The sequence below is a fragment of the Lates calcarifer genome, linkage group LG13 (genome assembly GCF_001640805.2).
Source record: "Lates calcarifer isolate ASB-BC8 linkage group LG13, TLL_Latcal_v3, whole genome shotgun sequence".
Lineage (NCBI taxonomy): Eukaryota > Metazoa > Chordata > Actinopteri > Centropomidae > Lates > Lates calcarifer.
In genome coordinates this window covers 25,209,515-25,319,826 of record NC_066845.1, presented here as the reverse complement: position 1 = coordinate 25,319,826, position 110,312 = coordinate 25,209,515, and the positions used below count along the sequence as shown (strand labels likewise).

Genomic DNA, 110,312 nt, shown 5'->3' with positions numbered 1-110,312 from the left:
AGTATAGTAAGGCATCAAAAATTGTCAAAAAATGTCATAGTATAGTAAGACATCAAAAATCATCAAAAAATTTCATAGTATAGTAAGGTCAAAAATGTCAAAAAATTATATAGTAAGCATCAAAAATAAAAAATGTCATAGTATAGTAAGACATCAAAAATCATCAAAAAATTCATAGTATAGTAAGGTGTCAAAAACCATGAAAAAATATTATAGTATAATAAGGCATCAAAAATGGTCAAAAAATGTCATAGTATAGTAAGGCGTCAAAAATGGCCAAAAAATGTCATAGTATAGTATGGCGTCAAGAATGGTCAAAAAATGTCATAGTATAGTATGGCGTCAAAAATGGTCAAAAAATGTCATAGTATAGTAAGGTGTCAAAAATGGTCAAAAAATGTCATAGTATAGTAAGGTGTCAAAAATGGTCAAAAAATGTCATAGTATAGTAAGGTGTCAAAAACCATGAAAAAATATCATAGTATAATAAGGCATCAAAAATGGTCAAAAAATGTCATAGTATAGTAAGGCATCAAAAATGGTCAAAAAATGTCATAGTATAGTAAGACATCAAAAATCATCAAAAAATTTCATAGTATAGTAAGGTGTCAAAAATTGGTCAAAAAATGTCATAGTATAGTAAGGCATCAAAAATGGTCAAAAAATGTCATAGTATAGTAAGACATCAAAAATCATCAAAAAATTTCATAGTATAGTAAGGTGTCAAAAATTGGTCAAAAAATGTCACAGTATATCTTGTGGTCAATGTCAGAAAATGTCATACTGTCTCTCAAATGTAAGAGGAAATCTGTAATATTACAAGCAACAAGAATAAGAGCAGTTGATGCATTTGAGGGATAATTAACGTTTCTTTTTCTTCTTTAATCATATTTGTAATAAAGTTTCAGGACTTAAAGCTGTGGATAGTTTCTGTGATTAACATGTTCTATCTCTGCAGGAGGAGAAGATCGCATCACCTGAAGAGGACAACGAAAGTAGTTAAATGTTATTAAAGATGTTTAGAGATGTATAAGTCTTTAAGTTTATCCTTATGCTCATCACTACATTAAATGTGGGGTTAGAGAATAAAAAAATGTGTCCTCAAGTGCTCAAATGTTTGTCATTTGCTGTGGTTTGTTAAATATTGTCTAGAACAGAATCAATAAAGTTTTGTAACTTAACTTTTGAGTTGAGTGTGTCTATTTTCAAATAAATATCACATAAATTATTTTGTAATGGAGAAATGCAAAGTATTCTCTACTTGCAGCTTGAATTAAAACATAAAATTGAAGCTAAAAACTCCAAGTAATCTCTGGCTAAAAGCCATTACCCTAGCCTCTGACTAAAAGTCGTAACCCTAACCCTAACCTCTGGTCAAAAGCCGTAACCCTAACCCTAACCCTAACCCTAACCCTAGCCTTTGGCTACAAGTTGTAACCCTAACTCTAGCCTCTGAATAAAAGTCGTAACCCTAACCCTAGCCTCTGAATAAAAGTCGTAACCCTAGCCTCTGGATAAAAGTCATAACCCTAACCCTAACCTCTGGTCAAAAGCCATAACCCTAACCCTAACCCTAGCCTTTGGCTACAAGCTGTAACCCTAACCCTAGCCTCTGAATAAAAGTCGTAACCCTAACCCTAGCCTCTGGATAAAAGTCATAACCCTAACCCTAGCCTTTGGCTACAAGTTGTAACCCTAACCCTAGCCTCTGAATAAAAGTCGTAACCCTAACCCTAGCCTCTGGCCAAAAGTTGTAACCCTAACCCTAACCCTAACCCTAACCCTAGCCTCTGAATAAAAGTCGTAACCCTAACCCTAACCTCTGGTCAAAAGCCGTAACCCTAGCCTCTGGATAAAAGTTGTAACCCTAACCCTAGCCTCTGAATAAAAGTCGTAACCCTAACCCTAACCTCTGGTCAAAAGCCGTAACCCTAGCCTCTGGATAAAAGTTGTAACACTAAACCTAGCCTCTGAATAAAAGTCGTAACCCTAACCCTAGCCTCTGGCCAAAAGTCGTAACCCTAGCCTCTGACTACAAGTCGTAACCCTAACCCTAACCTCTGGTCAAAAGCTGTAACCCTAGTCCCTGGATAAAAGTCATAACCCTAACCCTAGCCTCTGACTAAAAGTCGTAACCCTAACCCTAACCTCTGGTCAAAAGCCATAACCCTAGCCTCTGAATAAAAGTCGTAACCCTAACCCTAGCCTCTGGCCAAAAGTCGTAACCCTAGCCTCTGACTACAAGTCGTAACCCTAACCCTAACCTCTGGTCAAAAGCTGTAACCCTAGTCCCTGGATAAAAGTCATAACCCTAACCCTAACCTCTGGTCAAAAGCTGCAACCCTAGTCTCTGGATAAAAGCCATAACCCTAACCCTAGCCTCTGGCCAAAAGTCATAACCCTAGCCTCTGACTAAAAGTCGTAACCCTAACCCTAACCTCTGGTCAAAAGCCATAACCCTAGCCTCTGGATAAAAGTTGTAACACTAACCCTAGCCTCTGGATAAAAGCCGTAACCCTAGCCTCTGACTAAAAGTCGTAACCCTAACCCTAGCCTCTGGCCAAAAGTCATAACCCTAGCCTCTGACTAAAAGTCGTAACCCTAACCCTAATCTCTGGTCAAAAGCTGCAACCCTAGTCTCTGGATAAAAGCCATAACCCTAACCCTAGCCTCTGGCCAAAAGTCATAACCCTAGCCTCTGACTAAAAGTCGTAACCCTAACCCTAACCTCTGGTCAAAAGCCATAACCCTAGCCTCTGGATAAAAGTTGTAACACTAACCCTAGCCTCTGGATAAAAGCCGTAACCCTAACCCTAACCCTCTGAATAAAAGTTATAACCCTAACCCTAGCCTCTGACCAAAAGTTGTAACCCTAACCCTAGCCTCCGACTAATGGTAACTAAAAGTCCCAACCCTAACCCTAACCTCTGGCTGAAAGCCATAACCCTAGCCTCTGAATAAAAGTTGTAACACTAACCCTAGCCTCTGGATAAAAGCCGTAACCCTAACCCTAACCCTCTGAATAAAAGTTATAACCCTAACCCTAGCCTCTGACCAAAAGTTGTAACCCTAACCCTAGCCTCCGACTAATGGTAACTAAAAGTCCCAACCCTAACCCTAACCTCTGGCTGAAAGCCGTAACCCTAACCCTAGCTTTTGGCTAAAAGCCATAACCCTAACCCTAACCTCTGACTGAAAGCCATAACCCTAGCCTCTGGCTAAAAGCTGCAACCTCTGGCTGCAAGTGGCCTCTGGCTACAAAATTCATTTTCATATAATACTAAACAGACAGACAAAATATTCAGTGTTCAGAAATATTTAAATAAGATAATTCTTTATTTGTACCACAGCAGGGAAATTCAGTGTTGCAACAGCAAAAATAAAAAAAAAGGCATGATATAAACAAGACAAGATATAAAATAAGACAATATATAACAACATGTAAAAATTATAAACAATATGAACAGTATAAACAAAACTAGGTACACAGTAATATATTGGAACCCACAAGAGGTGTGAGGTGAGGTGAGGTGTAAAAATGTCACAATGTTGTAAGACATAAAAAAAATGGCATAGTATATTAAGATGTGTACTACAGTAAGTAAAGTGAAAAAAACATTGTGTTGTGTTGTATGTATAGTGAGGCATCAAAAATGTAATGGTCATAGTATCATAGAAAAATGTCAAAAATGGTCAAAAAACATCATAGTATAGTAAGGTGTCAAAAACCATGAAAAAATGTGATACTTAACTATGATATCAAAAATGGTCAAAAAATGTCATAGTATAGTAAGATGTCAAAAATCATCAAAAAATGTCATAGTTAACTATGGCATCAAAAATGGTCAAAAAATGTCATAGTATAATAAGGCATCAAAAACCATGAAAAAATATCATAGTATAATAAGGCATCAAAAATGGTCAAAAAATGTCATAGTATAGTGCAAACGTGCAGCACAGTCAGTTCAGTTGAACCAGAACATTGATCTGTAAACAGTTTACAACAACACAGAGAGGAAAAAAGGACAATTCCATGTTTTCTCTTCAGAAAAAGTTTTGCTAACCTTTTTAGCACTGTCACCTCACTGTCAGTTTATGTGGTGATTACAATATTATCACTTAGCGATAAGAATGATGGTCACAAGTATGAAGAAAGACCCAAGATGGGAACTTTTCTCTAAATCTTAAGACCTTACCCGGCTCTGTATTTAAAGGAATCATTTGGGGAAAAACACTGTTCACTTTCTTTCCTAGATGAGAAGATCGATACCACCTCAATATTTTTGCATTAAGCACAGATCTGGGGTCAGGGTGTACAGCTAGCTTGGGTCTGTGAGACACAACATGTTAATTTGTGATCTTTAAATGTTTGTGCACCAAAATCACACACAATCAGTGCCTCCTGTGTCCTGTTAGTACAACATCTCATGTATTTTCAGCAGTTTTTACAGCCGTTACTCCAGCTGTTCATCTAGAGAAAGATGGTACATTCATGGTAGAGGACACACCTCTCACATGCACTGTGTTCTGTGGAGTCTGACGGAGGTTTTTCATAAAATGACTCCTCTCCTCCCACCCCCCCACCACCTTCTTCCTGACTCCTCACTGATTCACTGTGACAATCTGTCGTCAGCCCTTTTTTTTTTCCTCCTCTGAATCCCTGTCTTTGATTTCTGGCCTCCATTTTTCTGTCAGACTTAACACAGAGAAATGTGCCTTGATGTAATTGTGCGCTTAGGTGGCGTGTAATGGAACATGAAATTAAAGCACTCCTACTTATACCCTGAATGTTTCTTATAAAAGCAGGCTGTGATTTGTGTATCGGCCATTTTATCAGTGTCGAAGCACCACATTTGTGATGATTATGGCAGAGATACAGTAAGTGTTCCATGTTATGGCCGACTTGGGATATTTTCCTCCATAAAGCGCTAACTGTGGATGCATCCTACTATGAAATGTGCAATAAAATGGCGCTGCATTACATCTTAATTGAGGCTGCCTACACTGTCTTGGCAAGTGAAAGTCTCTCCTTTCCAAACAAGGCGCTGTTAGACTGGTTTAAATAGAGACAGACAGGCCCCCGGGCTACCAATGTCCTTTGGGATTGTCAGGGTCATCAATGAAACACAAGGCTACACTAGCGCGCTCCTCTCCGACTGTTGCCCCGCGTTTAATGGCACATTATGTTATGGTAAATACATTAGATGTTATACTTCTTCTCACGGATGTTAAACACATGCTAAACTGACTATATGTTGCTGCGCAGAGATGAAATTAACAATGCATGACATGTTTTCCACTGCATCCATGTTTGTGTTTCCTCAGGCACCATTCTACTGAGCTTATTTTATGATGCACCTCCGCTTCCACAATTTTCTCTCCCACCTGCCCCCTGTGTGGAAAACAACTTTGATAAAACCTCAAATCTAGGGGCTAAAATCTTTATTTTCTTCTCAAACCCTGAACACAAAGCTCACAGGCATCACAGGCTTCGATGCAGGGCCCGCCAAATGTTAGCTCGCCTGCCGTGCCAAGACTAGACAGGCCCTTTGCAAAGCTAACACGGCCTCGCGGCGGCTTGTGCTCGTCAGCGGCCGGCTGGTCTCATTGGCTTTATTTATAGTCGGCGCCACAAGACATCTGCTGGAGACGAGACTCTGTCCTCTGTGTCCACACAGCACTGCACAGAGGGAGCTTGTCAACGTTTTTTTTTTTTTTTTTTTTCAAAGGCAAAGTGTTTGCGAGGACCCCGGTCAGAGGAGGGAAGAGACGGCTGCAACCTCCTCTAATAGGACGGGTGTCCCCTCCGATTGCTTTCTCCACTGCTCTGATTAACGAGACCGGAAGACAGAGGGAGGCTTCACAGTTTGTCGTGTCCTGTGTGTTCGCCGATGTTTACTTGATCTGAGAGCTGTTGTTTGTTTGGTGTCTTCAGCCTGGTCGCTGCTTGCCACTATTTTGGGACACTGACACTTGGATGCAGCTCGGCCTCGCCTTTTCCTCCCCCCAACCTCCCCCCTCTCCTCCTTCTCTTCCCCCTCGGTGTCACACAGAGTTTCTCTTCCTCTCCCGTTCTCTTCTCCTCACGTCGAGGATGTCTGGGTGTCTCAGGATGACCACGCTTTAGGCCTTGACACAAAGTGCCGGGGACAGCTCCGTGCTCTTCCCACAGAGCTGGGGGTGAAGTCAGACTGCCACAGAGGGAGGGAGTGTGAAAATACTCTGGGTACATGTTCCTGAAAAGAACCAACCACAGAAAACCTGCATTACACACAGAGGAACTTCACCATGAATCAATACCAACAATCAAGTGTGATGTGATATTTGTTTTCATACTGACACAGTGAGAAGACGAAGATAAAACTGAGCTATAGATGACAGCATTTCACTGTCTCAAATCATAACAGCAGTGCTTAATGGAGAGGAACATTATTTGTTTCTTAGCTATAAAGGACCATAGTTACGCTGCCCGAGGAACCCCATCATGAATTTCATCCATGAAAACAGTATTTTTACTGAGCAGAACACAGGAGCTGCTGGTACACCTCTGCCTCGGTTAGTTCGATTGATTGTGTCATTGTGTGACTGTCAGTGGTGGAAGAAGTGTTCAGATCCTTTACATAAATAAATATTCTAAACAATAACACAGACACACTAACAGATGGAGGCAGTGGTATTCCAGCAGCTCCGTATTCTGCTCTGTAAAACTCTGGTTTTTGTCAATGGAGTCTGGTACTGATTTATAATGATGTTTCTGGTTAAACAAAAAGGATCTTACTCTTTAATATAAAGCTCTACCTCTGCAGGAATCCTGTCCACACTGTTGTCAGACACTTGTGGAAAAAAACATGAATAAATGCATTTCACCTATAGGTGGAAATGAGCTGCTGAGCTAATCCTGACGCATTCACTCTTTGTTTTTTAAAATGAATTGACCACATAAATAATCAAATAGTAAACAATTAAATAAAGTAGAAACCAAGCTGCTATTAGAGCAAGAAACATCAAAGACGATGCAAAACATTTAGTGTTTTTCTGCTCGGCCATATGTAGAGCAGCGGAAAAAGTAAAGTGAAATGTTGCATCAACAAATGTTCCAGCATTAATGTCTGAATCTATCCTCGTAGCATCTGGGCCACTGAGCTCTTTCTGGGAATGAAATGGCATTGTTGCTTAGTCTCCTTGTACTTTTTTTTTTTTTTTGAGAAAGTTTCAGCTGTATAACAATATTGAAAGGCATTAGTCTTAATCTCTCGGCTTCCTTTTACTTTTTTTTTTTAGTCTTAGAAAATACATCTGGTTCCCTGTCTTGTAATTCCTGCCAGGATTCCAAAGAAAAGCGAAAACAATTTTGACAACAGTGGAGGGATTAAGGAGGAGGGTGGGGTGGTTGTTTTAGGGCATTTAGCTGCTGGGAATGAGATTAATGCCCTCTCCGACAGCAACAACTGCTGCGACGTGTTGCACTTTCTGCAGCTGGAAACTTGCTGGTAATCCTTAATGGATCAGAAATGATAAGCCCATCCTCATCACTCAGACAAACTGTTTAAGCTTTCTGACACAAAGAGTATGTGTGCAGGGTATTTTATTTTATTTTTTATTTCCAGAACAATAGCAAAATAAGCCCTTTATTATAAAACTGACTGTAGATCAGATCTGCATATGCGCTGTCGCAGTTATCCTCTTTCTGCAGAGGTACATGGGACACAGATTGTTTTTCTCGACTTTTACAAAGGAGATTTAGATTAAAAAAGCTTTTTATGATTGTTACTTGTACTCGTCTACCTCTTCACCTTTTATAACAGCTCACCTAAAACACAACTTGTTTTGGGTCAGGGGCCACATGACGCTGCAGCTCAGATACGGTGGCAGCAGGTCTCTGACATGATGTGGAAAAATGAAAGATTTTTGTTTGAATTTTTGGCATCACCTCAGGTCAGGAGACGTTTATCTGCAGCTGGAAACAGGAAAGGAGGTTTTCGTGTTCTCTGCTCCAATAAGTCCTTTTTAAAACTTAATTTAGAGATGTAACACAGAGACATGAGTCAATAATGATCTGATCATCTGTTATCGTATTGTTATTTATTCAGTGGATATATGACGTCCAGCACCATGCACCTCAGTACAGGAACAACCCACAACACAAACCTGAGTTAGAGATACTCATTCCTGTGAAGGAATTCTGTGAGAGCTCTCCGTCAGTGAGATCTCAATGATTTCATTGAGACTTTGTGAATTAACAAAGCTTAAGTAAGAGTATAATCTCAATTCAAGGTCCACTTACCATCACTTTTAGAGCTTCAGCTGCATCTTCATCATCTTCATCAGTGGAGGGAGTCGGCTCAGCTGCAGTCACATGACCTCGACGGACCTAAAAGGTGAAATAAAGGGTAAATATCTTAAGTATCTTATCTGTTGTGTGTGTCTTCACTGTGAGCAGCGATATTTAGATGCACAGAAAGTGTGAAAGTCCCTGCTGATTAATGAGAGTAGATAGGACCAACCTCACAGTAACTTCTCAGGACAATTCAGATATTTTTTTTGAGGATTAACATCTTTTCAGGTGCATGACATCGCAGAGGATTCTTCCTCTTTCTCAGACTCATTGTGCTTAAATCTGAGTTTGGGCTGATGCCTTTGAATTTAAGTCGACTGCTGGTAGAAAAACAATATACAAACATTCAATTAAGAGGCTAAATCAACAACTAAAATGTGAGAAAAACACAGTGATATTAAGAGAAGATTTAACAGAAATTTACAGCTGCTACTCAACTGTTCTTTGGGATCATGGTCTTTTCATTTCTAAAATCACAGGTTATTTTCATAGTCTAATTTTGCAGTAATAACCCAAATAAAGCCCAAATCTGTGTAAATATATTTAAGATACTCATTAATATTTAGGTTTTATAGAAGCTACAAGATGTAATTTGTGTGATTCATGTCAGTAAACAGAACATGCTGAGCTTGTTAGCATGTAGCACAGGAGTCAAAAATCAACACACCTGGCCTCTTTGTTAAATTCAACAATGAGCCAATCTCACAGAAACATGTTCTGTGTCAACACATCAGCACCTGAGTTTCATTCTTCAGCTTTTCAGTCGAACGATAAAAGAATATTCATGTGAAACACTGCAGTAATCTGTGATGTCTCTTATATACACACGTCTGCTGAGGAGAGAATTAATGTGGATTATTACTGATGAATATCAGAATGTAACTCTGAGTGTGAGTAATAAACACCAGCCTCTTCAGTGAAATCTATCACACTAACTGCTGCATAAATCCAACTTGGAAATAAAAAGAAAACTGATGGATCACTTGAAAGTAAAGAGAGAAACTTGTTCAACTTAACAGACTCTCACTCAGCGACACTTCATCTTAAAGTCGTTAAATACACAAGATATTTTCTGAACATTAACTCCTCCTCTTGTGTTTTTGTTGCTTCAGTGACTAAAAAATAAAAATGAATGAGCTTGAGCTGCTGTTTGAAATCATTCCTGATGCCTGTGTGACAGACACCAGGCTGCAGTTCACTGTGCGCCCTGTAGAGGTCACTCTGTACCTGCAGTGCAGAGCAGCAGACGGCGGCCGAACACGAGCTGCTTCAGATAAAACATTTAACTGATGGATCTAATGTGTCTGTCAGCGAGGAGGAGACACTGACTGTACAGTATGTGGATGAAATGATAAATATTATCATCATTAAAATTTATATTTCAGCTTAATTCTGCTCGTTTGATTCAGTTATTCGCCTCCTCTGATTGAAAACATGCAAAATCATTAAAAAAAAATAAAATAATTGAAAACAAAATGTGTCATACAAGCATTTGTAATTTTAAAAACTTGATTTTATTTGAAATTGTTATTTTTCTTCCTTTTTATGGAGTTTTTTAGTTAGAATTTGGAGGGGATGAACAAATGCATGAATCATTTTCTATTTCTTTTAATTTCTAAACATTTTTTATAATTGTTCTTTATACTATTTGGTATTTTCTTAAAAAAAAAAAACAGTAGAGAGATGACAGAAAAAGGTGAGTGATAAATAATCAATGCAGCCAGACTTAAAACAGAGATTTTACATGTATATAATCAGCATGTTAAAACCCCTCAGCCACATGGTTTCCATCTATTTTGTGTTTTTAATTTGACTCATTTTCTTCCTTTTTTAGCTTTAAAATGTAATAAAATGACACTAAAACCCACACCAACAGTATCCATCTCAGCCAGAATAAATGTCTGTATAAGCAGCTTAGTGACTCACAGTTGTTGTTACTTGCTGTTTCACTGTGTGTCTGCAACAAAAGACTCACAGCTGCAGAGCAATGAATTAAAAGCGACGAGACTGAGGAGGGAAAACGATGCCGCTGCTTCCTTCTGAGGACAGTAGGTGGCGCTATGGTATCTCTGTCTGGGTCATCCATAGAGATATCAACTCCCTGCATGAGCTTAAGTGTACTAGACCCCCAAAACTGGCTCCTGCATCAGGCCAATAATAAATAACACACCAACTGGGGGCTGTTTCAACCGGTATGATTTATTAAAAGTTAGCGCATTAGACCGGGGTAATAATTGAAGTTATGATTAAGGAAATGACAGGACTGGGGCCCACGGACGATAAAAAATGGATGCGTGGATGGACAGACACACAAGCAGATAGATCCTGTTTGATAAATAATTCACAGTTGGATTAAACTAAATTGAGACACAAGTCGAGCTGAATTTGTAAGTGGGGGTTAAAAAAAAAGAAAAAAAAAAAAAAAGATTTTCCCCCATTTGCTCCGAACCTGCTGCCAGGAAGCTCTCAAGCTGGTGGCATGTTGCTCTGAGGGTCATGGTTGTCATCATATGCAGTCCAGTATTAAGATGGATGCTGCCTGATCCCATCAAGATAATAGGTTTCATGTCTCCTGGCGTTACGGGAGGGGGTGGGACAGAGGAGATCTCTCTGCTGATGATTTCTTTTGTTTCCTCCCACATCTCTGCAGGCATCTCGACCCTGCGAGTCCACAGCACATGCTGCCACGCAGGGAAAATTACAGGGTTTTTCCTGTCTCTATAAGAGAGAAACACACAGAGAGAGAGGTGGGGGTGGTTAGTCCTCAACCTGTCACCCCCAGGAGAGGTCACGTAAGATCTGCCTCAGACACAAATACAGAATGATCATTTCCAAATCTGTGGTTTTATCTGACTTTGATTTGGTTCTTTATTCCAGATGTAAACTATCACTGAACAACAGAAACTGACAGTGACGTCAAAAAGGAAAATAAATTCACTCTTGCACTTTTGTTTGTGTTGACTTCAACTGAATATGAACACGTAAAATTAGAAGCTAAAGTTAAATTTTACTGAGAAAAGGACAAAGCAGTTACTGTTAAACATGATGGATGCACTGAGTATTCAATCTACAAAGTAACTAGTAACTACAGTTACATTTAGTGGAATAGAAATGATATTTTCCTCTACAGAGGTGCAGAATAAAGCTGAAAATTCAGAATCAAAAATGATGAAAACACCAAAAAAAAAAAAGAAAGAATCTAAAAACTGTTCTTATGTAAAAACAGTGCTTCAGTAAATTAACTTCATTTAGGTTCAGGCTCATGTCTTAAAGACACCGACAGGATTTTAATCTTCTGATACAGTGCACATAAAGACTCAGCACTTTTTAAATATATCTGTATCTATAGCAGCCATATTAATTCTATACACTGCAGGTTAATGTGTGTTTCACACAGTTTTTGTTGCTCAGAAAGATTAGAGAAAAAACCTGTGAATAAAGCAGAAACACCACAGTGTAAATATGACACATTAAAAATGAATGGAGTAGAGTGTGATGAATACAAGAGACAAGAAGCTGAAAACATCCGGACTTTTCCTTCATGTGGGTCAAACTCTAAAACCCTGATCCTACATTTTCCATAAAGCAGCTTTCATCGACGCCCACGTCCTTCAAACTCCTCACCCTCCAGCCTCTATCAAAACACCAAGTCTGCTCAGCTGTCACCAGTTGTTGTCATGTGACCTGGGTCATTGGTCATGTGATAACAGGTGGCAGAGCAGGTACATCATCCATGACAGCTGAGGGTTTGTTTCTGATCATCGATGGAGCTTCAAACTCAATGTTTCAGCTCGTTTCAAACACAGATGAACTTGTTTGAAGTGTTTTTAGTGGTGTTCTAGTTCAGGAAACAGAGAATGGAGACGATGCTAAATATTCTGTACTGTGGATAAAACCAGCTGTCCACCCCGCCATCCAAACCCTGCACTGTGCCTCACCTAAAATAAGAGACAGGGGGTGAGTGGGTGGTGGTGGGGGGAGTGGGCAGGGCATGGGAGGGGAGTGGATGTCTCAAGGTCAAAGGCAGAGCGGCGAATTGGGGTGGAAGCAAACTAATGAGTTTTTCCGTTCCCTCCCTGCCCCGGACCGGTGGCATCACCTCGCCATCCTGTCAATCCACCTCACCTCCTCCACAACCATCTCATTCTCCCCCTCCCCATCTTTCTCTCTTCCCACCTTCACTGCAGAGAAGAAGAAGAAGAAGAGAAAAAAAAAAAAACAGGAAAAAAACTGTTTATTTCTGAACAGGCCTCTTAATCTATTTGGACTGGGCGTAATAGGACATTTGCATGGCGAGCACAGCGAGGTGTCAGCGATAACCACGGGGTTGTGACATCCCCCCCGAAATATGCTGAGCTTTCGCTAACCTCTCATCAAACACGCTGATCTTTATGGACTGTATCATATTGTGCCGTAATGTGCTTTATTGTCCACAGAATAAGCTTTTCTTAAAGGTAATTGGAAAGCGGGAAATGGCCGCTATCGGCGGACTTTTTAAATACATTATTCCTGAAATGTGGCTTGTGTAATGACCCTGTCGGTGTAAAACGTGAGATTTATCTTGGCAGCAGAAATTGATCCATTTCACCTTTGTCTAATGGAAATTTTTATCAAGGATTATCTGTTTATGTAAATGAGCGTGGCCCCTGGAACGAAGGGGATAAAAGGAAGTCTGGAGGAGGGGGGACAGTTAATCTAGGGCCTCTTGACGTGTCAGTCTGGACATAATGCATACAGGATTCATCTCTGTGGGGGTGGTGTGTGTGTGTGTGTGTGTTCCTGTACTTCTATCTCTGTGAGAACCAGGTTGACTTGTAGACCTTCACAGTTTTGGATGGTCCTCACAACAGAGCCACCACTGGGTTGTGTACTGACCCAACATCCTGTTTGAACACTGATTAAAATCACAGTACAGATGTGAGGATTAACACTTAACTTAGTGATGGTGAGAGCTACAACCATGTGTGTGTTTGAAGGTCTCTATACTCAAAAATCAACAAGTCCTGAAACTCGAGATGAAGACACACAAACCTGGAAAGCTGCAGGTTTGGCATGTGAAATACTCGGTCTGCAAAAGTAACTAGTAACTACAGTTACATTTAGTGGAATAGAAATGATATTTTCCTCTACAGAGGTGCAGAATAAAGCTGAAAATTCAGAATCAAAAATGATGAAAACACAATCTAAAAACTGTTCTTATGTAAAAACAGTGTGATGAATACATGCTGCTTAAAAGGGAGCTCCACTGATTTAGTTTTGTTCTTCCACAAGAGACAAGAAGCTGAAAACATCCGGACTTTTCCTTCATGTGGGTCAAACTCTAAAACCCTGATCCTACATTTTCCATAAAGCAGCTTTCATCGACGCCCACGTCCTTCAAATGCCACATTTCAACAAAAGCTTTCTGTTATAAATGAGTGTTTTTGTCGTAAATATAATAAGGATTTTCTAAGAGAAAGAGAAATCAGTGTTGACTGTGGAGACAAAACACGACTGAAGCCACAGACTCTGTACATCCGACCCAGTCACCTCTCTGAGACTAGCTGAGGTGGTAAAACACTGTGACTTTAAGTTTCTGAAGTCCTACAGAGCAAGGTTTTTATAGAAGGTCGATGTTTTGTTTGTATCTCAGGGTTTTGTAAATGATTTAAAAGGAAGGAAATGCACATTTTCAACAAATCTGTTAAAAAACAAAGTTATTTGCCACAGTTTCTTCAATGTAAATATGAAATAAATTAGCTTGAACTGTTCCAAACTCAGACTGAACCATCTGACAGTGCCCGGTATCACACCCGTGCTGGTTTCTGCTGCAACACAGCTAAACCCTAAAAACAATGCTTAAATGATTAAACGTTATAAACCAGGAAAAGCTCAGCAACTAAATCTTGATAAACATGTCAATTAGTAAAAATAGGTTTCAAATGTGAGCCCCATAACGTCTCTTCATCACAGAGGCTCTTAACATATTTCCATATTATAAAACTTTTCACACACAGCTCCATCATGTGCGGCATTATACAGTAACTCAGACTTTTGGACACATCAGCTGCAGAATAGATGGCACATTTTGGATCACCGACTGCGCAGCATGAAAAATGCATGAATAGCGTGGAAGCTGTGTGCGCAGCGACAGTGGGCTACAGTCGCTTAGAAGAAGGGCTGTAAAGACTGACAAGGCCCCCCCTCGCTTGTGTTTTCATTGCAGCCGACGCTTTTGATGTTTTATGGGAGAGGCCTCGCCTTGTTGCCGGCGTCTTTGCCGTGACAGCAGTGCGACGGTGTTGAAATACAGCCGGTGGTGGTGGTGGGGGGGGGATTCTCCACGGAGGGCAGCAAATGGAGCTTCACCGGGAAGCCGGCGGTTCCCCGGTGGCCCCCGCTGTCATCTGCCATCCTGACAGGCAGACAGAGAGGGAGATAGAGAGGGCAGAGTCAGCCAGGGCTAAGTGACAGACACGCCAATGTGACCCAATCCACCAGAGGGAAGGCTTCATCACTGTCTTAAACGCCCTGATGTTCTCAGAGGCCAGAGACTGAGAAGACCGGGTGTAAGCCCCCCGTCTGACCCCAGCCTGCGGCCCCCCACCCCACCACCTCCTCTGGCTGATCAAACAGTGACCATGATGCATCACAGCGGCCATAGTTCAGCTACAGCAGGCTGAGGGGAGGGAGCAGACAAACAGAGAGACTCTGTAATACAGAGGATGATGTATGGCATCAAGCATAATCCTGCTGAACAGACACTGCACTCACAAATGTCAATAAACAGATGATTAAACAGGTTGTAAACAAATTATTTGAAAGGAAAAACAAAGGTGAAAGCACTTGGAATGTCTGTACAGCTGTCTAATAAAATAAAGTTTCAGATTTTAAAGTCTGTGTAAAGCAAATTCAGAGATTTGTCTCTAAACACATTATTTATGTTAGAAAATAGTTCCTGAAAACACGTGTAAAGAGTGGAAACTCTGTATGACTGCGTTGTGGAGTTAGACCGTTTAACAGTTTTCCATCAGTTTCATTCTCGCCCCTAACACTGTGACCGTAAATATTAGCACTGCGTTAGCATCAGTGCTTTTTCCGCTCGACTGCTGGTTGTTACAGGTTTTGCTAGCTAGCTATGCCGTCAAATGCATCTTCTCTGGATGCAGAAGAGCTTGGTCGTCACCTTATTTAAATTTTCAAAGGCATCAAGAGGAGGTGGATTAGTTTAGTGAAGAGCCACACGGACGGAAAGCTGAGGAGCGCCACCAACAGATTTTGTCTAGTTTTACAAACTTTCATTGGAGACGACGTTAATTCACAGACGACAGGCCGTTTGACTCTGGCTCTGGTGGCTCGAACATGAACGTCTGTACAACTCCAAGGCTGTTAGTATCCATTATTCAGGTCGCGGTGCTAGCAGGGAGCTAACAGGATGCTAACTGTCACTGCGCTGCACAGAGTGGGCGTGGTTTTAGCGCCTTCAGTGGACATGCCACCAGTCCTCAGTTGTCTCCTGTGTGACCCTTCAGGTGAGCACCTGCGAGGTGAGGAACCGCCTGCGTCAGTATCTCTTAGCATCTCCTGCCCTGACTCGTCATGGTGATCCACCGCTGGGACGTACGTGAGATGTTCTGCCTCTGTAACTGCAGGAAAAGTGCTTTTCCATCCAGTTCAGTCCCCGAGAGACACGAGTGGAGACCATTTCATCCTCTCCTCCCCGGCACTTCTGGGACTTTTAACTTTTTTAAAGAACTCACAGCACCGAGGTCAGCCGGTTTACCGAGCCCAGAACCAAAGCACCTACGAGGCCAATGAACCCTCAAATACTCCCCCATTCCCTCCATCCATGACTCCTGGTACACTGGGACCTATGTGTAATTAAAAGGGGGCTTTAAATTGCCCCCAAGCATTAAAAATGGATCCTGTTGGCAGCAAATGGAGCATCTCCCTGCTCATCTGCCGCCATCTTGTCTGGTCCTCGAGGGCTGGAGGCCCAGACAGATGCTCCTCCAGGAGGCGAGGGAGATTTGTTTGTGCCTCAGGAGGAAGTGGATGTCTGTGACCGGCTGGAGCCCTTTTGGAGGATCCTTGAAGGCATTAAGTCAGAACAGTGTCGCTGGAAGATGAAACAGCAGTCCAGACACGACAGGTTGTTCGTTAACATAAACTTTATTTTTAAAAAATATATTAATAGTTGTCATGACATTTAGATCAAGACAGTTTTTCAGATTGGAGACCTGCTGTGAGGAGGTAAGATACTGTTGTTCATTAAGATGGTTTGCTGACTTTTATGATTCGTCTACTTGCTGCACCTTGAGTTTTACAGATAAACATATTTATTGATAACGTTGTTAAAGAGACTCAAGAAACTAAAGTAAGAAAATTGCTAATAATACAAACACCACCATTTTTTTTTTACTTGTGATGTGAGTTTATCATGATTTTTTATGTAGTTTGTAGTTTGTAGTTCTTTTTTCCCTTATGTAATACACTTTGCACTAACGTTTTTAACCTATTTTTGTTTTTTTCTTCGCTGGGTAGACACAGTTACAAAATAGTCAAAACAAGTACAAGACAAATATGCAACTTTGGTTCATGGGCAGTTCTGATTTTTGTAGCTAAAGATGCTTGAATATCATCTTATATAATGTAATAAACCTGCTTGTTGTACCTTAAAATGTGAGGTTTGAGGAATTAGGTGATCTTTGAACTGAAACCACAGGGAACCTCAGAAGGTTCCATGAGGAACACCATCACAAAGACTTAAAAAACCCTAATTTCACATCTGTAAAGTTGAGTAAAGACAGAACTCTCACTAATCTACTTTTAAAACTTTAAAGAGGACTAGTTTTCTACCTTCACTTTCTGCAGTATGTCTTTATCGATCGACCACTTCAGGCCCAAACAGAGAGCCACAGAAATGAAGTGCACTCCCTCTCCACCAATGAGGAGCAGCTGCTTGTGTCCTCGTTGCAGGAAGGCTAACCATATGAGCCCCGGCGTTTTCCCTCCACTCTTATTACATTACCATGAGCTTAGCGGTGAGGGCACCGCTGCATCATAGACACGGCTATTACTTTGAGTGCATTCAGGGTGTCTAACTCTGTGTGTGTGTGGAGGAGGAGGAGGAGGAGGAGGCCCCTGACTCCTTGGCAACCCCCTCCCCTCCTCCACCTCTCTTTCTCTACACACACACACACACACACACACACACACACATATACACCCTCCAACCTCTTGCACCCGGTGTCAGAGCCTTCTCCTGTCAGTAATTTGTTGCTAATCAGCTGTCAGCTCGGAAGCGATGATGAGGTGATCATCGTGGGCGGTGGAAGGTAATGGCCTTAAAAGTCACAGAGTCAATGTCAATGGGATCACTCGGATTCAATCAGGGGCGGCCCGATGAAGGATGGCGCCCGCTGACATTACCACTCATTTTGAGCCCAAGCATCTGGGCCCTAGTAAATAACCATCAGTGGGTGGGTCCGGGGGACAGGTCATTAGCCCTGAGAAAAATAAATATCTCCTCTCTTGTGAAGGCTGCAAGTCATTTAGCACAGACTAGGAAATTTCACTCTAGATTAAGTATGATGAGCCAATATCAGTCAGAGGAGAGGCCATACTGAGCGGGGGGACCCTGATGAGACGCGGGGAAAATTTATACGCAGGCCTCGGCAAATGTAATATGATTTTAAAGGCGAGGAAGTGTGTTGGCGCAGGGCTGGAAGGAGGGACAGGACCACTTGAAACTAGAGTTTGACTGATGAGGGTTTTTAAGCGCTGATGTCTTTGGATTGAAGCTGATGATCGCTGGTACTTTCTGCTGATATTCTACATTTTCAAATTTGCCCAATTTAGTGGCAAGTATTGGAAAAGATTTATGGTTTCCTGTAGATTTATATCATCATGTCAGGGTGGGGGAAACCTCCAAACACCAACTCTCGGTCACATGTCTGGGATTTGTTTGAAAATGTATTTACAAAAAACAAAAACCTTCACAAATATTTCGATGGAAATGAAAAATCTAAAGGTTTTTATGAACCTGTAGTCACAGTAGAACCATCATTATTTTAGAGATAGGAGGCAGTGTCATTTGTCAGCAAACAAATCTATTAATTCAAGTCTACAGTGCTGTGAGTGCAAAATAAAGATGAACAAAAGAAGGCTTAAAAGCATCAACACATTTGGAATAATATAAAAAAAGACCTCAAATGTTAAAGTTATAACAGTGATGTTTGGCTAAATTATTATGAGCAAAATATCTAATAAATACAAATCTGACAAATTTGATCACCAAAATCTAATCAGTTAATATCTGAGACCAAGTGAACGCTTATGCAAAATGCAAAGGAATTCCCTTCAAGATTTGAGGTATCACATTTTGTAAGGTCACAGTGACCTTAATCTTCGACCTTTTGTCACCAACATCTAAAATGTTCATCCTTAAGTCCGGGTGAATGCTTGTACCAAATCTGAAGGAATTCCCCCGAGATGTTACTGAGACATCACGTTCATGAGAATGAGACGGACGGACAAACAACCTGAAAACATAATTCCTTCAGCCACAGCTGTCACTGGCACAGAGGCTTAAAAAGTGCCAGTTAATACGAGTAACAAAAACTGTCTGTTGACATATTTCATACGGGATCTTTATGGCACCAAAACCAACATAAATCAGGTAAAGTTTAGTTTTATTTGGCTTCACTTATAACAACAAAGTTTCAAGGAATCGTACAGTTTGTTGAGATATATGAAAGTACTGGGCTATAAAACCAATTTGGTTTAACTCTGCAATGTTGAGAGATGATATTAAAATAATCTATGGTATTAACAGCAGACATATGAAGGAGAATTTGTTCTACGCCTGTCGCTGTATGTTTTTAAACCTCTGTCCTTTCATTCACCGTCTTCTACTTTGGATTACAGAGGAAGGAGACTCTATCTGGCATCTCCTCTTAAGTCACGCACCCACTTCATCCAACTTGACTAATGTAAAGCCTTGATGATGCACAAATGACCCTGGCGGTTTCGAACTGTCATCAATCCAATTAATAGGAGATGGCTCTGAATCCATTACAGCAAATATAATACAAACATTATTATATTAACCTCCAAATCTAGTCCAATTCTATCAACATAATTAATTTAATCCATTTGCAAAGTGCCGGTTAGATGAATAATTAATATCAACACTTAAATATTAAATATTCATATTTGTTCATGTATCTCCATTGTGTTGGAGTGTGGCTGAGCTGCTCTCAGTCAGCTGTGAGACTGTACTCCCAGGACAAATGGCAGCATCGGTCTTATCGGCAAATTCCTAAAAATTTCTCCCTCTAGTGGCTGTAGGGATTATGACATCCATCAGGAGCTAAAAACATAAAATAAGTTAAGACTGGAGAGACTGGATTCTTGACCATTTTAACCCTAAACATGGCGGTTGTGCCCTCACCAGAAATAATGAATTCAACATGTTTTACGTTCTTGTTCATGCCCCTTGTGTGTGTACTGATATCCAAAGAGTAACTTGTCACGTTAGTTACCTACCGGGAAAAGTAACTCTTTAGAGTACATCTGTGTTACCACCAGAGTGACAGCTTTAGCCAAGCTAAAAGAGAGCTGTTGCTGTTTCGTAGCTGTAGCACCGGATTCGTTCCCCTCTTCCTCAACAGGCCTTGCTAGCAGTGTTGTGGAGCTGTTAGCTTAGCTCGCAGCTGACAGACATTTCATTGTCATGTTGTTTTCCTTTACTTTTCCTCTACCGTTGAGGGTGAGAAGTTATCTTCATCCAGGTATTTATATTTTCAGTGTGAACGCACTAATGCACTCAAAATAACAGGTGTGAGAATGGAAGTGTGCACAGCTGAAAAATAAATTATTATCGTTGATTTTGGTAAATGAATACCTTTCAGTTTCAGGATGCCATTCTGGTCTAACATACTATTTGACGAAATTCAAATTCTGGGATAAAACCGAGGCTGTGTCCGTCATTATCACATCAATGGTTAGACCTACCTGTGAAATGGTGACTCCTGGGTTGCTGCATCGAACACCTCAGTCAAATCCCCCATGAGTCCGTGTGAGGTCGTCTGAAAGAGACAGAAAAAACTCACTCGTGATCACACCTGAGCCAGATCAATGAGAGGTGGTTGAAGGCTCTGAGAGCTCACAGTTGGACCTTTGAGCTTAAATCATTTGGTTAAATATATTATTCCCAAAGGTCCTGGATGAACTTTGCTGCTTAAAAGCAAAAACGATCAAAAAATAGATGTTCTCTAATATATATTCAATCATAATATGGCTCTCACAGTTTTTAAAAGACCCATATTCAGATTTACAGACACTGACTTCTATAGTCTTCACAGTCAGGTCCACCAACCCTCTCTCCTCCCCCCTCTCTCACTTCCTGGGTCTCGGCCATATATCTCCCCCCACTCTCTCGCCTGATGCCCAACACTCAGCAACTCTTGGCGAGGCATCATTAGGTATAATGTACTTCCCTTCCCTCTCTCACAGGGATATTTTGGAGTGGGGCGAGCGAGCTGACCTTACTGAAGGGCTCAGGCCACACTGCCAACTCTCTCTCTCTCTGTGGTCCACACACTCCCCTCACACCACACATGTGTCTGATGTAGTGGTTCAGTATGAATGCAATGTTACAGCTACTCTTATTGCCTTTATTATAGAACAGCTTGGATTTGAGAGACTTTACTGTGATCAGCTGCTTTATTTGTTTTTAATATAAAATGGTTAAAAGCATGAGAGAGAAGCTGGATATCGGGTTTGGTTGAGTTAGACCTCGGGGGGCAGGACCCAAAAAACACAAACAGAGGCTAAATTTAACAAGAAACCCACTCCTTATGACTTAGGGATTGGCTTAAAATCTAAATACAGCATCATAACCACACACATTTCACACATTTGGTCAAATGGTGGTGTGACCCAGATTCCCTCACAGTAGACAGGTGTTCACCGTCACTGGAACATCTGCATCTGATTGGACAACATCACTTGTTCCCTCAGGTTTGTTTAAAGTAAGAGGGAATCATATGTTTGCAGAATTTCCACTGACACAAATTTGGGACTTTCTTTTGACCTGACCTAACTACCAAACAAAACAAGTTTCTGAATCAGTGTCGGCTAAGAAATGGGCTAAGCACCTGCGGGACGCTGTACTTCAAATATTAAACACTGAGAGTTTGGGAGCTGAGAAATGCTGCAGTCAGTTCAAAGTCAATATATTACACACCTCATGTTTTTAGCGTAAAAAGAGAGAGGACATTTAACTTACATTCACCAGGTGGCCAGAAATACAGCTCCAAATAAATGCTAATGTTGTTCCATTTGAATGGGCAGCTGTTTGCTAACACTTTAGATCCTGCATTACAACCCTTAATACATTTTTTTGTTTTGGCGACCTCTAGTGGTTGTAGTAATTACAACGGGAGCAACAGAGGAAGTCAGGTGATGACGTATTTAGAGCAACAAAGTCTGCGAGGAGGAGGAGGAGGTTGGAGTGGATGGATGGGTTGACAAAACACTCGATTTTGAGTAGATAGCATTGTTTTTTATTGCTACCATGACGACAAAGGTCTTCTAACCTTATTTCATCTGGAATCACGGTCTTTTCCACCTGCTGTTGCTAGCATAACCTTAAACACAGAAGTAAAAACATTTTTTTTCTCAATATTTCACATCTACTGTTCCTTTTTTGACAATTGCTGGTCAATAAGTTCAGTTGTTCTCTGAAAAACTTTATTATTTGGCTCCGAGCTTCATACCAAGAATTTGTTTTTGTTTTTTTGGCTCCACAGCAGCTTTGCCTCCGACCTACTAAAAGTTTGTGGTATTGCTTAATAAGACAGTTTTATTCTCCCGGTGCTGCCTCAGTTGTCGGTGATTTATTCCTGCAGCTCGCACAAATAAACAACTACCCTCCTCCCGGCACTTTTCACCCTGCCATGTCCAGTGACAGAAGCAGGTGCTGGGTCCAGGTGGGCCTGGCACGGACCAGGCCAGGAGTCCACCAGGCCTGATATGATTCCCCACAATGCTGCAAAAACCAGAGGCCAAACTCCCTTCACAAAACACATAAAGCACATGCACTGACCGAGCGCTTTAAAAGGCAAACGGGGGAGGGTGTGCATTTGTGGACGAGCTGATTGTTATGGTGAAATGATAAACTAGAGGGACAAATTAGCCCCGAATTTGAATCTGACTCTGAAAGTGTGTGTGTGTGTGTGTGTGTGTGTGTGTGTGTCTGCGGTGAAGCTGATGAACCCCGCCTGGAAGACGATCATTAGTGAGTCAAATACCAGCACAAATGGCCGCCCGCGATAATGGCTGACATTCATCTATGTCTGAGTCTTGTCCAACTCGCCGCTAAACGCTCACACAACCAGGGAGCTGAAGTCTGACAAGTAAAAAAAAAACTTTGTGGAGGAAAGAGACTGCAAACTCATCTCAAAGTATGAACCTGTGTCAGTTTATATACGTCCATATTTCCATTTCGAGCTGGTGCTGCCACTGATACCGAGTGGAATTACCTCAGATTAACCCTAAATGACTTGGAAGCAGAAGATAACAGGCGAGTGTTAAGATCTGAGGTGCAGTGATCTGAAAATAGATTTAACAAAACAGTCCTCTCACCATAGACTGAACCATGTATGATGAGGCAGTGCAATGGTAGGAAATAAAACCTTGTTGCGTAACATTTTAACACTCACCCACTTTGGTGTGATCAATCAGGCGCCCGTGCACAGTCCATCCCTCTGCCCCCCCATCTGTTATTGCAAGTGCTGTCCATATAACAGGCGCCTGTCAATTTCGCCTGCTTTTTTATTGACTCATCCTCTGAGCCACGGAGGGGTTTCGATCACAATTATCATTTTTTATGAATACATTTTCATGAATATATTAGCGTCCTCCCCACCACCACCGCCGCCACCACCACACATACACATACACATTTGGTGGAGTGTTGTTTTCTCACAGTTAATCAGTGGCCAGATAAATCAGAGGCCATATTTGCAGTCCATCTGCTGGGAAGGTGCAGTGGGCTCCAGACGCCATTCAAACATGCTGGACAATAACAGGAAGTGGAAAGACAGCACGCAGACGTTGAAGGCATCACACTTCACTGTTCACTATGTTCTGTCAATACAGATGTCTGGCCAAGAGGATTTTGTTTTTTCTGGAAGGGAACACAAAGAACTTTTTTGGGTCTGCATGTTGCAACTTGTGACAAGTTAAGATCTATTTTCTTACCAGTGAATAATTTAAAGTCGTATGAGGCTGATGGACTGGGCAGCTGGACGTACAATTCACCAACATTTAAAGTGAGACTATGTCATTTTTAGAGTAAGAAATAGGACATTCTTCTTCTTGAAGTTAAATTAATGATCCATAAAACATACTCTAGCTCAGTTCAGTAGATTTACTTGTTCTGGTATGATCATTAGGTTTTGGCGGCTAGCGTTGTCTAATGTTAGCTAATGTATAATTTCTGTGTAGATTTTCCGACTTTATGACTCTATTTGTCTCTATTTGTACCACTCTTCCATCAAATACTAGCATTTAACATTATCCTCTAAATGTCACTTGTTGCGGCAGTGAGACCATTTCAACAAAAGATACATAATCTTGTTTTAAAACCAAACTGCACCTTATGTTTAATCAATAAAAAAAACTTTTCCAGATGAGGAAACTGATTGTTACAGACTCACTCACATTTAGTGGTGTTAAAACTCTCCACATGGGGGAGCTGTTCAGCTGCTGTTGCATCATTTCTACACCTGTAAACCTACACCTGCGACAGGAAGTCAAAATTAATGGCAGAAGCAATTTAGACCCATAATGCTGCCACCTACAGGCAAAGAAAGTAATAGCTACTTCACTTGTAACTCTGTTTGTTTGCATGTCAGTTTATTTTTCCAAGTTGTTGTTTCTGTTACGACTACTTTCACAAAGAATGAAGAATGTATATTTACAGGCAAGTATCTTGCATCTTTCGCATTCCATGTTTGCATTATGCATTCTGTGAGAAGACCTTTATTTGTAAGTTTTCTCTGCCGCTAAATGTAGTTTCCTGCCAGGTGCAGGTGGTGGTCACAGTTGCTTTACAAGAGCTTCAGCCATCATTGCGTTTACAACACAAGAGATTAGAATACTCCCTCTGAACAGTCTGGACACTACAGTGGGACGAAATCGGAAAGTGGCGAGATGGGCTGGGGCTAGCTGTTTAGCATGCTAACTTCAGTAGAAGAAAAGAAGTGATAGAACTGGAAGCAAAACACTGGCATTGTTTTCCACTGCTGGAGACAGCTCCTGGTGAGTAAAGGAATGAAGTTTGATCCTGAAGTTGTAATATTTCTTCTAGACTGGTATGCAAAGACCAATAATGCTAATGTTGGCTATGTGGCGATAGCAAAACTTACAAATAGCTCCCTTAAGGTTTTTTAATCTCATTTTGGACTAATGACATCCAGTTAGGACTCCCATCTGTCCTCTTGGAAGTAGTTAGGAAGACTGTCCTGAAGTACACTGGCAAAGCTTGTGTAGGCACTGTTTTATCTTTATGATCAACAAGCACAGAAATGCAATGACAACAGCAGTTAACCAGGAAGACTTGTAGGTCCCAGTCTTTCCCATTAGAACTGAAACATACTATAGAAGTTAGGAACAGCTGCTTGTCCAGTGAAATTCAGCTTTCAGATATTTTCCACCTGTAGAAATTTACTGTATTCATAGATATTTGGCTGCAACAGACAGACAGGCTGAAACATGCCTTCTCCTAGACTTAACTCCGATAACAAGATGCCAAAAGAATTTGAGTCACAGCCAGGCATCATTGCTTTAAACAAAAAAGAGCAACTCCACCGGTAACTCTCTGAAACTCTGAATAAAGACCCAAACGGGAGCCGGGTGCTTTGTTATTCCAGATGGCTTTATGGGTCATGAAAGAGTGATTCACGCGTCACATTAAAAGTGCTCGTCGCCGGCCTGCCGTCTAACCGCTCCTCTCCTTAAAAAACCGGGAAGCACCCCATCAATTATTTGCTAAGCAGCCATACTGAAGATCTCACTTTGAACAGTGTGTGGGGACGGCAGCCCTGTCAGTGTGATGATAGATGCACTGGAGGCTCACGCTGCCCCCAGCACGCCTCTCTGAGGGTCGGCAGCTGTACAAAGCCTGAGCTGTCTGTGTGTGTGTGTGTGTGTGTGCAGAAAAGCAACACACACACACACACACACACAGAAAAACACACACACACATATAGCCACATAGCAACACCTGCACATATGGAAACCCACATTTGCATAGACACCTAGTCTTATAACTGACACACATTTAATACACATACACATTTAGGATACCAAGCAATGTAATGTAACTCAGTACATCTACCCAAATACAGTACTTTTTCCTAGTGACTCTGCATATTAAAATTCATTAATAAAATATGATGAATTACTACATAAATATATTGTTTGTAAATAAATCATATGAGCTCTTCCTCATGCCTACATGTTAATAATCCACTAATATTATAATGTAAAGCTCAGAAAGATGATTCTGCACAATGACCACTTTTATTTTTGACACTTTAAGTACATTTTGTTACCAACACTCGAGTACTTTTACTTGTAACAGAGTACTTTTACAGTGTGGTATCGCTATTGTTACTTACATAACTTCTTCCACTACTGCTAAAAAAAAAAAAAGAAGCATGTGCACATACATATGAAGACCCAAAAACACCCAAATGCATGCAGATAAAATGCCCAGTGTAATAAGTTCATTAAAAATTCACAATGATTTGTAAATCATCTTAACTTCTGCACAGCTGCAAAGCCGCCAGAGCCCAGGCTACTAATTACACCGTTTGCCACTTTAATGTCCAATATAGCCACTGAGGATTCAATTGGATCTGAGGAGAATTAATAGAGCATTAATCAACACGTGCTAATTAGCTAATAACATGTTAATTAAATCAGGTATTTAAAGTTCTGAGACGTGTAATGCTTATTCTAGCGTACACGTGTCTTATTAACTGTAGAGACACTGTATGTGTACGTTGCAGCAGAGACGACAGCAAGTCAATACAAATGTCACGGTGCTGGTTAAATCCAGTCCTCGTCATTCCACTGGGAATTCCCTCCCTGCACCATTGTTATCTCCCTCCACCTGACCCCCCCGCCCACCTCCACCTTTAACTAGTCTCATTTCTTCTCCCCCTTGTGATCAGCTGTGACAAATTAACACAAAAATGCTTTCGGATCAATGTTGCCGTTTAGGCCGCCATACGCCGCACGCTCGGCTGATGTTCATAGATTCTACTGAGCGGGATGGACAATGGCAGAAAGCCAATAGCTGAGCTTGTCTTTGAGGTCCAGATCAGTGAATTACTTTGATAGTGCTGAGACCGTCCCACTGCTCTTAATGTGAAATCAATACACCCTCCCTCCAGTAACCAGCGTATAACGCTTGACCTGTGGATTGACTTTTTTGTTTTTTTTCCCCCTCTCTTTGTCTTCTAAGGAATGGCTCCGTAAGTTTGAGGACAGGTTTTATTTTTGCGGCGACACACACACTGCTGAGGCTGCTTTTCTTTTTATATCAGACACTGCAGGGCCTTGAGCTTTGGCTACTCTCTGGGCTCAACCTCACGTCAGCGATATAGCCTCGACTATTACCTGACTGTCACATCAGAAAGAAGAGTTTGTGCAGGGTTAGAGTGTGTGACAAAGAGCATTTTTTACAGTCTAGATACAGGCATAAATACACTAAAGTATTTGGACACTGAAACATTACAACCTTACATGACTGCATCTCAACCACAAGAGCATCAGTGACGTCCAACACCTTGCTCATAGTTGATGTTACAGGTAGAAACAAGGGAGCGCCTTCCCCAGACTACCTGCCATAAGGTTGGAAGCACTCAATATCATTGTGTGCTGTGGTGTTAAGAAGACTCCAGAAGCCAAAACCATGGAAAACAGTCCAAAACCAATCTACAAAAGTTTTCTAGGACGTGTTGCCCACGTACTTTTGACTATTTTGAACAATGTACTGAGTTAACTTTACATAAAAGACAGTTACAATCACTAAATGCAGCAAACGTAGCTTAAACAAACTGTATATTCACATCTACTTGTATATTTGCTTGTGACTTGTGAATATAACAGTAACTCAGAGCAATATAAAATGTAATTCCTTTAAAATTCCACTTCCTGTCTGCTACAACATCACTGGCCACTCCTGACAGAGGTCAGCATATTTTATTTATCTATTTATTTTAACTTTTGAAGCCAAATCTAGTAGAAATTGGTTCTTCTTGAACACCAAGAGTTGATTTTACAGAAGCAAAATCATGAGAAAAAACAGCAGAATCAGTGGAAAGTTAAATCTGCTTCCTGCTGCTTCAGAAACACACACCGCCATGTGACATGAAAAAGCTGCTTAAAATCAATTGTTGATTTTTTGTTGTTGTTGTTGTTGTCCACATCTCTCCGGGTGGATCGTGTTTTAATAAACCCTCTGTACGTCCTCTTAACCCCGGCGTGTCACCGTCTCCTCCTCCCGTCTGTCCCCGAGCTCCCAGTCACCTCACCTTAAAGGAGGAGGCCACAGATCAATACGTTTGATGGGGAGGCAATAAGCAGCCCTATTAAGTGACAAAGGTTTACTCTGTAACAGCTGGGCTGGCGCGAGAGCCGAGCTTGTCTGACTAATGAATCGTGAAACAATCAGGCAGTAGCCATTTGTGTTTAGATCTGTAAATATGGCGCGGTACAAGTGCCAGACCATCGCTGGCACTCCAGCTGGGGCCACAGATGGTCTGGATTGGAGGCGAGGCGCAGGCAAACCGTTAGCTCCTCCGGCCCACACTGCACCGCACCTCCTCTGTCTCTGAGTGACAACTTCACTTTCGCGCTAACTTAGCCCGCCTGCCCCACATTGGGAGCCAGGATTTGGTAAAAAAGAAAAAGGAGAGAGAGAAAGGAGGAGAAAAAAAAAACAAAAACCTGACAGCTCCTGAATGGGAGCCCAGCCGATGAGCAGTCTTGCTGCGCTCCGGCAGAGGGAACCAGGGGGAGCAGAGAGCCAGGCGAAAGAGAAGAGCAATGATGATCCTGCTATTTAAAGACATGATCAACCTAATTAACCTTGGGATGCCAATGACTAATTCTGAGGTGGCTGGTCCACCACAAGAGTGGCGAAGAGGAAGCCTCATAAATCTCACTAATAAGAGGCACTTTCTCAAATATTAGGAACATGGACTCACAGGCTGGTCATTATTTGGGAGAGGATTGGAAAATACTGTATGTGGAGTTCTTATCAGTCAAGTGGGGGGGCGGTAATGTGGCGGAGATGGACTGTATTTCACTCTCTGACAGCTGAGTAAATACAACAACATTCAAATAGACAAATAAGAATTCATTTCAAAGAGCTTTTGTCATTTGCCTGCACAAATGATTGAAATAGAGACAGAATGTATTCTGCAGGTTCAGTGAGGAGAGAGGGGTGGGGGGAGGGGGGAGGTGTCCTTGAAGATAGAGCTATGAAAGAGATGAAAGGTTTATTTAATCTATTTTCAAGGTAAAATGATCTTCCGGCACTTTACTCTACACATTTGGTGCAGTGAATGTGAAAGCGGTACAAAGCCATTACAATGCCCCCAAGTCTATTAAACTGAATGACAGACGTTGTTTACAACCCCAACTGCTTCTGCGACCGCACCATTATCGTCGCATACTGATGCACGCGTCAACTGCAGGATTGGCTGTCATTACAGAAGGACAGCAGAGCGTCTTAAAGCGGCGTTTATCTGCGTTTGTAAAGGATTTGTAACCTGCTAATCACTAGATGGCAGGTTACTTTCATTACTTCCTGTGCAGTCAGACACCGTCTCTCCCTTTCTGGCTGATTACAGGCTGTGACATTTTAGCTACATCCAGCACAACAGAGCATCACTTCTAAAGATGGTGTTTGTCTTTATTTGTATTCTTTTACACAGGAGGTTAAACATGCTGTGTTAAAGGACTTTAAAGTGGCTCAATCACACTGTAAACATTACTACAGAGGTGGTGCAGTGAATAGTTTAAGACACAATGAAAAACAAACAGCTGCACTCGAATAAGAGAATTAATCTGGCAAACATATCCTGTACTTGTCTGTCACCTCAGGTATTTTGATCCAGATCCAAATGCAGATTAAACACATCTAAATATCATCTGTTCTCTGAGGATTTATTGTTTTATTTTGGAGTTAATTTGGCATCTTAAAGCTCTGTTTGCTTTAAAAACTCACATATGAATGTTGCAGCTCCCTTATGATTCACATTTGACGCCATGTTTAAAATGACACTAGGCTTAAATCACTTTTAAAATCCTTCGTCCTGAGGTGTTACCTCTTACATAAGTGCAGCTTTTACAATAGTCACATCCAGCTAATATTCAGACCCTTAAACACAACACCCAGTCTGCTCCGGTGTCTGGATGCTCTGCCATGTGCTGGAGGGATATTTATGGGCATCTAAATGTGCATGAGCAGGTCTGCAGAGCCGTCGTTTCACAGTGGTAATAATGCCAGGCCCAGACCTACTGTCCTTGCCCCCCTCAGCCCAGTGAATACAAACCTAGGCAATGGAACTTTTTGCGCAACGTTAACTGTCACGACCCGCGGCCGCGGCTGGAAATGGCTTAACTAAACTGTCAGATCTAATAAAGCCAATAAAGGGATCAGATAAATGTTTATTACATAGTGGGAAAAGATCATTTCTGGACAGAAATTGAGGATGACCTTTCCGGATAATTCCTCGCTGCCTTCTCTCTCCCGCCCACCACCCCTCCTTCTGCTGGATAAATCACTAGGTCCCTTTTGTTTCACGGCTGATGGAGCCTTGCTGATGTGGGATTGTTAAAACCTCGCTCGCTCTTCTTTCTTTGTCTCCCCAATTACAGGAGCCCTGTGAGTCTGAATGCCACCTCAACATACAGACAGGGGCAGGCTGCTGTGCTCCTGCTGCGACAACAGTCAGAGGAGATAATAATATAATACCACAGTCTAAGTGCAGAGGCAGCGTCCTTTACTGAATATCTACAGCAGAGTTCAGAAAATGTAACAGTTTAGATTGAAATAAAGGAATAATTAAACATGTTTTCTTGCCAAGTTCAAGGAGATACCACTTGTCGTTAAGTCTGCAGGTGGAGCCAGGTGAATAGCTAGCTTAGCATAAAGCTTAGCTTAGCTTATCAACACCTTATCATATCAATTAGCCTGTTGTATTTCGTTTGTTTAAACAGTATATGAGTTACTGGCTCTAAGTATTTCTTGATGAACAAAAGCCAGATGCAGTTACGTCTCGCTGTGACAGAGAAGTTGCCAGGCAACCGGCAACAACACCAACCAGAAGTATGAGACAAATCGCAAAAGTGTTGTCCGTCGAGAAACAGTGACGTAGCTCCCTAAAATTACAACGTTATTCTGAAATCTGTTTGTGCGCACAGTGAACAAACAAGACGCAACATGCTAATCGGCACAAAAAGTGACACAAGTAGCTGCGTAAAGTAGCACTTTGTTTGAAGGCTAGCGATAGCTTTAGAGCAGCATCTAGTGGCTGTTAGAAGAACAGCAGCTTCAGGCACTTTAACAGTCAGGCTCCGTGTTTCATGCTTGGTTCTGTCGCCCCCTTCTGGCAATGAGAGGAATTACAATCCGTGTTTGTCCTCGCTGTCGAGTGTATTTCAAAAACTTTTCCTGGATGCATCCTTGGTTTTCCAACATATTCCTAGTTGTCTACTCCGCTGCTTCAGTTGCTCCTCCTGCATCGCCAAGCATGGGAATGTTGCCACAGTGACCAGATTTAAATCTCCAGTATACTGAGAAATAAAGAGATTTACCTGGCAAAGATAAATCAGCTTTGTGTGAACTCGTTTGCATTGGACTTGAACGTATCTGACGTTTATTTATCTGTAAAACTCCTCCACTCCAGCTTTAATACGGTGGAGTGCTGCCTTTGTAAAGTATTACCAAGTTAACAGAGTCAAAAAGTACCAGCTCAGTGTTCATTATTAACGTAGAGGGAGGGGGGGAACTGGAGGAAGCCTTCTAGTTAAACCCAATGTAAAATTCAAGTTTAACACAGAAAACCTGTAACACTCATCAAATATGGATGACGACACGACCCATGAGCACCTGCACCTGCAGGTTCACTGCTGAACAGATGTGGCATGATGAGATCGGGGGGGCGGGGGGGTGTTGGAGGACGCTTCCTTACCGCCCGATCCCCTTTATTTTCCTCTCAGATACCAACCCCCCCCACCTCCTCCTCCTCCGTCCTCCCCCCCGCCCCTCCTTGGCCTGTCCTCTGAGCTACATGTGGCATGGCTGCCTACTGCTTCCTGTGACAAGCCAAGCTGTCCGCTGACCACTTCATTTTTGATGTTGGCAGGCGAAACTCGAGGCGTGGCGGCCAATGTGTGCGTGCGCGCACAAACAGCGCACAAGCACACACACTGGGTTCAAGGGAACATCATCCAAGAAGAAGAAGAGTTTCCAAATGACCAAACACAGGCTGCTTGATGAGTGTTTGCTTCGCCTCTTCTTTGTTTTCTCTCCGTCTCCATCATTGTATCCCTGTTTGTCTTTCATTCTCTTTCTTTCTTCTTTTCTTTGTATTGATATTTGTATTTCTGTCTTTCTTGGCTTCTGGTTTTCTTTTTCTTTAAGTAGTATTTATATGTCTTTTTTTCTCCTGCTATCTTCTGTCCTTTTGTTTTATCCCATTTTACTTTCTTCTTCTACTTCTTCTTACTTTCTCTTTGTGTTGTCTTTCTGTCCTTAGTGTCTTTACTTTCTCAGTTTTTGTCTTCTTTACTTCTCCTTTGTTTTTACTCATTTTATTTTGACTTTTTCTCCTAGTTCTCTTCTTATTTTTGTGGAGGTCTTGCTTTAATTCTTGCAGTCTTCTTTCTTTCCTTTTCATCCTGGTCCTGGTTTCTTCTCTGTCCTTGAAGTGTCTGTCCTCTTTTTCTTGCCTTTTATTTTCTTTCTTCCTATCATATTTCTCTTACTATTTTAGTTTTTACATATTTGTTTTCTGATTTGTTTCCTCCTTGTTTGGACTTATTTTTCCTCCCGTGTCTTTTCTTTTTTGAGAAGTTTTCCTTTAGTCTTCATTGCTTTTCACTGTAACTCTGACCATTTACATACTGAGTGAAATAAAACTACAAAAGCTTCATCATTCAAACTTGGATGATTTCTGTGTTTTACCCTCAGCTGAAGGTTTACAACCTCCTCTGAGAGCTGGAGAAGATGAAGCTAAAATTCAGGTTGTTTCAGGGTGTTTCACATCTTCCTGAATTAACCAGATCCTTTCTTTTTCTTGTTTTGCTCCCCTCCATCTCATTCATAAAAAACATTTACTACTGTGTTCTCTGTATCTGTTTCTGAACCAGTGTAACAGACTGATAGGAGGCTAAAGACATGACAGGGCTGCTGTTTAAGGTCAGACTCACATTAGATGTTGGAGTCAGGATAAGAAGCTTTGATTGGCGCTACCATGCTGGGTTCATGATCTTTGGAGGCGGGAGGATAGCTGTGCATGTGTGTGTGATCATAGCTATAGAGTGAGAGTATATGAGGCGGGGTTGGGGGGGTGGGGGCTCACCCAGCCCATTAGATGTGCGCACTGGCCTGTGAGATGTTGTATCACTTTAATTAGCGGGGGGCTGTGGGCCACTTCGTGAGGAGATGTTTTAGTCATTGCCTAAAGCCACGGACCCCCCACACACCTCCCCACGCCCTCCTCACCCTGACCCCTCTCTCCCACTCCCCCCCACCCCACCCTCATGTAAAAAGCTTTGTCAAGCTTGGTTTCCTCTCTGGACCTTTTTGTCAAAATGACAACATGATTATTGTTGTGATGGCGACACATCTTGGTCTTTGTCAGGTGGGATTTTTCAGGTGTAGTGGGGGAAATTACACGTTCTGTTTAAATACTTTAATTCAAACTGCCATTTAAATATCCTCTTTTTTCTTCTAACCTCACAGCACCTTCTTTAATTGCAGCCACGTCTCCACATTAGCCGATCTGTAAGACCGTGCATTGAGCCATTCTGCCCGCGGCCTCGTCTGAATTTGAGAAAACTGGGCAAAACTTAAACACTGTCACACCGTCTGAATAAATTGCAAAATAATGAACATTTTAGATAATTACGGCGAATCAGAGCACGCTGAATGCACCCTGGCACCGAGCCAGCCCCCGCAGACGGTCAGAGATGGAGCCATAGAGAGCGGGAATGGGGATTGTGGGTAATTGGACTCATTGTCCCATTGTAGGAGCTAATGAAGTGATGCAATTGAAAGGATGATTCTTTGCAATTGTCTTAAAAGTAATTCAGCAGCTTGTAGCATTGGACAGTTTATATGAATAACAATAATTACCTGGCATTTAAGAAGACAACAGTTTACAGGATCTGTTGCAAAAATGATGCATCCAAAAAAAAAAAAAGAGAGTGAAGCCAAGCAGAAAATGAAAACAAATTATGATAGCTTTTATGGATCACATTACAGATACTTAATATGCTGGTTCACAAAAAGCTTATTTATGTTCTAAAAAATAATTTAAAAGATTATTTTTGATTATTTTTATTTTTGATTCATGACTGTGATAATTTGATAATGACAATTTATATTGAGATACAAGGTAAAGTAAAAATGTAAAGTAGTAAGTAAATATGTAGTAAATATGTGTATAGCTTTTATTATTGAGAGCCTGAGTCTCCAACGTGACAGTAACATGCTGTAATACATGTTACAGTGATTTCCTGTCAGAGGTCAAGTTTAAAAAACACCAGCAAATAGTGAAGATTGATGTCAGAGGTGAAAATCATTGGACAATAGCCTCCTAATGGCCGGTGTCAGATCCCATGCTTCTCTCTTTTAGGGCCGTGCTGAAGGGATGTGGGATTGGATGGGAAATGGGGATGGGTGGTGGCGTGGGGGGTTGACAGTGGGCGGGGTCCTGCGGCTCTTTATTGCTATCATAAAAGTTTACACGACCGCCATCTCTTACAATCCATATTGACAGGAGTTTTTGGAGAAAAGCTTCTTAAAGTGCAGGAAAAGAAAAAGAAAAGAGTGGTATCACCTTCCAGCCGTAGGTGCAACATTCCCCTGTAATAGGCCAAGGAAAATATAGACTTCTGGAGAATGAAATGAGGCGTGAATGACCATAAGCGTGAAGATAATTACACCCTTCGGAAATCGTATATTTGTGAAGATAATTTCTGGAGGAGTCCGCGAAGCTCGGACCCGCTGGGGGTTACAGTATCTTCTCTATGCTTGAACTCTCCTTGAACTTGGGCTAACGGTTGCTGGAGTGGGACGTGGCTATCTGCCCCTGCATCTGGTTATTTTAGCTCCAATTTGCCGCCTAATGCCACAATTACCTTGATCTATGGCTCGAGTCACCCCTTTAATAGCCCAGTGTCAAAATCAGCACATTTGCAGAAGCAAGGGCCTGAGAGGAAGTCGTGACTTTGCTCCACTGATGGCTTGATTGATTCAGGGACAACTTTTTTTTGTTCCTTCACTTGCCAGACGAACCAGAAGTTAAGAGCTAAACAAATAACCTGACTGATAAAACTGAATGACAGTGAGCAAAAGATTAGTCTCTACAGTTTCCTTTATAGACGTCATAATATTTGTAATAATAGCCCAGTGTATTAGACTGATTGAGGTTAATAAAACCATAAAAAAGTGGACAATCAGATAAAAACCTGGATCACATCAGTGGCTCTTCCTCCTGCACGTTCCCTGTTCTTGGTCTCAAATTAAACTCTTTCTTTTTATTCTATTTTCTTGGTTATTTTTTCCATTTTTATTTCACACCACTCACTCACTGTAATTTAATATCACAGAGATGTTTGTCTGCAGCTGTGACCCACAATCATGCACTTCCTTCTGCTGGTTATGTGAAATTAATGATGGGAAAATCACTAACGTGGGTTTATCTTTTAGCAGGCTAACACTTAGCATGTTAGCATGAAGACAAGTTAAAGACAACATCACTTTCTCTCACTGCTCATTCATTTACACTGTTGATGGATTTCTCTTTGTGTTGTATCCCACCACAACAAGCCACCTGAACAGGAGCTACATCAAATCAACAACTAGAATTTCCACCTTGTGGCTTCATGCCTCCACCAACCAGACTTACAGCCAAAAACCAGTGACCTTGACCTTCGACCACCAAAATGTAATCAGTTCATCCACGAGTCTGAGACTTGAAAAATCTAATATTTTACTGAGATACTGTGTTCACAAGAATGGGACGGATGAAATCATAACGCCGTCTGCCGCAGAGACAGAAAAATATTCTCCAAATTCTGCACTAACTGTTAAAAATCCTGAGGATTAACAGTTTTGTTCCAGATGCACAGACCAGATTATGAAGAGAGTCACTCTCTAACCTCACTAACACCCTGCAGATAAATAACGGTTTGATGCCATTATGCTATTAAGCAACAACTACTCCTTCAACTGTTTGTCTAGTTATGCAACAAGGAAGAGTATTTTTGTGATTTAGACCTGAAATGACGTCTAAGGGTGAAACTGGGCTACATCTTTTATCTGTCTACGTGTTGCAATCACATTTACTTATATATTATCTATAAAAGATGTTAAAACAATAGGTAAATACACAGAAACCTGCATGTGACTGTAGCCTAAGACACCTGAAACTCTAAACCTAAACCTGATCAGACTCTGTACTCATGACCTGATTATGAGTGTAATGACACAAGCCTAAAATGTTATATCATCACGTGAGATAATACAACTCTAATAACACGATGCTGAGGAGGGACACGGCTGTGTGGAGGGAAAGACTCCACTCTGCCCAGAATCCTCTCTCAGCGATGAAAAGCAGCCCCCTGAAGTCCACTCCATCACGGCATGGCTCTCTGCCCTCGCTGTGGCGTGACTGGGACAAGGATGAGTGGCGGTAAAGGACAAACTCATGGACACCAGTTGGGCTCCCAGAACCGGCACACATTATTACCCCCAACAGAAGCCGAGCGAAGGCGGGAGCCAGGAGCCCGTCCTCGGCACAGCTTCGGTGGGAGATGCAAAAACAGATGGCCACCCCCAGCAAGACATTAGCAGCGGAGATTTGAAAACATCTTGAAGCCCCTGTCGCCACACAGAGACTGTGGTCAGGAGGCTAATGTGAGAATAGTAAAACATCAGAGGTAATGGTAAAATGAGCTGCGATAACGACAGCTGTGCAAAATGACAAGGAGCCGCGTTCTACAGTGGATTTATTTGGGTCTACAGTGTAACATTCAAAAGGCCATTGTCTGCCTGAACATGAGGAAACTGCTGAGGCTTCAGTTAGAACAAATATGACACCAATTAAAATAAAGATCTGCCCCTGCCTGCCGATATATATGGAGATTATTCATTAACACAGCACAAGTCAAAGCTAAGAAAACTGAACTCTGTGACATTATCCAAAGTAAATCTTTACATGTTAAACAAGGAGCTGCAGAGCGCCAAATCATGGTGCAGGAAGGCAGATAACTTTCAGTGGTTTGGCCTCATGTTTTCACCTGCACAGTGCTCACAGCGTTAATGCTCTTAATGCCTTATCGACCATTTCCAATCATCACCTGGCCACTTAAACCAAGGTCCGCTCTCTAACTTTCTCCAGAGCTTTGAACCTCACAGTCTTTCTCAGCAGACGGAGTTTGTTCCAACCATTTGATGTGATTCAAAGTTCTAGAAAAAAAAGAGTAAATGGAGCTGGAGTTGAGATTATTGGGTCGAATTACTGCTTCCAATGTAAAATATCAACTTTCATGCTTAGGTCTATTAAGCATCAACTCAAGATGGTGGCTCGCTTAGACACAGCGGCACAGAGCTCTACCCTTCAGTGCCTGTGCAATACTTCATTTTCATATTATAGTGGATAACTGTATATTTAATTTGTAAAGTTATAGTTTTTGTTAACTTTTACTACTACTTTTTATAATACATATTTTTACTTCTATTTAGCTTCTTCATATTGCACCGTGGTGGGAAGCTGCACATTAAAAGACTCAACCCTCTAGATGAAGAAGGATTGATGAAGGAGCTGTTTCTCCGGAAAAATCTGTGCAGCAGATTTAAATACAAGCACCAATATGCCTCTGTCCCCCTCTCGCATGAGGCAGCTGTTCACCTTTGATTCTCTTGTGAAAATCATATTTGACCGAATCACCACCAAATGCCCCAAAGCAAACACCCAAACAAATTCAGCAGCACACACACACAAAAAAAAGACAACCAAGGTGACACGTATCATTGTCTCCAGTTGTTCTGCAGGGGCGATATTTGTCGCCACGGTGTCAAGAGACTTGTGAACAGAGGATCTGGCTATTCCTGGACATATTCTCCACACCTGCGCCTGGAGTGCACTGGGTTGGCATTTCAAACTTTATCACCTGTCACAAGAGAGACACCGGCTGCTTTGGAAAGCACTGAACCACCACCACCACCACCACCACCCCATCCCTCCCGCACGCCCTCTACCCCTTCACTCGCCAGACATCACACCCGTCCTTGGAAGTCGTGCTTGGAAAGAAAAGACGAAGATTTCCCCGGTGGGAGGCTGCAGCCGCTGGCCAGCCGACGTCCATATTGTCTTCTGGCTCCTAATTGATTTGAGGACTGTGAAATCATCTTGATCATGTAAAGCTAGAAGCTGCCTTTGAAAAAATATCCACTGAGTGCAACGTACAGTAAGAGATTTGTGTAGCCCGACCACTTGTGCTCATAACAGACAACTTGTTGAACATTATTTTATCGCTTTGACTCTGCAATCCATTTAGTTTTCACTGCTGCAGTGACAAAATGTCCTCACAAGGTTTATAATGTAATCTGTGTAAATATTTACAGGCTAAAATGATCTGTGATATTATCTTAATAATTAGATAAAATCAGTAGAAAATCTGCAAAGTTTACTGAAATATTGGAAAAAAAATGAAAAAAACTAAGTAGAAAAATATTAGATTAGTTTTTAATGTCTTTTTAAACTAGATTTTCTTTGTTGTCTCCTCCTTAATTTTCTACCAAAACAATATATTTAGTGACATGAATCTGTCAAAACTAACATCCTATCTCTGCCTCTCAGTGTGACTGGGGTGGTGACAAAATAGAACACAGAAATAAAGATGTGTGTTTTTCCTGTATGAACACATTGTCCTCAGAAGGATAGAAAGCTGAGGGAACCCCCCCATACTGACGGCACCTGGAGTTCCTGAGGTTCAGGCTTTATATTAGCATTATTATTAATAAAATATAAAATCAAAATGATAGAATGACTGTAGTCAGTGGCCCACACAACCACAGTAATATAAATTTCAGAGTGTGTGTGTGTGTGTGTGTGTGTGTGTGTGTGTGTGTGTGGTGGCAGTTTCCCGGGGACACTGATCAAGGTGACACGTCTCTCTGGTCTCCACAGGGGGTGTCTGGGCTCCAGAAGGCCATGGGTGTCACGGCAACAAAGCCCCACACTGGATGATGTCATACACACACACACACACACACACACACACACACAGGGACTGACACCACTGCCACTGGAGATTGTGAAAGGTTAACTAACTAAGTTTACAGTTCAGTTTTAAATTGTGATTATTTAGTGACTTTAAAGTTTTGGTCTTGGTTAAAACAAAATGGCTGCAGTGTATCAGCGCTGTAACGACAATCCACAATCTTGTATCACGATATGGGAAGAAGAAGAAATCACAAACCCTGCCTTCAAAAACCCCCACCTGCCTGTTGAGCTCTCACTACATTTCTCACGTGACTAAACTCATTTCCTTACTTCACAATTAACACGATAACACTCTGTTATTACTCTGTGTAAAGTTAGGACAACCTGTGTGTTCTGTATTACACACCTGTTTTATTGTCTTCAAACTGTGTGTGTGTGTCACATGACTATTTAGATCCAATCATGATCGGCAAAAGTCGGGCTAGGTTCATTAGCTTTTTTTTCATTAGATGTAGAAACTTTTATTTTTGTTCTTATTCCATCCATATTTCATTAATGGCATCTTTGTTAGCTCAAGCTGCATTGTTAAGCTAATACTTAAAATAATAAAAACTCTGAAAAAGTACAAGTACATTCCACATGCACTGTGAAATGACCGGTCAGCGGAAGGAGGAGGGTCAAAAGCCCCCGCTGTTCCGGCGTTAGCGGCTATTACGGTACAAGTACCAGTCATTATCTGTCTACTCCACTACGCCCACTCAGTGTCTGCGTGCTGTACGATCATCAAAAGTGCACGCCGGGGGGGAATTAGGGAATGAAACATAATGTCAGCAATAACACAAAGGACCTTGGTTTAACATTTCAGCCTGTGCTGTGTCCCTGCTACAGCCCAGAGCAGAGCCAACACTGGCCTGCTGCTACGCTCTGACCCGCCCATCCACAGGCTCTGCTTCACCATCTGAGGTTTGGAAATGTGTCTGCTGCACATGCACACAGTCCACAAAAATACACCATGGTCTGAAAATATTTCACTGCCCACAAACACAAACACTTTCTCATGTGTGGCCTGTAAAATGATTTCCAGAAAAATCTGCAATTCTCTTTTTCCATAAAGAAGAAACGATAGCGAGGTGTGCATGGGGTTAACATCTAAAATTTAATGTAAGAATCGACTGCATTCGCTTGAATCCCTAAAGTTTAGTTTAAACATCAGCCTGTGACTTTAATCTGAGTCTGAGATATTGGGAATTTATGACAGCAATGATATCTCCCAGTTGGTGAAAACAAGTGCTAGCCTAGCAACATAATAAAGCTACAAAAACCCATAATGCAACACTCGATAAAAGACTGTAGTTACACTGGTACTAGCTCTATTCAAAAAGAAAAATACTGTCGAATATCAAGGTCCAAATGGTATCCTTCCTACACCTACAGTAAGTCTTACCCTGACACAAGCTTAGGCCACAGCAAATTATAAAAACTAAACCTCACAGCATTTTTTTTCTCTATTCATATGAAGCAATAAGCATTTGCAACATTCAGTTTTATGATAATGAAGGATGGAAGAATTAGATTATCTGGTTTTATCACTTCTCCACAGAAACAGTAGAGTATGAGAGTGTGTATCTACTGTGTGTGTACAGTCCTGTTGTGTTGTAATGTGCTGCCTCTGCCGTTTTATGTCACTACTCAGTTTTCTCTGCACATGGTTTCTTGTTGGGAACAGGTGGTGGTGATGGTCGCTCGCCAGGAGCTTCAGAAATTGTTGTGTTTACAATACAGGACGTTAGAATACGTCCTCTGAGCAGCACCAGTTCTTCAGGGCGGGCTGGACGCTATCGGAAAGTAACAAGACAGGCCGGGACTAGCTTGTTAGCATGCTAACTCAGTAGAAGAGGTGATAGAACTAGAAGCAAAACACTGCGGTTGCTTTCCACCTCTGGAAACAGCTCTTGGTAAGTGAAGGAATGAAGTCTGATGTTGAACTCGTTAAGGAGCATTTCTGTTAGACTGGTAAGTAAACAGCTGCTAACGCTAACGTTAGCTATGTAGCGATAGCAAAACTTATGGCTCCTGTAAATGCCACAAAATGGAGAAAAAAAGATACAAAACTTCTGAGGCTAGTTTTGTGTTGAAACCACTACAACGAACAATGACGACAATGTGAAAGAAAATTCAAATTTTAACTCTTTTTCAGGCCTTGAATTAGCCAATTACAGATTCTGATTATGAGGAGCCTGCAGACTGCCCTCTCTGCATACACTCAACACACACACACAGTCAAACACACATATGCTACAATGCACACATGCAAACACACACACATCCTGAAAAGCCATCCCTTCTTCATCTTCACAGTTCTCAGTCATAAATCCCTCCCCTCCCAACACTCCAACACCCACACATTTTCACCCTCTGCTTTTCCAAGTTCTTACCCCCCTCTCACCCCCATACACACACACACACACACGCACACACACACACACACCTCCTCAACCAAACTGCTTGAGCCACTTGCCTGCCAGGGAGGCAAGATGGCCCTCCAGCCCTCCAGCCAATCAGACAGCTTGGCTCGCACAGGAGATCACAGGCCAGCTGATCCAGCCTCCCGTCTTCTTTCTTCGTCTGCTCTTCTGGAAACTTTTGGAAGCGAGCGCAACACCGCCGATCGAGCCTCGCCGGTCTGCAGGAGAGGGAGAGAGGGAGAGAGATGTGGTGTGATTTAGGAAAGTATGAATATGGAGGACTAATGACACATTGGGTGAAGGAGTTCGGGTGATGTGCATGTGCTTGAGTGCATGTATTTAAAAGAATGCTCTGACACTGTGCTCTTTCTTGCAGAAACTAAAATGAAAATATCAAAATCAGTTTCATCTGTGATTTCAGCGAGGAGGTAGCTATGGCTAATGCTTAGTTAGCTTAGCACAAAGCCTATAAAAGGGGAAAACAACTAGTCTAGGTGCTGGATCTACAAATAAAGGCCGGTTCTTAATAAAGGCTGTGTAAAAAAAAGAGGGCTTTAAATGTGAAACATCTTTGCAGGAAGTGTTGAGTTACATTACATTAACAGTGATCGAAAGAAGAACAAGTGAAAGCTACTGGAAATAATTAGTGAATAAAATCAGTATTTATATTAAATCTGTGTTAACAAACAGCATAAATGACATAAAAAAGGGGAAAATTAGGAATATAATCCTGCTGTTGATAGATTCTTGCTAGCAGCAAGTTAGATCCCAGCTGGTTCCTCTGGTCTCTCCACAAACGGAGGACACGTCACAGGATGTAAAATGGGATCTATCTCTTCTTTATAGCGTTCCCATCCCATTGCTTATCATCTATAAATTGCTACTGTAGTGTGCACAGCGACTAGACTTCACAGATATTTTCCCTCTCAGCTGAACAGAAGCATTTTGGCACTGCAGGCGTTCAGCTGATGCTCCTATCCACAGTGATTTACGGCGCCTGAAACAGCAGAACGAGCTTCAGCTTACAGATCACCAACACTACGAGTGGCCAATAAGTGAGGAGTGCATGCTCACACTCGCCTTGGTTCATATTCGGTGTGACACCCTCTCGCTGTTTGTCTTCCTGCCTGCAGCTGGCGGTGGAAGTGCTGATCATGCTAAGTGGCATGTGGCTGAGATGCAGAAATACGTGCTCGAACTGTTCTACCTTGAAATTTGCTTCTGCTCTTTCAAAGAGAAAAATCAGACAAAAGAGGAGAGCGAGCTTTTCCAGATGAGGAGTTACAGAAGCCCTGTTAGATTTTAAACATCTATCTGTGTACTGTATGCTAACATGTATACTGTGCATGCATGTTGGTAATATTTTGGTTACCCTCTCTAAGTGAACCCTGACGTCTTCCACTTGGTTAAACTCATTCAAATATTGTTGTAAAGTTATTTCCAGGGTCCAGGTTCCCTGAAGTAAAAGTCTCATTCTTTTTTTTCTGATGTTAAGTAACTCAACTCTCCTGGTTGAGTTATTGGTCGGAAAGATAAGCACCTGTGTTAGAAAATACCTGGTTCTTTGATAAAAGGTAAAAGGCACAATAATAAATTAAGTGCCAAGATTAAAATCCAGTTCCATGCATTGCTAATGGCAAGATGAAGCGAAGGTTCACTGGTTTGGGATCAGTTCTGGATCCTAAATTGCTAAGAAAAAGTTCTGATTTGCAGCTCTGACTAAAACTAAAACAGATCTTTACAGGACCATAAAATGACTGAGGAGGAGTCATATTAACAGAAGAAAGCTCTTCATTTCACTACAGTTCTGCATGGATTTACAGTGTGTATCTTTACAAGGCTAAAACAGATCCAGAGCTGATTTTTCTCTGTAATATTCTGGAATATTTTAATTTGACTTTGAGGTGGTTGTCTGGCAGGTTGTGGTGAGGGTGGTGTAAAATGGTTGAAGAATGTTACCAGGCCACTGTTTTGCACTGTGGTTAAACTGTATCATCATCTCACCTCCACAGTGTGCAAGTTTAAAAGAAGTAGGAGGCGAAAAAAAAGAGAAAAGAATTTAGTCACAAAAAAGAAGAGCTTGAAATTTACAGTAGTGAAAATCCTCCCACTTCACAGCTCCATAAAGGAGTAGTCCTGACTCTGAACTGAAATAAATACCAAAACAAATTTAATGCACAATATTATTTGTGAAACCTCTTGAAGGACATAACACATGTTCCTGAGTCATAGAGAAATGAAACGGTGAATAACATCGGATCTAAAACTAGTAACTGTTTAGATTAAACACTGTATTAGCCTGTACAACACACACACACACACACACACACACACACACACACTCTTCCATCTGTATATGTCTCGAAAACAGCCATCTGCACACCACGCCGCACACTCTGAAGCGAAAATCACATCCTCGTTCTACCGGGAGGGGAAACTGTTGTGTGATTATGATGAACTGGTTAAACTGCAATTACGGCGGCGAGCGATGGGAGAGGAGACGACAGCAGTTTAGACGACAATTTGGGAGGCGGCTGCCGTGGCTGCTGCAGCTGGGGCCTGTTTTAATGCAGTAATTGATAGACTCTGCCAGTCACTAGTGGGTTCAGAATTAAAACTCAAATTATCATCATTAGGAACCCCCCTAATTGCTGCATCAAATGCATATCAGCGTTTTTGTTTTTCATTATAAAATTACACTTGTGTTATCTAATTTCATCAGCTGCATTGACGACGTCCACCAAGGCCTTGTCAGTGATTTGAGGAGGATGTTTTGTTTCGTCTTTCCCCCTCGTCAACCTACTCACAGCCTCTCTTATCATCGTAATGAACATGTGATCGATGTCTGTCAGATGGGGCCCCTGAAATCACTCTCTGCTGCTGATGCAAACCATAAACACAATGCAATCCTCCTTCAAATAAACGCAGCACACACAAACGGAAAACGCTCTTGTTTTATGAATCGCTGGGAGAGGGAGCTCTGCCCATTTAATGCCTAATAAAGTCCAGTCAGTGGTGATATCTGCATTCAGAGCGGTGATGACCTTTTCAGATCACAGGCAGTGGTGACGAAGGTACAGTAAAGCTGCAAAACACACACAATCATCATTTCTATTTTTCTTTTAAAGACAACAAAGCAAATGTTCAGCAGAGCAGTGGTTCAAGGTCCCACAAGAGAAATACTGTATATTTAGTTTTACATAATCAGGCTTTTCAAAATGACTCAAATAAATCAGTTTAAAAAGCAGAAATCACTGAGTCGCTCTTGATTGAACTATGACCACAACTCATAGACATGTATCCTGTTAAAAGGAAACACTGCTTCGTATGAAGAGGTCATTAGCAACCACGACACTGTAACCAATGTACTAGATAATATGAAATATTTGGAGGGTTTCGATGTCCCCTGAACTTGATAAACTGAATTCAAATCAACGCAGAGGCAGTGAAAGTGGAACTGGACTAAAACAACTGTTAAACACTGTCCAGCTGCCGTCCAGAGGGGAACAAGGTTACATATCAGTCTGGAAATACAAACGCTAAACAGTTGTGAAATCCTACTTTATCCTACAATCGACAGAGTCTCCTTGCCCCCAGCTTAGTCTGTGCCTTTGTCTGTGTGTGTGTTTTATACGGTAAGCCTCTACACAGAACATAAACACTGCAGATATATGCTGAGCAGGCTAATATCCTCTCAGACTGACAAGAACTGGTTGCATGTGTGTTTTCTGAGCATGTGTGTGTGTGTGTGTGTGCCCTTGACAGCAGTCCTGACCTGCTGTTATCCAGCTGAAACACAGTCAAACACCGAACAATCAGCCTCTGCGGTGCTGCCAAGCAGTTAGCAAGATGTAAATTAGCCAACAGTCACAGTGGAGCTAAATCGGTAAAATGTAACACAAATGCCTGTTGTCTCCCTGCAAACTACACATCAGACATGAATGCAGACGTACTGATACAAGAACTGATGGTGGATCCAGATTGATTTGAGTTGCACAAATACACGTATGATCAGGTTGTAGCTGACTGACCTTGGAAAAACACTGCGATGTTGAGTTATTATTGTTAACTTCTGTGTGGATTACCTCAGTGATTCAGAGTTTACAGTGTGACGCAGCATTTTTCAGATCTGCAACGCACCAGTAACACACAACCGATGTGAACGCAGAGTCCTTCTTCTTCAAGAGTATTTTTCCTCACTGAAATCTGGCCCAATTAGAGAATATTAATGATTGTTAAATGTGCATATGCTGGAGCTGGAAAATGGGAAGGTTAATAGACAGGCAGCATCACGCGATCACATTTATCAGTTTCTATTTATCTCTCCTTGGGAGGTGGCAGGTTTACAGTAAATACCTTCTGTCCCCCTAATTTCCTAATGATGGTGATAATGATGGAGAATGGCGCAGTCATTAGCAAGGACAGGCTCTGTGCATCACTCTGTCAGCTACGTCTCTCCCAGGCCCGCAATGAGAAGTGATGGGGCCCAGCTGTTCCCCACATCCTCTCCCCAAACTGAACCTCTCTCTGAGACTGAGAAAGAGGGAGGCAGATATAGAGAAAGAGAGAGAGAGAGAGAGAGAGAGCACAAACGTCAAGAGACAAAAAAGAGAAAGAAACCTGAATACCTGCCAACCGAGAGAGGACGCAAAATGTCACAGGACGGTGTTTAAGAAATGATCCCATTAGCAGACTTGGCTCTTAATTGAGAACACAGACAACAAAACCATCCACATGTACCTGCACACTGTTCACACAGGTGCTCCCTGAAAACACCTTGTTCAAAGATAGCAGTGACATGCTAATGCTAAGAGCCAGTAGGATCAATGCAAACATTTGAGTACAGGCTTTACTGTCTCAAGCTAACGTTTTACCCAGTATGTTCATTAGCTGCAGGCATGCTATCGCTTTAGCAAACACAACGCTGAAAGGTACTATTCTGCAGGCTAATAATTTGGTAGAATCTATGTCAAGTCATTAGCGCACTCTATGCTAACACACATTATTCACCATGTTGAGTGAAATTAGTGCACTTGCTAAGAACTTAGGAGGCAGCTCCATGCTAACACTTTAGCATAAGGGCGGTTTATAAAATCTCTATAGCTGTGACGACCTGTGACGCAAATTTCAATACCCAAAATTTATAATCACAAGCAACTGTACCCACCAACAAGAGTGTCAACAGTCAATGTTTTTATGCGTTTGTGCACACACCCAATATGGTATATTGTAGACCCCATGCTAACAGTTTAGTAGACTCCATGTTGAGTGTGAATAGTGATAGTGAAAATGGACCTCTGTCCAAGTTTAACATCAACACATTCATTCTGACCACAGCCTCAGGCTTCATGCTAACTCTTTAGCATGTATATATATACAGCATAGTAACAGGAGTGCATGCTACTGCTTTAATATGCTGCGTGATTGCAGCCTCGTTAGGTAGTAAGCTCTGCACACACACATTAACATGAATGCTTTAGCGGGCTAACATTAGCATGAATACAAGTGAGCCAGTTTTGTATAAGAGATGGTGCAATGATAAAAAGAAGGAACAAGATTTACTTGGCTAAAGCAAAGTCAGACTTCTTTCCTGGAATAATGTTTGTAGCGTAGCACCTAGAATTTCCTGTAGTTCTGTGCACCTTCATCACTAACTGTCATTTTACTTTTTACACCTCCTTCCTTTTCTCATTGCACTTCTTTTAATTGTGCTGTCTTTTTTCTCCACTGTCTTAATTAGTAGTCCACACCACATGCACCACTATCAGCCCTGCGGAACATGTTACAATTAGAGCTGATAGCCAAATATTCCTCTTTTCCAATAGATTAATTTAAGAGCGAGGCTTATCAGCCGGGCCTTGCTTGTCCTGTGTAGAGATAGTTTTCAGTAAAAAGAACGAACTGGTGTAAAGTAATCTGAAATGGCCGCTGCCATTATCAGAACACACTCAGAATCCACTCCATAAATTCAGGGGAGAATAAAAATGAACATTTCATTTGTCTTCTTTTAACCATTTTTCTCTTGTTAATCTTTGTGCAGAGTATTGAATCTTTCAGAAGTACATATTGGCAATTAGGCACCAAGGCATGGTCGATAACGCATTGAGTAAACCTCAAGTTGAATAAATTATGCCCCCGAAAGAAAAATCAGTCTGGCTGATTTAAAACTGGCGACGTTCAAAATTTCAAAGTCACCTCTGATGAATAGCACAGGGTGATTAATTCATGATGGGATACGCCACCTTGTCAGGCCGAGCTCTTCACCGGGTAATGGCAACACATGCATAATAGAAAGGTGGTTCTCTGCCTCCCCTCGTTGTCTGAGTGACTTCAAAGGAATTAAAAATGGAGCCATCAAATTACATCTGTTGTGTTACTTTGCTCAACCGGTTGTTTCAGAACAGGAAAGTGGATCATATCGCCTGGTTTGAGTCTCGAACGCAGCAAAAGGCTGCGAAGAATAAAGTTAACAAGTTTGTAAATCTTTAAAAAACTGGAGGAATTTCATTTGGTGTTTTACATGAGCTTGAATGCACTGAGTAGTAACGTAGCAACAAAACTATAACTGACTCAGATTAATGTCTGATGTCTGTAAAAAGGAGTTTTCAAAGTAATTGTGACATTAGTGGAAACTGCAGCAGTAGTACAGTAGCAGGACACCGTAATGACTGGGACTCCTATCTCTCCTTCACTGAAAGAGTGAACAGTCAGTTCAGCAGTGGAGTGACCTTTTCTCTAAACCCTCCAATAACTCTCCGGCTGACAGGCCGAATGAGCAGATGATCCCGGACTCCTTCATGGTGTGTTGCGACTGCACTCGGTGCAAAATGACAAGTGAATCAAGCTTCTATTTTTACCTCCGGGTGGGGAACTTGTGTCACTCTCGACCACTGCACCCAAGAAAATCAGCCATGAAGTTTGGTTTTGGGCAATCTGACCGCTGACACCGCGGAGCTGTCACTGCGATGCCCTTCTCCTCCATCAACCAATCCCCCGCCTCGACCTCGCACCACTCCTCACACCTGACTGGCACCAGGGGTAGCGTGCCGGGGCCAAAAGCGTGATTGACACCTCGCCCGATCTTCTGTAAACACCTTGAGATCTCGGCACCTCCAGCAGGGAAGATCAGTGACTTGTGTGAAAGAGGCCTCTCCTCCTGGCCTCGGCTCAAGTCTGCTGGCGCTCGCTATGATGCAGCCTGACTTGTCAGAGGGAGTAACGAGATGCTGAGTGACTTAGCACCTCTGGAAATGTCAGCCCCCGAGCCGGCAGACGCCAGGCTGAGTGGAGTGGCGAGTGCACAGACCCCACTGCGACTGGCTCAGCTGCTGCCTGTAAGAAGCAGGGAGGACGACACATACGGTCGACGAGACAAGACAAGCAGCAGAGATGAACTGGGCCCTGACGTGGCGTAGCGCTCTCGCCCCATTCCCCCATATTTCTGTCCCGTGTCTTACGCTTGCTTCTCTTTTCGGAGAAGTGCATCTGCTATCGTCCAGCTGCTGCTGCGGCTCAAACCGACCTTTGCTGCCCTAGTGCCCAATGTGCAGCGAGTACGACAAAGTCCACGCGTGATGATGATGATGATGATGTGGGCAAAAGCAGAAACCGGAGCGCGCCTAAGTGCCCCGTTATTGCTCTGGTGAATCATGTTAGAGGAGACAAAGCGCCAAAGAGACACCCAACACAGAGGGGAGCTCAGTCACGACACAGTCTGTCAGACTGCAGTTATTTACCATGCCGACAAACACATTTTTCCCCTCCCTGAGGAAACTCAAGGATGTATAACGCAACATATTTAGTGCTACATATTTATAGAAGTCAAGCAGAAAGTCAGTTTGGTGAAGCATTAAGGAATCAAGAGGCCCAGAAAAGAAAGCTTTTACAAAAAGAGAGAGAAGAGAGACTTTGGAGCATGATGATGCTCAGTAAAATCTAATGGGCTGTTTACTCACCGCCTGCCGAGATCCACACTGCTACATTGACTCTTGATTTATATATTCTGATTCATAGAGGCGCATGCATCTTACTTTAATCAAGGTTCTCCCTATCACCCCCCCGCCCCAGCCCCTCCATCTCCTCTGCCTGCCATCCTTTTTTTCCCCCACAATGCACATTAACAGCAAAAAATATAATCAGTTTTATGACAGACTATGTTTTTAGCACATGATGGGTGAATACAGCATTTTGAAAATGGCCCGTCCCTATCCTCAATCTCCAAATAGATCCGCTGGGATGGAATGTAATATCAGCTGAGAGGACAAAGTCTCAAGGGTGTGTTTGCATGTGTGTGTGCGTGCATGAATGAATGGCTGCAATCTGATGCCTGCTATTTTTCATGTTTGTTAACAAAATACAATTTGAGGAAAGAACTGAGTATACAGATAAGGACATAAGCACATTATTAGGCTGAGCTGACAAATAAAGTTAGAAGTCTGGAGGACAAGTTTCCCCCGAATAAGTGGGAATTAGCACTAACGCTACACATCTCATGTGTGTGTGTTTTTTTCTAATTCAAATAATTATAAATGCTGGTGTACTACACACTTGATTAGACTGACAAAGAGCAGCTCTCCACACATCACTGCCCCTAAAATAAATCAACCGCTGACGATCACAGTGCATTTGTCACGAGGCCAAATAATAGCTGCTACCTTTTTCCTACAGAGAAAAGTTTTGCTTCTGTCTTGCGGGGGTTAAGTTTCAGTTTCATTTCTCGCTGGCCGCCATTAGCTGCTAACCAAGAGGGCTAGGAGGCACAGGTTCGGCAGATTAAGGCTGGGGGATTTCTCTTGACCTTTCAGCCAAATGCCATGCTGTTTGACGTGTACAAGCATAATTAGATCTGATCGTCCTGTTGCTTTCTAATCTTTTGCCAGGCAAATTTTCTGCACCGCAAATCGCTGTTGTTCATTAGCGGCGTTTAAGATGTGGAGGGCACAGGCTAATGACAAGAGCTAGTAAGGTTGAAATAATCGCGTCGTTTCTGATGCGTCCACATGATGCCCACAACTGTTGCGTCGCTTGCTTGCTTTCAAAGCAGCCTCCCATTAATGAGGAGGCTGGCCTTCCGAAGGTCCGTTTTAGTGATGTACGTACATCGTCTGGGAAGGGAGAAGGGGAAAAAATAAAAAAAATTACGCGCTCTCCCAGCTAATGTAGCCGCCAATTCACAGTGACATTTGCCATTAGCTCCATGCTGACTTCGACCGGCGACAAAAGCAGAAGAAAAAGCTCAAATCATTCCCAATTAACGGAGGCATCAAACAGGAAAATCCTAGCAGGAGATTTTACGGGCAGTGCACGGAGAAAGGTCAGGCTCCAGTGGAACAAGGCAAAGTCACAGGATTTATTAGAACTAATGAGCGCTTTTGTTAGAGCGAATTAACGCCAGCACACTAGCAAAAATAATAAATATATAAAGGGGCCTGAGCATAGCATTTGTTTTGTGACACATACACAAACACACACACTTGACTGACCCAGACACAGCCCTAAAATGAATAACGTCACCCTAAATATGTTAGATTTGTCAAAGTGTACAGTCGCACCAGATTTTACCCACTAAATTCTGAGACATACAGATGCTGCAAGAGACCTATAAATGTGGACATTCCAGGTGGACTTCAATAATCTAAAAATATACACATGTATAATTATAACATTTAGTAAATTCTTAAATTATATATTCAGCCTGCTACCATCACTTTCACATTGAGTGACAAGGACAAAGAGACAAAAACAAAATCAATGCTTCTAATGTCTTTAAATGCTGTAAAGACTTTATTTATGTTGATTATGTCTATACACATTGTTTTTTGTATCTAAAATGTCTTCACAGTGTCTCCATCTACTCAAACCACCTGAGCCTCCTCTTACTGCTTCTACTAATGAGCCCCGAGCCCTTGAATAGAGGAGAGTATTTATTGAGATATTCAGATGGATTCTCTTACCCCTCGTCTTTCTCCCTCTCTGAAACGATGGAGGTCTGGGTGGAGAGATGTAACAGAGATTGGCTGTGACAGCGCCAAAATGAGGCTAACGAATATCCTAATGAGGAAATGCCAGCCATGTTCCCTTGTTCCAACCACACCAGATAGCTGGCCTTGAGTGAGAGAGAGAGAGGAGCTGCAGAAACTCACCAAATAACTGACCTCTGACTGAAACGGCAGCCATGTTCGGTACGACTCTTTAAACGTGCTGGTTCAACAGCTTAAGTTTGTACGACTGTGATACGGACATAGCAATACAACGTTTCAGCGCAACGAGAAAGAAAAAGTTTGGACTAGTGTTCAGGATCAGAAAACAGACCAGCATGCATTGCAGCTACAGAGCAGGAAATGTGTTGCGAAGAGAGTCGTTCTGGGAAATACAGGAAGCCGATGATATCAAAAGTCAGGACAGAGTTTCCTGTTCCATTTCAAAAATGGTGCAAAAGTCGATGCAAAAACTCTCTGGAAACAACTGTAGATTAAAAAAAAGTATCTGTATGACTCAATAATTAACATATTTAGGAGGCAGATGCCTTATGTTCCAATTCCTCTTCATTTAGTAGAAAACAGAGTCTGGTTTAGTAGCAAATGGACAACAAGAACCTGGAAACAAACCACATTAAACACCAAACAGAAACCCCCAGTTCTAAGTGTAGTTCATACTTTCTCTTAGTCGGATCATTTCTGGTGAGGCACACTCCTCCTCTGTTTCCTGGGGACCCTAAGGAGTCACCACAGGGACCCCTGGAAGTGCCCAATCCCCCATTTTGACAACCACTGTCCCACTCAGACGAATCACACTCTCCTCATATCGTTCTGACAAGGCTTTTTAGATCCAAGACAAGGCCCGATTGTGACAAGCGATAACACTGCACACAGACAGTCTCTGAAGTCTCTATGGAAGCCAGATTCCATTAGAGAACAACGGGGACGGGCCCCTCGGTCCCCCAGGTCCTAAAGCAGCATATGACGCAGAGCCTGAGGGCAGAGGAAGTAACTCAGCCTTACATAATCCACTGGACAAGCTTCACAGGAGACAGACTCACTTAATGTGGGGGAGATATTAACGACAGTCCACTGCAGCAGTGATACCACTAACTGATAATGACTTAATAAGTGACTTATAAAGGCCAACAGAAACTTCAGACTCGTGGTGAAGATGATTATTAGATTTGTTGATCAACAGAAAATCAGTGGATATGAGGTGCAGTGAGTGATTAAGCCTCTTGACTTTACATTTCATAACAAGGTGTTTCGGCTGTTTTTCAGAAAATAAGGCATTTTAATCAATATTTAATGACCAGAATGTCATTATTTTTGTCAAATTTACTTCAGATTGACAGATTAATTATGACAATAAGTGCCACCCTGAAGAAAATAATGCAGTGATTAATAACATCAAGCAAAAATATACAAAAAAATGTCATATATTGAGCAAAAATTAAAACTATTGACAAAGAAAGTTCCAGGAGAGTGCTGAGCAGAAACACCACAGCGACGAACAATTAGCAACAAAACTACGTCGACAATCTTGTGGAGTCGCATTTAAAATGTTGGTAGTTGTACCAGTTGTTCTGGGAGGTTCCTGTATGGTTGTAAATAATGGTTGAATAATTCGACAGTTTCTCATGAAGTAAATTAATCCTTGATTGACAGTATAAAAGTCTTCCTGGGGAAAAAAAACAGGGAGAAACTCCTGATGATAAATGACAGAATTAGGGATGTTTACTTTTGTTTCGGTGTTTGTTTGTCTGATATGAACACCTCCATCTTATTTTGACTTTCAATGTTATTATTTTCCATAAAACAAGTCCCCAGGACATATTTCCATATGACATATATACTCTTTATCCATTTATTTATTGATTATGATGTTATGTATCTTGTGTTTATGTATCTTTTCGTGCAAGCTAATGTTGCTGTAGATATATGTGAATTTCCCCTTTCAGTAAAACTGCTCACTGACCTGGTTTGTGTGAATGAGACTGAAAATACTCGAGGAGGAGGAGACGCAGGCTGCAGGGTGTTTACTTTAGAGTCCTTCCTCTACATCTTGTATGCATCCTGTATGGTATAGTAGTAGGAGGGGGAGGAGGAGGAGGGGAGGTCGGGGCAGGGGGGCCGGGGTGGGGGTTTCTGGCATATGGTCACATGAGAGGAACTATCATGAGTTAGAGTGCGAAAGCCTGGCCTTGTGTATGATATGCACCGTGGCAGCAAACATGGATCGCGTGTTTCTGAAGCGTTGAGGTTGTACGCACGGGTGGAAGGGAAGGGGGTGAGGGGTGATGGGTGAGGGGTGGGAGGGAGGTGGGGTTATGGTTTGGTGACGTGTGACGATGGCCTGGATTGAAAAGAGCCACCTTTTGATTTTGGATGGGCCCTGTTCCTGGCACACTGGCCGGCCATAAGGCGGGGTGGGGCCTGAGGATAATGGCAGCAGAAGGGAGAGGAAGCCGACAGCTGGCGAATTCTGCCCCAATATGTTTCCATGAAAGAGGCGAGGAAATTTCAGAAGACGCGATGCCCGAACGACACGCTCGGCGGCAAAAGGGAAGATTAAAAATAAAATTAGTTAACATCTTGCCCGTTTCACCCCACGATGCACATTTCAGCGCAGGAGGGGGAGGTGAAGGTGGAGGTGGGGGGAGGACTGATTGCGACTGCCATACACATTACAACAACAACAACCAGAAAAAAAAAGAAAAGAAGAAGAAACCTTACAGTTAATTAGAAGAAGTCATGTGTCACCTCCTGAAGCTCGTTCAGCACACACAGATGTGGCCTGGAGTGTTTTAAGCCACTTTCCATCATCTCTTTCTCTCTCCTCCCTGCATGCATGTCCTGTTTTCCCATCCTAAGCATATTGTGAATCTAAAATGCAAATGACTTCCTCCTTCTTCTTTCTTTTTTTTTTTCTCTACCTCCAATCACCGTGCCTCTAATGAGGTGTAAAATATGTGCATTAATGACAGAAAAGTTATTTAGATCTGGGGGAGAGTTAATTGGTTTTAATCACGGCCTACATCCATCTGGTTACGCGAGACAACAAACTACTTCATCCTGATGCCTCATTAGACATATTGTGAGTCGCTACGACTAAAGGAGACACTCGTCTTCAACCAGCTTCTCTTACACACAAGCACTGTTCAGCTGCAAAGAGTTTATGATCTGAATGTGCTCTTTAACACAAAGAGAGCAGACTTTCTACATTTTCCTGCTGTTGTCATTCGTTGTACGACCCATGTTTTCATGTTTTAGTGTTGAAATGTTTCCTGTCCAGAGGAACAAACCCTGCTATTACTGTTTGTCCTTTTCACTTACAGCATCAACTTCCTCCATATTTGACAAAAATCACAATTTTTTAGTAGAACTAAATGCTTTGAGTGTTTTACATTTAACCATAAAAACTCAACGATGCTTTGTTACCACACGTGGATGTTGATAGTGATCATTTTGCAGATATTTTGTATGAATATTATTGTCAAAATGTTTCCTAATGCTGATAAAGAACAAGTTTTCTGTTGTAAATTATGTATAAACATCATTGTTTTTGCCAAAATGTTGACTATATTTGTGTAACCTGTAAGAAATATGGTGTCTGTGTGTGTTGTGCTGCATTATAGATACAACCAAAAGTTTTCTAATCCACAACTTGAACATCATAAAGCATCCTCTTCTTCATCATCATCATCCTTAACAGTTCGAGCTAAACCTCATGTTGACTTTGTCACGAAGTCTGTCTTCGTATGTCTCAGATTTCCTCAGTTACTGATGAGAGCGTCGTCTCCGTGACATCCCCGAGTGGTCACATAAGTTTAAAAACAGACGTTAATTATGCCTCAGGGGAACATACATTTTGTGTCACCTTCTTGAGGAGTTGATGGAGGAAGGGGTCTCTTTAACCAAAGCACTTAGTTATCTGCTGTCTGTCTCCATCCGCTAAGCCTAAAGATGCTCTCACCATCTGTTGGCAGTGTGACCATGTCCAAAGGACCATGTTTCTGAGGATCCTAACAGGCCAAGAACTGAAATGTGTGAACTGCAGGCCTGCTAATCTGAAGTGTTGATAAGAGGCTTGAAAACATACCACGTGACTTACACCATAAAAACTAGGAGTTCACTGGGGATTCAGCCAAGATCCAGAGGGACTCGATGTGAACCTTAAGGTTCTTCAAACAAATAAAGCCCTGAAGGATTTACTGCAGAACCCCAATACTGACTTTACAAGCGGTTTTCTCAAAGCCCAGAGCACATTTAACAGTTACCAACGCCTGCTTGTTAGTTCGCAGATCTAAAACGTGACCTCACACAGAGGGGATCATGTCACACTACATGTTTTCTTAAAGTTTTCAAGCTGAAAGAGCAAACTTTATTACAGATGACAAGTGCACATGGGAGAGGAAGGAATCTGCAGCTAGGTTTACCCATGTGCCTCATTAATCATTAGCATTTGGCTGAGAGGCTGCTTTACATGCCTCCATGAGTCACACTGTCACTAACTGATGTGGTCCATCTTCATCTGACGCTGTGGGCCTCTGATGTTCTGATGAGTCAAATGAAGTGCTTTTGTTCGGGTGCAGTCTCACCTACAGTTATTTTCACATTTCCGGATTTTGCTTTTGTTCGCAGTCAACAAGTAAACAGCAGCTACATGAACGAACAAGCTGCGTAATCTGTCGTTCCACCTGAACTGTAAATGACTTTTTAGTCTTTTCTGTATAGAAGCTGCAAAGGAAAACAAACTTGAAGAACATCTTGGATTTCAAGTCTATAATACTAATAATACTTGGCCAAACAAACCAGTAGTATATTATCACTTTTTGTACTTATTTTTCTTCCACTGCCAGGATTTAGAGGGAAGGAAAATCATAATATGACACCAGTAATTAGGATGAAACAACATTGCTTCAGTTTAAAAGAAAGCAAAACAACAGAGGTTGAAATATACTCATGTTATGAAACCACATGATGAAAACTGCTTTTAAGTCCCAACTCGCTGCACATGATGAGAAGAGCGACAAAAGAGTTTCCACAGGCTTGTTTTCATCTGTATAAAATGATGGAGTTAAAATTATGAATCATATTAGTTCATATTAGTTAAAATGAACGAGCAAAAGAAACAAATGGTCTTTGTGGATGTGAATATTTGGAAATATTCTTTCTGATAAATAACGTAAGCTCAAAGGTCCATTTATTAGTTTTATCTGCCCTGTGAGAGGTGGTTGAAAGCTGGTCAACCTCTGAGCTTAGACTGATTCATTACAAATAGATAGATCTGTGCTCTTCAGTCAGCTTCACAGATTATACAGAAATATGCATCCAACTGGAGCTGAAGCGATGATAACTAGTGTGTGTGAACAGTAAAGAGCACAACATGCACTAATCAGTACAAATTATAAAGGACCAATGACAACAACTCATCATGTATTCACACGATGATAAGACAAAGACAGAGGGAGGATGAGAGAAAAGACTTTACGAGGCCTTCTGTTTGTTCTCGTCCAAGACATTCTGTCTGATTAGTAAAACATACATGTTAATTATAGAAATCAGTATAGTTGCAGGCTTGTGTGGAATAAGAAAAGTTGTGCAATTTAGTGATTTGCTGGATGCAACAGTTAAACCAGCAGCAGCAGTGATGGAAATTGCTGTGGTTATAATTAAGAAGACCTTAGCATATTTAGCTAAATTAAGCAGTGGGATAGGCTCCATATTTACGGCGTCGTTTCCTGGCTAATTTGCCTCACGTCCTTATGTGCGGTGTCAAAAATACTCTGAGTGTTTACATTTGGTTCCTGTTTCCCTGCTCGTTCACTCTGATTGGCATTTCTAAATCTATAGGGCCCGAGCGTGCCGATTCCCGACAAACCGCAAATTGTACAGCGAGGAAATGATGTGCGCTGACAATCATTATCAGCGACTGAACTCTGACACCTAATCGGAAAAACAGTATGCAAGTGGTACAGATAATTATCTTTGGGAGTGTCGGTGTGTGTATGTTTCTGTGCATGTGTGTGTGTGTCTCTATCATAAATGAACAAATGAATGTTACAGCAGATCCCCTGCTAATCACCCTCCACTGTAAAAGGCCACTGTGTTTTTAAGAGCCATAAATAATCACTGTTTTTGGATGGGAGGTAATGTAATCTTACATTTGCTAATGTTTATTTTCCAACTACCTGAAGAACAGCAACACATTAACGTTATGTTTACTTCTGCTCACCAAAGATTTCATTTACCTTCATGATTTAAAGTATCATAAGTTTCAATCAGTCACTTTGTGAAATATATTCTCATGTTATAGAATAAAAATCAGTATTAATATGTCAGCTGATAAATCAAAATTCCCCTCTCAGAGAAACAGCAAGGCTTTAGCATAATAGTATAAAATGTATTAATAGTAGTACATTTGGTGATAGTAGTAGCAGTAATAATAATAAACTGTAAAGTCCAACTCTGCAGCTGTTTGTCGCTTCTTTTACAGTAAATTAAATTCATGTCACGTCTGTATAAAACCAAGCTGTTACCCGGAATCGTGTCAGCTTTTCACACACTTGTGAGTGACTGGATATGACCAGGCCTTCCAAACATCCTTGTGTGTTAAATTTGATATTATAAATGACATTTGCTTGGAACTTGAGCACTTCTAAATGCATTTTTCTGAAGAAATACTAAATAAGAAATACAAACTAAAGCCTGGTTTCATCGTGTTTTCACTCTGCTGCTGAATTGACGCACATTTCCACAAATGTTAACCAGTAATGTCAGGGAATATACAAGTTCTCTGGCTCACACCGAAGGCTTCGACTCAAACAGCATGAATGTGCCCTTGTAACAGCATCATGGGAATGGATGTGTTCGAAAGGTTGATGGGGAGGATTCCAGGCAAACACACACACAGAGAGCACTGAGGCTGTAAAAACCGCAGTGGATTTTTACATCTGTCTGGCCTCATTGCTATGCATAGAGCCCCGAGCCACATTTCTCTGCTTCCACCTAGGGGTAGAGCACATTGGCTATGCCACCGCCCTGACAGATTACCGCCCTAAACAGTGGTGCCTCCGCCAGTGAGAAAGAGGCCTGCCAGCAACAGCTGTCCTTTAGCATTGGAAATGCTAAGTTCCCCTTTGACGTAGACCGAACGGGAACGAGTGTCAACAATGCTTCGCCCTGGAGTGGTTGCTAACATCTTGTAACTTTCTGTGCTCCTAACCACTTCTGTTAGATACTCTTGGATCAACAGTGCAGCTGAGTTGTAATATGTATGGTAATTTCCGTTTTTTGGCCCCTCTGCCGCCTGTTGTAGTGGATAAAGGAAAAAAACAAAAACACAGTGTCAACAGTGCTCATGAACTTGAGCTGTGCGTTAGCCGGCTGCTATGCAAATGAGACTGGAGGAGAGGAAAGCAAACAAATCTGTTAATTGATACATCCTGCCGGTGATGGGCCTCTGGGATTACCTTGAAGAGCTGGGGAGTCGTCGTCGAGAGGCTGGGACACACTGCAGGAGTTTAAAGTGCATCTAATGGGGATGTTAGCGGTCGTCCTCTACAGACTAATGGCGACCATTTTGTTGGCTGTGGAGAGGTGCCCAAGCTGTCGAGGGACAGGCATTTGGAGTGACCCTAGGTGACCTGCGGTGACCCCGGCGTACAAGTGTGCACGTAAGTTCAACAGCCTCTTCAGGAAAAAGCCGTCCGTGGCAGGAAGACACTAATTAAGGTAACACGGGCGGCTAAGTCCCACAAGTGTAGCACACAGTTGGAGTGTATACTGAACCTTGTCATGTAGGTCACTTTGGAGCTTTTAGCAAAGCTATGCATATTAATGGACCTCTGCCACAGCAGTCGCTGCTGCTGCGCTCATGGGGGGTTTTGTGTACTAACTGTGGGGCTCTTTTCTGAAACATATGCATTGCAAATTGAGATTACGGCTGGTTACAGTTAGCACAGGTCCCTGTGGCATTATTTAGCCGTAACAAAAATAAAGAGTACATGATGCTGAAAGAATTATGAGTTACCCATGGATGAAATTATTACAGTAAAGGAGGTGTAGAGAGATGACCATATGCTTACTAGTATGAAAATACATCTGCCACATGACTGAAACCCAGATAAACACCGTTTATGTGTTTTAAGCAGCTATTTACCTGAACATCAGGTGGCTTGTTGATTGCATGTTGAAAATATAGGCCACACGATTCATATACCACCCCATATGGTTTCACTTTCACAGAGGCTTACGGCGCTTATGTCGTTTGGTTTTACGGATGATGTAGGAACGCAGACGGCTGTGAGGAATTTCCTTGTAGAGGAAAAAACAACATAACAATGAGTAACTTCTTCTACCCCAAATCCAGTTTATAATATATTCATAGCACCAGAACGAGAGCTGTGTAAGAGCTTTGATTGAACTGGACTGGATTCAGTCTGGGATTCTTCATCCTAAACCACCATTACAGCTCCATTCATTTACTCTGTTTTCTAAGGACATTCCCTTTGCACTGTGATCTGTTTTTAATTAAATGTACATTGTCCCTCGTCCCTAGTCCCACAGTTTCTACCCTTGAGAAGTTAAATGACAAGCTCTCTAACATATTGTGGTCTCTTTGTTAAAGTCTTCTGCAGATTTGAACCTGGCTGCAGGGTTTTGTTCCCACAAGAACCACAGGAGCATTAGTCAGGTCCAACACTGATACTGGGCAGTAAGGCCTGGCTCTTAGCCAGTGGTCCAGTTCATCCCAGAGGCATTTGATAGGATTGAGGTCACGGGTCTCAGCCAGTCTTGACATTTGAGACGCAGGATTATCTAATATATCACTGTGCGACACAGAGCTGAGCTTTAAGAAACAGTGTAGTTATGCATCAACACGAGAAGCTGGAGACATAATTACAGATGTTATATGATTAAAATCAGCCCTGATCAGTGGGATTTTTACTAGAATCAGTGCAAGGGTTCAGTCAGCAGTCAGACGTGTCATGAAGCAGCATATGAAGCTGTTCATCAGGTGTCGTACGACTGCCAATTTGACCCCCAGTGTCTTGCTGTGTGTCTTCCCTTACTCCGATCTCCTTCAATTCAGCAGCATGCATGTGGCATGGATCTTCAGCTGAGCCTCACAAATCGTCTGCCGCCACGTCAGTCAAGCCTTGTTTACTGATACCCAACATCCTTTCCTTCTCGCCTGGCTGTCTTGCTGCGAAGTCGGTCGGGGATGTGTGATGTACATCATCGGTAATCAGATAAGTTGGGTACCATCCTCCTGCTTTCTCTCCAAAACAACATGTCCACTGAACTGAAAGCCAGAGTGCAACTGTCACATTAGCAGCCAGAGAGTATTCACTCTACTGCATGCCTGGTAAACAAACCCTGAAAGATGTTTTGCACGACAGACAGACTGACGGCTCTCTCAGGCGAGGCCAGAGCGTCGGCAAAAAGAGCCGCCATCCTCTCCCCTCTGTTGTCAGTTGAAACTCTTTAACCAATTAAAATGGCAGAGCGGGGCACATATTTGAATATGCATGACAGAATGTTGCATTTATGAGAAAAAGGGATTGAAACTGATAATTATGTGGTCAACAGTCTATCACTGCACTTTTTTTTACCTTCTATTTAATTTGCACATGAAATCTCCCCTCTCGTGACGGCAACCTGCGTTTTGATCCCACATCGACTCGTGCAAGCTTTCAAGTGTGCCGCTTTAATGAGGCAGTTCATACTCACTGAAAGGGATTCTGTCAAAGAATGGTGATAAAACCTCCCTGATCCCAACTAACTGTTGTTTGTCACTTTCCATAATGAGCCTCGGCCTTATTATAGCTCCTTTTCCTGTAGATCATAATGGAGTCGTCACAGTTTTCACCTCCCCATAGCTACGTTCTCCCGTGGAGGCGACACCAGGCGGTTAAATTGATCACTTGATGAGTTTTGCTCTGAGCACTGGCAAAGTTGGACAATTATTTTTGAATCCCATGGCTCTCAGAGGAGTTAACATCAGGGAAATGGGCAATTATGGAACGTGATTTGCTAAAATGTAAAAAAAAAAAAAAGAGCCGTGTTTGAGATGTTGTTGGAAATGATGTGGTTAAGGTCAGTGAACGCTGCATTAATGTACATATCTCGTTTACAAATTCAAGTACAGTTAATCAGGGGGTTTCTGACTGAAACAAACCAGCAGTACACAACCACACAGTGTCTTTACACAGCGTCAGCTCTTCAACCATAGGGCGTCCCACGGCCCAGCTGGGACACTGAAAGCCTCCTTCTTTGGTTTCTGAGGTACGGAGAAAAAAATTCCAGTCAGACCCAGCTCCGCTTGCCAAAAACACTGCTCATCCAAAGTCATTTGCAGCAAAGTCCATTATCATCATCACTTGTGGTGATGAATTCCCTATGATGGTGGCAGGCCCGCAGCAGCCTCCACTCATAATGACATTCTGCTCTTGTTGGCAGTCACTCCCCGTCAGATGGCTCATTCCCAACAGCCAGCGTGTCAGACAGAGCACACACACAATGCTGGGCTGGGCCTCGCCGCCAGATAGAGGGGGACAACAGGAACGGTGCTTGAAAGACAGGGCTTCATTTGTGGGAAGGCCACAGTGTTCAGTCTAGTCAGCATGTTACTTTTAATATAATCATCTGTGACATTCTGTTAGAAAATATGTTCAGTCGAGCTGTTGTTTGACTTTTTTTTTTACACTTCTAAACATAGTGATGGGCAGTTATTTCCAACTCGTTACGGAGGCTGACTGCGACAGATAAAAGGTTAAACTCACAGGTGGATGCTTCATAGATCTGTATTTGACAATCCGATGGAAGCATAAAGAGAGACGTCGTAGATCTCAAGTTCTTTCAGTTAAGTGAAAGGGAGGGACAATGATGAGCTTCCCTGATTTCACTGCTGGACCAAATTAAGGTTGATGCCCCATGAAAAGAAATGTAAGAGGAGCTGCAAGGCCAATAATATTTAAAGCACCATGCGACTAAGTCATCACATTGGAGATAAAACAGCTCTGTGGACACGGTGGGTCTGCTCGCTCCAGCAGTACGACTCAACAACTCGATATAACAAATGAGACACGAGGCAAAGTTGTGGAACCAGCAGCCCACTGCTCGCCTCGACTAGATTTATGTTTTTAAGGTGAGGTCAGATTGGGTCATCTAACGTCTGCTTGATGTCCACGTTTAAACATGGAACGATGTCTGTTTTCCATAAAGCTATAGACGTGGCATTTGCATTTGCATTTGCATTTGCGTTGTCAACGCAGTAAAAAACCTAAAAATCTTTCTTTCGAATTAGTAACTCATGCAGAGATAGTCTTGTAACTTGTAACTAGCACTTTGAAAGTTATTGGTCCACACTACATAGAGTTAAAACAACACTTTTGAAAGTGTTAAATACTTCACACTATGACAGAGTTGCAGCTACTCTCTCAATAGTTAAAATTTAACACTAGTCAACACTAGTGATAAAAATAGATAAAAAGACAATAGATAAAAAGACATAGAAGTCATTAAAAGCCAGCGCTGATATTCAGCCAGGAATCTCTGAAAATATTAAGAATTAGAAACAGAATTTGGTGCGTTTGTTGCAGTGACAGCACTTCCTGCTCCAGAAAGAGAAGGGGATGATGGGTAATATACACTGTTCAGTTCAGTGAGTGGAGATTGATAGACTTTGTTTTCTGTCCATGAAAACTGTTTAACCACCTGTACTCAACAGAATTAATTAGCAGCAGAGGCCACTGTCGCTCAGCTGGTCACATTTTGTTGCTTTAATCTGATGTGAAAGTAGCATAAATGAGATAACACAGCTTGTAAATTTCTGAGCAATACAATAAATGTGCCATAAAGCCAAAAAAACAATGAGAAAAAGGGGGTTTATGAAGCTCTGCAAAGGTAAGATGTGACCGTCTGTCCCTTTGATGGAACAGTGCATGGTATCATAACAAGAGCAAAATGTAAGTTCCCTTCCTTCTTTGTGATGCTACTGTTAGATTGACTTGTAAGATAACACAAGGAACCCTGGGAGGTGCAAATCAAGATGGCTGAAGGTGACTCTAAGCCCGAGCTTATCGAGGGATTCGGTAAACAAGAGGCCTGGCAAGCGCGGCGCTCGGCTGTTGACAACTGGTGATGGTGACCAGGTGGGATATGTTATCCTAACAGTCTGGAACTCTTGTGAATTATTTGCTGATAGATATAAACAGCTGTTATTCTTGGTAATGGAAAGCAATTAGAAACATCTGCATACTTGGCTGTGAGCGATGCCTCCGAATGGCGGCCGTGGCTCCCAGGTGCCGCTGGGAAATAATTACATCATCAGGACAGGGGCTGGGGCTGGAGGACTGCTAGTGATCTGTGAAGAGCAAGGAGGAGAGCCCAAACACACACACACAAAAATCTGTATTAGTCAGACTTATGGCGACTTCCTGTTGGTTACATTTCTACCTCCAACCTTCACAGTTTCCTTTTCAGTTTTGTTTTTCTCCTGAAGTTTTATGCTGTTCACAGTATCCAACCTGACAGATGTTTTTTTCCCCCATGTTGCTTCACATACTGGAAGGCGACCGATGCATAATCTGGGACACCTCATGACAACATCTCAGGCCAGGTGCTTAACACCAAATTAATCCCACCAGTGGGTGCAGTGTCACCCTCTGAACACATTATGTCTGCTGCTAAACCGCACACTAGAAACAAAAAGACAGAGCCCACCCTCACCACGAAACATAACGAGGTTCACTTTCATTCATAAAACTGTGTTTACATACGAATCATTTGCTGCTGATGCAGATTAGGCTTCTGTCCGTCACACAAGTTGTGAAGGACGTTTGTGTTTGGTCAGGTCCAGCGTTTAGTCTGTAATGTCTCTCGGCCAAATGACGTTAAGACTTTATGAGTCTGTAACTTCTCTAATCTCAATTGATGACCATCCAATGTTCTTGGTATTAGCAAGATAAAAACTGTGCAGATGCAAAACACACATTTGATTTACCCTGAAACTAATCCTAGTTATAATCTAAGACATGAACCCAAACAGTAATCCTAAACTAACCTTCAGTTTAATTTAAATTAGATCCTATTTCTGATCCAAAGGTGATGGAGGATCTAAAGTGCTTGTGAGGGGAAACTATCCTCAAAAGACTGATTCACACATATTATTTAGTGACATATGAAGTTAGGCAGCATTGGCACTGTCAACAGGACAGGTGCGACCTGACAAACCTGATCAACATTTCTCAACAGCAGAGAACGTTTTCAGCTGTTTCACTACATTCGACCGCAGAGACAGACGATACGACGACGCGTGGATTAAAAAAGTTCTGCGTCTCAGCTGTGGATTCGAAATAACCTCATTTTGTAAAACTGTCCCTGCACCAAACGCCTGAAACTCAAACTGCTTCTCACAGGCGTACAAGTACAAGAACACACTTATAAACACATACACCCACAGATGAAGACAGCAGACATTTGTTATGGTGATAATTAATTCTGTTTTCCAAGCTGCATAAAAGATCTGCTCCTCTCTCCCGCTCTCTCTCCCTGATATTTTCTGAAGTACGAATTCACTTTTAGTGCTGTTAAGTGAAACTGTTCAACCCTGATAAAGGCGCATGAAGAACCTGAGCCAGAGGCTGATACAAAGACTACTAACAGTGTCCTTGGCATTGAATCTTTGTAGTTTCACTGTAGTTTTCTTTGTGCCTTGTAATAATTAATTTGCCCAAATCAAAGATGTTAATTCTTACATGTCCCTCCTTTCATCCTTATTCAGAGCACGCTGCTTTTGAATAAAAAAGTGAAATAATTGGACTTTTTTTTACATTTATTTCTGTATTTTTATTATTGCATATTGATAGAAAGAAAAAATGTTGTCTAGGAAAAGACTGTGTTTACAGCTATAAAGAAAGTAGAGAGACTATGTTTATAAGGGAGTTTGTGTCTTGTCTCACAGCTGAGTATAATGCAGGGGGACAAGATTGTTCCTGTTAAATGTTTTTAACGTATTTTTAATTCCCTGATTTGAGTACATCCTGTTTATACTGAGAGTTTGAACAATGCAGAAGTAGATTAGGTTAGATGGTTGGTTTGAGAGAAATCCATTGATGGCTCACAACTTGAATCCATTGTAAATGACGACATGGAAGTGGACTACTTTTTAACGACCACCTTTCAAGACCAGGCAGAATTTCTCTGTAAACTGAATTAACTTTGTATGTTTATGGCGGATCAATACATGTGAGGATCGTCCTCTGTCTTTGGTACAAAATGTACCTCTCAGTCTTCACTAAGCCCTTTACTGGAAGTGTCCTCTGTGATATTTGATTTGCATTCAGTCACGCCACAGCGTGTCTTCCTTAATTGTATTGTGTATGGAGCCCCTGACCTTCTGCCCCAGCCTCCCTCTCACTCTAAACAATACTGTGGCTGTGAGAGCCCCGACTGTGAGATGGCTCTGAATTTACCCCAGCTAAAGCATGACTGTGACTCTCCACATATATCAACGTGCGGGCCCCTACGGCGCGTGCTCATCAGCTGTAAATACCAGCAGTCTGCACTGCCGTGGTGAAATGAGCAGTCTGGGGTATTTGACCATATTGTGAGGTGGCAGGTCGGGCCTGATGGTTAAAGATAGCGTCCTGTAAGCAGAAGGTCACGGGCCTGATCGGCTCCGCAGGCAATGAGTCCTGACTAGTTGTCCTTGACCAACACAATGACCCCCTGATGTGCATCTAACAAGTCTTTGTGCACAAAAGAATGACTGAAATTAGAAATGAATAGATGTGAGGACTGTCTAAAATAATCTTAGAGCCAGACTCTACTGTTACACAAACACTGCATCTTGTACCTGCAGCTTTTAAATCATGCTACATCTCTGCTTTAAACCTGCAGCGTGGCACATTCACAAGTTCACACAACTCTGATCAGCACCAGGTAAATCTCTGTATTTCACAATATAGCAGAGTTTTAAATCTTGTGAGCACAGCAGCAGGATGGAAGCAAGAATCCAAGAAGTCTCTGATTAAAAAGAAACTTGGCGTTCATTGTTGTATGTCAGTAAATTGTATGTTTTACCAGTGCAAGTACAATTTATTTACCTTTACCTTCAGTATAATTTGACTTAAGCCATTTAAGTTAATTTCTTAAGTTTGGGCTTTGAGTTTATCCAACTTAGTTACAGTGAGCTGTCTGTAATCAGCTTTATTTTTTTAATCAAATCACAAGGAGCTGTAAGACACAAAACTGTAAAGCAGATGGACAAACACTGACTGCTTCAGTAGTCGTCCACAAGCTTGAAACTGTTTCACAAGTCAGGTTTATCCACGAAGCCAGAAGCAGAAAATGTCCAGTCTGCTGGAGAAACATGACTTTGATCAAGATTTACACAAAAACAACACAGCAAAAACAGACGGGGAGGGAAAAAAATAAAAATCTCCTTTTCTACTGCAGTGCCTCTGCAGCAGACAGGAGATAGAAGCAGCTCCAACACAAAACATTATGTTTGTGCCTTTGTTTCATCGGGGCCTGTAATCCCTCGGGCAACAAACAGAAAATATCCGTCAGAACGGATGAACCTGCGGGCCGTGAGTCGCGGCTGTTGTGGCTGGATATGTTGATGCCGCCTGGCGTACCTGTCACAGAAAGCTGCAAGTGCGGTTCAAAAACGAGGTGGCTGGTGTCACGAGTCTGCTGAGGGAGCCGGTGATGAATATGAGCACAGCAGCGCAGCACAGTGAGTCTGTATCTGTCAGCACTTTCTTATCCTTACTTTTCCCCCTGCTTCGTACTGGGTTTGGATTTGTTTTACAGGAGGACTAAACATGTCCCATTCTAATCTATAACATCCTTTATTGTTGCTTTTGTTTGCTTCGGCCCAGGAATGATATTATTATGATACTGGACGATTCTGACACTTCGCGGTTTACTTCCAGTGCCGACGTTCAGTGTCAGTATAAGTACTGTGCCCTTTATGTAGAGTGGTGGAAAGTGAAGGTGGAGGTTGAGGTGGTGGATGAGAGTGTAGCGTGTTTGACATTCATGTGGAAGACCTGCGGTTACCTTTAGTCACAGACTGGCAACTAATATTAGCATTATTTTAAACCTCAACCACGACATTTCCCCAGTCAACGTATATTTTATTAGTCCAAAGTTATTCCTATGAACAAAGATCTCTCTTAAGGTGGCTCTGAACTTTAAAAATGTTGGGTTTTGCTGCAGTGTCCAGTATTAATCTTTGTTCTCGTCTCGTGTGTTTTTATTGCCCCTCGATGACACCTCAGGTCAACAGATGCACCGCTTAACATACAGTGAATTGCTCTGCTACACACATTGATGGGATAGGGACATCTACAATCCAGGTTAAACCAATACAACAATCTATATCCTGGTGTTTGTGCTGGTGAGCCCTGCACAGGTTAAGCCGCCCGCTCCTACTGTAAAACCATTGTACATGGTGAATAACATGATGCTGATATAACTGGGACTAGTACAGTCTGTTAATCTATTCACAGAGACTGTGCTGTCCTCATACTACAAGTCAAGTACATGATCAGATATACTTTTGTAAATGCTTTTCATTTAAACTGACCCTGCTGCTCTGAGCTGATGAAAAACAATAATAATAATTGGTGTGTGGAGGTACAGTAGAGTACAGCGCAGTGGATGAAACCAAAGTACTTTCCTCCTCCCAGATGGTCCGTTCAGCCTTTTAATAATGAAATCTGCTTTTGTGTTATTTAAAAAATTACAATAACCTTTCCGCTAATCCCCCGACTTACTACCCCGTACACCTGGATTTCTGCGCTGCACGTACGTCCAAAATCCCCCCGGCTCTTGATAACATATTAGGATTATATCTCAGATATGGTTCTTTAATAAATAGTTTAGATAAGCATATCTGTTTAATTTTATCCACCCGCCCTCCCTGCATGCAGGATTATGGTGAAAGGGTTGGTTTTGTTGAGCGCGTGTGCTGCAGTCTGCAGACAGAACATGCAAACATCTGTACAACAATTCATCAGAAAGAATTATGTATGTCAGACTGGAGGGCTCTAAGCTGTGTGTATTTCAACATCCCAGTGTCCTCAATGACTGAGGCAGATCATAAATAATGGAAGCAGAATTAATTGGTTTATGTTATGAGCATGTGTTATATATATTGATGGCATACCGTTAGTGTGCTGTTGCTCTGTGCTGGACTAGACATGTATACTGCGGCTTCCAATTTGATGAATGATCTGGATCTGGTGGCTGGATTTATAGGGTTTAGGTTCAACCCATATTAATGTATAAAATGAAGTAAAACAAACACAAAATAGGAAATGTAGATTAGGAAAAAGTTAGTTGTTTCTGGGGAAGTAACAAAAAACAAAACTCACAACAAAAAAATCAGGATGTCAAACACAACTGGGTGAAATCCTGAATATAATTTACTTGCACTCTTCTTTCAAGGACACAGTGAAAGATAAATGAAGGAAAATTTTAATGTTAAAACGACAATACAATGCTTCCAACATAGTGGCAACAGTTTGGGAAAAGCCCTGCTTCAGACAGCTCCCCAGCACACAAAGCCAGCTCCATAAAGAAACTATATGCTCTGACCTCAACCTCATCCACCAGCTTTGAGATGAGGTGGAAAACTGACACATCTTGAACTTCACTCATGCTTTTGTGGCTGAAAGGGAGCGAATCCAATCACAACCAGAGGAGTGAGCGGTAATGTTATATATGTTCTTCTGCATCAATATGAGAAACAGATGGTCTATAGGGAACTGAAAATGATCGCTTCTTTATGTTCCTCAAAATGATCCAAAGTTATAGAAAAGAATAATACATACAGCCTGTAATGTGTTATAAAAAACATAAAAACAATACATCACATTAGCATTTGTCTTCAAAAACAAATAGATTAGTTGAAAAGATGGATTTTGGATGGACAACAGTTTACACTATCTGGTTTAGATATGTGGTTGTGTTTCAGTTATTTGTAGCCGTATCTCTCACAGTACAACTTTTACAGCCCTACTGCTCAGTTTCTGAGGGGAGGGTATATTTATAGATGAGCATATTGTGTGAACTGGATTAATTGGTGCTGGTTTCTACATTCTATATTTCACGGTCAACCTGGGGGAAAAAAAAAAAAGTGTGACAGACCTTTAAATTATGCATGCTGCACTTGACCATGAGGTCTGAATTTTCTAGGCCAAACACCCTGCTCTCTGTGGGTCGTGACCCCCCCCACCCCCACCCTCCTCCTGCTTTGTTTTTTTTTACCTTGCGTGCTGGGGTAAATACCTCAGCACCTGCATGTTGCACTGATTTCACCCAGCCCCGGCAGATGGTCCTCACCCTTCACTGAGCACACACTCCGGCACCTGGGACGCTGGGGAAATCCTTCCGTGCTCTTGCCACTCTGTCAGAGCGCACATGCACATATTACCAACACAGATGCAGCGGCATGTGTGCAGGCATGCGCGTCCCACAAGCACGCACGGGAAAACATGAATACGAGTACGAGTGAGCGCGAAGACGCAAACAGGCAAAGGCTTCTTATTTCTACATATAAACACAGATTCACTGATGTGAGGAGAAATGAGATTACAGAGCTACTACATCAAATAATTAATATGAAAATCAATGGATGTTTGTCTAATCAATGTCATTCTTGTATTCCTCTAATATGCATCCTGGTCTAGGTACTCTACTTCTATCACTCTGTGCATGCATTTCAGCACAGCACATACCAAAAGTATGTGGACACCCAACCCAGCTATAACAGCTTTCACTTCTCTGGGAATATTAAAAGATGATTGAACCTGGCTGAAGGGATTTTTTGTGATTTTTTGTGATTGATAGCCACTGATTTCTGTCTGGAGCTGGCTCTGTGCCTTCACCAAAACTGCTACTGCCAAGTTAAAAGCACGATAGTATCTAAAAATATCTCTAATATCACTTCACTGGAACTACAGGGAACAAATCATGAAAAAAAACAGATCAAAAGTGCTCCAGAGTATGTGGACAGAGGTGTTCAGTCACCATACTTCTGATATCTGAACCTGAATACATTTTAGAATATGTCCATGAAATGAAAAAAAAGAACTTTCATTAGAATTCCTTCCCTTAGCTTCACAAATCACTGCTTTACTTTGGCCTTTTTAACACTAGTTTTGCCCTGTTCTGTTAAAGTCAAACTCTGAATACAAAATACTTCATATTCTGGCACCAGAGAAGTAAAATAACACACACACACACACACACACACACACACTAGCCAGCAGCTCAGCTCCAGAGATGCAGGCTGGGTAAAAAATGCTGTAGTTGTCCCCTCACAAAGAATCACAGAGTAAACAAGCAGCCGTGCTCAGATTAGTTGTGATGAGGAGGAGCTGTTCCTTCCTTGAGCTTAATGTGAAAATATGCCCCACAACCTCATGACTGCGTGCCTGGACGGACGCGGCCGCAGGCACAACGTATAGACAAATAAACGCCTTATGGCGACTGTTGCTGCGCTCCTCGCTGATTTAATTAAAGAAGCCTTCTGTGCTAGCAGTGCAGCACAAAGGAATGTTAATGATGGAATTAATGGCTGCTGTTTTCCACACTGAGCGCCGCACCAGCCGCGTGCCGTCCGACGAGTATCCCTGAGCTGAATTACAGGCCGGGGTGAGGCACTTCATACGGACAGAGACTTCACTTTTCATATCTGCACTGTCAACGCGAGCAGCAGCAAATGCCTTTTGTTTTTAGCGTTAATTAAAATCCCCGCCACGCTAATGTGACGTATCGTCTCGACCAAAGTCAGACTGCTGAGATGGATTTAACAAGCTGAATGTAAACAGCTTCTGTCAAGCGGAGGGCCAGTGGAGAGAAGGCTTGGTCTCGGTTCGAGGCTATCATTATGTTGCAGATTTAAGGCATTATTCAGCTTCTTTACAGAGCAACAACGCAGCTCACTGTAAGAACTTGAAAAAGAGGAGGAGTATCACACAGTGTGTCATCAAGTAGATCATCACTCAGATTTTAGTTTACACAGGGTAAGAAAATTAGATCATCTATTTAATCTCAAAACAAGTAAAACTACATTTTAGATGAAAGATTGTCGCACTTCAATTGTGCTACATAAATATTATGATGACAAATCCTCCAAACTAAACAGCAGACTTGGTCACTGTCTTTCAAAATGACCCATATGAGCGTCTGTGCTTTTATTATCAGGACAACAAACACCAGTAATCATCTGGAGGAGCATTAGAGGTTGGAAAATGTAAAAACAGGTTTTAGGCAGCGGAGAAAACAACCACAGCTGAAAATGTACCACCTTAAATTCTGATTTAAATTCTAATTTCATGTGCAGGAAACAACTCAATAAAAGAAGAAGAGAGAGATTCTGCACCAAAAAAGCAAATGAACATTGAAAAATCTGACCACACAAAGCACTAATTCACCCACAGTACATTTACTGGTGATGTCCCAGTACGAATCCATCATTAGAGAAACCAAAGAGGGTTTGAACCTCCATCTGAACTGACACTGCTGTTTAACACTGAAGCCATTTTCCTTCTAATCCGATAAGTGCTGTACCCTTGGCCTGTCTGAAATATTTACACACAAAGTGCAGCAGAACTTCACTTCAGCACAGGTATTATTTTTGTTCAACCTTTCGGGATGTTAATGAAACTTCCCACAATGTTTGTTCAAGAACTTAAATGAATCAGAAGCAATAAATCACACCCACGTGTCTGAAGCCCCCGGACACAGTCAAGGGAACCGGGTGATAAATCACTGGAAGAAAAGGTAATGTGGCCTTATACTTCAAAGTTTAATCGTCACGCAAAGAATCACTCTCTCCTCACGGGCGACAGAGTCAAAGATACTCTGAGGTCTGGACCTTCACTCCTGTCCCGCATCAATCACACCTGGGCGTTTTTAATTTTCTGACTGTAGATCTCTCGGCTGCTCAGGAAATTAAGGGTCAAGTTATTTTTTGACATTAGCTCGACGCTTACCGAAGCAGCTGTTTTCAATGCAGAGCTCGACACCGGAGCGTCACAAAAAACACTTTACAGTGTTTCGTGTCATGAACGGGATTTGAAAAGGTCAAGGGTGCATAGTTCCTATAAAGGCTATAAATGTCACATACAGTCTATTCTACAGGTGAAGTTTAAGGTGGGTTCCATTACATTTCAGTGGCTCGTAACATGGGAATAAAAACATTCCACCTAGAAAAATACATCATAAAGCTTTTCAACTCCAAAAGCTGTTTAATTCTCCATCATGAAATATGCTACATGCATTTGCAGATTACTATCAAATCAGCATTTACTCCTCCTTGCATTAAACAGGCAGCATGGTCAGTGTGTATTTCTGGAAGTTCCCAGTGGCTCTCTTTGTCTCAGATTGTGGTTTCTCTCTTTTCCTTGGTTCCACTTTCAATATTAAAACATGACCCTCACTGACTTTTGACCCTCTGGAAGCTTGTCATCTAAAAAGTCTTAAATCTGTTCTGTGTAATACTGTATCTTTCCAATGTGGTGTTTAGATTGGATTATCCAGCTCACCATGCATCCAATCTGGATGATTCCTTTTTTTGTTTGAAGGGTGCAGACACTGCAGTGATGGATTTTCATTTGGCGATGAGAGAACACACAGACTTTATACTTTACCCAACCTCACACCTCATTATTGTGAGTCGTGTATGTCCAGAAAATGTACATTTGATTTCCATGACAGTGAATCCAGCAGCGTCCTCCATGAACTGATATTTGTCAGCAGAGCTTTAGGCATAAAATAGTTAAAACAACTGTTTGTACAACACTGTTCAAAAGCTGAAAATAGAAATAAACTGATTTTGAATAAAACTAGAATATTAAAAATATGTAAGTTGAAAAAATAAAGGCTGGTCACCAACAAGAGCCAGGCACAAACACACTGAGGGAATTACCCACCGCCTCCTACAACAGCTCACACAGTAAATGTAGCATCAGCAGGAAAAACTGATTTAATTTCACAGAAATCATCACTTCCTGATGTTTTTATCTATTAAAAGCCTGCATATAAAGGGATGACTGCAAGACTTTTAATATGAAAATTCTGGAGGAAGTGTTGAGTTTCCTAACACCACTGGGGGAGAGAGGAACACCTGACGTGTTGAGTTAAAGGCCTGCTTCTTTGACACCTTGTATTAAAGGATGTTTATCTGTCGAGAGGGAGCACTGGTTTCTGTTAATAGATTACTGGGATGTTTTTGATACCAAGTTTCACTTTCTGCTGTTTTTAGTGAGTTTTTCAGCCTGAAAGAGTTTTAACTCCACATGAACCATATTACATTGATAATTAGGTATGCCTGGTCTGGCTGATGCATCTGTTTCATCTCTTAAAACAGGTTTTTATAGATTTGCCTTTTGTGTGATGACCTTTGTTTTTGGTGGATCTGTTTGGTTTTGACCTCTCTTTTTACGACTCCGCTCTGTTTATAAATTTCTCACGGCTAATTTTATGTTTTTGAATAATTATTATGGCCGTCCTTCTTCTTCTTCTGATCATTATCATTATTACTATGACAAATTATTTACTGCAAACTTGCTACAGATGGGAGCCAGGACATCAAGTGAAAACAAAGGATTGCAGGCCAAGCGTTACATTAGTGGATGATATCTCAAAGTCCATGTTCATTTCACACTCACATTTTGTGTTGCCTTACAAATGACTCAGTGTCAGTTTAGGATGCTAGTCAGCAAAAGTTTCTCACATCTCTCTATCCTGGTGCAGTGCATGCTTTTTGCATATTTCTCTGCACCCTAAAGATTAACCAAAGACATCTGTGCATCCCCTGATGATGATGATGATGATGATGATGAGGAAGAGGAGGAGGAGGAGGAGGAGGAGGATGGTGCAGTTTGAGGGCCAATAGATTAAAACCCTAAGCTATTGACCCATAACTAAAGTGATGTTTGAGCTCATAATCTTTTCATCTCATGGTAGGTGAAACCTGCTTTGTTGGATTTTGACCGTCAGCAGACAATAGGGAGGATCACTTTAACTCCGCTCCATGCTGAGCAGGTGGGAGGAGGAGGGGGGAGCAGGGGATAGAAACAGGAAGGGGGGGAGGTGGAGGGAGGAGGGACGGGCAGCAGAAGAGACCAGTATTCACCAAACTGCATCCATGAGTGTCAGCGTGTTTTATGCACTGAAGTATTACCACTACTTCCACCACAACAAGCTGAGGAAGTCGCATCTCATTTCCAATCTCCTCCAAAAACACAGCGAGCGGCGAGAAGCATCTTCAACATCCTCTCGGGCTTTTCCCATTGTGTCTGGCAACGCGATTGTTCCAATACAGCGATGCAGAAAGGAGGATGCACTTGGGATCCAGGCAATTTCATTACACCGAGTCAAGCTGTTTCAGTTCAGGATCCAGGCCTTTGTGCCGGTTGCCCAGCACTGAGAACTGGAAACATGGCACAAACAACATTATGTGTTATAGCAACTTCGCGCCGGGCCTTGTGATATGTCCATCTGCCGTGACTAGTGTTGCAGATCGCGCTGATATCCCTGCCTCCCTGTCTGTGTTCCCTCGCCTCCTCTCACTGAAGCTCTCCAGGTTGCACGACCACTCAGCCATAGTTGCCCTCAGTGCAAACTACTTTTGTTATGAAAAAAAGAAAAGAGATTTTCTCAGTGCTGTTATGCTTTCGTGTGGATGTAGAAGTTTCACTGGCAAGGTTTAGACCCCAGTGAGCTCTATGGCTGAATTGTAGCATGATAATATGAATAATTACAACTTATTCTGGAGTGCATATTGTGTCCAGTCTGCACAGTGTATGTGTGTGTAATAGGACATGCAGGTACAGATGGTGCTGTTGCATTAATTCAACCTTTTGGTTCGTGTTTGTTTTGTTTGACGTGTTTTCATTTAGCTGTCAGGAGTTTGACAAAGAAAGTTTCAAGATTAAAAAGTGGAAGAAAAGCTTCATAGTTGACATGATAATCTTTAAATAAGGTTCATAATAAAGTCTGATATTTAAAAACTCATTCGTTGTTTACAATAATAAAAATACCCAACAAAAGATATCAGATCAGATATCACTGCATGACTCAAAATCCAACCACCAAAATGCACAAGCGAATGACAATCTGTTCCACCTTTTAGAAACACACGAGATCCTCCGCTCGACACCTTCCAACACTTCTGATCTGATTCCATGTCGTTCCCCAAGATTACAACACCAAACACTACACAGAGCATATTGACACACTTTAAACGAGGTGGCTTACAGATGCCCGATCCTTAAAGCCCCCCCAAAAACAAAAAAACAAGGCGATGCTTAATTCATATCATACATTTATTAGGGGGGTGGTTTTTGTGACGGGTGTTTCAGGAGGGCAGGTGGGGTCGATGTGAATCAGTTTATCGGGGTCGAGCTGCAGCGTCTTACAGGATAAGCTCATAGTGCAACATAAGCTCATATTTTCATCTTGCGGATTATTCTTTCTTGGGGAGGGATTGACAGACGTTTGAGGGCAGATTATATTTTGATATTTAAATAAACAAACACATGTCATCGAGGGTAATGTGGGTGAGGGCTGGGTAATGGAGGGGTGGTTCCTGAAGAGCCTCCGGTTATCTGGAGAAAGCTGATTATGCTAAAGTCAGGGATTCAAGTAGACAAGTTTATGTCTGTATTAATCAAGGAGGAATAATGTGAAAATCTCAGAAGCAGCCTGTGCTCTGGTGATCACTCGCTGCATAATCAGATAAGGTGAATCTTAGAGGGAGAGAGTTATCTGCAGTATGTCGGCATATGGCGATGAGAGCAATCGGGGATGTTCTGGCTGAGTGAATACAATAGTGTTATGATATCACTGTTGGTGCTGTTTTATGGGTTTAGTGGTGTGCTCGGTCCACGCAGCCTCAGCCGCTGTAAAATTAGCCATGCGTTAATACCACAGACGATCCTCCTTTTTAATGTGACGCAGAACCAAATTAGTAAAACAAGAAATCCTAAATGTTATCAGAACTTTTCTTGTACCCGCTAATAACTGAAATGAAAATGGGTAATCTGCAAATAATTCCTTTCAGGGGTGGAGACAAAAGAGGAGCAATAATGTTGTAAATCATGCAGAAGAAAGAGCCATATCTGTATCATTTCACCACTAATTAGTCCCTACCATTCATATTGCCATGAAAGAAGAAGAAACTGACTACTTTTAACAGCCTGCTGTGTATGTCAGTCCAAGTACTGACTGCAATCCAGTGAGAAAGCAGACAATTTAGTAACAACAATAGATATTTTCTATTTCTTATAATACGGCTTTCTTATTGATAAATCTAAAAAACGCAAAATCAACTCATTGTAATAGGTTTAAAAATGATGTTGCTGCAGATTCAGCACATTATTATTTCAAGTTTATCTCTGAATATTTTGGAAAATGGTTCCTGGGGTGCAGGCTTGCAAAAATCCGATTCCAGTGATGCTTGATTTCAACGCATAAAAGCACAAATACGGTGTGAAATGTGTCACTGCTGGTGGAAAAGACCATAATGATGTGTGCACATGAATGGACTTTACTGGCACTGTCAGCCAGGACAGGTGCAACCCCATAAACCATAACAGGCTAATCTACATTTCACAGTGTTAAACAGAGATTCAGCTCTGGCTTATGTGTCGCCTTTTTTTTCCACTGCCAAAACTGAAGAAAAAAATCATAGCTGTAACATTATATATTATGTACATTTCACATTAAACCTGTCTGCGATTCCCAACATAGTTTATGTTAAAGTAATACACTGAAGCCCTTGTTTCTCAGCATGTTGCTCCACTGTTCTTGGAGCATAAGTTATTCTTCTGTTACTGTGATGGAAAATGACACAACACTATGCGACTGAAGGAGGTGCTTCATCATCATATTACAACAGCAGCAGGTAGCTCCCCCCCTCCCTCCCTCCCTCCCTCCATCAGGTGAAGCCGACGTCTTCCTCTTTCCAACTTTGATTCCAAAGTATCTCCAATGTCATCAATGGATGAAGCTCATTTCTGCTTTATGTTGGAGTAAGAGAGGAGAGAGGCCCATTTCATTCGCTGCCGTAATGACATAAACATCAATCTGTCTGAACTGCTGCTTAAATGACTGTGTAACCTTTACAGCACTGTTAAAGAAAGATGTATAATTCCTGCATTAAAAAAAGAGAAGCTGAGGTTGTAAAAAAAAGAGGAGTCGGAGCTGATGCACTTTCACTTTACTGGACTTGTAGTCTTTTTTATGTCCAGTCAAAAAGTCGCGCCCCGAGAGTCACTTTGTAAAAGGCTCGCTGATATTTCCTGCTTTTAACACACACATTAAGATATTCACTGAATTTTAACAGATTTAAAAATTGCTGGGAACAACAACAGATTGAGAGCCATAAAAAGTAGAATAAAGCCTTTATAACCCACTGACATTCCCCACATAATGGAAATATTTTACAATGCCTCCCATTTATGGACCTCTACCTACTATAAATTATATTATGCAAGAAACATCATCATGACTGGTGGCATTAACTACCTTATATTAAATAGGTTTCCAGAGGGAAGGATTGACTTGCTATATGTAGCCTGGAACAAAACTCAATCTGCCGCCATGTTTAATGCCACATTTTTTATTATCTTGCAAGCATATGTTGGAATGGCTACAGATGATGAAGCTAGCTGCTGGGCAAAGTGATCATCAGCTCTGTTTTTTCTTTTTTTATTTAAGCTCTCTTAATAACACGATCCGGCAAATTGTTTGTGACCTTTGTCAAGGTTTTGCTGGAAACACAGAGGCTAGCAGCAACTGTGCTAGCCCGCGGCATGTGTGAATATGCAAAGCTACCCTAGTTTTTTTTTTCCTCTCTCTCTCTCTCTCTCTCTTTTGTTTTTTGCAAGGTTTCAACATGAAAACGTGAAATTGTTTGGAAACCTTTTGCCTCGCAGGGCCTTCATGGAGAGAAGCCACATAGAGCTGAGCTCTGCAACAATGTTTGATGCCGCTTCCTTAGTTGAGCATATGCCACATTCTGTTTTCGGGAGGCTGTGTTTGTGTGGTGGCCTTTTTTCACAGAGCTGCAACTCTGGCGATGGGGAGGAAGGGCCGGTCAGGGACAGCAGCTGTGCAGCCCTCTGTGAGCATCATGACATGCATGACCTGACTGAAAACACAAGCTAAGCAAAAACATACCAACAATGCTGCCCTCTTCACTGATTCTACCTCATGTTACTGTCTGTGCATCACAGGTCTGTGAGTCATAACACATCATTCACGTTGTTCACTAGAAATGACACTATGGGAGAAACATGTGGGTCAAAAGGGTCAAAATGCATAAACAGTTAAACATACAGTAACCAGGAGGAGAGAGGCTTAATGGAGAGATCAAGAGAAAAGGCAGCAGCTCGTGGAGGAAGGAAGGAGCGAGGAGGAGGGAGGAGGAGGGTGAAGGAGGGAGGGACGGAGGGGGGCAGGTGGTAGGCATGGGCAGGGGTATGCTGGTGCATCTGCCTGCGGCGTTGGTATTGACGGACATATTTCCCACAGCTCCGTGTCACGGCGGGATCATCGCACAAGATTACGGGGGGGATCAGCATGATCGGCTGTCGCTGATTTCACTGACATCTGTCGGTGAGGTGATACAAGCTGTGACAAGGATTGCCCCAGACATGAAATCTTGAGCGGCTTTTGAGCCACGGTGGCCGAGGATCCTTGTACTCCGAGCTACAATGACGAAGTGTCTCCTCGTGGCGTTTTACCTCCGGAACGAAATGAGAAAAAACTTCTCTGTCCGTTCGCAGAGGTGCCACACACTCGTCCTGAACACACTGCTCTGTGGTACAAAGAACATATAGCTGCAGTCACAGGGACTGTGTGCAGACCTCTTCTGACTCATAAATTACAAAACCTTTGTATTTTATTATATCATTTTGTGCAGGGCGATCAAACTGGCTAAAAGTTATTTCATTTATCACTTCTTGATTTAGCAAAGGTAAGGATTAGTGACAGAAAAATATTAAGAACCAATTGAAAACAAACAGAGGAGAGAAATCTGGTCTTTCTTTCTTGGTCTTCATCAGCAGGTGGAGTTTGCTCAATTATGATCACATTATCTAAGTATCCTGTACACTATACACCCATGTAGGTCACGTGACAGCATGACTTACCATCTTACCAAACTCTACCTGCTGATGAAGACCAAGAAATGCAGCTGAAAGCTCTGGATAAAAACAAGGTTGTTTCCAAGTAAATCTGTGCCAATACATCTACAGACTGATTTCCTCTGTTAAAACACATTCTCAGCCAATTAGAGTGAAATATCACTGCAAAATCAATCCACTGATTGAGTGTCCTTTGCTAAACCCTATATCTGTCCAGCTTCAAAAGATGGATTATTTATCCCGGGGTAAGTAATTGCATGGTTCATAACAATGAGATTCGGATTAAGGAATTCATTACGGGTTTGAAGCGGAGCACAGCTTGTGTACAATTACCTTTAAGTCCAGCACAAGAGATAAAAATCATTTCCTCAATATGGAGCGCTGGGACCGCTTTGATGTGACCCCATCACAGCGGAGGCAGAGAAAATTATCTCCCGGCTAAATCCTTTCTTCATTTCATCCTGGAGATTCGGGGAAAATTCTTAAACATATGGCTTAAATTGTTGGTAATAGCTGGGTAGTGAGTCATCTGGGGCAGGAGCCTGAACCCTTTCTCATTTTTTGATATGAGCTCTATCTTTGATTAAATGTCAGACTTCCACCGTCACATATGCTGGAAGAAAATCCCCCTTTTTCCTCAGAGGGTCCTTATCGGGCTGTTCCAAGAAAAAGAGATCTAAACTGCATCCTGACCACGATGAAGACATCAGATATTCTGCTGCCATTAAATAAATCATGCTGGAGGCCGCATTCGTCAAACCAACTGACAAAAAAGCTTTTTGATTTAGTTGAAAAATGTGCTTTTCACGTGATTAGAATTCAATCGTCAGGATGCAGAGGCGAGGGTTTTGCTGGGACTTTTATTGTCCCGTGATCGTCTTTTCCACCGCGACAAGAATGTAACTCTGGAGAAATCTACAAATCTACATCAATTCATTTCCTTAGTTCTGCTTAGTGGATAAACAAAGCGTAAAAGTAATGGAGCATCCGTAGAGAAACTGTTGAAAAGTTATTAAGACTGAAAGATCTGTGGCACCGAACACAATCTGTGGTGTCTAATCCAGCTGTCTTGACAGTGTGTGATTACAATTTACAAATTAATCTCTCCATTTAACGGCTCGTTTGAACCAATAATGAATAAAGATTTAATCAGCATACATGGTTTAACAACAAACAAAGAGCTCCACTGCAAGTAAAAATGTCACCACTGACAATAATATTCCCCGAGAAGAGAAATATATTTATAGAATTCAACTAACTTGAGAAGAAATAAGTATTTTTAAAGCGTGTCTAGAGTAATTAAAAGTTGTTAAAGATGCTGATTTTTCACTCTGGTTTCTGCTCGCTGAGAAATGCAAAGCTAGCTGTGAAAGTGAAGGCTTGTTTGAGGTTGTTTATTGTGTATATGACCAGTCATTTACATGAATAATGTCAGCCCGCTTTACCACCAGAAGTGTTTATGACAGATTAGAGGCCAGCATCCAACTGCATTTTCATTCCAGTTATTTTTGTTTTAATGCATGTGTGAATCAATTAATTCTGTCATAAAAGGCCACCATAAACTGTGTGTAGAAGTTAATGAGTCCGGCATTACCACATCATTACACCAGCTGGCATAATGGAGCATGTGTTGTTTGTCATAATATACGCTGCCACGCTTAACAGTCATAAATTGTTTGGATTGGTAAGTTTTGTTTTGTGTTTGATGACAAAGACAAAAGGCTTGTGCAGAGAGATCTCCATGGTAACATACAGGTGACTTTGAGGCTGACGCGATTTATTAAGGTGATTTTTTAGAGATCCAGAAGCAGCTTATGAGCATCTTAAATCTCTGTAGAGGCAGTGCTTGATTTGTATTAGGTATACAAAGGTGCTGACAAGGCTCACACCCTTTTGTTATCAAGGTCTTTGTGTAGACGCACACTCAATAGCACCTCCAACACTTTAACACTTATCAATTCAACTGTAAGAACTTTCACCACTTCTGTGCACACGAGCCGACAATACGCTACTTTATATTCCCTCACATGTTCGCCTTTTATATTCAGCTGTGTCATCTGTAGATATTTACATTATGACTCTGTTCACTATGGAAATGACAGAACCTGTGCAGAGAATGTAAAATATTAAGGCATATTTACAGGATGACAAAGTTTGTGACTAATATCCACTAATGAGTTGGATGATTTTCTCAGGAGTTGGTGGAGATGAAATCAGAGCTGAGAGACTGAGAGTGACCTCCAGACTTATATTCATCTAATGGAAAGAAACACAACTATAATCCCCGATTTTTGCAGCAGACAAACACACATTATGCCATTTCTCTTCTCTAGTAGTTAGTCCAGTTAAAAGTACATGACAAAACCACTAATAAACAGTCAGCTTTCATCCCTATATACCCAGAAAGCCACTGCATAATGTTCTCATGCCCACAGGATGAGTCACCTGTGTTTAAAAGGACTGAACATGAGGAGGAAATGCTCCAGAGTTCAAACAAATGTCTTCAGACCTGCCTGGTGTAAATGCCTCCTGACTGTGTGAGCTGTTAAATGTGGCTGTTGCTGATAAACTGCCTGCACACTAACAATTTTACTGTGCGCTCAGTCAACCTTCCCACAATAAATGCAGGTTAAAAATGCATCACTGTGAGTTCCACTCATGCAGCACATGTACCGTTCAGTCACAGGGTGTACAAAATGTGCCTCCATCCATCCTCTCATAAGCAGTCTGCAGCACAGCGAGGGGGGAGGAGCCCGGCCTGTCTCAAGGTCACCGGGCCCTTCACCACTGTGGCATGATGGGTAGCTCCTGCCTGTGCCAGCCAGCCAGCCAGCCAGGAACTGCCTGGGTCCGCCTGGCCAGCGTTACCTTGACTGAAAGGAGGGAGGAAGGCACCGGCGCCCCCCTGCCGCTCTGTAACTGGTACCAAATGGTGCCTCCCCTCTGGGGTCCTGACCCGCGAGCAGGCAGAGTCCCAGGACATCTCAGAGCCGAGCTGGAGGATGGGCAGACAGCTGTCTTCTGTCAGTGGGCCCGTGGACTTCGAAGATCATCCTTCTCCACACACACACAGTCATCTAGCAGGAGAATTGGTCTATAACCGGGGACGTGCAGGCCTGTACAAAACACTCTCAACACTGATATCTGACGTTCCAACTGTGATGTTTCCCCTCACACGTGATGCAAATATAATGTCATCTCATCAGAACTGTTTCTGTACAAGAGCAAGAATGCTCAGTTGACTTTCCCCTGGATAAATAAAGGTTAAAAACATAATAATCATATTGAGCTCTGGGTGCAGATAATCTCTTTAAATCTGTCTGCACTGTGAATATGAAAAGCTGAAGTGAAACAACAATAAATTCTCTTTTAATTCTCCTGAGGCACATCTCAGATCTTAAAAAAAAAAGAGATAACACAGAAGACATAAAGAGTCTTACTTCTGCTACCTCCTCCTCTCAGGCTCTGAGGAACAATGTTATATGGATCTTGATGGGAAGAAGCTGCATAATTAATTTGTATATTCTAGCATGACAGATGTTTGATTTTGGCTGTAAAAGTAATTAATAAGAGAGTGGAGGGAGAGGCAGATTGCTGGAAGATTATTTATGAAGACTCCTCACCGAGCATGTTGGAGGTTGGGGTGGGGGGGCTGTGTGTGTGTGTGTGTGTGTGTGTGTGCGTGGTGGTGGTGGGTGGGTGGGGGTGGGGCGGACACCAGCCCTCGCTCATGCCCCAACATCACCTGCTCCCATGACTGCCCCAGCTGTTAGCCTAGCTGCTACCACTGTCGCCTCCAAACATTTGTTTTAATGTCCCTCCTCACCCTGGGTAACAACTGAAATGACTAACATACACAGAGAGAGAAAAACACACCGCACCTGTGTTCCTCTCGCAATCTCATCACAACGTGGAGCTCGAGGATTTCAAACCGGGAGGAGAGAAAAATACACAAAGAATGTACAGTGAAACATAACTCCTCTGATTGTTCCAGAGAGCAAAACCCAAACACCTGCTTCTACTCAGAAAAGGGGGATAAGCAAATCTGAGAGTTTGTCTCAGACAGATGTTGACATCTGCCTCACACAGAGGTAGGAGGGGAAATATCTGTGGAGGTATAGGAGGCCTGGGAATAGCATAGAGGTGTGATCCACTCTGGTCTTTGTTTGAGGGTGTGATAACACCTTCAGTTTGTTTTCTCTGGTCTGAGCTACAACAATAAAATTAGCTGTGATACATTTTTGCTTTCTGGACATGAAGGGAATCTGTTGGTTTGGAAATGATCCTCTAACTGTGATTGCAGTCATAACTTCAAGAATATGGACTGCCCCTGCTTTGAGAGATACACTCATGACAGTATTTGTGTTAATGAAGCTCATTACAGTTTTTGTGGAACTGTGTTGTTATTTAGATTCAAACATACTTTGTGTGACTGCCCCTTCACCTCCAGGTATCTTTTATCCAGCTACAACTACATCTAATTAAACTACAGCTGTTGAAATGTTAACACAGTTACATTAATTAAGTAACAACAATATGTCTACATATGTATGCCGCTAACAATTAGCATATTAGCATGGTAATGTTTGCAGCACAAGTGAAACACAAGAGAGTGTCAAAAAGTGAGGCTCGTGAATGTGTCTACCAAATTTCATGGGAGTCCATCCAGTACTGTCAAGATGGTTCACACTGGACCACAGTTCTGGACCAACAGACTGATGGACCCACCAGTGCTGCCATTTCTAGAGCCACCCTGCTAGCACGGCTGAAAATAAGTCCAACATGAAGTCAGGCTGCACAAGTTTGGTGAAAATTCCCGCCTGGACTTACAGACAGACAGACTGAGGAGGAGAAAGAAAATAATTAGATACGGCCCAGTGTTTTGCAACAGCAGGGACGGGACAATTTATGCCTCAATCTAGGCACAAACTTCCGCTTTTCTTTTTTTCCCCCTTGTTATTACAGAGCTGTATACGGCTTCAGAAGATAATAATGAACTGTAATGGATGCCAAACAGTGAGGACAGGGAGTGAATGTAATTTTCTCAATGAGGGCATAAATCTCACATGGAGGGTGTTACTGGAAAGTCTTGTGGATATTCAAATCTGCTGCTTTGATTGAAGCAGTCACAGTACATCACAGGCCGTGTAGCTAGACAGAAGGTTAGCGCAGGTGATCTGCCACAATGTGATCTTGTTCATTGCAGGCCTGTAATGCTCTGCAGGGTCTTATTAGTCAGCAGTGATTAAAAAAAACAAAGCTTTGATAGCAGTGCACAGGAAGGGGCGATTTAATCAACCCCCCTCCTCCATGCTGTAATATATATACGTTGTTGTGACAACAATAGGGTCCTGTTTCATTTAGCTGTGAAGTCTATGGGCTTACATTAATTCAGACCACAGCCAGGCCTGTGGATTATGGGAATTAAACATTATCTGAATAAGAACAGAGGTAGAGAGGAAGGCATGCATGGACAACTATGGAGAGATTAAGGTCTGACTGATCTCTCTGTTAAACCTTATAACTGCAGTGATGAGACCCTCTGGTGAACAGCTTTCTCTGCTGCCTTCTGCAGGTGCCACCCATGGGAGCTAATAGGATTTCCAGGAGTTAATCTGAGGTGAGGTAGTGAGGAAAGATTAGGGTCTGAAAATACTTATTACACCAAAAAACATGTTGAGACATGATGCCTGCTGGTGATCTCCAAAACCTTCTGACATCCTGATATCCTGGCAGGTTTGAATGAACATCTCAAAATTTACAATCAGCTAAAACACAGTTTATAAATAAGCTGTTGCTCGATATGTAAATTAGGTGACTGCAGATTTCTAATATAGTTATATACTGATGAGATATAAGACAGCTGCACTTTTTCTCAAACTCAAAACAACATAAACTTTGAGAAAATATTCTGAACTCAAGGATCTCTTAGTAGCTTTTCTTGGAATTCAATGACAATTTTTTGGATCATCACTATTTAAAATCAGCTGTTTCATTTTTATTTTCCCCTTCAAAGGCTATTCAGTCAATTTATCAGCAGTGGAACCCAAGAAGCTCAAATGATGATCTATCCGCCAGAGGACATTACTTAGAATTGAAACAAAACTTGATACTACAGTATACTGTATCTGTAAAGTACTACACTGTATATTTCATGTGATATATTTCATGTATCCCACATTACTCATTGTGTGATTCAGTGAGGTAAATTATCTTGTATGACCTCTGACAGAATCACTAGTTCAGTCTGCTGCATCTGCGTTTTCAATCCCCGGATTTGAAAAGACGAGCGAGTGAATGACGACGATTTATTTCAGGAACTCTGGGAAGCACTAAAAAAAAGTGAAAACGCTTTAGCCAAGTAAAATATCACTTCAAATACTTGTTTGACCTCCTCTAAGTCATCAAATTAAATGACTCTGATGGTAAATGGGCGACACTGCAGAACGGACAGGTAAGTTCAGCCACTGGAAAAGAAATTCTGTTCACATAATTGTGCAGATGTGTCTGATTAATGGGTAATGCATTTGAAATTAATTACAGAGCAATAAATTAGCACTCTAACGCAAGACAAAGTGAACTGAATCTTTCTCTTTCTCGAAGGATAAATAGAGAGATGAAATATAATGAAGAAAGAGGGGAAAGTGATCATAAAGAAATACATTTGCATACTAATTAAAGCAGCGTAATAATCTTCCCAGTATTCTTCAAAGGAGTGTACTCAATAGAAGTCATTTCCATAACTTACTGAATTATTGTCCTACTGTCCTACAGTACTGTGGGGAACTTCTCTGCTTCAGCTGGCTAAGCTTTTCTCGTTGTTTTAAACTTTCTTGCTACTAAACTTCGGCGTCATTCATTGTAATTCCCAGCACACTCTCAACACAGGGTTAAATGTCCTTTCAATCTGTTAATTGCAAGACTTTATAATTCAAAGGAAGGGATCCAAGACCTGCTATAAATCAAATAACTACTCACAGCGTTTTAATGAATTCCTCCCCGTGACATTGCAGGTGGTACTGTCTAACCTGAGGACTCACCAGTATTCAGTAAGCATACTCATCACTAAAAAAATGCTTGTTAAAAAGTGATCTACGCTCCGACAAATCATCTGCAAACTCAGGTGTGTGCTCTGCGGAGCAGTGGGAGTTTCAAAAAAAGTTCACCCAAATATTACATTTATGAAGCAGGTGCTGACCTACATTCAGCTTTGTACTGTCCCTTTAGAGCAGAGGAAACATATGGCCCTCCTCAACGATTTCCTCAACACAACCTGTCGCCTCCAAAAGGCTCAGCAGAACAGACAGAGAACATTCACCTGCAAAGGATAGAGTGGAATCTCACCTGATCAAAGGATGCAACAGTAGAATCAACAAAAGATGTTACTGTTTTTTGTCAGAGAGAGAGAAGTCAAATTGTTTCACAACAGCAAGTGACAACCTTCAGTTTTGTTCATATGTTCCTCCATCTTGTGCTACATGATGTTGTGAGCCTGAATTCTATAAAGAAACTGGAATAGCTACACCAGGCTAACATCAGCCCACGCTGTCAACCGACTAATCAGCCCAGAGGAGTCCAGAATCTCTAAACTGTCCAGCTGTAATTTATGAAGACAAATATATAAGTAATCCAGAATAAAAAAGGAAATGTCAGGCACTAGTTTATTTAACATTACTAAGATAAATCATTGTGATCTAGATTTCAGATCATATTGCTAATCCATGTGATAATGTATTTTCACAGTTTTTAAAATCACCCGTGAAGTGCAGTATTCAGTTAAATCTAAAATAAAATAAAATAATGCGCTTTAGTGTTGTGTTTTATTATGTGAAATGACGGCAATCAGATTGTGACTTATGGTGTTACTGCTGCTAATTTAAAATATGCACTGTTTCTTGCTTCTTGTTCCTTTTGCTCCTATTAATTCTGGTGCGAAGTGTTAAAGAATGTTTTAATTGATTATAGTACACAGTGAGTCTACAGCTTAAGTGTTTTAAACAACAAATGTTAAATCGTTTGTGACCTAGATGTAGGTCTAATCACTTTTATGTTATTGCAAAGGGACAATTATTTGTATGAAAATTCAAATTCCTGCTTTAACAACAGGGACAGGAAACAAGTGAGTGTATATATTGTAATGAGAGTTGGAGGGTCTGACATTATGTGTGTGTTACGCCGTGTGTCTGTCTTTACAGTATATACTCGAAGTTCTTCCTCTCACTGTGTCCACATGGCAGTGAACGTGGATGCATTAACACACAAAAAACTTTCACTCGTTGAGATTAAATAAATCCTTCTGTTAATTTTCTGGCCGTCTGTCCCTCATCTGCAGTCGCCAGGAGCAGCAGTGTGCCTCTCCGTCCCAGCAGGGTAAACCTCTCAGAAGCAATATGTAATTAAACTCAGAGAGCATATTCTTTAATCCTAAAGGCTATTATAGATTTATGGTCAGTGCATTGTCTGAGCTCCACAATGGCTTTTCCTCACTGCACTCTTGTGGATACCGTGAGCCCATATATGTTCTTAAATGGGTAGATAAAGGTTTTGTAACCCTTTTAAATCTGGCTTGGTAATGGGAGTGCTACAATGGCTTACTGCCCTCGTGGGGTAATACGTCGGCTTTTGTATTTGGCCTGGGATGGATAGAAAAGCTTACAAAGGATAGAGGAATCTGTAATTATAATGCATCAACCGTCATCAATGACATATTTTTGAACCCATATCCAGTCACATTAGAAACAAGAAGAGCCGTACATGTGAAATTGTAATTACGGTATATTCATTTTTAGCTCCCGGGGATTAAAGTATTGAGCATGTTTAATTGTAAGTGTTCTACATTTTAGAACAGCGGAGTCCTGATTAAGAGTGACCTATCCCCACGACAGGATGCTTTGAAATGCCATGAATACTTAACTTAATTGGTACTTTTATTTGCAATATTTTGACTCAGTCTCTATTCTCTGGCTCTGTAGGGAACCTCTGATGTAATGTTTCCCTTTTGTCCTAATAAGCATTGGTAGAACAAGGTTTTTTTCTCTGCTCTGCAGTGTTTCCTCTTTGCTTTTGATTTATTTGGCCTGTTTGGAAGATCATTTATAAAAAGCATCACTTTGTTAACATCAACTTTTTCCTGTCCTTGTTTTGGTACATTGTTGTATCCGTCTGTTATTTCGTCTCTGTAGAGAGCGGCAGCTACTGTGCTATGGAAATAAAGTTTCAAACCTGGATAGCACCACCAACTGCACAAAGATGCCAAAAACGTGTTACATGGCTTTTCCAAGAGAACTGAGATGTTGTTTGGTAGAGGTGGTAACACAATCCTAACTTCCAACTGAAGAAGATGATGCCAAAATGCAGCACATTAATGGCAGCAGTAGGTAGAAGCCACCCTCAGTTACCTAAGTTAGTTTATGAAGCTGAACTGAGGTCTGCTGTGTGTTCGTATTCAGCTCTTACTCTTCAAATAACCACAACAAAACTGCATCATCTCTCAACTTTGTATCACTTAATTTGCCCTAAGAAGCAAACTGTAACCCCTCATCAATACTAACTGCTTATCTACTGTACTATAAACTTCATAATTAACCATTTTCTTTCTTTTATTTTTATGATATATGAATAAAAATGATTCACTGCCCAGATTGAGACCTGTCCTCTATAACGGCAAACACACAAATCACGACTGAGATCTTTTCCAAACTTTTACCAAGTCATTTTAGTTTTTGTCTTTGCCTTGTGTTGTGTTGCTGTGTCATTATCAGTTGTCGTAACTCTGAGGCAGCAGATGACAAAGCACTGTTTATAAGGGGTGTTCTGGAGGGTACTGACAAACTTCCTGTTTTGTCCTCCAGGTGAAAACACTAATTGCAAATATGAAAAAAGATTATTTACGAATTTACCAGCCTTTACAGACTTTACTCCGGCTTGTTTTCTCTACCACCTGTCTGTAAGAATCAACCAGAATAATAACGTCCTATGAACAAGCTTCTTGTGAGTTCACACATATTTTGTTTACAAGCGCTAGTTCTCTTATAAACAAGTGTTTGTCAGCTCTAACACACAAAATACAAACATGTAACAGGTAACTGTTCCTCTGTGAACTAGACAAAAGAGACACCACCAGGTGTGATCACAAACTTTATGTGCCACAAACAAACAGAGACTTTCTGTCTTTTCCAAGCAGCAGTTGGACCCTTCGTCCTTCTCTGTCACACACAACTGAAAATCATCAGGTGCTGGTGCCTCAATGATAATGTATTCTCTCTTATTTGACTTTTTAATGGGCTTTCACCTAATTATCATCACATGGTTCCTCAGATGTGTGCTGGAGAGGGAACTCAGGAGTCAGGGAACAAAAAGAGGTCAGATTTGGAGGTGTTGGCACATGGCCTGATCCGCTCTGGTACCCCCACCCCACACACCCCCCGCCCATTTTTGCACAATGATAAATTTTCCCCTTGAACATGATGTCAATATGTTGATGTGCCTTCCTTTATTAAGATACCATCCAACTGATAACAAGTCCTGCTGTGTGTTACCAACATAAATAATTAGAACAGAGACCAAGGAACGGCAGGTGGCTTTTGGCACAAAGAAATAATCATACTTGATGTGGAAAATAAAGTAAAAGGACCCATCTGTTCACGGCGGGGGGAGGCGAAAAAACACGTTAACATATTGTCAGTAACATTATGAAATACACAGTTAATAATTTAGTCATGGCACATGGCTCCGGACACTTGTTTTAAATAATCTAACAGAAGTGAGCCAGGGCCTGCTTCGAGGCTTCAAATTAAGCGCAGATTTGCACGCTCATGACTTGTCCACCGGCCATTTTGTCACACGCTCTGCCAATTATTTACTCAGAGGGTTGATGAAGGAAGAGGTAGCAAAGCCATGTAATGCTGAAAAAATCATCTCTGATACCAGATCAGCCAGGACGCAGCAGCAGAAGGGAACTGTTGAGCCTTAAACTCTCTGTCCGTCTGACACAGATTCACAACCCAAGCTCCTCGTTGTCTCCAGGAGCAAAGTCCATGATCTGCAGTCTTCACTGTAACACTGTATTCTCAATTCTTCAAATTAAGTCAATGAAGAAGCACAAGATTTAATATTTGATAAAATTTATCCTGCAAATATGAACCATATCCTTTTTTCATGTCAAAAAGTTACAAGAAATTTTAGCACACTGTAAAAAATATAATGGGAAATCAATAAAGAAAACCAATAATGCAGGTTGTACTTTGCTAGTTTTAAGTAGGTTTGTACAGGATGAACTGTAGCTGTATTATGTCAGTCCATCTGGTCATCTATATCTACACACACTTATCCTGTCCATGCTTCAGCTCTGGTGACTCCTGATCCTTCAGGGTTCTGGACCTGTGCCCCACAGGCCTGTACAGTAATCCATCCACTCTAAGAGAAATGGCAGATTTTCATACAGCACCAACACAGCAGTTCAGCTGTGCAGCGTTCAATTCTTTTAAAATGATATATGCTGTGAATAAATTCATGCCATGGCAAATGTTACATCTGTATGCAACCAGGCTCGGAGGCCATTTTGGAAATGCTGGAGACACAAATTACCAAAATGAAGAGGCTGTCTAGGACGGCCACTTGAACCAATCAAAGTTCAAGAGGCCTCCTGTCAAGAGCTTCTTGACTGTTATGAAGAAGCACTGGCACATTAAGGCCACGGCAGGAGCCTGCACTGATAATAATTTCATCTTATTTCATTGTGTACCAACAGGTTCATCTGTGGAACGTCGTCTTGCAAATCAGATATATTTACTTGCTTGTTTGAGATGATCAGTTTAATGTTTACTGGTGTGTGGAATCATCCTCAGTATATAAATGAGATGATTAAGGCTGCAGGGCTTCCCCCGCTCAGGGGGTGGAACAGTCGCCTCTGAACACAGCGGTGCTTCCACTCTCAAGACTAAACTTTAATGCACGTCGCGTGCTTATCAACCGCCGTCTTCCAACAGCTTTTTCTCTGTGAGTCTGCATAAAGACACAGTCATTTCAGTCTGAGAATACTGCAGCCTGTAATCAAACATCTGATTAACAAAACTCTGCAGATCACAAGTACGATGTGGATGTAGGATTCATATGTATGGAATATAACCATGGTGTAAATTTATCAGGGTAAACACAGGGCAAAACGTGGATCTGTTGTTGGCTGTGTTTTATTTTCAGCTGTATGAACACAGATTTAAAAGGAGTCACTGAAAAGAAAAGTTCATTTGATTCTGTATGGATAAATAAAGGTAGAAGCAAAAGTAAAGTAACAGGAGAAAGACTCCTTCAGACAGCAACTCTAAAGCTCTTCAAGGGTTAATCAATATTGACAACACTTCCATGAACCTCTAGTGTGTGTCAGCTTTATAACTTTATTTTAAGTGACTTTATGGTAGAGTTGATTGATTGATTAGTTGATTGAAAAAGAAAAGGTAACTATCTTAATAACTGAATGAGAATTTCTGACGTTTTTGAGTAAAAAAAAAAACCAAAAAATGCTGGTTCCAGTTTCTCGAATGTGAGGATTTGCTGCTTGTCTTCATCTTATATGACATTCAGTGAAACATCTTTGGATTTGGATCAAAAACCAGTATTCTGAGGAGCTCACTTTGGGCTTTCTATTTTTCTTTTTGACATGGTACAGACTAAATGATTAATCAATCAGTCACACACTGTTTATTTTTCTTGAAAGGGATCATAAGAACAGTCTTTATTGTTACAGTTAATGGTTGAAACACAGTAGATCTTATTTTTTAAACAAGCATGCAGCATAAAGTGCTGAAGGACAAGTATAATAGCCACATATTTAACCTGAAAGTTGTTATTCTCCTCTCCTTAATTTATTATTTTAATTCTCCTTTAACAATACATTCATCTCAAGGCTCTTTCCAATCTTGTTTCAATTAAGGCTGACTTGTTCGAGGCTGACAAAATGCTGAGGTGCAACAGCAGCAAAAGGGGGGAAAAGACCCACCCACACATCTCCCCTAAAATGGCTGCTCCTGTATCCCTCGCAGGGAAACATTATTCCTAATAAAACTCTTTAATAAATACTTGAGGTCCTTGGAGAGTTCCTTGAACCTGAAAGGAAACACTGTCTATACCCAGGAGCAAAGAAGGCCATTACAGCTTGTAGTGGAAGATTTAATAGGTGTCATAATTTATCATGTAAACTGAAAAGTGTTTCTTAATTAAGTGCGGACGTTAATGAATTTTTTAATTTGATCCCTGTAAGTACTTTGCCATGCTAATTGCAATATTCCACACATTAGTTATCGGCTATTGCCCTTGGCTATTTGCTGTGGAGAGGAAGGGACCCCCTTTTCCCTCAGCCTAAGTTCATTAACACAGTCTGAGCCTCCAGCCCAAACTTCACAGGCTGGACTGTGAATGATGTTCTGGTTAGCAAACAGATATTAAGTTATATTTATCTGATTCTTTTCACACTGACACAGCTGAGAGGGATTGGATTTACTGATGGGAATGTTTTCTTGTATTGACAAAGCACATTCAGCTGTATTTTTTTGTAGTTTGAGCATCTGCTAGCTCATAACACCACATCCCTGTACCTCAGACTGAAATTGTAGATGAGAGTAATCACTGAGTGAGCTATTTAAAATGACTAATGTGCACCGGGCTCAGTCTTGATGACTGCCTTTGTATCCAAAGTCTCGCTATCACTGGTGGCAGGCTCATATTGTTCAGTGCAATTAATCTGTTTGAGAAACATAATAATGGAGTTGCCAACTGCTGCCTGTGCTAGTATTTTATTAATCAACCGCAATTAGGCAGTGCTGCTATGTCCTTAGGATGACTTTTCATTCACTTGCAGGGGGAAAGCAGTACGCCAACACAACAGTGCACTCAGCGAGAAATACTGTTCGCTGCTACAGAGATCACAGATGGGCTCAGACAGACATAAAGTAGCAACAATGTGGGGAATTATCATCAGCCACTAACCAAATGCTGGTACGTTTTGGCTGTGGCTGTTAAGTTTGTCTACTTTATCACTGACTTCAGCGAATAACAAACGCCATTTTGAGGTTGACTTACACTGTAAAACTCCAGCTGGCTGCTGAGTTTTAGAAGGTAGCCGCACTACTGTCGTCTGTGGATGAAACAGCTTTACATCCCACACTGCAGTTTAGCACTACACAACAGCTTATACACATGGAGGGGTTATGAGATGAAGAACCACCAGGCTATAGACACGTTAAAGGCACCTCCTGCCATATTGGGTAGACAAGTGACCACAGTGTTGAGGAGGCCTCCAGAGTTTTCTGACATTGAAACACTGTCAGCCTTCTACTTTGTTACTGTTACAAGTCACTGTCACTTTGTTAAATAACATTTAAGCTATAATCTTGAGCCACATGAAGGATTTTTGTTATCAGACGTCTGGTTCTTCAGTAATCAAAGAAACAAGCTGAGCAAAAAGCCCCTCTTAACGTCCCGTCCGCCCAACAGCGTCACAGAGAAACGGCTTTATTCAGTGCTTTTACAAAGGATTGTTATTATTGGGTTTATATTACTTGTTTTGGAGAGGAGACCTCTGTGGATGATTCAGCTCCCAAGACAACTGTAGGAGCGAAAAGCATATAGGAACAAGATACGCTAATGTTAGCGTTAATGTTAACCCCGAGCTTCTGATTTCACTGCGTCAACACTGAACCTAATTAGACTCAACTTAAAACCTCTTTGCAAATATAATCCACTGATGCTTTATAAAAGCTCTAGGAAAGTGCTCAGTGCAGTAGTTTATGTATTGATTTCTTCATCAATAACACCAGAGTTCATGTTTATTTATGATCATTTTGAGAACAGACAACTGAAAAACAACTCCTACATATAAGAATTTATGGATTGCTTAAAAAGCAGCAGCCTGACAGATCACATGAAAGGAAACACCCGACCTTTTATAGAATATTGCTTCTCCTCAGTTGTGGGAAAACACATTTGTGCTTATGAGGTGTTATTTTATTTGTTTAAAAGCTGCTAAAGCTGCATCTTTGATCATATATCAGAGAGAGAAGAGGAGATGGATTTGAGAGGAAAGATTAGATCTCAGTTATTCAGACTACACTAATCCATACCTTTATTATAATCAGTTAACACTTACATAGAATCAGGCCTTCTGAGTGACCACACTCACAGTATAATATTCTGCACAATGCTGCAGTGAGTTTCTCCTCCCTTCACCCCCTTGCAGTACAGTCACGGTTAAGATGGATTTGCTAAGCCCTTTAATTTAGCCAAAGCCAAAGGAACACAAGGCCATTAACACAAATTTTATCCTCAAACCCCACCCCCTTTGTGTCATGACATTCAAGCTTAATGGAGAACTCAGCAAAGGCAAACGCTTCCCCATAAATGTTCCATGAAGTAATTCCACCCATATGAAGAAACTCAGAAAAAAATCTGTTGACATTATCCCGCCGATGTTGTCGGAGCATCTGCAGAGGAAATGTATTTAATATTCACAGGCCGTCTTACACTCTGACATTAGCCGAGGAAGATAATCCCTCAAAGATTAAATTAAATGTAGGCTGGAGTGTTTAGTGCTGCTATTGTTTTCATTAGTACAAAAAGGAATTGTACTTGCTGCGTACGATATTAAATCGTGCTTCTGGGCGAGCACATGACATCCATACTCCCCCCACCCCTCTGAAAAAACATAATGTCATTCAGGGTCTGTAATCTCCAAGCAGCAGGTTAGCATTATAGTTTTTAACTACACTTAGCGGTTACTAAATATGCATTTGTGGTATTAAAATAAATCTTCTGTTGAGATAAAAGCAGAAGGTGCACTACACTCCCTGGCTGCTTCGAGCCATTTGCTCATCTTCACTTCAGAGAGGTGAAGGGGGGGTGAACGTGGGATTGTGAGGATGATAATAATGCATTTTACTATTTATTCAAGTAATCAGATGTTCTCTGTTGCAAGGGCTTTTTGGGGAAATGTCAACAGGTTGCAGGAAAGCAACATCTGCGAATGCTGATTAATTATGTTTTGACAGATGTTACTGAATGTCTGCAGAGTCTAGGATTTGAGAAAACAGTAGAAAGCCTCGTCCAATCCTGTTATCCACAGTGAACGGGTTTGGTTACACAAGCACAACTGTGTTCTCCACCAGTTAACATGGACACTTCTCTTAGTTTTCTGTATCTATCCCATAATTTGTATATGGCATTACTTCAATAAATAATAAGTAAACTAAATTAAACATTATCAATCACCATGTGCACTGTATCTCAACATATATAAGTATTTGAATATATACAGTACAGTCTACTCAAGTTTGAAGTTAACAAAGAACTTTCTCACCACCTCAACAGCCTAAGTTTTCAAGCTGATATTAAAAACCACGAAGGACAAAATGAGCTTGAGTTCTTAGCGTTCTTCCCAGCCAAAAACCTCCTGGAGGAATTTTTAAATCCACCAAAAAAAAACCAATGACTAAGACAAATTAGCACTATAAAACAGCCCCAAAACCACGTCCTTCCCTTCCTCCTGAAGACGCTCACTAAAGGGTTTCTACTGGGGACGCAAAGCGCCTTGATTGACATCTGGGAGAAAGCTCAAGGTGCTGCACTGCAGGCCAGTTTCAAGGTGACATGCACACAGAGCTTTGATAGTTTGTCTCTCATTCATCATGCTACCAAATTTAAAAGAGCTACAGGGTTCAAAGCAGGTCAGACTGACTACAAACACATTCATAAATGCAGGTTTTCTATTAACGTGATTGTTTACTTGTTTCTGTGTGTATGTCATTCAGCTGCTTTAGAGTTAAATCATTTAGTCACTTAAAAAGTCAACCACATAATTTCCACCACTGGTCAACTCCCATTACTTTGTCCTACATTTCATTTTCCTCAGAAGTTGATGTGTTTAAAGGTTATTAAAAACTTTGACAGCAGTTTACTTTGTTTACTTTGGGCACTTATCTCTGCACAGCAAGCATCTTGCTTACTCAAGTCTCCATACAGTCCAGTCATAAATCGAAATTAATCTAGTGAAGCTAATGAGTGAGTGAGTAAAGAGGAGGCTGAGGTAAGAGTACGTCCAGGGTAAAAATACTGTTCCTCATGCAACAAGGTCAGTTACAGTAGTTACAAGTTAAATGCTCTATTAATCTATTACAATATTTTTATATTTCTATATTCATCTTGTAATAATGGTCATCTTATTTTTTAAAAATTGTAGTTATTTTTACATCTCTTGGTGACTCAGGACCTGATTGTGACTGCAATTGTGTTACTGAAGAAAACAGAACTTTTTTGAATCTGTGTACATCTGAATGACGTTAAAATGAATATTGTATAGCACTGCCTCCTCGAAGACGCAATCAGTTGCTTGTTATCATAACAGGTGCTAATTTTATAACAGCAGCTTCCCTTTTAACATAATTTTTAATGCGACCATTAAAATTCTTGCAGCTTCTCGTGTTTTAGCCAAACACAATGTCTTAAACTTTTACACTCACCTTGGGCTGGTCTGCTCTCGGCTGTCCAGACGAGGTCATGGATAGTCCATCCCTGCACTGGGGTCGGCCTCTGCCACCTCAGGATCCCTGACACGGAGGGCTGCCCCCTCCATCACCCTGGCGTGGCTGATCAAGCTGTTCCAACAACTGGAAGACATCACAAGTTAAACACTCATTATTTTAATTTGATGCTAATCATGTGTTAATGAGACTAATCCTCGCAATGATTCAGGTAATTTGCTTAATGGCTGCCTAGAGTCCAGATTACAGCAATCAGTCACGTTTGATAAGACGTCTGTTGCGAGGGCAGGGGGGAAAACTCGGTGGAGGAGAGGAGGACAGGGAACAGGTGAAGGCCAGCAGGCCGCCGGGAGAGTGAAGACATGCTAGTTCACCAACCCTCTCACCTTTGAGCCGTTAATGTCTCGGCTATGCATCAGGGGGAGAGCTTTTTGATATTTCCCCTCAATCATCACTACACACCATTCACTGTTCACACCTAGCTGGATGCTGAACATATTGCAAACAACTCAGAACAGCCTCCTCCTCCTCAGAGCCGTCCTCAAATTAAATGCACATGAAAGTCCTGGCTGACCAAACAGGACATCAATTTACCACTGATGTCCATCACCTGCACACACTGTTTATCATACAGACAATTAAGTACACTCAGCTCCTACAGAAAGGTCGCCAGACTGGACAGGATTTATTATTGTAAACTGCACAGTCATACTGTGCTGTTATTAGAAATTACTCAAGCACTCACAATGTTTACTCTGCGAGTCAGGACAGTTAAAACCATGTGAAATATTATTCTAATGTTGTTTATACAGTAGTAATTTCACATTATATTGTGCCTCTTTTAACCCAAATGTAAAAACCTCATTAAGACATACTTCTTGCACATTATCTAAAGAAGTACTGCACACTTTGACGTGTTTTTGAGCTGTAAACTAAATGATATTCATGTGTGGAAAACATCAATGCTGGTGTTGATATTTGGTCTCCGGTTTAACAGCAGAGTGCTGGGCAGGTACCAAGTCTGTTTACTGTGTTTGCTCTCAAACATGTCACATTATAAAGTGCAAGTTAGCTATAAAAACAAACCTCAATTGTCAAAAATTAATACACTGAAATGAATTTTTTTCTAAAGGACCAACAACAATATCTTTCCCCATTGATTCTGTAGCTACTGCATTCATTATGAAATGCTGAAAGGACAACAACCTGTGTTACCAAGGTAGCTACAGGCTAGTCCGGCTAGTTTGAAGCTGTGCTACCTAGCTAAATATCGAGGTTAGCTAGACTAACGAACCTCGGCTAACTAGCTAAACATTTTGTACAGCTAGGTAGATTTTTTTCCTTTAGCATCCACAATGTTAGCCTCATAATATTAGTTTCTTCTCGTCTTACCTGTCGATTTCTTCCATCAGGCTTTTGTTTAAGTTTAAGTTTTAAGTTTTACACTTAGCAGTCCTCTGCCTGGAGCGTTTACGAAGCGTCAGTCAACTAAACACCAGCGTCAACAGGGGGCGGGGCTTCTACATTTAAATGGAAACTCCCACTTCCGGGAAACGTAACGTCAGGCTACTGGAAAACTTTGTATTCTTTATAATTTGGTACGGTCTTAATGGCTATCCAAAAACATTATTTATTATTCTTCATTTGTATTTTTGCTTCCATAAAGTTGTCACTCATACATAATTAAATAATTAAAATTAATGGTAATTTGAATTCACGTGATATCAGTGGAAATACAAGCCAAACATGAACAAGAGTTAAAAAAAAATCACTGAAGACACAATGCACAGAGAGGTGAAGGCGAGGTGTAAACTGGTACAGTAATGAAAAAAAAAAACAAACCCCAGGCCTCTTAGAATTACAGATGGACCCCTGGTGGGAGGACACATTGTCGGGCAGATCAGTCCATCCTGAGAGGAGGAGTGAATGAGTGAGCTCCCCTCCTGACTCAGATCAAGCAGGGGATGCTACGCCCCTGACAAATGGCCACAGCATAATGACCTGTGAGTGTGCTAACAAATATAAATCGTTTTTCTCTTGCATTTTTACTGTCGTCAAAACAAATGCTCATTAGCCTTTTATGAGGGATTGTGTGAATAATAAATAGATCCTAATTACCCCCTATCACAAATGCAAATGTGTGAATTAAAAGCAACGGGTAGTAAAACAATAGAGCTACTGTCCCGGCCAAATATTATACGTACAGTTACTGAGTTATTGAGCAATTAATGGCTTAAATTAATTTTTGTGTCCAGTTGCTTTACTTTACATTATTGTAGCCACACATTGATCTGTGGTTCGATCTGCTCCTAATGAGTTATAACCACCTCCTTTGACTCCAATTATACTAAAATGTTTTTCTTTTTCTAGCAGTTCTGTCTGTGATGATTATTAAAGCATTTGCTACTGCTCTGACCTTTGACCTCCTGCAGATTAACATAACAAATGTTAATGTTTTGCAGTACGTTTATATTGTGAGTTATGAGCCTGAACATGCATTTATTTTGAAAGAAATTGTTTTATGATATTTGCACTCTCTCCCCCTGCCCTACATGTAAACCACAGCTACAAACAGCATTAGACTGCATTATTATGGAGTAGGCTTTAAAACAATGGCACTTAGTCAAATCACCATCACTGCTACTATTTCTCAGAAGCGCATTTGTCACCTAAATCAGAGGATAACCTATATTTTAACACTCTAATCTGAGCTAAAGCATGTCAGATGCCTATACAGGGGGCCCAATCCATTGTTCAGGCTGAGAGCTTATCCGTGTTTCACATGCTGAGCGACAATGGACTTATGAGTCAGCCCAGTTGGCCTCTGCAGCTTCTGACCACGCAGTCACCAGGTTCTTTTCAAAGGCAGTTAAATCTGATGCATGTGTTAATGCACCCGCACCGTCTGCTGATGCCTCACCCCGCTCTGACCGACCACTTAGAAACACATGCGCCCTCACAGGACGTGTGAGGTTTTAATTTCTATCAAATCCTTTGCTTGATAAAGTCAGATTTCCTTTTATTTGTAAAACTTAGGAGCTCGTCAGTTTGCTTCGCCTCACCTCATGCATGATGTTCGCCTGCAAGAGGAGGGTTAATTTCATAATTGGAACTAAAAACTGATGAACTGCAAATCTGACCACCGTCTAAATGTGATGAAAATTTGTTTGGGTGAAAGTAAAACCTCTTGTCTGAGGTGATAGATGCATAGTCCTTTAAGGTGCTTTAGATAAAAGCTGGTTCAAATTCCCTCACAGATGACAGGGTGACTGACACTGACTTGTGACAGCCCCCACTATCAGGCAGATTACGCTTTGTCCAACAACAGAAAGCTCTTTCTCTTTCACTTTAACTCATCATGAGGATTACAAAAAAGGTAGCTCAATACAATGACTTTCATTTCTGTTATTGTTCGACAGGCAGCTGCATGTGGACTTAGCAGCCCCCAGCTCAACTGTAACTATGCGTGGATTAGATCTGCCTGATCCATTAGATGGATTATGATTATTACCACATCCCAATATCATTTCAGTTGTCACACCCCAATGCTTTGGGTTACATATGGGTGCATGATTTATGTAATGGGCAGACAGTGGAATTCCACTGACTTAATGTGCAGGACAGACCCACAGTTTTACTGCGTTCTGCATTACTGATGCATTTTTTCCATCATCTCCAAAAGGAAGGCCAGAAACTGAAAGAGCACCTCAGCAAGTTTACACATGAATTTCAATTTACTCATCATCATCATCATTATATCCAGCCTGTGGAAAAAAGTCGTGCAATGACTTCTGTGGCTCTGAAAGGAGATTTCTGAAGTCTGAAATAATAATTGTTGTCCCAGGCTGCATTACGACCTGGGGCATGCACTTGATTAGAGACTAAAGGTCAGGATATCTTGGCCTGGATCTCTATTTTTTAATGTGTTTCTCACAAGTCATACACTTTGTGGAAGTAAAAAACTAAATTGGTGAAGTTCCCCTTTAATTATTTATCTGTTTTCACTCGTCAGGAGTTGTGCAAATGGTCTAATTCAGGAGGTACATACACAGTGAAAATAAAGCAATTAAACAAAGGTCACGAATGGTCAGGAGGTAATGAGATGGACAGCTCAAAAAAAAAAAAAAAGACATTTCACATTTCCTGTATGGTCTGGTGTCTGTATTCTGACAGATTAAGGCAGCATTCAACAACTATTAAAACTCAAATTAAAAATCTATTTTTTTTAAACATTCAAGCAAATTTTAACTGAAAAAGCAACAAAGGAAGCTGCTGGACAACAATAGAACTGATTTGGATAAAAATAAGAATAAAAAGGGAGAAGAGAGAGAGTATGGTATATTGTCTAAATAGAATACAGCCCTGAGATGATGGTGGGTTATCCTTTGTGGCACAGAACTCACATCCCCCCTGTAGTTAAAGCCCAAACACAGAGAGACAGAAAAATATTCCCCTCAGAAATGATCCTCTTGTTGTGAGTCTGATACCGCTCCCTTCACAGGTCTCTGCAGGAAATGCTCTGTAGCTCCTGCCTCTCTGATCACTGGCCTGATTAATAGGGGTCTGAATTGGAAATTTAATTGGATGTGGTTACAATTATAAAGCCATGCTCTCCCCGGAGCAGCAACGCTGACTGTTGGACGGCGCCGACGGGGGAACAAGATATCAGCGGGGGAAACATGTTCTGTCACACCACCCCCACGTTATTCCAATAGACAGGGTTGTGAGGTGTGTCAGATCGGTGTCGCCCACAGTGGAGCCGTTAAAACACCCAGACTGCTCTGATGGTGGCAGCCGTTGACCTCTGCGATGGTCTCCATTGAATGGCCAATTTATCACAAACGGCCAATGTGGGAGTTTGATTTCAACGACTTTTGCACGTTTGCTGCCAGGTTTTTACTACAGGTGACTTTTGTGCTTGTTGAAGCGGAAATTCTTACAATATGTCAGCACGCGGAAACAACACTTGTTTTCAGTCTAACTTCCACAGAACAGCGAATTCGCTCTCTGTTTCCTGCACTATTAAACACATCACACCTGGGAGCTGCAGAGTACAACACAGAGTTTTATAGTGGAGCCACTGAGCAGCTTCATCAGAGCAGTTATGTGCTGTGTTCACCGGCAACCAATATGCTAAGCAGGGCTTGTGCAGACATGCATGTTCTGTCCCGCTCTGCATCATTCTCTCTCCCTCAACATTTCTTCAGCATGTCTACTTTAAGTATATTTGATCCATCTACTCTAATTTTCCAACCAATAAACCCTCTCAGAAATCACCCTCTCACTTGCCCCCTCTCTGCAGCTGAAACCCCCCGAAGGCCTCCGGAGGTTGAGGGAGCCCTCTTTTGGTCAGAATCAGTATAACACCATCTCTGTGCCTCCACAGTCAAATCTCATCAGTGGAATGAAAAGAGCTCTGTCACAACCCAGGGATCACTCCACACAGCCCTGGCACGTCCATGCGTGCTGATAGTCCAGCATATATTATAATCTCTGACATATGTAAGATCTGTGTCATGCTTTTTTTTTTTCCTCCATAAGCTAAAAAACTTAAAGAGGATGAATTTGAAGCTTCTCCTGCTATAAGCTGCTTTCAGCAGTCTGTAGCAGGAACCACCGCTGACAAATGAAAATGGAGCAATTATTAGATTTAGGCCAAGAAGCAGAGAAACAACTGTCTGTGTTCAGCCTGTTTTTGTGAAAGTAAAGAGGCATCAAGGAGATTAAAAGTTGTGCAGACTCCTCGATATAAATTCCATCTGTGAAACTGTGTAATCCAGGACTTCCACAGGGGCCATGCTCCTTTTTTATTTTGATTAACTTCATATTTGTAAGGATCAGAATGGTCAGAAGGCAAGTTTATAACTGGGATGTAAACTGTAGCTGATACGTTTGGACAAAGGAAAAGCTCAAACAACATAAGCAAGCTTTCTGGCAGGGCTGTAGCTCATAATTAATCCACTGATTCTTCTTGATTAGTCAATTACTTGTTTAGTCTGAGCAGTGAAAATAAGGACAAATGGCCGTCACATGTCCCCAGAGCTCAAAGTATACGTCCTCCTGTTAGTTCTTTTGTCTGAATAACAGATAAAAGGTTCAACCTGTTTTTAAAAAGGAATTCTGATGAGTTTAGTGAAGCTGAGAGACACAGGCTGTGATCGTCATCTTTTATGACGCCTTTAATAACATTATGTTTACATGGCGGTTTCTCTCCCACCATATGGACAGAGAGAAAAGCTTCAGTGTCAGTCAGTATGACAGGCTGAAGCAACAGTGTGAGTGTGTGCTGCAGTGTTTACATGCACATGGATGCATGTGTCCACATATGTGTGCATATGCATTATCAAGTGACTCCTCTGTCCGGGCTCATGGCTAGTTAGCCATGTGTGTTGATCTCTTGCTCTCTCTCTCTCTCTCTCTCTTTCTGTAGACACCCCCCCACCCCCTGTCCTGTTTCTCCTGTCTTCAAAGAATGTCTCTTTCTCTCCCTCTCTCCCTCATCCCTTGCTCTCTGTTGAAATGCCAAGTAGTTGATAAAGAGAACGTTTCATTTCATGCCCAGCATCGACACCGTGGCTGCTCTGCATGAGCAGGCCGTCCGTCAGAGCGTACGACAGGCGAGAAGGATCCTCCAGCAGCCAGCTCTGCAATGCATAAAGTCAGATACAAAACAAATGGGCCAAGTACAAAGAGAGAGACAGAGAGAGAGACAGAGACAGAGAGAGAGAGAGAGAGAGCAGGAACCAAACATATGTGTGCATTGGAAAGTCATGTCCTATTTAAGTGACTATTATTAGAGCGGGTCACCATCTGCAAGTCTAGATAAAGCAAAGCAGGGAGGGAGGGGGGGTGACTCTGTGGAAGATAATGCTCAAAAACAAACAAACGTATTAGCGCATGCTAATGCTAGCTTGTTAGCAGACGAGCTGAAATCTAACATATGTCCTACAGTGACTTTTCAGAGACAGCAGCAGCCGCTGCAGAGCGGAGCGTCTCTCTGCATATAATCACAGCTGAGGAACATTTGTTTCCCTGGACACTGGAAAGGTTCATGGAGCCATTTGGTTTTCATCAGATCTGAATCATAATCCATTAGGTGTACCCTTCCTCCTCAGTGAATACCCACACCTTTCAAACTCCATGCTCCATCATCAGGGTCGTTTTCTTAGACTGGGCAAATGAAAAACCTGCAAAGCTACATTAGACCTTAAACACAGGCTGAGCACCACTCCTCATGGTGAATAAAGTGATCTCCATGTGTGAGATAGGTGGAGTAAACCTTTAAAGCTGCTAGCAAAGGGGAAACTGTTCATTAAGGTGTCAAATGTTTGATGTTATTGCCCTTTAAATCTGAAAGGAAATGTTTTCACCTGGAATTCTACCCTCATATTCATGTTTCATCTCCTCTGAATAACTGCTGATATACAAATCAATATAGAATGCATCAACAGAGCTCACATATGTACGTTCTTTCCCAAACAATATCTGGTGGTTGTGGAGTCAGAGTGCAGCAGCAGCTGAGCAGAGCTGCATTAGAAAGTCAGACCTGTGCAGTCGCTCCAGCGTGCAGCTAATCGGAGTGGGTATGTTGTTCTCAGAGCTAATGTCACCTTGCTATGAAGGCACATATTGCGCAGTGTGAGAGCAACTGCTTTTCAGCCCACACAAACAAAACAGATGTTGTGGGTGTCAGGGGTCGGTGTGCAAGCTGCACGGGCCTTAATCAACTATTTAAACAGCTGAGAGTTAATGACGTCATTACAAACACAGATTTACAGGCACTGTCCACTCCCTCTGCTGCGACTGGACACATTCTCTGTTTAATTCACCTCATTATTTTTGTTGAGTCAACTCCGTGTGCACCCATTGTCTTAGGATACACTGTATGTTTAGGAATATTTTCCTGAACCATGCACTCATCAAGAGAATTTTAGAGTTATGAAGTAACAAGCTAAGGAAGAGAATTACAGTTGTCAGGTACAGACTGAATGTGCTACGTAAGAGAAAACATGTTGCATCTAAACTTCACAATTCATTTTCTATGAGTGCGACATGCTCTGCAACGATTAGCTACAAAGCTGCTGTTACTCATGTAAACCAACCTCAGCAGGAAGAGCTGAGATCTTTCCTGGATTTGATTCTTTATAAAAGCAGAACTTGTATTTCTTTTCTCTTATTTTGACAAGGTGTAAACACAACAGTGACATATTATCACTTTTAAAGTTGACATGTCGGACACAGACAAACATCCATGTATGTGCATCCATTTTAAGTTATATTTATGCTCTGACATGAACTCCTCCTCAGGTGGGAAATCTGGGAACCCTGATGAGAGCGGTCAGAGGGAACCAAAAGGAGCTAAAAGATGCTAAAACTCATTCAGGTCACGTTGCAGTTGGACATTCTCATGCAACTTTATGCAGCAACTGTGATTTCATTCTGAGTGGATCAACCTGTGTTAAAACTCCCCCTCTCAGGATGCGTGTGATCCCAGCATATGCACCTCCTCCTCTTTACCCCAGCTAAACTTTTACTGGGCTTTCCACCAATTCCACTGCAACAATTAAAGAACAGATCGAGGACACGGAGAAACCACTGTGTGTTCCAGAGGCTCCCATTGGCCGCTGAGACAATGATGGCTTCCTGTCTCACTGGATGACAGAACAGTGTGGCGGCGGCGGCGGTGGGGGGACATCAGAGAAGTGAGACGGACAGATAGAGAGGAAGGGAGAGGGAAAAAGAGCCTGGGGGTGTTGCAGTCAGTTTGTCAGAGAAACTCAACGGCCACCAGAGCTCCAACCTGCGTCACTTTGAATTCCTGGTCTCGCCACATGATATCCCCCCTCCCCTCTCAAAGCCAACCCCCCCCATCCCTTCCTGTCCGCCTGGAGATGGTAGATTAGTAGATAGATGCCCTGGCTGCGAAGTACGGCCGGCTGTAACAACATGTAGGCCCCGACAAATGATTGATTCCCTCCTAATTCTCTCAAATAGGATGTATGAGGGTGAGGAGGAGCGGGGGGCAGACGAGACTGAGTGGTGATGATGGTGGTAGAGTCGATGGGTGGGGGTGTAGAAGAAGAAGAAGAAGAAGAAGAAGAAGGAGAAGAGGGGCGAGAGACAATAAGTAGGCCACCCTGTGTCAGGTAAACTTTGGGCTCGTAGCTAACTGGACGTGTCAGGGCGCCTAAATGTTGAGCTGTCGCCACAGAACAATGGGGTTAAAGATATGGCCTAAAAATCTTATGCTAGCATCACATGCAGAGAGACATGAGCAGAGAGCGGGAGAGGGGGGAGGGAGGGACATGAGTTATGCTGAGAATTTATGAATTTGAGTTTTTGCTTTTAGAAGTTGAGATACACAGGTTATTGGTTTGGTCAACTACTAAAACCTTTAAGAGTGACTGGAGAGTTCATCTGATGATCAGACTGCTAAATCTAAGATCATGAATACAAAACGAAATATAAATGTGAGCCAGGATAAACAAAATGGTATGGAGTGTAGACTACTGCAGACTGATGGTACAGAGAAAAAGAGATGATTCTGATAACAGCTGTTTTTCTGGGGCTTTGTTTGCTACCTAAGAGGCCAGTGTTCAAATTCAGCGAAAACACTCACAAACACTTCAACCAGGCTCTTGGAAAACACATTCATTTATCTAAAGTGATTCATAATAAGTGTGTTCAGCACAGATATCATGTTTGGACTAATTACACATCAAACACATTCACACTTTCCTGATGTTTATTGGTTGCTTATATTGGCTTATATATCAACCAGAATTTTTCTTATCAATAAAGCATGTTTAAACACCTTACTGTTTAGTTTATTAAAACTGTGTCACATGACAAGATAATCTGGGTCTTGATAAGTGTAAGAGGACGTTGTATAATGAGAAGGAGGTAGGATAAAAGGGTAGAAGCAATTCTTATTTTTCAGATGAACTGTTTAGTCAGAAAGTGAAAAATGCTGTCTGGTGATGTCTTTAAGTTGTTTGTTTTATCCAATCAACAGTCTGCAAACTAAAAATATTCAACACATTTTGATATAAAACAAACATCCTCACATTTTCGCAGCTGGAGCTGGAACATGTTTGACATTTCTGACTGAGAAAAGCCTTAACAAATAAGATATAATCGAACCTGTAGCTGTTAAAGAAATCAATAATCACTTCAATCATATGATTATTGATGTGTTTTTCTGTTGTTCTAATAACTCATGTAAACGTATGGGACAAACAACAGTGATCCAGGGCTCCTCTACAGAGACTGGGCATCTGCCTTCGTTAATCAACGGCCCCTTCCCCCTCCTGGAGTACGAATCGGAATAATGAGTCAATTAATGTGCTAAAACGGCAATGAGAGATAGCAGAGAGAGAGAGAGAGAGAGAGAGAGGGAGAGAGGGAGAGAGAGAGAGAGAGGGAGGGAGGGAGGGAGGGGAAGTGGAGAAGACAGTGACAAGAGAGACAGAACGCCACGTGAAGAGGAAGGAACTGAAAGGGAAACAGTGAAACAGAGTGTTGTGCCATTTCATTGATAATTGACTGTTTGTGTGTCTGTGTGTGTGTGTCTGTGTGTGTGTGTGTGTGTGTGTGTGTGTGTGTGTGTGTGTGCAGTGCAGAGCTTTGGGTTATTTTTTCTAGCCCATCCACAGAGCCACACAGCAGCATCCATGCATGACTGATGGTCTCGGCTGACGCCCGCCTCCCCTGGCCTGTCTGTCTTAAGTGAGGAACCCCGGGTTTAATTGCAAAGGGCACATTGGAAATGAATCATGAGAGAAATGAGAGAGCGAGGGTTGGAGAGAGGAAGAGTGTGTATTAGACAGTGACAATAGAGCGAACAGGAACAAACATATAATGAGAGTCAGTGTGGAAGCAGCTCTGCAGTGTTTACTCTGCCACATCCTGAATTCTGTGATATCTTTTACTCTGCAGTAGGTTATTTAATTAATGCTTTTGATCTGTATCCATTCTGCATTAACACTCCTAATGGCTGGTGTATGTAGTTGGACATTTTTTGGATTTTGTCTCATGTTGCTCACAGTAGCACTGCTCCTTATGTCAGCTCAACAATGCAGGAGATATTTATTTCTCATGCCAACTTTTTCAAGCAAACAGAACTTTTTATTTACTCTCTGAAGGTTGCATCATTACTGAGCTGTATGCACTGTAGAGAGAAACAAGACTAACACCTCTGTTATGTTGTACCTTAGCAGTGGTGATATTAACCTGCTGAGCTTTAGCAGTAACATAAAATGCAGCTGAAGCTGGTGGAGATGTTGTTACTTTTGCTTATGTTTGACCATAAAGGCCAAAAATCTTGGAGAAATGTGAATTTCTCCTCGATAATGGTGCTGGATAAAAAGTCAGGGAATCAACAAAGTCATGTGGATTCATCCTCTGGGGAACAGAGTGTGCAAATTTCACCGCAAGTCACCCAGTAGTTGTTGTGATCAGTCCCTAATATTCCCTAATATACCTGAATATTTACTTATATGAGGACGATAAATAACAGATACACACTCATACTTACTGTTGACATTTCCTTTGCAGAATAACAAGAACTAAAATTTACGGTGACAGCAAATAAACTTTGATGAAGATTTTGTCTTGTTTAAAATGTGCATGAACATGTTTCAGTCCTGTCTGACCACAGTGGATTCCTGCAGAGCTGCTGAAATCTGCATTAATCACCTCCTCTGCAGAGACATATTATGAGAGGATTCCTCTGATTCAGTTCATCACTTGATGTTACCGTTGTGGCGAGTGGAAATGATGAACTAATTGGTCATTTCTGACACATTTAAAGAAGGTGAGGAGACAATATGGAAATATAACTGATGGGTCAAACCATCAACGACTGCACCTGGTTGGGATTAAAAGAACAGATACGCACTCATACTTAGATTTTAGCACTAGTAATGTAGCATTGAGTGTGAGGGGTCAAAGTGCACTGAATCAGGATGTAATAAAGTATTTCTGAGACTAACATTTAGCATGTAAGAGGAATTTAAGGTGTAAATACATGACCATTTAGAGCAACAAGAAAAACACCGCTCACTTATTTTATATTAAATCAGGCAAACACAAACGTTTCTTCAGGACGAGAGAGAAGGAAGAAGTTTGCTTTTAAAGTAAGAAAGCACAACAACACAACAACATTAATGATAAATAATTAAAAACAGAAATGATGAGAGTTAAAACAAACAGTTGTCCCTGGGTCACATATTGTGTTGATTACACACAGTATTTACATATGGAAGCAGCTCAGTAAACTACATTCTCCTGCTGTCCCTGAACACCTCAGATAATCTGTGTTCTCTTTAATCTGGAGAAAAATCCATTGGGTTGACACCAGAATACACATGTGGCATTAAGAGATGCTGGTATTACAAACTGCTGATGAGTCTAATTACCCCTGTTGCTAACTGTCCCACATCAAAGTGGCACTGCCTGTGCCATTACAATCCACATCCACTTCAACCTCACCGATCACTTATTTCCACTGCTGAATAATTAATAACAGCTTAACTGTTCACATCGCCGGCGAAGAGTCGGGGCCTTGTTTACATCGACTCTGCAGGAGGATTCTTTATTCACACTCCTGTTGTACATGACGCTTCACATGACGTCACTTTCTGAGACGCTGTTTTTCATTACAGCTAAACACACAAACAGAAGTTGGGGAGCGTTCACACGGTTAGAGTCCACAGCCGTGACCCGACCGATCAATTATTCAGAGCCATTTGCCTTTGAATCCGTCACTGACACACCACACGGACGACGGGAGCTTGTACAACTACTAGGAGAACACCAGGGGGTCCGGGCCCCAGCGGAGCTTCAGGTTCAGACGCCTGCACACTTACTTTCAGCCTGTCACTAGGAATCACAGACGACCTTTAATGCTCTCACCCCCCTCCACCCGTCCCCGAGCTAAAGTAAATTAGCATGTGTCTCTGAGGAGGTCCTTCACAAAGCAAGAGGTCTTTTAACATACAGCGTGTCTTATGAACGTGTGATTGTAAAATGGAAGTAGAGTCACTGTAGCGTTCAGAGTGATTCAGGAGGAACAGGCAGGAGGGTGGTGATAGCTACAACACTGCAGGGTGGAGGATCAAGGCTGGTTAGGAGCAGGAGACACCTGAACACATCACCACACAAACATAACAACTGCAGCTGCCTCCACACACGAGGACTCACTGGATATGAATCATGCTACGACCTTTACAGTCACCAGATTTCAGACCAGGTGAACACCAGCAAGAGACCTGGAGCAAGGTGTTCTCCATC

The 110,312-nt window shown here is 41.7% G+C and overlaps 2 long non-coding RNA genes across 3 annotated transcripts in view; one reads left to right on the top strand and one right to left on the bottom strand.

Moving 5' to 3' along the window:
- Nucleotides 1-1,149, top strand: part of LOC127143166 (uncharacterized) — a 14,478-nt gene extending 13,329 nt beyond the window's left edge. The window contains exon 5 of the long non-coding RNA XR_007814399.1: nucleotides 959-1,149. This is a non-coding gene — a long non-coding RNA (uncharacterized LOC127143166). The remainder of the gene's footprint in view (nucleotides 1-958) is intronic.
- A 40,195-nt stretch (nucleotides 1,150-41,344) lies between these two features.
- On the bottom strand, nucleotides 41,345-98,510 carry LOC108887133 (uncharacterized). 2 transcript variants are annotated; one of them, XR_001961550.1, is made up of 4 exons: nucleotides 98,412-98,510; nucleotides 96,999-97,145; nucleotides 63,579-63,683; nucleotides 41,345-41,548 (listed from the first exon to the last, which is right to left on the bottom strand). It is a non-coding gene; the product is annotated as an uncharacterized LOC108887133 (long non-coding RNA). The 2 variants fall into 2 exon arrangements; XR_001961552.1 differs by lacking the exon at nucleotides 41,345-41,548 and adding an exon at nucleotides 45,635-45,863.
- Between the last annotated feature and the right edge of the window lie 11,802 nt (nucleotides 98,511-110,312).